Below are 144,179 nucleotides of genomic sequence, written 5' to 3' on the forward strand. Positions count from 1 at the left end.
TGCTACCCCCCTTATATGGGGTATTATGCTGCCCCCCTCATACGGGGTACCTTACTGCCGCCCATCAGACAGGGTATATCATGCTGCCCCCTCCTCATGTGGGGTATATCATGCTGCCCCCTCATACAGGTATCATGCTGCTGCCCCCCCATCCAGGGTATCATGATCATGCAACCAGGACTCACTATGTAAATAATAAAAAAAACTATACTCACCTCTCCTCCTCGCTCCCACGCTGATTTCGGTGACAGCTCTGCTCTGATGTCAGGAGCTGCGCTGCAGTCAGACCTGCACACAGCGGGGACGTGATGAAGTGACGTCATCGTGCACACGCTGTGTGTCAGATGAAGAGGGTAATGATGGGAGAGGGAGCGTCATGTGACGCTCTCTCTTCCATTATTGCGGCGCGCACTGGGGGGCCGTGCTGATGCTGCGTCCCCCTGTCTTTCGGCCCGATGGGCTGAGGACCCCTGGTCTGCGGGCCCTTATAGTGGGCAGTGTAAGCCACAGCCTGCAGCAAACACTGCCCGCTTAATATTCACTCCTCTCCACGCCCATGGGAGCGTGGGGAAGCGTGAACATTCATTTCTCTTTAGCAACGGGAACAGGCTGTCATGCTCGCGCCTTGGCTGAATGGCGCGAGCCAGGGGATTGTGGCCCCACTGTGCCACAAACCAGACTACCCTGGAAGGGGCGTGACTATGACAGCTACCTCGGTCTTCGCTGGAGCCTCTGATGGTGAGGTCAGGCTTGTGTGGCAGATAGCTGTCGGGTGCCACTCCAGGGGGGTGTCTGGCTGTGGCTGCTGATCCCACTCGGGGACAAGTCACTTGGACAGGTGTGGCAAGCAGGCACGGCTTGGAAACACAGGGCAAGCAGGCACTGCTTGGAGACACAGGGCAAGCAGGCACGGCTTGGAGACACAGGGCAAGCAGGCACGGTATATGAGGGAACAGGTAGGGACCTGTTCACACAGCGGGTACCAGTACTGATACAGGCAGGAAGGAGTGGAATAGGCGGAGCCACAGGAGTGCTGAGTAAGCTGAACCACAAGGTCTGCGGAGAGAAGCTGCAGCAGAGCAAAGCTGAACCACAAGGTCTGTGGAGAGAAGCTGCAGCAAGAGGTTCTGCATCGGCAGCAGGAGTGGAGCAAAGCTGAACCACAAGGTCTGTGGAGAGAAGCTGCAGCGGCAGCAGGAGTGGAGCAAAGCTGAACCACAAGGTCTGCGGAGAGAAGCTGCTGCAAGAGGTTCTGCAGCAGCAGAGTAAAGCTGAACCACAAGGTCTGTGGAGAGAAGCTGCAGCAAGAGGTTCAGCAGCAGGAGAGGAGCAGGCAGAGCTGCAAGGGTGCGGCAGCACAGACAGAGCTGCAAGGGTGCAGAGGCTCAGACTCAGACATGGAGGACACAAGGAAAGACACAGCAGGGAAGGAAGCCAAAGACAAGGAGGCAGGGGTAGGACAGAGTTCAGACAAAGTACAGGGACAAAGACTCAAGGACCAGGTTATTCTATCTCCTGGCAGGCGGAAGGACAAGTAAACACAAAGCTAGGACCAAGACACAGAGACCAGTATATGCAGCCTCCTGGAGGACAGACAAAGAACACAAAGCAAGGCTAAGAGTATTCCTACAGAGAAGGAGATACACAGAACAGGGCCTGGTTTCCTCAGCAGCAAGATACTAACTGAGTACAGACATTGCACAGGCCATGTTCAGTGGGTGTGGTGGATCTAAATAGTCGAGGGCTCTAGGTAATTGGTCAGGGACAGATTGAACAGGTGCACCCTGACTGCATAAGAACCAGAGAGTTCTGGCACCGCCCCCCTATACACACATAGCCAGAAAGCATACAGGAGAACAGAGACACAGAGCACAGAGCATAGGATTGGCAGCAAACAGAATTCACAGCATGACCCGGAGCAGTGAGTAAGTTGGTGTGCGGGGGAAGGGAGGCCATGCAGTGATGCCAGCAGAGTTGTTACACAGGCTTTGGTTTCCTGTCACCCGCTGCTGCTCTGCTGGCACGGGGGGCCCCATAGCAGCTGCTGGTATCAGCGACACACCACTGGCTGGGAGCCCCTGGAGCAGCAGGGACCCTAGGCAGCTGGCCCTATATGCCAGCAGGTGTCAGTGTGGCGCCCCTGAGGCTCAGTCGCCACAGAGGTACTGCACCTTCTCCTAAGGTGTAGTGCCCCACCATCCAGGTAAGGTGAGAACTCCTTTCCACGCTCCAACACTCGCACCCCACACAACAGGGTAGTTCTGCACAACCACATTGCGGCTCAGTGCTTAGAGAGTAGCAGAGCACCTCTGGTGGTTCCCTGCATGGAACACTGGATGTGCTGGGAGGTGGGTGGAGTTGAGCTATATAAAAGAGTGGGAAGGTTTACAATTACAGGACAGTCGGGGTTCAGTCTGACAGAAGGTCAGTGAGGAAGGAAGCCACTCGGGAGGAGTGGGGATCCCTGGAAGAAGGAATGGAGGAAGGAGTGCTGCAGCTGCCTCAGGGATCTGAGCCACCTGGCACGGGAAAGGAACAGAAGGAGAAAGACGTAGAACTGCAACCTAAGCTTCCATAAGAGAGAGAAGGATCAGTACGGAACGAAGGAGTAGGAGAACAGAGAGGAGACGTGGGTTGGAAGAGGAACCCTGCCTATAGGTTCTCAGCGCAAGGCTGGGGCCCGGTCCCTGAGGTTGTATGGACACTTATGGTTCTGCAGCAGACACCGGTGGAGTAGTTGGCTGTAAATGCACTACTCCCAACTAAGACTTGGGGCACAACAGCAATTTAATAGAGAGCCAGGACTCCGCAGAAGGGAGTCCCAGAGAGAGGCTACAGCTGTCTGCCATACGAGTAGAATTGTTAGGAACATCTGACAGGAGGAACTCCAGAGTACCACGGTACTGGAACTCTTCACACCTTAAGACACAATAGAGGAGTCGTTCAGGAAAGGTACATGTTGGCGGAGTGTTGGAGAGGAGCTTTCCATCTGGCCTGGAGGTTGGCTGAGTCTCTGACCCGGAGGACACGGCCCGGAGGCAGGCAGCCTTGTGTACCGCAGACTGTGAGTAAAGCTTTGGAACTGTAAGCCTCGGTGTCCTCCATTCATTCTCGCGCCAACCCATTCAGCACCACTACATCTGGGTACCATCCTTTACACTTTCCGCGCCTTTCCACAACCATTACAACTACACTGCCCTGGGACATCAGCCCTGCTTGTGGAGGGCTATACCATCACTGCTGCATCCTGCCATCTGTCCCAGAGGATCTGCAGCGTCGGCTTAACACCTCCATTGCCGAACACCACAGGTGGCGTCACGAACTATTCCATTCCACTTAAACTACATATACATTCCACCACTGACTTGGGCGCCCAGGGCCACGGACCGGGTCACCGCTGCTGTGACACATTCCCCTGACACCGGCCCGGTACCGAGTACCCCTCAGCCCTGGAAGCGTGACCCATCAGTGCCTGGGCCCACCGGAGAATCATCCGGTGGCCCAGTCCGACCCTGAATGTGGGCACTTGCACAAGGCATTACTATATTATAGAGAGTTGCTTTAGAATTTGTAGGTCACACAGTGCCACACAATAGGTGCAGTAATAGGGACGCATACGGCAGCAGCGACTCAGTATTGGAGTATCAGGTGCAATAAGAGGGCACATACGGCAGCAGTGGCTCAGTATTGGGGTATCAGGTGCAGTAATAGGGACCCATACGGCAGCAGCAGCTCAGCATTGGGGTATCAGGTGCAGTAATAGGGACACATACGGCAGCAGAGGCTCAGCATTGGGGTATCAGGTGCAGTATTAGGGACACATACAGCAGCAGCGGCTCAGCATTGGTGTATCAGGTGCAGTAATAGGGACACATATGGAAGCAGCGGCTCAGCATTGGGGTATCAGGTGCAGTAATAGGGACCCATACGGCAGCAGCGGCTCAGCATTGGGGTATCAGGTGGAGTAATAGGGACACATACGGCAGCAGAGGCTCAGCATTGGGGTATCAGGTGCAGTAATAGGGACACATATGGCAGCAGCGGCTCAGCATTGGGGTATCAGGTGCAGTAATAGGGACACATACGGCAGCAGAGGCTCAACATTAGGGTATCAGGTGCAGTAATAGGGACACATACGGCAGCAGAGGCTCAGTATTGGGGTATCAAGTGCAGTAATAGGGAAACATATGGCAGCAGCGGCTCAGTATTGGGGTGTCAGGTGCAGTAATAGGGACACATACGGCAGCAGAGGCTCAACATTAGGGTATCAGGTGCAGTAATAGGGACACATACGGCAGCAGAGGCTCAGTTTTGGGGTATCAGGTGCAGTAATAGGGACACATACGGCAGCAGAGGCTCAGTATTGGGGTATCAGGTGCAGTAATAGGGACACATACGGTAGCAGCGGCTCAGTATTGAGGTATCAGCAGGATGAGCAGTTTGTGCAGGTTGAGAATAGTCCAATTGGTGACGGTGCTGAAAATATGAGAAGTGAAACGTGTCTTTGTTGTATGCTCTGTAGCTGAGTCCTGGCTGGAGGAGTCATCATGTTGGTCTGGGCCAGATGGAAAATACGTGAAAAGTGAACGATTCCATCAGAAAGAACGTCAGCGGTAAGTCATTATCTGTAACTCTGCTGTAATCTATTATATGTTCTGTAGGACTAGTATTATTTACCACTGACCATATGACGGTAATATCAATAGTGGTCTTTTTATATATAGATTTTTTTTGGCAACAGCGCGGTCATCTGCTGAGGTTCTCTGGTTAGGGGCCCACTCAGAAGTTTCGCCCCCCGAACCAAAACCCTAGCTACGCCTCTGGTGAGATGCGTAGTGTACTTCAGGTTGTCATACGTAAGTTGTGTAGTGTACGTCAGGTTGCAATACGCGAGTTGTGTAGTGTTCGTCAGGTAGGCATATGTGAGTTGCGAAGTTTACTTCAGTTTGTCATGTGCGAGTTGTGTATGTCAGAAATGAATTTACTAGTCCATAGATGTGTGGTACAGTTTGAAGTTCTGGTGCTCATTCTGGAAGTACTGGTGCTCGCTCCTTCCTGACTGCCAAATATCAGGGCCTTAATCACTACCTCCTGGATCTGAAGGAGCGTCCCGGTCTGGCTTGCACATCGTGATAGCACACAAGCATTGTACATTGCCATTTGTACGATGTGCACGGCCAGCTTCTTGTACCACACCTTGGCCTTTCTCATGGCACTGTATGGCTGGAGGACTTGCTCAGAAATGAACTCCCCCCCATGTTCTTGTACCCCAGTACAGTCTGGTTTAATGACCAGTGTAGAGTTACCTCATACAGCGGTGAGGTTGCTGCCATCACCATGTGTGGTGGTCAACAAAATGACATCCCACATGTCCTTACACTTGACCACCAGCATATTGTTGCTACATTGGGCTCTGCTCTCTCCCTTCCTGAACAGCTGAATTAGCATCTTATCGAGGCCTTCTAATTTTTACAGTACCTCGCACAGAGAGGCACTTGACCAGAGGGACGTTGGTATAAAAGGTATCTACGTAGAGGTGATAACCTTGATCCAGCAGTGGGTGCACCAAATTCCACACAATTTTCCCACTCACTCCAAGGACATGGGGTCTTTCAGGGGTTGAATCTGGGTGTCTTTCCTTTCATAGACTCTAAACCTCTTGGTGTACCCTGAGATACTCTTGCACATCTTGTAAAGTTTAATTCGATACCTGGACCTCTTACTGGGCAGGTACTGTCGGAATTTGAGCCTCCCGTTGAAATAGATTAGGTACTCAGCCACGCCAATGTCACTTTCAGGCACGTACACCTTAGCAAACTTGTTGCTGAATTGATCAATGACCAGACGAACTTTGAGAAGTCAGTCAAAGTTGGGATCATCTCAGGGAGGACACTGTGCATTATCATTGTAATGCAAAAGTTTGTTGATGGACTCAAAACGTTTACGGGTCATAGCCATGTGGAACAGTGGAGTGTTATACAAAACGTCCAACATTGCCAAAGTTCTGGCTTCTTCACTAACGCCATGTGAAGAACCAGTCCCCAAAATGTCATAATTTCTACTGCGTGTACAGGGTTCCAGTTAAAAAATTATTACGTGCGGTTTTGTGACAGAAATTGCTGGGTGTACAAATTTGTCCCAACCACCATGTGGTTTACAAAATCATCAGAGAAAAAGACTTTGAAAAAGTCTATTTCTGTGAGGCCGGTGGTGTTAAAATGGTTTCCTGATTGCGCCACAAAATCAGGAATCTGTGGCTCATAGTCTTTGAGGAGTGAGGTCCATACAGGGGTCAGTAACAGTGGGTGATGGTTCATTTTCTGTTCTGGGGCGTCTACGTGGAGGTTCGATATTGCTTGAGGAAAAGAATGAAAAATAAAGGAATGTGGGACCCTCTCCCTCACGGTCATTGTCAGAGGCAAGGAAAGCGTATGCCTCCTCCACTAAATACCAGGTTTGGGACGAGTAGGACGTCATTTTTTTCAAGTATGTGGTGTTTGCATGTGTACCAAATTTTGTGTGTGTGTGTTTGTGTGCTTGGTATAAACTTTCTAATTGTAGAAAAAAATTAATCCTATCAACTAAACAAAAATATATTTTTTTACTCTTTTCACCCAAAACCAAAAAAAATCAGGAGGTCAATCAGTGATGTGTTGATGATCAGCGCTCGACGCCTGTTAGACGGACACACGAATGTGATTCTTTTTCCGTGCTGACACTATCTCTAACTCAGTTCAGTAAAAAATACTGTTGTAGTTGATGATTACTATGGTATACCTTTACTGTCTAATCTAAATAATAAAAATAACAACATTGTCATAGAAAAACCTCGGCACACAGTATTGTATGAATCCAATGTTTATTCATCCGGAAGGACATATATTATATTGTAGCACCAAAAATATGTGGTACAGATAAATAATCATCAACGTTTCGGCTATTCAGCCTTTCTCAAGATTTTATCTGAAGCAGAAAATCCAAATAACAACAAATAAGAAAGAGTAATTTCCAAAATCACAAAAACACGTTACATACAAGTCTCAAATACATTACGATATGTAGCCTTCCAAAAAATGCATATACTCAAAATTAGTAGCATTTTTTAATAATATCAATTTTGATACGTATTCACATATGAGAAAAATTATTATTCATTAAGTCCCACCATTAGAAAAAATAAAAAATAAAGTAAATATATATATCCATCAGAACAAAAGTATATCGCCATCTAGTGGAAAAGGTTCCAATACCTGTGTAAATAGAGGTCCACACATGTCACAACATGTATTCCTCATATATTCATCTACTATATAATTGTCTAATTCTGTCTGTCAGTCTGTCTGTCTGTCTGTCTGTAATGGAAATCCTGCCTTGCTGATTGGTCGCGGCAGTTAGGCCGCGACCAATCAGCGACAGTTGCTTAGTCGTCGTGGCAACATGGCTGCATTGCTTATTGTACAGGCACATTACAGCCATTAAAGGCATCACTGCTGCGTTGCTCATTACACAGACACAGTCCTTTACATATTCTGGAGTACAATACATTAGGTAATTAGGTAACAGTAGAACAGTGACTGCAGCTCTGGGTGTCACTTGCGTACAATACATTAGGTAACAGCAGGACAGTGACTGCAGCTCTGGGTGTAACTGGAGTACAATACATTAGGTAAGATCTGAACAGTGACTGCAGCTCTGGCTGTAACAGGAGTATAATACATTAGGTAAGAGCAGAACGGTGACTGTAGCTCTGGGTGTAACTGGACTACAATACATTAGGTAAAAGCAGAACAGTGACTGCAGCTCTGGGAGTAACTGGAGTACAATACATTAGGTAACAGCAGAACAGTGACTGCAGCTCTGGGTGTAACTGGAGTACAATACATTAGGTAACAGCAGAACAGTGACTGAAGATCTGGGTGTAACTGGAGTACACTACATTAGGTAACAGCAGAACAGTGACTACAGCTCTGGGTGTAACAGGAGTACAATAGGTAACAGCAGAACAGTGACTGCAGCTCTGGGTGTAACTTGCATACAATAAATTAGGTGAGCAGAACAGTGACTGCAGCTCTGGGTGTAACTTGAGTATAATACATTTGGTAAGATCTGAACAGTGACTGTAACTCTGGCTGTAACAGGAGTATAATACATTAGGTAAGAGCAGAACAGTGACTGCAGCTCTGGGTGTAACTGGACTACAATACATTAGGTAAAAGCAGAACAGTAACTGCAGCTCTGGGAGCAACTGGAGTACAATACATTAGATAACAGAAGAACAGTGACAGCAGCTCTGGATGTAATTGGAGTACAATACATTAGGTAACAGCAGAACAGTGACTGCAGCTCTGGCCGTAACTGGAGTGCAATACATTAGGTAACAGCAGAACAGTGACAGCAGCTCTGGGTGTAACAGCAGTATAATACACTAGATGGTGGCCCGATTCTATCGCATCAGGTATTCTAGAGTCTCTGTTAAAATAAAAAATAGTTATATACTCACCTTCCGACGGCCCCCGGACTCTGTCCCGCCTTTCACCACGCTCCCGGCATCTTCCGGTCCCAGTAATGCTTACCGAGAAGGGTCGGAGATGACGTCACGCACGTGAGCGCGACGTCATCAGCGGTGTTTCGCGCAAAGCATTACTGGGACCGGAAGATGCCGGGAGCATGGAGAGGAGAGAAAGAGTCCGGGGGCCTTCAGAAGGTGAGTATATAACTATTTTTTATTTTAACAGAGACTCTAGAATACCCAATGCGATAGAATCGGGCCACCATCTAGTTTCGTATAAGTGGTCTGTGGATTACCTTATATTAGAAAGAAACACAGATGAATATCCCAAAGAAGGTGCAAATATGTCATGTGAAACAAAGGGTTAAAAACCCGCTCTAACCACCAAAGTGACCGTCCAAGAGGCGTATCGGCAAGCGCCGGTGAGTGTTGCGGTGTGTTCTGTGAACGTCATACAGGGAGGCGCACCTTAAATATCATGGTGGATAATCATTTCCAGGGTAGATGTCAGTGTCCAGAATGGCAAACTGCACATGTGTCGCCGAAGTCTGACGAAAAAGACCGAAGTTCTCCCAGAGCGCTGGGAGAACTCTAAGAGCGCTGTGCACACGAAGATCACCGGAAAGTCCCGAAACTCAATAGGGACGCTGCCAACATCCAGAGAAATAAAGTGCGCAGACGTGAACGTCAATGTGACAATCAAGTGACTGGTTTATCGCGGGTACTATCACTTTGTGACATGACATATTTGCACCTTCTTTGGGATATTCATCTGTGTTTCTTTCTAATATAAGGTAATCCACAGACCACTTATATGAAATGAATATATGAAGAATCCATGTTATGACATGTGTGGACCTCTATTTATACAGGTATTGGAACTATCATGATCTCAGTGCGGGTTTGACTCGCACACGTGGGTTTAATGTCTGGAACCAGTGCTGATGACTGGCATTTCTGGGATTAAAGGTTGTGATCACAGTGCAGGCTTACCTGCACACCTGGGGCTATGATTGTGGCCTCTCCCTGGTTCTGAGAGAGGCTTCTTATAGCCTCAGGACGCTCCCATCCCCGTCAGTTATACTTTCGCCCTTGGCATTGTGTGGTGACCCCTGGGTGTGTTTGTGCTGTGTTCTGGTTGCTTGATTCTCTGTGTACGACTCGGTCTGTTCTCTGGATATTGCTTTGGATTCTGCTTGGTACCTTCTATGTCTGTTTGGTTTTGACTTCTGCTTGGCCCTGACTATCCGTTCTGTCTCATCCCTGGTACTTTACTGATATCTCTGTGTATGACCTCCGTTTTGCCTGACTCTGAGTATTTCTGTATAGTGTCCTGCCATCTCTGAAAGCAGGACGCTAAGCCCTACCCCCTTGCAGTCACATGACCGTAGGTCCTGTGACTGCTTGCTAAACTTCAGCGTCCACAGGTCCTGTGTATCTGTACTTTCCGGCTGTACCTGAGCCTGGGCCCCCCTACAGTGCGGGTGAGTCCCTGCTCAGCGGAGGCTGCATGCCGGCGCTGACAGGATCCTGACATTATAACTGACTGTTAAGTTTTTTGGGTTTTTTTTTTTTCTTTCTCTGCTGAGAAATATGGATCCCATACAATCTCTTGCTGAGCAAATGAAAAATCTGAGTCAGATGTTTCAGGGTTTATCTTTGGAGCAGCAAGCTCTGGCTCGTTCTCAGCAGCAGGTCTCTGAGACAGTGCGGGGGGCTTTAGCCGCTGGGTCTCTGGGGGCTGGGGCGAGTGATGTTGTTTTGGTGTCCCCAGAACCACCTGTTAAACTGCCTGATTTCTTTTCTGGGTACAAAAAGGAGTTCAGGGTCTTCATGGAGTGGTGCAAACTCTTCTTTAGTTTGAGGCCACGTTCCTCTGGGGACGAAAGTCAGAAGGTTGGGGTCATTATGTCTCTGTTAAGAGAGTCCCCACAAGCTTGGGCTTTCTTCCTTCCTCCCTCTGCCCCTGAGAGAGTGTCTGTGAATGTGTTTTTTGAGGCCCTCGGGCACATATATGATGAGCCGGACCGAGTGCGATTGGCAGAGGACATGGTGATGAGTGTCTGTCAGGGGAAACACTCGGCTGAGTGGTTTTGTAGAGAATTCCGCCGCTGGGCCGCAGAGGTCTCTTGGGACGACGGCGCACTCCGAGGACTCTTTCGCAGAGGCTTGTCCGAGCGGTTACAGGATGCCTTGGCATTACATCCCCCACCTAAGTCACTCGGGGACGCCATGACCCAGGCCGTCCGGATGGACCGCAGGCTGCGGGCCAGGGGGGTGATGCAGGCGGAGACTCCATTGTTCCCTAGTGGAAAAAAAAAGACGGTTTCTGTGCCCATGGACGTAGGGGCTCTCTCCCTGAAGGAAAAGAAGAGACAACGCCGGAGAGAAAAGCAGTTATGCTTCTACTGTGGTAAAATGGGACATTGGAAAAGGGAGTGTCCTGATTGTCCATCCTCAACACGGTCGACGGGAAACGACTAGGTCTGGGTAGTCAGCGGCTACTCAGACCCTCAGGTACCCTTTTCCTCGTTTTCTAAGGTGTTGCTTCATGTGGAACTGTTAGTGAACGATTGTTGTCTTCCCTCTACAGCTTTCGTGGACTGCAGTTCATCCATCAATCTCATTGACTCCCAATTGGTCACACGCTGTAAGATAGGGACAGTTACACTTAAGGTTCCGATCAAAGTGGTGGCCATTGACTCCTCCCCCTCACTAAAGAGGGAATTCTCTTTATGTCTGACTTGTTTTCCCTCAAAGTGGGCGCTACCCATGTGGAAAAATTAAGTTGTTTGGTTCTGGACAATCTACCAGCAGGATTGGTGTTGGGCATGCCCTGGTTACAACGCCATAACCCAGTCATTAACTGGAAAACGGGGGAGAATGTTCAGTGGGGGTTTAATGATTTGATGTTATGTGATAAGTCTGCACTATTGGTTGAACCTGTTATATCTGTATCTGTGTCATCTGTCGAGCTGGAAGGTATTCCGGAGTACCTGAAAGAATTCAAAGATGTGTTCTCTGAAAGCGAGGCCGAAACGTTACCGCCACATAGACCCTTTGACTGCGCTATTGAGTTAGTCCTGGGGGCTAAATTGCCTAAAGCCCGTCTGTTTAATTTATCTGGCCCTGAGAGCTTGGCCATGAAAGATTACATTGCTGAGAGTCTTCACAAAGGACACATACGTCCCTCAGTCTCACCTGTGGTGGCAGGGTTTTTTTTTTGTAAAGAAAAAAGATGGTGGATTACGTCCCTGCCTGATTTTCGTGAGCTCAACAAGATTACTGTACGAAATACGTACCCCCTTCCGTTGATTCCCGATTTGTGTAACCAACTTTCAGGGGCAAAATAGTTCTCCAAACTGGATCTTCGGGGGGCATATAATTTGATAAGGGTCCGGGAGGGGGATGAATGGAAAACTGCGCTCCTCACAACCGAGGGACTGTTTGAAAATTTAGTCATGCCGTTTGGTCTTACCAATGCCCCAGCCATATTTCAGAATTTCATCAACGTGGTATTCTCGGATCTCATTGGTCGTTTTGTTGTCATTTACTTAGACGATATTCTGATATACTCTCCCAACAGTCAATCTCATCTGAATCATGTACGAACCGTTCTCCAAAGACTGAGGGAAAATCATCTGTATGCCAAATTGGAGAAATGTGTGTTTTTTGTTCAAGAATTGTCTTTTTTGGGATTAATTGTGTCCTGTGAGGGTTTTCGCATGGACCCCAAGAAGGTGCAGGCCATTGCGGATTGGGTGCAACCCCGAGACCTTAGGGGTCTTCAGCGCTTCTTGGGGTTCGCCAATTATTACCGCAAATTTATTCGGGGGCTTTCACAGGTGGTCAATTCACTCACAGATCTTACTTGTAAAGGTGCGGATGTGAGAAACTGGTCCTCGCTCGCAAAAGAGGCCTTTGCGACCCTGAAAAGAAGCTTTATGTCTGCTCCCGTGTTAGTACAGCCAGATCCGTCCAAACCATTCGTCGTGGAAGTGGACGCCTCTGAGGTGGGGGTGGGGGCGGTGTTGTCCCAAGGGCCTGCCACTCTAACCAACCTCAGGCCATGTGCTTTCTTTTCCAAGAAGTTCTCTGCTGCGGAAAGAAATTACGACGTAGGCAATAGACAGCTTCTTGCGGTCAAATTGGCGTTTGAAGAATGGAGGCACTTTTTGGAGGGGGCCAGTCACCCGGTTACGATGATCACGGATCACAAAAATTTGTCATACATTGAGTCTGCTAAAAGACTAATGCCCAGACAGGCCCGTTGGTCACTTTTTTTTCCCGTTTTCAGTTTACGATTACATTTCGTCCAGGGTCTAAGAATGTCAAGGCTGACGCCTTATCGCGCAGTTTTCAGCCGGTGTCGCCCCTTGAGCCACCGTCCTCCATTCTTCACCCTGGGGTTGTGATAGCAGAGGTCTTCTCTGAATTGGAAAGGGAGATTCAGGGGGCCCAGTCGCGGGCTCTGGGGGCCAAGCCGGAGGGGAAGTTGTTTGTCCCAGAGTAACTTCGCCTGAAACTCTTGCAGGAGTTCCATGAATCCAAGCTGAGTGCTCCCCCTGGTATTTCAGCCACGCGTCTGGCGGTGGCTAGGATCTTTTGGTGGCCTACCCTTGGTTCGGACATAAAAAATTCATTGCTGGTTGTGGGGTCTGCGCTCGTTCTAAAAGCTCTCATAGCCGGCCGGCAGGGGAGCTGATGCCCTTGGCAGTGTCCGAAAGACCATGGACTCACTGATCCATGGATTTTTTTACCAATCTCCCTCCATCTGAGGGTAATACAGTGGTATGGGTAGTGGTGGACAGGTTTTCTAAGCAGGCTCATTTTGTACCCCTGTCCGCACTACTGTCAGCTGAGACGTTGTCCAGGTTGTTTGTGCAGCATGTGATCCGGTTGCATGGGGTACCCCTGAATGTGGTGTCTGATCATGGTGTGCAGTTTGTGGCTAAGTTTTGGCGTGCTTTCTGCAAAAATTAGGGCTATCTCTGTCCTTTTCATCTGCATACCATCCTGAGAGCAATGGTCAGACGGAGCGCACTAACCAGTCCCTGGAACAGATCTTCAGGTGTCTAACCTCTGCTAGACAGAATGACTGGTGCGATGCACTGCCATTGGCTGAATTTGCCTTCAATAGTCGGGTGAGTCATTCCACGGGTATGACTCCTTTTTGATCAATTATGGGTTCAGTCCTCATTTTCATGAGTTTTCTCGTCTGGACTCGGGGTTTCCCCGGGCTGAGGGCTCTGTTCAGCGATTACAGAATACGTGGGCAGAAGTTCAGTGGAGTATATCTAAGTCTCACGGCAGGTATAAGTTTTTCGCGGACAGGAAACTAACACCAGGGCCCACGTTTCAGGTTTGAGACAAGGTTTGGCTTTCCACACGAACCATAAGTTGAAGGTTCCTTCAGCCAAGTTGGGGCCCAAATTCATTGGCCCATACAAGATTGTGGAAAAAATGAATCCAGTAGTGTATAGGCTGTGCCTTCCACCCTCTTTCAAGATCCCTAACGTCTTCCACAAATCTCTACTGAAACCTTTTGAAGCAGTCCGGAGAGACTCCGAGTCCGCTGGTTCTCCTGTTTTGTTCGAGGGGCAGGTGGAGTACGAGGTTGGTCATATCGTAGATTCCAGGTTGGTGCGGCGGTCGGTACAGTACCTGGTTCAATGGAAGGGGTATGGACCGGAAGACAGGTCCTGGGTACCGGCCCGGTTGATGCATGCTGATCGCCTGGTGCGGCTTTCCATGCTAAGTACCCAGGCAAGCCTGGGGGTCCAGGGGACCCCGTTGAGAGGGGGATACTGTCATGATCTCAGTGCGGGTTTGACTTGCACACGTGGGGTTAATGTCTGGAACCAGTGCTGATTACTGGCATTTCTGGGGAATAGGTTGTGATTGTGGCCTCTCCCTGGTTCTGGGAGAGGCTTCTTATAGCCTCAGGACGCTCCCATCCCCGTCAGTTATACTTTCGCCCTTGGCATTGTGTGGTGACCCCTGAGTGTGTTTGTGCTGTGTTCTGGTTGCTTGATTCTCTGTGTACGACTCGGTCTGTTCTCAGGATATTGCTTTGGATTCTGCTTGGTACCTTCTATGTCTGTTTGGTTTTGACTTCTGCTTGGCCCTGACTATCCATTCTGTCTCATCCCTGGTACTTTACTGATATCTCTGTGTATGACCTCCGTTTTGCCTGACTCTGAGTATTTCTGTATAGTGTCCTGCCATCTCTGAAAGCAGGACGCTAAGCCCTGCCCCCTTGCAGTCACATGACCGTAGGTCCTGTGACTGCTTGCTAAACTTCAGCATCCACAGGTCCTGTGTATCTGTACTTTCCGGCTGTACCTGAGCCTGGGCCCCCCTACAGTGCGGGTGAGTCCCTGCTCAGCGGAGGCTGACAGGATCCTGACAGGAACCTTTTCCACTAGATGGCGATATACTTTTGTTCTGATGGATATATATATATATATGATATATAAAGCTCAAGTGTGTGTATGTGTGTATGTCCGGGATAGGCATCCGCACCGTCGCAGCTACAGCCACAAAATTTGGCACAGTCACATGTCTGGACCCCGAGAGTGTCCTAAGCTATGTTGTGAGGCGAAATTTTAAGCGCGTTCCAATTCACCAAACAATTTTGCCCCTATCTACATAATGGGGAAACAGTGTGTGTGTATCAAGCCCCGCCCCTCAGTATGATGTCATAATGGTTGCCATGGCGACGCTGATGTCATCATAGGTTGCAAGCCCCGCCACTCATTATGATATCATAATGGTTGACTATGGGATGGAGGATGTGTGATGGGTATATGGGCACTGGACTATGGGATGGAGGATATGTATGATGGGTATATGGGCATGGGACTATGGGATGGAGGATGTGTGATGGGTATATGTGCACTGGACTATGGGATGGAGGATATGTATGATGGGTATATGGGCACGGGACTATGGAATGGAGAATATGTATGATGGGTATATGGGCACGGGACTATGGGATGGCGAATATGTATGATGGGTGTATGGGCATGGGACTATGGGATGGAGGATATGTATGATGGGTATATGGGCAAGGGACTATGGGATGGTGGATATGTATGATGGGTATATGGGCACGGGACTATGGGATGGAGGATAATTATAATTTGCTATAACTAACCACAGTTAGTTACTATGCCTGGGCAGCGCCGGTCTCTTCAGCTAGTTTACTATATATTTACTTTATTTTTTATTTTTTCTAATGGTGGGACTTGATGAATAATAATTTTTCTCATATGTGAATATGTATCAAAATTGATATTATTAAAAAATGTTGCTAATTTTGAGTATATGCATTTTTGGAAGGCTACATATCATATTGTATTTGAGACTTGTATGTAACGTCTTTTTGCGATTTTGGAAATTACTTTTTCTTATTTGTTGTTATTTGGATTTTCTGCTTCAGATAAAATCTTGAGAAAGGCTGAATAGCCGAAATGTTGATGATTATTTATCTGTACCACATATTTTTGGTCCTACAATATAATATATGTCCTTCCGGATGAATAAACTTTGGATTCATACAATACTGTGTGCCGAGGTTTTTCTATGATATATTGTATTTTTTTCCTCTGAGCATCGGGTTAAAAGCAGTGAGCACCCTGTTATCAATTATTATATAATAAAAAAACAACAACAACCGGAGGTTGATCGCTGATGTGGATCAGTGATCAGCATTCAACGGCTGTAGGACAGACGCACAGATAATGACACCAATTCAATTCAGTAACAAATACTGTCGAAGACGATTACTACGGTATATTTTTACTGTCTCTAATCTAAATTATTTTTTTTATTTGTTTTTTAACAAAAAAAACAAAACCCAATATCCGGAGGTTGACCACTGATGTGCACATGTGCATCAGTGATCAGCTCTCAACGGCTGTAAGACACACAAATGATTCTTTTTTCCTGCTCGGACACTGTAGTATGAATATAAAAATGGCTATTTTGAGTCCATATTGAAATATATAGAATGAATTCTATATATTACATAGCTGCATTTCTGATCAAACATTAACAGTTACAGACAGATAATGACTTAATCTCTGTCTGTGGTGGGTTTATCAGACCATTAGATAGCTGCATTTCTGATGTGACAGACAATACCCGCAGTGACACAATGTTGAACTGTTGTTTCACAAATATTTCTAAAGGGCCTGTTACACTAAGCGATATCGCTAGCAATATCGCTATAACGTCACTAGTTTTGTGACACAGCAGCGATATTGCTAGCGATATCGCTATGTGTGATACTTACCTCTGACCGGCTCCCCCGCTGGTTATCGCTGATCGCGCGAGAACGTCCTGGGCCGTTTCTCGTCGGCCACTTCCTGCTGTGGCGACGAGCGACGCATGGACGCGGGCAGGAGGACGTCAGGATCGCCTCGTCTGACAGGTAGCGACCCCCGACCGCTGCTATGTCGCTGGTGACATCTGCCTGTTTGGCAGCTCACTAGCGACCACTTAGCGATGCACCAGTGATCCTGACCGCATCATATCATTTGTCGGGATCGCTGGTGCATCGCTAAGTGTAACGGTACCCTAAGTTTCTATGTTTTGTCATTGTAAAACATTAAGGTTATGTGCCCACGTAGCGATTTTGAAGCAACTTTTTTCTTGAGCAGAAACGCATGCCCTTGCCAGGGAAATTGCATGCGCTTTTTGACACGCGTTTTTGACACGATTGTCAAGCGTTTGACATGCGTTTTCGCTCATATAATTGATGGTATACGGAATTCCGGGCGATTCCGCAAAATTAATGAACATGCTGTGTTTTTTACCGCTAAGCGATTCCACAGCGGTAAAAAACGCACCATTGGCACAACATGTGCGTTTTCTATTACAAATGCATGGAACGCTTATTTTAAGCGTTTCCGCAGCAGAATCGCACGTTAAAAAACACCGCGGAAACACTTAAAAATCGCTACGTGGGCACACAGCCTTAGGTTTTTTTTAACCTCTGTCTGTGTTGGTTTTATCTAAATCCATGTGGCTTTTATATTGTAAGGGTTTATGACCCGTTGCCTGATAATGCCATGTTGTCTGTTTCATCCACTCTTGAAGGCCGGCCACTGGAAGGGTTGGGTGAAGCTAGTTACACATTAGTGTAATTTATTATATAAGGCCAGAGAAACATGACTTAGGGTACCGTTACACTTAGCGATGCACCAGCGATCCCGACAACGATATGGATCGCTGGTGCATCACTAAGTGGTCGCTAGTGAGCTGCCACACAGGCAGATCTCACCAGCGACATAGCAGGGGTTGGGGTCGCTACTTACCTTTGAGACGCGGCGATCCTGACGTCCTCCCGCCCGCGTCCACACGCCGCTCGTCGCTGCCACAGGAAGCGCCCGACGAGAAAGGGTCCAGGACGTTCTTGCGCGACCAGCGATGAGCAGCGGGGGAGCCGGTCGGAGGTAAGTATCAGACATAGCGATATCGCTAGCAATATCGCTGCTACATCACAAAATCTGTGACGCTACAACGATATTGTTGCTATATCGCTATGTGTAACGGGGGCTTTAGCCAGAAGCAAAAACTGGATACCTGTATGTGTACAGTGTTGATACCTGCATAAGTGGGAATTCCCGTGCAGTGTTGTGAATCTTCCAGGGGTCTCTGTCTTGGTGTTTTGCTTCTCTGATATTCCAGACGGATGATGTTTAAAAGCCTCTTGGTGATTGATGATGTGAGTATACTGTATATAGTTAATCATTATATGTATTCAATCTTTATCTGTACTTAACCTTTGTATCTTAAAATATACAAAAGTGTACACAATCATACTATCTAATCATACCATTCCTTTAATTTTGTACCGTGAAATAAAATTGCGTTATATCGCAAGCAGTAGCCTTCTTTAAAGCCGTATCCGAGCCTTAGTGTTAAAAACTTGACAATACAGACACGAATACTAACTCAATTCAGTAAAAAATGCTGTAGTAGACAATAATTACTGCAGTATATTTTTCCTGTCCCTAAGGCCAGGTTCACATAGCGTTAATGCAGTCTGTTCAACGCATTGACGGACTGCATTAACGCTACTCACATATCGCAATCGCATTATGTGAGCTCACTAGCGCAGATCCTCCATCTGCGCTAGCAGTGACGGACCCCGGATGCTGCAGCCCACGTCTGAGGGTCCATCATAGAATGACGGCACATCGCTTACGCATGCCGATTATGACATGCGTTAGCGATGCGCTCATCTATAGCAGTGTATGGGTGCGTTAATGCCGCCATGTAAAGGATGCGTTAAACGCACACCATTACCGCTATGTGATCCCAGCCTAATCGAATCCTATCAGCTAATCTAAATTATTTTTTTACTCTATTTTTTTCCACCAAAAAAAAAAAGTAAAACAACCGGAGGCCTGTCAGTGATGTTCGTCACTGACCAGTGCTCGACGGCTGTGGGACGCACTCACGGATGTGGTGTATAAAGTGGATAAAACAAAATAGACAGGAAAATAAAAGCCTTTACCAAAAACGAGCACGGGTGCTAATCAGTGTTGTACGTCTGATCAGTGGCTCGGTGGCTGCAGGACACACACACACACACACACACACACACACAGAGTGGCGCAAAAGGAGGGGGGGATAGTTATTGGAAAAAAAAAGTTGTGGAAAACAGCGAGCACGAGTGTAGATCAGTGATCACTGATCAACTCTTGGCGGCTGCAGGACGCACACACGGAGGTGGTGCAAACGGGGGAGAATAATGGACAGCTAAAAAGAAAAGTCCCTGGACAACAGCAAGCATGAGTTTGGATCAGAGATTTGCGTCACTGATCAACGCTCGGTGGCTGTAGGACTCACAAAAAAGAAAAAAACTGCCAAAAATTGAGCAATCAAGTACTGATCAATGCTCGGTGGCAGATTGGAGGGTGGACAGGGGGGAAAATGGGGGTTAAGTCTGGGAGAGGTGGATTGCAATGGATTAGGAAAGATTAGGGAGCGATCATAAGCTTTTCTTCCCTCAGAAGCAGTAGAAGCACGAACAGCAGTGATGGACAGGCTTCAAAAAGTCTGTGGCACCAAGAGGCTCAGCAAGCGCGAAAGAGCAGCACAATGACTCAATGACTGCTCTGTAACTTCTCCAAGCTGGAATGAGGAATTTCAGAGTGGTGACTGTGGGGTAGATTTAAGGGGGTTTTACACATAGCGATATCGCTATAACGTCACCGATTTTGTGACGTTATAGCGATATCGCTATGTGTGATACTTACCTCCAACCGGCTCCCCCGCTGTCCATAGCTGATCACACGAGAATGTCCGGCTCCATTTCTCGTTGAGCGCTTCCTGCTGTGACGATGAGCAACGCATGGAGGCAGGCGGGAGGACGTCAGGATCGCTGTGTGTGAAAGGCGAGTATTGTGCGCTGCATCGCTGCTGCATCGCTGTGAGATCTGCCTGTGTGACAACTCACTAGCGATCATTTAGCGATGTACCAGCGATCCTGACCGGGACGGATCGCTGGTGCATCGCTAAATGTAAAGGGGCCAGTAGTCTGCGCACTCCGATTAGTGCGATCGACATTATCGTTAATTACACTAATCAGAGCTGACCCTGGTGACTCTGTGATTGGTAGGCTGCAGCCCATGATCGGTGCTCTTACAGCACCGATCCTAGGCTGGACTTCAGTGTTTCAGGCACTCTGCCTAAACCTCTTAGTGAGAGAGTCAATTTGGTACTTAATGACCAAGCCAATTTTTACAATTCTGACCAGTGTCAATTTATGAGGTTATAGCTCTGGAGCGCTTCAACGTATCCCATTGATTCTGAGAATATTTTTTTGCAACACATTCTACTTCATGTTAGTGGTAACATTTCTTCGATATAATGTGTGTTTATTTATGAAAAAAATGAAAATTCAGCAGAAATTTTGAAAATTTTGCAATTTTCAACTTTTAATTTTTGTACACTTAAATCAGAGTGGTGTCACACAAAATTTCTCAGATGTCTACTTTACATCAGCACAATTTTGGAAACATTATATTTTTTGCTAGGACATTATAAGGGCTAAAAGTTAACCAGCGATTTCCCATTTTTCCCAAAAAATTTACAAAACCAGAAGGTTTACTTTAACCTCAGCTGTGAGGATGCTCTGTACTGTGGGAAACTCAAAAACTAAGGTCCTTGCCCATCTGGGGGTTAATACATATGTATGGGAACAAGGAGTGTACCAGTACACTTTTGTGGAGGCTCGACCCACTAGGTCACAGGCATTTGACTTGTTACATCTAGTAAAAAAATGGTTCCAGCCAGAGACTTTGAAAAACACTGGCGCGGCGGTCCTGATCGGCGGTATCGCTGTCAGATGTCTTGTAGAAAACTTGGCACTCAGGTAAATGTTATAAGAAAATTTTTTTGTGTGCAGGCAATCCAAAAATAAAGAACTTTTCGGTCACACAATGACCCATATCAGTCAAACAGATTGCAGTATGCACAGGGTTACAGGCAATAAAGAACGCTTAGAATAAGCAGCACATGCTGCAATAGTGCGTAGCGCTGTCAGATGTCAGCGTGACACCACAGATGTGACTGTGACCCACAATAAAAAGCTTACCGCAGGTCACAGGCATAGGCTGATGAAAGACTACTACCATAAGGCTACGTCTGTTGTCACTGATAAGCCGGCGCATGTGCTCAAACTTAAAAAAAATGTAAAAACACACTATACTCACCTAACACCAAGTCCCCAATGACCTTAACGCCTAACCCCTATGCCCATGTCCCCTGCAAGCAATCAAAAATAAATAAACAACCATATACTCTCCTGTCTGCCGTAGTCCATGTAATCCAGAGTGTCCTACGGCAATCTCACTTGTAGAGATGTGACTAGTCTAACCGTCCGCTGACTAAAGAGTGACAAGAGCATCATCATAATTAATAAATAACATTTCTCACATATCTACTTTACATCTGCATCATATTAGAAATGTATTTTTTGTTCCATAAAAGTCTGCGTTCGAAAATGTCACTCCAAGCCTAGTCAAACAGTGCTCCTTCTATTCTGAGACCTACCGTGCGCCCAAATAGTATTCCCCATTTCCTCCCTTCACAGTCATCGCTAGGAACCATGTGTACAGAGCGATGACTAAGCGGGGAGGAAGTGGGGAGAGCACCTTATCGGCACTCACATCGGAGGTCACTAGAGCGGAAGTCGCCGGCGCCTGCACAGAAGACCCCTGAGTGAAGTGCCCACATAAGGGAGGATGAGGCATGTATGTCTGAGGGACTGCAGGGGGCAGGTGCAGAATTCCGGGGCCGTAACTGATGCGGATGGGAGGAGGTATTACAATGACCAGAGGAGGCAGGGATTTCTTTCAGGCAACGCATGTCCCAGAGCCTGGAAGAAATTATTAACATAAAGAAAGAATATAATATTTCTCAGCATCAAGACCATTAATATGAGTCATACAGGTAGGAATAGTGTTACATTTCTATTACCTGTATGCCCAAAATAATAGGTCATATACGTCCCCAGGTCCCTTTAATGTCAACACGTTTCAGAATCACTCCCGACTCCTTCTTCAACGTCTTGAATTGTGGTAGCCCTGAAGAAGGAATCGGAGTGACACTGAAAAGCATTGACATTAAACCAGTATCTCATATTCCATTGTGTCTGATTATTAATCCAGCAGCGCGGTTTACTTTCCTCACCCGTGGCAAATTTCATTAGTAGTGTTTTTCAATCATTCAAAGGAATAGGAAAAAAACTAATGCAAAAAACACGCAAAAATATGTTTTAATAAAAGAGCGTATTTTATGCAGTGTTTTTTCTTGCAAAAAGATGCATTTTGGTGCAGAAATTTATGCTGCAAATACTTACCGTGTGCAGACACACTATATGTAGGGTCCCTGTAATCATCCAAACAATTCCTGAATTGCTTTTTTGTTTGTTTTGCCTCCAAAAAATTGTAATAGTAAGCGACAAAAACACAAGCCCTCATTTGACAGAAAAATTAAAACTCCCAAAATATTGTGATGCTAAGGCTTATTTTTTGTTAAAATGCGTGTTTTGTGTGTGATTGTGGAAAAAAAATAAAAAAAAACCTGATAAATCTTATAAATCTGCTATTGCAGTAATCATACTTACCTGAGGAACAAAGCAGTCTTATCACTTATACTGCACAAGGAATGGCATAAAAAAATAAAAGCAATTCTTGAACTGCTATTGATATTTTCATTCTGCCTCTCAAAGTTTGGCTCACATTTAGGCCACATTCACACATTAAGTATTTGGTCAGTATTTTATATCAGTATTTCTAAGCCAAGTGGCCTTACCCTGCGCTCTACGCTTGAGCACTTACATCTGGGTTTACATGTAAATCTTTGACATACAGCAAAAACTAACCCCTTAACGACCGCCAATATGCCTTTTAACGGCAGCTGTGGAAAAAGTGTATAGCGACCCCAGAGTCGGATTTTCTACGGGGTCTCGCCTGCCGCAATTTTGTTTTCACTTTCTCTCTCCTCTGATGTAACTACACATCAGAGGAGAGAGAAATAGGGTCCCCGATCCCCTCCGATATCTCCAAGGGGTCCTCGGGCCCCTCTGCCTCCTCCGGTGGGCGCCGCCATCTTGGTTCGGGAAGAAAATGGCGGGCGCATGCGCAGTGCGCCAGCCGGCAGATTCCATTCATTCATTCATTCAATGTACATTTTGATAAACCCTATCACAGTGATCAAAATAAAAAATAGTAAATAACCCCCCCTTTATCACCCCCTTAGTTAGGGAAATATAATGAAATAAAGAAAATATATTTATTTTCACTTTTCTGTTAGGGTTAGAATTAGGGTTGGAATTAGGGTTGGGGTTGAAATTAGGGCTAGGATTAAGGTTAGGGTGGGGATTAGGATTGGGGTTACGGGTGTGTTGGCGTTAGGGTTGGAGCTAGAATTGAGGGGTTTCCACTATGTAGGCACATCAGGGGGTCTCCAAATGCATCATGGCACCACCATTGATTCCAGCCAATTTTGCGTTCAAAAAGTCAAATGGTGCTCCCTCCCTTCCGAGCCCAGACGTGTGCCCGAACAGTGGTTTACCCCAACATATGGGGCATCAGCGTACTCAGGACAAATTGCACACCAACTTTGGGGTCTAATTTCTCCTGTTACCCTGGGGAAAATAAAAAAATTGGTGGCTAAAAAAATCACTTGTGGAAAAAAAAATTTGTTATTTTCACGGCTCTGCGTTTATAAACTTCTGTGAAACACTTGAGGGTTCAAAATGCTCACCACACGTTTAGATAAGCTCCTTGGGGGGGTCTAGTTTCCACATTGCTTCAGTTTCTGTGAAGCACGAAAATGGTTAATAAACTTCTTGAATGTGGTTTTGAGCACCTTGAGGGGTCCAGTTTTTAGAATGGTGTCACTTTTGGGTATTTTCTGTCATGTAGGCACCCCAAAGTCACTTCAAATGTGAGGTGGTCCCAAAAAAAATGGTTTTGTAAATTTTGTTGTAAATAGTCAATGGCTATTAGAACAATTCAATCATCAACACTATAATACTATTAGGCACTGCATGACCTAACAGCAGAAAAAAAGTGTGCTCACCATCAAGTGACTGGAGGGAATAGAAGGGTGATATCACGCATTCTGAAAAATCCCATTACCGTATCTTTCTCCACAGAGAGAATTACAGAGAATAAGTATTCAGGGAAAGACCACAGCCTGCAGTGTCTATAGAAAGTTGAACGAGAAGACCATATTGCTGCCTTAACCCCTTTCTGCCATTAGACGTACTATCCCGTCCATGTGCCCTGGGACTTAATTCCCAAGGACGGGATAGTACGTCTAATGCGATCAGCGGCGCCCACGTGGTGAGCGCCGCTGATCGCGGCCGGGTGTCAGCTGATTATCACAGCTGACACCCGGCACAATGTGTCAGGGGCGGTCACGGACCGCCCCCGACACGTTAACCCCTTGTACACCGCGATCAAACACGATCGCGGTGTACCGGGAGTTAAAAGGAAGCATCGGCAGGGAGGGGGCTCCCTCCGTGCTTCCCTGAGCCCCCCACGGCAGCGCAATGTGCAGCGCTGATGCCGGGGGCTCTTTCCCTACAGGCCCCCGGATCCAAGATGGCGACGGGGGCCTGTAGGGAGCTGACTTCCTCACTGCCTGCAAAGCGCAGGCATGAGGAAGTCCTCAGAACTGCCTGTGACAGATTGCTGATCTGTCACAGTGATCTGTGATGTGACAGATCAGCGATCTGTCACAGGACAGTGATGTCCCACCTGGGACTATGTAATAAAGTAAAAAAAAAAAAAAAGTGTAAAAATAATTTTAAAAAAAATTGCTAAATTAGTAAAAAAAAAAAAAAATATTCCCCAATAAATTCATTTTTTGAAAATAAAAAAAAAAAAAGCAATAAAAGTACACATATTTGGTATCGCCGCGTCCGTAGCGACCCGCCCTATAAAACTGTCCCATTAGTTAACCCCTTTAGCGAACCCCTTAAAAAATAAAAATAAAAAACGAAGCAAAAAATAATGATTTATTATCATACCACCGAACAAATAGTGCAATAACACGCGATCAAAAAGACGCATATAAATATCCATGGTACCGCTGAAATCGTCATCATGTCCCGCAAAAAATGAGCTGCCATACAGCATCATCCGCAAAAAATAAAAAAGTTATAGCTCGCAGAATAAAGCGATGCAAAAATAATTATTTTTTATATAAAATTGTTTTCATTGCAAAAAACCGACAAAACATAAAAAAACGACCTAAATGAGGTATCGCTGTAACCATACCGACGCGAAGAATAAAACCGCTTTATCAATTTTACCGCACGTGTAACGGTGTAAACGCACCCCCCCAAAAGAAATTCATGAAACGCTGGTTTTTGTTCATTCTGCGTCCCAAAAATCGGAATAAAAAGCAATCAAAAAATGTCACGTGCCCAAGAATGGTACCAATGAAAACGTCAACTCGTCCCGCAAAAAATAAGACCTCACAAGACTCGGTGGGTCAAAATACGGAAAAATTATAGCTCTCAATATGTGGTGATGCAAAAACTATTTTTACAATAAAAAGCGTCTTTTAGCGTGCGACAGCCGCCAGACATAAAAACCGCCATAAATAGTAAATCAAACACCCCGTTATCACCCCCTTAGTTAGGGAAAAATAATAAAATTTAAAAAAAGTATTTATTTCCATTTTCCCATTAGGGTTAGGGCTAGGGTTAGGGCTCAGATTAGGGTTAGGGGTGTGTTGGGGTTAGGGTTGGAGTTATAATTGGTGGGTTTCCACTGTTTGGGCACATCAGGTGCTCTCCAAATGCAACATGGTGTCTGATCTCAATTCTAGCCAATTCTGCGTTGAAAATGTCAAATGGTGCTCCTTCCCTTCCAAGCTCTGCCATGCGCCCAATCAGTGTTTTACCCCCACATATAGGGTATCAGCATACTCAGGACAAATTGCAAAACAACTTTTGTGGTCCAATTTCTCCTGTTACCCTTAGGAAAATAAAAAATTGGGGGCAAAAATATCATTTTTGTGGAAAAAAATGATTTTTTTATTTTCACACCCAGGCGTTATAAACTTCTATGAAGCACTTGGGGGTTCAAAGTGCTCACCACACATCTAGATAAGTTCCTTAGGGGGTCTAGTTTCCAAAATGGGGTCACTTGTGGGGGGTTTCCACTGTTTAAGTACATCAGGGGCTCTCCAAAAGCAACATGACACCCGCAGACCATTCCATCAAAGTCTGCATTCCAAAACGTCACTACTTCCCTTCCGAGTCCTGACGTGTCCCCATACAGTAGTTTTCTCCCACATATGAGGTATCAGCGTACTCAGGACAAATTGGACAACAACTTTTGGGGTCCAATTTCTCCTTGTACCCTTGGGAAAATGAAAAAATTGGTGACTAAAAGATCATGTTTGTGGAAAAAATACGATTTTTGTATTTTCACGCACGGGCGTTATAAACTTCTGTGAAGCACTGGGGGGTTCAAAGTGCTCACCACACATCTAGATAAGTTCCTTGGGGGGGTCTAGTTTCCAAAGTGGTGTCATGTATGGGGGGTTTCTACTGTTTTGGTACATCAGGGGCTTTCCAAACGCGACATGGTGTCCGATCTCAATTCCAGCCAAAAACGTCAAATGGCGCTGCTTCCCTTCGGAGCTCTGCCATGCGCCCAGATAGTGGCTTACCCCCACATGTGGGGTATCAGCGCATTCAGGACAAATTGCACAATATCTTTTAGGGTCCTGTTACCCTTGGAAAAATAAAAATTGGGGGTGAAAAGATCATTTTTGTGGAAAAAATATGATTTTTTAATTGTACCGCTGTACGTTATAAACTTCTGTGAAGCCTTTGTGGGTTCAAAGTTCTCACCACATATCTAGATAAGTTCCTTGGGGGGTCTAGTTTCCAAAATGGGGTCACTTGGGGGGGTTTCCACTGTTTAGGTACATCAGGGGCTCACCAAACACGACATGGCGTCCGATCTGAATTCCAGCCAATTTTGCATTGAAAAAGTCAAATGGCGCTCTTTCCCTGCTGAGGTCTGCCATGCGCCGAAACAGTGGTTCCCCCCCACATATCAGGTATCGGCGTACTCAGGACAAATTGCACAATAACTTTTGCAGTCCAATTTCTCCTGTTACCCTTGGTAAATTAAAAAAAATTGAACCTGAAGTATTTTTTTAGTGAAAAAAAGTTAAATGTTCATTTTTTTTTAAATATTCAAAAAATTCCTGTGACGCACCTAAAGGGTTAATAAACTTCTTGAATGTGGTTTTGAGCACCTTAAGGGGTGCAGTTTTTAGAATGGTGTCACTTTTGGGTATTTTCTATCATATAGACCCCTCAAAGTGGCTTCAAATGAGATGTGGTCCGTAAAAATAAAATGGTGTTGCAAAAATGAGAAATCGCTGGTCAACTTTTAACCCTTATAACTTCCTAACAAAAAAAAATTTTGGTTTCAAAATTGTGCTGATGTAAAGTAAACATGTGGGAAATGTTACTTATTCAGTTTTTTGTGTTCTATATTTCTGTGATTTAAGGGCATAAAAATTCAAAGTTGGAAAATTGCGAAATTTTCAAAATTTTCGCCAAATTTCCGTTTTTTTCACAAATAAACGCAAGTTATTTGAATGAAATTTTACCACTAACATGAAGTACAATATGTCATGAGAAAACAAAGTCAGAATCACCGGGCTCCATGGAAGCGTTTCAGAGTTATTACCTCATAAAGGGACAGTGGTCAGAATTGTAAAAATTGTCCTGGTCATTAACGTGCAAACCACCCTTGGGGCTTAAGGGGTTAAAAATGTGTTTGATGAATACATCTTACCTTTCCACCCAGGAGGTTGCCACAACTCTTGTGGAGTGAGCCTTTAACCCCTCTGGAACAGCATTACCACTTGCAGAGTAGGCTAAACTGATGGCCTCCCTAATCCATCTAGCTAAAGTACATTTTGAAGCCTTAAGCCCCCTCCTAGGTTCCTGAAAGGAAACAATGACCTATCAGTTTTCCAGGCCTGTGTGACTGACATGTACTTAAACATCTCCTCATGTACAGCGTATGAAGTTTTTCCACTTTAAGATTTTTTGGGCTGGTACAAAAAGATGGAAGGACTGCATCCTTAGACCTATGGAAACAGGAAGCTACTTTGGGTGATGGAAATATTCGCCACTACACAAATATTTTTACAAAACCCCAAAACTGGAATTCACCCCTGCTTGCACTGCCACCAATGTAGCAATGTACTAAAAGGCGAATATTTCCATCACCCCTACTCTGGGAAACGATATAGGTTCAAGGATTATTCTACCTGTGATAACTCGTCTGTAGTATATCTAATATAATGCCTGTGTGGCCTCCTTTACATTCGAGAAATGACCCAACCCATCAAGGATCGAATCAGTAAACCTAAGTCCACCATTAGATGCAAAAACATGCTGTTACCACTACCACATCACTTCATCACCCTGGGTCATGAGGTATCACAGCTTAAATGCCAGATAATTGAGCATATCCCTACACCTAGACGGGGAGGTGATCAGATCCGTATCCTTAAGAGATGAGAGGCCTTTAAGATACATAAACTTAACACTGTCTCCAAAAGGCCTTAATAGGGATTTATCATTTCTGTAATGTGGTTGTACATTGACTTTATATGGTCACCCTTATTCTGACCATGTCACAAGTTTATTTTATGTCATGGCTCATCATTGTTATTACTCATTTACATTATTTGCATGCATAATCATTTCTTTAATGTGGTTGTATATTGACTACATATGGTCATCCTTTATATGACCAAGTTACAACAATTTATTTTATGTCATGGATTATCATTGCTATTATTCATTTGCATAATTTAATATTTATCTTTCATATATTCCCTTTTAAGTGGATTAGATACTGTTCCTTTTTAACGCATTCGTAGGTTTGTTATTGTCGCATGTTTAACACCTTAGTGACAGAGCCAGTTTGCAGCTTAATGACCAGGCCAATTTTTACAATTCTGACCACTGTCACTTTATGAGGTTATAACTCTGGAACGCTTTAAAGGATACCGCTGATTCTGAGACAGGTTTTTTATGACATATGTTATGTCATGTTAGTGGTAAAATTTCTTCGATATGTCTTCTGTTTATTTGTGAAAAAAAATGGAAATATGGCGAAAATTTTGCAATTTTAAAACTTAAAATTTTTATGCCCTTAAATTAGAGAGATGTATCACACAAATTTCTTAATAAATAACATTTCCCACATGTCTATTTTACATCAGCACAGTTTTGAAAACAAAATTTTTTTTGTTAGGAAGTTATAAGGGTTAAAAGTTGACTAGTGATTTCTCATTTTCACAACAAAATTTACAAAACCATTTTTTTTTAGGGACCACATCATATTTAAAGTCATTTTGAGGGGTATACATGACAGAAAATACCCAAAAGTGACACCATTCTAAAAACTAGACCCTTCAAGGTGCTCAAAACCACATTCAAGAAGTGTATTAACCCTTTACATGCTTAACAGGAACTAAAGCAATGTGGAAGGAAAAAATTAACATTTTAACTTTTTTTTGCAAAAAATTTACTTCAGAACCAATTTTTTTTTTATTTTCACAAGTGTTAAAAGAGAAAATGAACCACAAAATTTGTTGTGCAATTTCTCCTGAATACGCTGATACCCAAAATGTGGGGGTAAACCACTTTTTCAGTGCATGGTAGAGCTCGCAAAGGAGGGAGCGCCGTTTGACTTTTTCAACACAGAATTGGCTGGAATTGAGATCGAATGCCATATTGCGTTCGGAGAGCACCTGATGTTCCTAAACAGTGGAAACCCCCAACAAGTGACCCCATTTTGGAAACTAGACCCATTAAGGAACTTTTCTAGATGTGTGGTGAGCACTTTGAACCTTCAAGTGCTTCACAGAAGTTTATAACGTAGAGCCGTGAAAATAAAAAATAATTTTTTTCCCCAAAAATGATCTTTTCGCCCCCAAATTTTTATTTTTACAAGGGTAACAGGAGAAATCATACCCCCACAGTTGTTGTGCGATTTGTCCTGAGTACGCTGATACCCCATATGTGGGGGTAAACCACTGTTTGGGCGCACGGCAGAGCTCAGAAGGGAAGGAGTACCGTTTGACTTTTTCAATGCAGAATTGGCTGGAATTGAGATTGGACGCCATGTCGCTTTTGGAGAGCCCCTGGTGTGCCTAAACAGTGAAAAAACCCCACAAGTTACACTATTTTGGAAACTAGACCCCTTAAGGAACTTATCTAGATGTATGGTGAGCACTTTGAACCCCCAAATGCTTCACAGAAGTTTATAACGCAGAGCAGTGAAAATTAAGTAATCACTTTTTTTCCTCAAAAATGATAATTTAGCCTGCTATGTTTTATTTTCTCAAGGGTAACAAGAGAAATTGGACCACAAAAGTTGTTGTGCAAGTTGTCCTGAGTACGATGATACCCCATATGTGGGGGGGAACCACTGTTTGTGCGCCTGGGAGAGCTCGGAAGGGAAGGAGCGCCATTTTGCAATGCAGACTTTGATGGAATGGTCTGCGGGCGTCATGTTGCGTTTGCAGAGCCACTGATGTGCCTAAACAGTATAAACCCCCCACAAGTTACCCCATTTTGGAAACTAGACCCCTGAAGGAGCTTATTTAGATATGTTGTGAGCACTTTGAACCCCCAAGTGCTTCACAGAAGTTTATAGACGCAGAGCCGTGAAAATTAAAAATAATTTTTTTTTCCTCAAAAATGATTTTTAGCCATTTGCATTTGCAGAACCCCTGATGTGCCTAAACAGTATAAATCCCCCACAAGTGACCCCATTTTGGAAACTAGACCCCCCCAAGGAGCTTATCTAGATGGGTGGTGAGCACTTTGAACCCCCAAGTGCTTCACAGAAGTTTATAATGCAGAGCCGTGAAAATAAAAAAGTCTTTGTTTTCCACAAAAGTGATTTTTTTAGCCCCCAATTTTTTTTATTTTCCCAAGGGTAACAGGAGAAATTAGACCCCCAAAGTTGGTAAATAGTGGAAACCCCTCAATTCTTGCTCCAACTCTAATCCCAACACACCCCTAACCCTAATCCCAACCCTAATCCTAATTCTAACCCTAACCCTAATTCTAACCCTAACTCCAACCCTAGCCCTAGCCCTAATCCTAACCCTAATGGAAAAATGAAAAAATATATTTTTTTTTATTTCATTATGTTTGCCTAACTAAGGGGGTGATAAACGGGGGGGGTTATTTATTATTTTTTTTTATTTTGATCACTATAATAGTTTATCATAGTGATCTGCCAGCCGGCAGATTCGCGGCGGGCGCACTGCGCATGCGCCCGCCATTTTCTTCCTGATCCAAGATGGCGGCGCCCACTGGAGGACGCTGGCGGGACAGAGGACCACCGGGAGGGAATCTAGGACCACCGGAAGGTACAGGGGGGGTAACGGGGACCCTTTTTCTCTGACCTTTGATGTGCGATCACATCAGAAGAAAGAGAAATTAAATGCAAAATTGCGGCTTTTTTTGCGATCGCTGTTATAGGGTTAATAACGGCGATCGCAAAAGCGGGGTGGGTAAAAACCGACCCGATTCATGTACTCTGGGATCTCGGCTACCCCCGGCAGCCAAGACCCCGGAAAAAATCTAACACTGGGGGGCGCTATTTACTTTCTCCACAGCGCCGTGAATTAACGGCGCTGTCGTTTAAGTGGCCTTAATTACCGCCGTTAAAAGGCGTATCGGCGGTTGTTAAGGGGCTAAATACATATCATTAACATACTCATCTCTTTTTACAGAGCCGTCTCTATTGATTGACTACTTGCAATTCACTTCCTGGCCTACCTCCCCCTTGGTTTTTCCCTTCTCCCTCTTCCTCCTTCCCCGCTTCGCTGCCATTTGTCCACACTAAAAACCCTTCATAATCCCGCCTCTTTGCGTCCACAACAAAGTGATAGACATGACACATAGGTTTCCCGGTGGAACGCATACGGGCATCACATCTGGGCGTCAGTGGAACGCAAATGCAAGCAATTGCACGTAGTACAATGTCACTTTCGGTCTCGGCGGGAATGCTAATCCCGCCTCTGGATTTTAAAAGCCGGCTTTTTCTGCCCATATATTGCCCGATCCAGCGGTGGACACCTCGTTAAACTGCGGTACACTACGCCACCACCCTCCACCGGTAAGATTAATACATTTGTGGCTGTACCATGTGGTCCTCAATGTCTTATTTCAGTCATCCGGCATCAATACTTACAATCTTTATATACAAGAGATATATGAGAAACAACAGCGAAAAAAGGGTCCAATACAAAAATTGCTAATTTATAACAATTTTATTCAATTGTATCAGGATTGTAAAAAAAAGGTGAAATATGAGTCAATGATGACCATAGAAAGTACATGGGCATAAAAGATAGGGCATACCAAAGGTACATGGACAGGGAAATGTGCATAATTTTATAAATATATAATACAAAGTTTAAATATTCCACATAGTCCCATATTATTATAAAACAACCAGTCACTGTGTCCTAAATAGAGGCCTGGATGGCGCTACCTCAGGTGGTGGAACCTGCCACCACTCATCAACCCCTTGATGAAGGCCATCTTGCCGAAATGTGCGTCGGCGAGGGTACACCTGGGTGGACTTATACTACAGACCAGTCTCAAGGTAATACTATGTTGTGAACTTATTTGGCGTTATCTTTAGATTTAGTACATACTATGAGTGGTGGCAGGTTCCACCACCTGAGGTAGCTCCATCCAGGCAATTTTTGTATTGGACCCTTTTTTTTGCTGTTGTTTCTCATATATCTCATACATGATTTGCTATTGTCCTGTTATGTCCATCTATATACCCATTTTGGTAATGTTATACATCTGTGTACTTGTCTTACTAACATAAAGGGGGTGTTTTTTCATGAAACTATTATAATCTTTATATACAGTAGGTCCCTGTCTGTTGCCACTATTAGGCACCTCTACCTTGATCTCAATGCACAGGCTCACAGTACCATATTGGTAAGAATAATTTTACCATAAGTATACACTCGACTTCACTGGTGCATATTATAATCCACTCTATTGCATCATTATCACAGGCTTATTCAGGATCCAGTTCATGGATTATAAACCTATCCATTACATATAGGTTAGTCACCTCTTTATACTCATAATTTCTTCCAGCATATTTGGTGGCTTACAGTTCTATTCTCTCTTGTTTTCCCATTTTTTAGTTTTCATTTTTTATTTTTTTAGTTTACGGTTTGCCCTATATATTCACTACGACAGCTATTGAACAGCCTGTCTCGGGACAACACACTAGTCCCTTAAGACATTGGTCATTATTATAAGCAATTTACAAATTCAGTGATTCAACACCCCAGAGCGCTAATAAACGCTTTTCCATGTATAGGATTTTTCCTCTATACGATACCTACTGGGACCCATGATTTATTGAAAGCTACCCTACTCCTGTAAGTGGCTTTTCACTACACATACCATATTGATTTTCAGCAATATGAACCAGGTCCCCTATACTATCTTATCATCTCTATAGGTGTCACTTATCTCAATATGGACTTATGAGCAGCCGGGTATATACCCTCCCTCCTTCTCTTTGCCTTCCTACTCCTGCCACAATGCACTGGAATTTGATTTTCTTTATTCCACTGTGCATAAATGTGATTTTTTTTTCTTCAATTTTTTGATTTGTCTAATATGTTATATATTCTTTGCAGCGTATTGAAAAAGGTCTAGTGGTGACTGAAACTTTTATTTTGACTGCAATAAATTCTAATCTCATCATACTTCAAGTTGAGTGCCAAATTTTATTCATTAATAATGGGTTTAGATCCTGAGGAGGCCCTAATGAACTGGAAAATCCAACAATTACTTGCTAGGTCACAATTATATAGAGCTCCAAGTCCCTATACCTGAACCGTAAGGCTATGTGCACACGCTGCGGTTTTTGCTGCGGTTCCGCTGTGGTTTTGGCCCTGCGGAACCGCAGCAGTTCTGCAGACATGGTACAGTACCATGTAACCCTATGGGTTTTCAAAACCGCAGTGCTCATGCTGCGTTTTTTTCCGCGCGGTTTTGCTGCGTTTTTTTTTCCGCAGCATGTCTATTGTTTCTGCGGATTCCGCTGCGGTTTCACACCTTTAACATAGTAGAGGTGTGAAACCGCAGGCCAACAGGCCAAACCGCAGGTCACTTTACCTGTGGTTTTACCTGCGGTTCCGTGGGAAAAAAAACGCAGGTGAATCTGCAGTGTGCACATAGTAAGGGTTCTGGAAGAAAGGCTCCGTTCTATACCTTTCTGCAGAAATTCTAAGATGGCACTAACTGGTACCCCCTCTCCCACTTTTGGAAGTGGTTAGAAATTTCCTCCAGATCTTACCATAAATCTTAGTTGTGGCCGCCTTCCTGCTCTGAAGCAGGGTGGAAATTAAGTTAGGAGAAAGTGCTTTGTCTATTAAGAGTGCCCTCTTAAATTCAATGCTGTAAAATGCAGGCTGGCTACTTGAGGATGGTATACCGACTCCTCGGAGAGAAGATCCAGATCTTCCGGAAGCACCCAAGAATCGGTGACCGACATTACCCTTAGCCAGGAAAGCAACAGCCTTCTAGGCCAGAAGGCAGCACCCTGTCTTCCCTGATCTTCCTCAGGACTGCTGGGATTAGAATTACCAGTGGAAATGCATAGGCCAGATTGAATTCCCAAGGAATCAAGAAGGAATCCACAACCTGAGGACTCCCCCTGGGATCTAGGGAACAACATTTTTTCACCCTCTTGTTCTGTTTGTTCGTAAACAGGTCTATGTCCGAGAGGCCCCACATGCTCACAATGTGGTTGAAAACAGACTGATTCAACACCCATTCTCCTTGTTTTAGCCGATTCCATCTCAGAATATCTGCTTTGCAATTTTCTTTGCCCTTTATGTGGAGAGCTGTTAGTGAAAGGAGATGGTACTCTGCTCTTTTGAAAAATGTGTCATTTTGTTCACCCAAGGCATTCCCCTAGCTAGATTTTCTATCCTTAAGGGGGTTTTACACTAAGCAATATCGCTAGCAATATCGCTAAAACGTCACTGGTTTTGTGACGTTATAGCGATATTGCTAGCGATATCGCTATGTGTGATACTTACCAGCGACCGGCTCCCCTGCTGTCCATCGCTGATCGCGCGAGAATGTCCGGCTCCATTTCTCGTTGTCTGCTTCCTGCTGAGACTTCCTGCTGTGACGTCCAGCGACGCGTGGAGGCGGGCGGGAGGACGTCAGGATCGCTGTGTGAATGGTAAGTATCGTGCGCTGCGTCGCTGCTGCATCGCTGTGAGATCTTTCTGTATGAAAGCTCACTAGCGATCATTTAGCGATGCACCAGCGATCCTGACCGGGTCGGATCGCTGGTTGGATCGCTGGTGCATCGCTAAATGTAAAAGGGCCTTTAGGCACCAACTGAGAAGAATGTACAGTCATTGGAGATAGTGTTATCTTTCTTTCTAGGTTCTTTTTCATGGCGATCTTGTTTCTCAGGATGTCTTATTGCGATTCCCTGGTTTAAAACTGGGCCGGGTGCATGTGGTCAAGGAACCTAGGAGGGACATGACTTTCCAGAGGGACGAGGTGGGAGTCCTTAATGCTTGTCATATCTGACAGCCAACTTTTTCAAACTTGTTTTCTGGAAGAGGACATTTCTGTTTTTCTGAGTGTAATATGAGCCATAAATACTTCTGTACTTTCCTTGCTTCTAGTCTTCATTTCTTTAGACTTAATTGCCAACTTAAGTCTTTTAAGGAAGCCATAATTCCTTTTAACTGAACCCAGCAATGGCTGACTGAATTGCCTACAACTAAGAAGTCATCCAGATAAGGGATAAGCAGTATGTCTTTTTCCTGCAGGTGAGCCATTACCTCTCCGATCAGTTTTGTAAACACCCGAGGGGCCACTGCTAGACCAAACGGAAGGACTCTGTATTGGACGTGCCTGACTAACCCTTTTATGGAAACAGCTACCCTGAGGAACTTCTGATGATCCTTGTGTATGGGCACATTATAATAGGCATCTTTCAGGTCCAAGACTGCCATAAAACAATCTGGAAAGAATATTTTTTTATAGTTAACTTTATTGATTCCATCTTGACAGACTGAACCTTTAGAAATCTGTTTAAAGCTTTCAAATTGATTTTAGTCCTGAAAGTTACATCTCTCTTTCTTACAAAAAAGGAGGAAAATATCCTTAACCTCTTTCTCGTATGGTGACTTCTAGGAGGACCAATTTTTTCACTAAATCCAGAACTTCGGATTCTAAGGCCAGCTGCTCTTCTGGGGAGCACCATGAAATAAACCTTGTTTGTGGAACTTATTGTTCCAAGAGTGAGAATCCAGTTGCTTATGGATATTTTTTCCCAGGAAGGTAAACAGGGGGAGAGCCTTCCCCCCCACCTGGGCAAACGAGTCACTGGGAAGATTTTTTTACATCATAGGAGGGATCTCCAAATGTATAGCCTTTACCCTTTCTTATTCAATCTTCTAATCTATCCAAATCTTTGGGCGTGGGTGGGGGAGTCTTCTCAAGTAAAACTCCTCTGAAAAGACTTTTTATAGGACGGAATAGACAGGTTGGGAAAACATTTTTTGCTGTCACCTGCCTTCTCCAGAATATCGTCCAGGGCAGGACCAAACAAATATTCACCCTCACATGAAATTGAGCATAGTTTGATTTTGTCCCCGGCCAGCACTTCAACCAGAGAGCATTGGAAAGTACATTAATGTAGTTGTGCCTAAAACATTGTCCCAAGTCACCTTATTTTTAAGTTGACCTTGAAAAAGATCCTACCAAACCTTCAAAGACTGTACATGTCGTAGCAACAACTGGTTTCAAGGCCCTTTCTAAATAAAGCTGACCAGGTACCCTTGAGAAAACTATGTGCCTTCCAGTTCATAGGATCTCTCAGCATTCCCATGTCTTCAAAGGGCAGGGCAAACTTTTTAGATGCTTTTGCTACCACTACTTCTACATCTAGCCTAGGGGCTTTATCCCAGGAAGATGATGAGGCTTTATCAAAATTATATTTTCTTTTTGACAAGTGAATAAATCCTTTTGTTCTCTGCTCTATACCACCAAACATATTATCCTGTACAGATTTTGTCGGTTTTGAATCAACCATACCCATAGTGGATCTTGCCACTTTAACTTCTGTTTCCTCTAAAAGAAAACAGTGATGTCCTCCCATATCCTCATCTGATGATAAATTTGAAGAGGAAGATTCTAAAACTCCATCTTCATCTTTCGATTTGTCAGAGATATCTGACTCAAGAGACAACCTTCAAGATTTCCTGCCTCTCCTATCCTTGCCTTGTTCTCCTTGCCACAGATCTTATAACAGCTAAATTGAAAGGTCATTGCTCCCTGCTGATTCTCCTGGATCTCTCTGCCGCATTTGACACTGTGGATCACCAGCTCCTCCTCACTATGCTCCGCTCTATAGGCCTCAAGGACACAGCCCTCTCCTGGTTCTCCTCCTACCTCTCTGACCGCTCCTTCACTGTATTTTTGCCGGCTCCTCTTCTCGTCCCCTTACTATCGGGGTCCCGCAGGGCTCAGTCCTAGGCCTACTCCTCTTCTCTCTATACCCTGTCCCTATTGGACAAACAATCAGCAGATTTGGGTTCCAGTATCATCTCTATGCTGAGGACACCCAATTATACACTTCTTCCCCTGACATCACCCCTACCCTAATTCAAAATACCAAGGATTGTCTGTCTGCTGTCTCTAACATCATGTCCTCCTTCCATCTGAAACTAATTCTCTCCGAAATTACCCTGGAGGGTTCAACCATAACTCCCAAGCAGCATGCCCGCTGTCTTGGGGTCATATTCAACACCGACCTTTCTTTTACTCCCTATATCCGATGACTCACTCGCTCTTGTCACCTGCATCTTAAAAACATCTCCAGAATCCGACCTTTTCTCACCTTTGAAACTGCTAAGACTCTTACTGTCACTCTTATTCATTCTCATCTGGACTACTGCAACTCTCTTCTGATCTGTCTCCCTCTTACCAAACTTTCTCCTCTCCAATCCATCTTGTATGCGGAAGCCAGGGTCATATTTCTGTCCAGCTGCTTCACCGATGCCTCCATCTTGTGCCAGTCATTACACTGGCTACCTATTCGCTACAGGGTCCAGTATATACTCATGTCTCTCACCCACAAAGCTCTCCACAGTTCTGCACCGCCTTATATCTCCTCTCTCATCTGTCTATCGCCCTACACATGCCCTCCGTTCTACAAATGACCTAAGACTAACATCCCCCATAATACGAACCTCGCACCTCCATCTCCAAGACTTCTCTCATGCTGCACCAGCTCTCTGGAATGCACTTCCCCAGACGATCAGACTGATACCTAGCCCCGACCTACTCAAGCGCTCTTTGAAAACTCATCTCTTCAAACAAGCCTACCACATCAACTGCTCAGTAAACTAACTTTGCCCTGTTCCCTCTTTCCAAATATTATTCTGAATCTGCACCCTACTATTCATCTGTCTCCACACCCTCCATGCACGATAACTGCACTTGATACTTGACTATTGCACTTAAACATAAGGGCTGATGACCGGATCATGCAGCTTTATATGAAAATCCCTATTTAATATAATTGCCAGACCTGAAATAACAAGCACTTTTCACCCACTGTGTCACCCCCATTTCCTTGTAGATTGTAAGCTTACGAGCAGGGACCTCACTCCTAATGTCACTGTTTAAATTGTCTTCACTTGTATTAAATTTATTGTCTGTACATGTCCCCGCTTAATTGTAAAGTGCTGCAGAATATGTTGGCGCTATATAAATAAAAAATTATAAAAATTATTATTTTAAGGAATTTTTAACCTCCACCCTTAATGATAGATCTCAACTCAGCGGTGAAGTTAGGAGAGTCTTCAAATAAGATCTGTGTTCAATACAAAACTGATAAAGCCTGTCCTCCCAGGAATTTGGCAACCCTTCTTTACAGAGTGCACAATCCCTGTACTTTGCTATGAATTTCCTTCCCTAACAAGGAACTCAATTACAAAGTGAACTTTCATGAAAATCACTTACCACTCGGAGGTAATCAAGGCTACCAGATTTGGAGGGGGGACCATATCAGCTGATAGATCCCATCTGAAGGCTGAGTATTGATCCACCTCGCTGGATTTCTGGCTCTGCTGTGTGGTTCTGCTGCTATTTCCTTCCGAGCAACCACTGCCACAGCGTCGCTGAGTTGCTTGGGGACTCCCCTGCTGCTCTTCTGGCTTCATACTGATTGGAGAGACTGCTGAATCAAAGGGAATCGTTCTATTGGCAGTTGAACTGCATATTAAAGCAGGACTAGACTGGGCGTTCCTCGAGGCGCCTCTTCTGGTCCCATCGGCACGTGCGTCGAGCCACCCCGCGAATGCGCTGCTCGAGACACACAGAAGTCAGCAATCCACATAGCTTGGTGACACTGCTTGCACTAACACCAGTGAAGACTCCTCTGGACCCACTATGGCGCTTCCAGGACCCCTGCACCGGCAGAGGCAGGAAAGGGATTGATGCCTGAGCCAAGCGGTCAGGCCTGGGAACTGCTTACGCCACGTCTTCCATCTTCAGGGATGCCTGAAAGGTTCCCTCGTCATGAACAGGAAACCAACTGATGCAAGGCAGGGGTACCGCCTTTTCATCCTGTAGGTTTCCTGTCCTTGAAGGACATTCTATCTCTCTGTGGTGCAGTCATGGGTGAGAGTAAAAGAGGGATGGGGAACAGTTATGTGCACCTCTGAACAGAGGCCACAGAGTCCAGAGTACCTCCGCCTGCCTTATTATAGTGAATGGATCCATTGAGGGTTTCATCTGAATCATATATTTCAGAGACTTAGATGGAAACACCAATGTAAGTGCTAGGTGTAGAGCATAGGATAAATGTGAAACAAGCTTTAGGAGTGATCCAAAACGTTATGTACCCCAAAATACCACAATTCATACTGCAAAAAAACAAGCCACACTCAGGTAATCTGTTAAAGGAAATATAGGAAGCTGACACATAGCGCATAAATCACAGCATCCACATAAATTGCATTACTGTAGAGAGGTGAGCCCACTTTATTTAAAGCTGCGAGCAGGGCCATCATCATGGCATTACTATGTTTACTGATGTATGGGACCCAGTGAGCAGAAGGAAAGAGGTAGGGCCCATGTCTTTTGCTTCTGCTCAACTGGTCTCCAGTGGCAGGGTTGGGTTGGACTGGTTCAGTATTCAACGGGCCTCTGGCCCGGCAATAGTTAACAGCCACCAGCCAGAGGCCGGCAGCTGACATCGGTGGGCACGTCACTGCCATGTGCGGGCGTGTCCATACCACATATCAAGAAGGAAGAGGACGCCGCTGGACCACGGCAAGGTAAAAAGATACTTTTATTTACTTGCACTGAAAAGCCGCAATATGGAGAACAGATATGAGGGCCAGTAATGAGAAACCTGGGGCCCAGGAATGAGACACACGAGGAGTAGAATATGAGATATTATTACCAGAAGGGGCCAGTATGTGGCACAATACTACAGGAAGCAGCCAGAATGGGGGACATTACTGTAGAGGCTAATTAAGGGATATTATTATTGCTTTGATGCATTTTATTTTCGAGGATGTTTTCAATAGGAGGTGGGTAGTTGTTACTGTGCAAGGTGGTATTATGTCACTTTCTTCTTCATCTGGCATAGTGTAGAAGGGGAAAAAGTGAGGAATGTGCTCTAGAAGTGGTGCTCTAGGCAACTGTGTACTGTTTTCTGCAGAGAAGAGTACTGGCAGCAAGAAGTGTTGGTGGTCTGTGTGGATCAAGAAAAGTAAAGATAAAGGACTTCAAATAGAGATGTCAGTATGTTACCTGCACACTATGTACAGAGGTCCTGTGTATAATGGCACTTATTGTAAGATTACTATTGTAGTTTTTTATTAATGATCAGCATTGTAGTCTTCGGTCACTATGTGGCTGTAATATGTGATCTGGTCATGGTGTGGCAATATTTGTTCCTTGTCTGGGGTATTAGTCAGTCACTATATGATCTGGTCATGGTTGTATGTAGTATTGTTGGTCATTTAAAAAAAAAAATTTATCTAGCATTCTCTGAACCCTTCATCCTGAAGTCTGTTATTTTCACCTTCCTGACCAGGCCAATTTTTTCAATTCTGACAAGTGTCACTTTATGAGGTAATCACTCTGGAGTGCTTTAACAGATCCTAGTGATTCTGAGATTGTTTTCTTGTGACATATTGTACATTATGATAGTGGTAAAATTTGTTCTTTGCGGCTTGCTTTTATTTGTGAAAATATCGGAAATTTTGCGATTGTTAACCTACAGGTGATTCCAAAAACTTTATAATATTTAGATTTGAAAACAAAAAAGGTTTTTTTTTCTACTAAAATACTGATTTAGAATCAAATTTATAATTTCTACCAGAATAGGAGAAAATTGACCCTATAATTTGTTATGCAACTTTGCCCCCGAATGCAGTTGTCACGCCACCGCCGCATGTTCCTGTCACCCCACCGCCCCCCAAGCCCCAGCATACTTACCGGTCCTCGGAATCCCGGTGCGCTCCTATCTCCCGTCGGGTGCGTGCGCACACTAGGTTCGTCGGCGCACGCGCACACCTCTCCCTGTAATGTATGCCGCTCCTTCCAGTCTGCTCTATGGTCTGGAGAACCCTGACCCGGAAGTCCCACTGCGCACTCTGCTTATCAGGCCGCCTCTTCCTCCTGGCTGTGCCTGTCATTTGTGCCCCACAAGTGATTCTGGCCCCACATCTCCCTGTGCTCTCTGCCTTCCCTGCCGCAAGCCCTTGCCGCCTAGCCTCTGACCTTACATTTTGATCTCTCCTAGTGCTTGCCCACCTGTGTCTCCAACCTGCCCGTGTTCCCGTGTCTTCCAGCCAGTGTCTCCAACCTGCCCGTGTTCCCGTGTCTATGCCGTGTCTTCCAGCCAGTGTCTCCAACCTGCCCGTGTTCCCGTGTCTCTGCCGTGCTTGTCTGCCAGTGTCTCCATTCCGTCTATGTTCCCGTGTCACAGCCGTGCCAGCCTGCATCTCAGTTCTGCCCGTGTTCCCGTGTCTCAGCCGTGTCAGTCCTCCCGCCAGTCTGCCTTGTCTCCCGTTGTTCACCCCTGGGTACCAGCTGCCGTGGTGATAGTCTCCCTCGGGCCTGCCTCTAACGCTCCCTGCATAGGGGGTGGTCCACCTGGTCAGCTTGTCCGAGGGAGGTTCATTGCTGCGGTCCTGCGGGTCCACCGTTGGAGTTCCACTAGTTCTCACAGCAGTGATAACCCATATGTTGTAAAAAACGAATGTTTAGGTACATGACAAAACTCGGAATACAAAGAGCGCTATTTAAGTTTTGAAAAGCAAATTTGGACACCATGTCGCATCTACAGTGCCCCTGAGGTGCTAAAAAAAAAAAGAAAACACCCACACGTGATCCCATTTGGAAAACTAAACCACATAATTTTACATGTAAAATTTGTAATGCAACCAGATCTATATCCAGCCCATAGATCGTAACGGCTCATTTACATGTTAAGAAAAACATGGATTTCTCTACAATAGGATATTGGATTGCAGATATCAAGGTGTCATTTTATTCAGCTTCCTATGACCTACATGCCCATACAGACGGCTTAGGAAGGTTGATTCTACTAGCACATTCTCTTCAAGAGAATTGAGAAGAATAGGAGCCTTCAGTTTCTGGTGTAAAAAGTAAAACCTGGAAGTAAATTTACAGTTTGCATCAACCACTGTAAATTTTTTTTAACCATACTGACCAAAACAATACCTCGACCAAAATGAAAAATGAAAACCGCAGCAGCAGAACTTGAAACAGGTTTTGCATGCAATAAACACCTGCTGGAGAAGGCAATGCCGAGTATTACAACCAAGGGTTCTGTTCCACGTAATTCTGTTATGTAACATTATTGCAAAGCCAATTATTGTGTAATTAGGTCACCTTCATACTGTTCAAATACTGATATGTTCAGACAGAGAAAAAAAATTTTAAGAAATTTCCATCCTTTTTTTCACATGGCTGTATCTTTCTCTACAATCAGAACAAATATGCAGAATTTTTAAGAATGTCATTTCTCATGTGATTTTTCCGATGTTTCAACAGTTCTGAGCTACTGATAAAGGATTTCAAGCATTCAGAACAAGAATACGGCCTTTCGCCGGTGTGGATTCTCTGATGGACCACAAGATAAGAATTACTAAAAAAACATTTTCCACACTCCAAGCAAGGATATGGTTTCTCCCCTGTATGGACCCTTTGATGAACAACAAGATTTGAGTTTCTAGCAAAACTTTTCCCACATTCGGAACAAGAAAATGGCTTTTCGCCTGTGTGAACCTTCTTATGGTTTGCAAGATTCGACATTCTGCTAAAACATTTACCACATTCAAGGCACGAGTATGGTTTCTCTCCTGTGTGCCACCTCTGGTGTGCAATGAGGTACGACTTCAGCTTAAAACATTTTCCACACTCTAAACAGGAATATGGCTTTTCAGCTGTATTACATTGCTGCTCATCTTTGAAGTCTGTGGATGGAGAAGGCACATACTCCATAGGACTGGTGGTTAGAACAGCATCATTACTCAAGAAGGGCTTTTCTTCATAGGAGACAAATAGTTTTATATGAGCTGACGAATATTGTTGTAGATGATTTGTGGGTGTATATAGGTCAGCACAATCCCCCCCATCCCATGGTTCCTCCTTAATAAACCTACATGGATCTTGAGTATAATCTCTTGAGTCCGTTGAATTCTCTTCATTTAATAAGATTGGTTCTTCCTTAATAAGTGCAGATGGGAAGTGTGGAATGTCATCTGTGTGTAAATGGATGGTGGTATTGGTGAGATTGTCAGGTCCACATAACGAGGGTCTCTCAGTAACCTTCTCCAGGCTGTTATTTTTCTTTGGTTTCTCAGATAACGTGTGTTTTTCTGCCTGTACATATTTATTATGGTCATTAGTGATAAAGTCTTTTGAAAAAACGGGAATGCAATTTGCTTCAGATAATTTTGTAGACTTCATGGGATCTGTGGAGAAAAAAAAAAACGACACTTGGTTAGAAGATGCATAAAAACTGATTGCAGACTGGCCAAGTATAATACTTTCTAACACATAAGACAAGACAATTCCATAAAAGGAATCCATTACTAGTTTTTGCTACCTCATCTGCGAGAAGCATGATGTATGTTTTAGGGACCCCGATTCCAGTGATTATTGTTATTATTACCGTATATACTTGTGTATAAGCCGAGATTTTCAACCCTTTTTTTGGGCTGAAAGTCCCCCTCTCGGCTTATACGCAAGTCATATACCGGGGGGGGGGGGTCGCCGATCATACTCACCCCCTCCTGGCGCGGTCTCTGCAGCCCCCCTGCTTCTCCCGGTCTCAGGCTCCTTCCTGTAGTGGTCACATGGTACCGCTCACTAAAGTCATGAATATGCACATATTTATTACTTTAATGAGCGATACCACGTGATCGCTGAAGGAAGGAGCCTGAGACCGTGGGAGAACGGAGCTGCAGAGACTGCGCCAGGAGGGGGTAAGTATATGCTATATTCACTTGTCCTCGCTCCATTGCTGCGTGCTGCTCTGCTGTCTTCTGTTTCTGATGTTCAAGCAGAGGGCGCGATGACTTAGTCAATGCGCTCCCTCTGCCTGAACGTCACTGACAGAAGGACCCGGCAGACACAGGGGCGCACAGCAATGGACGGAGGATCGGTAAGTATCGCCAGTGCCGGGGTCCTGAGCCAGCGGTGACCCCGGCACCTGGCCCCCAGCGACGAAAAGGTGAGCGTTTCATTTTTTAATTTGCGGCGGCGGCAGCAGCAGCATATGGGAGGGTATTCTATGGAACATCTTATGGGGCAGCATATGGGGGGGTATTCTATGGAGCATATTATGAAGCAGCATAAGGGGGGTATTCTATGGTGCATCTTACGGGGCAGCATATGGGGGGGTATTCTATGGTGCATCTTACAGGGCAGCATATTGGGGACATTCTATGGAGCACCTTATGGGGCAGCATATGGGGGGTATTCTATGGAGCACCTAATGGAGCAGCACATGGGGGGGATATTCTATGGAGCACCTTATGGGGCAGCATATGGGGGGGATATTCTATGGAGCATATTATGGGGCAGCATATGGGGGAGTAGTCTATGGAGCATCTTATGGGGCAGCATATGAGGCCATAAACTATGGAGCAGCAAATGGGGGCATAAACTAGGGGGCATCTTACGAGGTAACAGATGGGGGCATCTTACGAGGTAACAGATGGGGGCATAATCTATGGAGCAGCATATGGGGGCATAATCTATGGAGCATTTTATGGGGCAGCATATGGGGGGGCATAATCTATGGAGCAGCATATGGGGGCATAATCTATGGAGCATTTTATGGGGCAGCAAATGGGGGCATAATCTATGGAGCATCTTATGGGGCAGCATATGGCGGCATAATCTATAGAGCATCTTATGGGGTCATAAAGTTTATGGAGCAACATATGGGGCATATTATTCTATGGAGCATCTTATGGGGCCATTATTAAGCTTTGTGCAGCATTATATGGGGCGTATTTTGTATGGAGCATCTTATGGGGCCATCATTAACAGTATGAAGTATTATATGGGGCTACTGATTCATATGGATATTCAAAAACATTTAACCTACTGATGTCTCAATTAATTTTACTTTTATTGGTATCTTTTTTTATTTTTGAAATTTACCAGTAGCTGCTGCATTTTCCACCCTAGGCTTACACGCAAGTCAATAAGTTTTCCCAGTTTTTTGTGGCAAAATTAGGGGGGGTCGGCTTATACACGGGTCGGCTTATACACAAGTACAGTGGGGAAAAAAAGTATTTAGTCAGTCAGCAATAGTGCAAGTTCCACCACTAAAAAAGATGAGAGGCGTCTGTAATTTACATCATAGGTAGACCTCAACTATGGGAGACAAACTGAGAAAAAAAAAATCCAGAAAATCACATTGTCTGTTTTTTTTTCATTTTATTTGCATATTATGGTGGAAAATAAGTATTTGGTCAGAAACAAAATTTCATCTCAATACTTTGTGATATATCCTTTGTTGGCAATGACAGAGGTCAAACGTTTTCTGTAAGTCTTCACAAGGTTGCCACACACTGTTGTTGGTATGTTGGCCCATTCCTCCATGCAGATCTCCTCTAGAGCAGTGATGTTTTTGGCTTTTCGCTTGGCAACACGGACTTTCAACTCCCTCCAAAGGTTTTCTATAGGGTTGAGATCTGGAGACTGGCTAGGCCACTCCAGGACCTTGAAATGCTTCTTACGAAGCCACTCCTTCGTTGCCCTGGCGGTGTGCTTTGGATCATTGTCATGTTGAAAGACCCAGCCACGTTTCATCTTCAATGCCCTTGCTGATGGAAGGAGGTTTGCACTCAAAATCTCACGATACATGGCCCCATTCATTCTTTCATGTACCCGGATTAGTCGTCCTGGCCCCTTTGCAGAGAAACAGCCCCAAAGCATGATGTTTCCACCACCATGCTTTACAGTAGGTATGGTGTTTGATGGATGCAACTCAGTATTCTTTTTCCTCCAAACACGACAAGTTGTGTTTCTACCAAACAGTTCCAGTTTGGTTTCATCAGACCATAGGACATTCTCCCAAAACTCCTCTGGATCATCCAAATGCTCTCTAGCAAACTTCAGACGGGCCCGGACATGTACAGGCTTAAGCAGTGGGACACGTCTGGCACTGCAGGATCTGAGTCCATGGTGGCGTAGTGTGTTACTTATGGTAGGCCTTGTTACATTGGTCCCAGCTCTCTGCAGTTCATTCACTAGGTCCCCCCGCGTGGTTCTGGGATTTTTGCTCACCGTTCTTGTGATCATTCTGACCCCACGGGGTGGGATTTTGCGTGGAGCACCAGATCGAGGGAGATTATCAGTGGTCTTGTATGTCTTCCATTTTCTAATTATTGCTCCCACAGTTGATTTCTTCACTCCAAGCTGGTTGGCTATTGCAGATTCAGTCTTCCCAGCCTGGTGCAGGGCTACAATTTTGTTTCTGGTGTCCTTTGACAGCTCTTTGGTCTTCACCATAGTGGAGTTTGGAGTCAGACTGTTTGAGGGTGTGCACAGGTGTCTTTTTATACTGATAAGTTTAAACAGGTGCCATTACTACAGGTAATGAGTGGAGGAAAGAGGAGACTCTTAAAGAAGAAGTTACAGGTCTGTGAGAGCCAGAAATCTTGATTGCTTGTTTCTGACCAAATACTTATTTTCCACCATAATATGCAAATAACATGAAAAAAAAACAGACAATGTGACTTTCTGGATTTTTTTTGTCTCAGTTTGTCTCCCATAGTTGAGGTCTACCTATGATGTAAATTACAGACGCCTCTCATCTTTTTAAGTGGTGGAACTTGCACTATTGCTGACTGACTAAATACTTTTTTTCCCCACTGTATATACGGTTTTATTTATATAGCACCATTAATTCCATGGTGCTGTACATGAGAAGGGGGTTACATACAAGGTTATAGATATCATTAACAGTAAACAAATTTACAATGACAGACTGGTGCAGAGGAGAAAGGACCCTGTCCTTGCGGACTTACATTCTATAGTGGGGAAGAGACAGAAGGTCGGGGGTGCAGCAACTCTGGTGGTGATGAGATGGCAGCTTGGGCGGTGGTGAGGCGGCAGAATGGTTATTGCAGGCTGTAGGCTTTCCTGAAAAGATGGGTTTTCAGGTTCCGTTTGAAGGATCCGAGGGGAGTAAATAACCGGACGTGTTGAGGCATGGAGTTCCAGAGGATGGGGGACATTCGGGAGAAATCTTGGAGGCGGTTGTGTGAGGAGGAGAGTAGAAGCTCTCGGGAGGATCGAAGATTACGTGAGGGAAGATATTGGGAGATTAGTTCAGAGATATAGGGAGGGGACAGGTTGTGGATGGCTTTGTAGGTCAGTGTTAGTAGTTTGTACTGGATTCGTTGGGGAGTTGGGAGCCAGTGGAGGGATTTGCAGAGTGGAGAGACAGGGGAGTAGCGAGTAGAGAGGTGGATTAGTCGGGCAGCAGAGTTGAGGACAGACTGGAGTGGTGCAAGAGAGTTAGCAGGGAGGCCACAGAGGAGAGTGTTGCAGTAGTCAAGGCGGGAGATGATGATGAGGGCATGTACAAGAGTTTTAGTAGATTGAGGGCTGAGGAAGGGACAGATTCTGGAAATATTTTTGAGTTGGAGACGACAGGAGGTGGCAAGAGTGTATCACTTACTGCACTGCTTGCTGCGGTTTTGATAAAATTAATATTTTATCTGCTGCAGGTCTTCCAGATCTCTGAATGCTAAGCTCTATATAATCCTGCATGCCCCACTGATTGGCAGCTTTCTGTGTACAATGTGATTTTATCACAAGTATTGAAATCTGCTGCCATTTACTCCTCAATATTTACGAGCTCTGTATTACTTCGGTCCCACCACTGATTGTAAGCTTTCTGTTACAATCAGTGGTGGGACCGAAGTAATACAGAGCTCGTAAATATTGAGGAGTAAATGGCAGCAGATTTCAATACTTGTGATAAAATCACTGTTTTATCAGCAGTAGATTATCACAACTACAGCAAGGTGCCCAGTAAGTGACACATCGCTGGAATCAGGGTCTCTACATTAGGCTGAGCTCCGATTAAGTGGCAAAAACAAACATATATCACACATTCCACATAGCCATCAAAACTGAAGAAACGCAACATCCCAATGAACACTAACCCCCTTCATGACACGTACTTATATATATATATATATATATACACACATATATTACACACACATACATGGAGTATATACAGTATATACACACAATAATAATAATAAATTTTATTTCTATAGCACCGACATATTCCGCAGCACTTTACATTTCAGAGGGGACTTGTACAGACAATAGACCTTACAGCATAACAATAATCACATAGATCATAACATATACCAAGAGGAATGAGGGCCCTGCTCACAAGCTTACAATCTATGAGGAAAAAAGGGGAGACACGAAAGGTGGGTGGTAACAGTTGCCCTGATTGTATGGACCAGCCATAATGTTAAGTGTGTACAGTACAGATGCAGAGGGCTAATCGATGCATAAAGCATGTGGGAACATGATACGGGGAACATGGGTATGGTAAAAAACTTTTGGCTGTGCCACATAGGGATAGATTAGGTTAATGTGTTGAGGCGGTAGGCCAGTCTGAATAAATGAGTTTTCAGGGCACGCTTAAAATTGTGGGGACGTGTATAGTCTTGAAGACGGGAGTGGGAGGTTCTGATTATTGAGGATGCTAACCTCAGGTCATCAGCAGAACGGAGGGCGCGGGTAGGATGGTATACTGAAACAAGGGAGGAGATGTAGGGTGGTGCTGAGCCATGAAGAGCTTTGTGGGTGAGGGTAATAAGTTTGTACTGGATTCTGGAGTGGATGGGTAGCCAATGTAATGACTGGCACAAGGTAGAAGCATCGGTGTAACGATTGGCGAGGAATATGATCCTGGCAGCAGCATTCAAGACAGATTGGAGGGGGGAGAGTTTGGTAAGAGGGAGACCGATTAGAAGAGAGTTACAATAGTCGAGATGAGAATGAATAAGAGAAACAGTCAGAGTTTTTGCAGAGTCAAAAGTAAGAAAAGGCCGAATTCTAGAAATGTTTTTGAGGTGCAGATAACAAGAGCGAGCCAGTGATCGGATGTGGGGGCCAAAGGAAAGCTCGGAGTCAAGCATGACCCCAAGACAGCGGGCATGTTGCTGGGGAGTAATAGTAGAACCACACACGGAAATGGCAATGTCGGGTATAGGTACATTAGTAGCGGGAGGAAACACAAGGAGTTCAGCCTTTGACAGGTTCAGTTTCAGATATAGTGAGGACATGATGTTAGACACAGCGTTTAGACAATTGCTGGTGTTTTCTAGAAAGGCTGGCGTGATGTGAGGAGAAGAAGCGTATAATTGGGTGTCATCAGCATAGAAATGGTACTGGAAACCAAATATACTGATTATTTGTCCAATAGGGGCAGTATACAAAGAGAAGAGGAGGGGGCCTAGGACTGATCCTTGAGGAACCCCAACAGTAAGGGGAAGATGAAAGGAGGAGGAGCCAGCAAAAGATACAGTAAAGGAGCGGTCAGAGAGGTAGGAGGAGAACCAGGAGAGAACGGTGTCCTTGAGGCCAATGGAACGGAGCATAGTGAGGAGGAGCTGGTGATCCACAGTGTCGAATGCTGCAGAGAGATTCAAGAGAATTAGCATGGAGTAATGACCATTTGATTTAGCTGTTAGTAGATCATTAGAGACTTTAGTGAGGGTAGTTTCAGTAGAGTGTAAAGAGCGGAAACCGGATTGGAGAGGGTCGAGAAGAGAGTTTTCTGAGAGACAGCGGATAAGACGGGAGTGGACCAGGCGTTCCAGGAGTTTAGAGATGAAGGGAAGATTAGAAACAGGTCTATAGTTAGCGGCACAGTTTTGGTCGAGGGATGGTTTTTTAAGTAGTGGATGTATGATGGCATGCTTAAATGAGGGAAAGATACCAGAAGAGAGAGGTTAAATATTTTAGTTAGGTGAGGGGTGACAGCAGGGGAAAGGGGCTGGAGTAGATGTGACGGAAATGGGTCACTGGTGCAAGTGGTTGGGCGAGAAGATGCAAGGAGCCTGCTTACTTCTTCTTCTGTGACTGGTTCAAAATCAGAGCGTGAGCTAGATGCAGTGGGGGAGGGAGGACAGTGCATGGTATGAGGTGATTGGGAGATAATTTCTTGTCGGATCTGGTCAATTTTTTCTTTGAAGTAATTGGCCAGATTGTCAGCTCGAAGCTCCGTGGTTGGGGCGTGTTCTCTTGGGTTGAGTAGAGAATGAAAAGTGTCAAAGAGACGTTTAGGGTTATTGGACAGTGAAGTGATGAGGGTGTTGAAATAGGTTTGTTTTGAGAGGTGATGGGCAGTGTTGTATGTTCGAAGCATAAACTTATAATGGAAGAAATCTTCGGGTAGGTTGGATTTTCTCCACAGACGTTCGGCGCACCTGGAGCACCGCTGCAGGAAACGTGTTTGCAGGATGTGCCAGGGTTGTCGCCGTCTGTGTTGTGGTGTTCTATGTATAGGAGGAGCAAATTCATCCAGGGCACTTTGAAGTGTTTCATTGTAATGCTTCAATGCAGAATCAGGACATGAAAGGGAGGCGATAGGGGCCAATGAAGACTGCAAGTTCTTCATAAGTTTTTGGGTGTTAATGGCCTGTTTGTTTCTATAAATATGGACAGTGGGGGTGACCTGAGCAGCCTGGCAGTTCTTGATAGAGAATGAAAGAAGGTTGTGGTCAGAGAGCGGGAGAGGGGAGTTTGCAAAATCATCCACTGCACAAAGCCGAGAGAAGACCAAGTCGAGGGAGTTTCCGTCTTCATGCGTTGGAGAATTAGTAAGCTGCAAAAGGCCAAATGAGGAGGTTAGAGATAAAAAGTGGGTAGCAGATGGGGAGAAGCGAAGAGCAATGGGGATGTTGGACACATGCAGGATTCAGTGAAGTTGCTGGAAATAGTTAAATACCTGTATGAAGAGAATAGAGATGCGTGTTAGGTTCAGCCATGTTATAACTGCCAGCGTACTTTGATACATGTACTTAGATTACATGTACATAAATGCCACCCCTGCAGTTAAGCTGGAGTTCTGATGCTGAACAGACCTACCCCATGTCTTGGGAAGTTTGGCTGCTGCCCATCCCCCAAGCCGCATGGTCCGCCTGATACCGACTGAACACATGTGAGTGTTACTTTCTGTTCTTTCATCCACTTTGTTTTATATTTGCATTTGTACATATTTAATGTCTCAACTTTATAGCAACTTTTATCTGTATAATCACTGCCCGTTTGGGAATAAATGATAAAATTATTGAGTCTGTCTTCATGCTCTAGGAAACGAACTATGCACCTCTTTTAGATAATCGCTACTGATTTCAGGGGTTTGCCACGGACCCTCTTAATTTAACTCTGTGAATTAAGAAAAGAGTGGATGGTGGCAGTGTGGTGTATGCGATTGATTAGGCTAGTTGGCAGGACAGAAGGGTCTTATATTGCTAAAGGGGGGCTGCGGCCACAACATTGATAATTCCCTTACTGCGGTAGCCTAATTGTCCGTGAACAACAAGCAGCCCGTCCGGCGACTAATTATGCTAGGTGCAGTTCCCTGACTGACCTGAGTGTAAGGGGGGTACCAGAGAGCTGCGAGTTCCAAAGTGGAACTGAGAAAGTGGGATATACATAAATCCCCGCAGTTCTTGGAAGGTTGTTAGCAGTGGTGGGGCATCCAAAATACCCCCCTGCGGTAAATTGTTAGAGCAAGGTTAGCTTGCTGCATTTTTGTCACATGATGCCAGTGGTGGGATAACCAAGATAAGCCCACACTGTGCCTGTGATAGCCGTGTGCCGGCAGTGTGTCGCGTCCCTCCGTCCGCTGATACACCAGTGTCAGTGGTGGGATTGTGACATATTGGTGAAACAGGGTCCGCTGTCCGTCGCGTTTTGGTGGCAGCGGGACCCCAGTTCGTCACACTTCCTTCTCACCCCCATCGGGGGTGTTTTTTTTTTGGTCCTTTTCATTCTCGGGTCCTGTACCAGAGGCCTGGGAGTTTGAGGGTTCTGCGCAGGATCTTAGTTGTTCCCAGCATTGCGTTTTTCTGGACAGAGAGTTCAGATGTTGTAGCCATTTTCCCAACTTAGGGGTTATATGTACATACATACATTATATATACATTCATACACACACACACACACACAGTATGATGTTCGCACGGTCTCACACTTAGTGCCACTGTGATCAAATACGGGTGTAAGCTCTATATGAGAGCTGACACCATGCAGCAATGCCCATGATCAGTGCTAACACCGATTGCATAAGTTTAACTCCTCTGATTGTGCGGTCAGTAGTGACACTGATATTGATGGGCATAGCTCCCATCAGCACAATAAGGTTGCAAACGCGTTGTGCCGATAGCCTCCATGGTGACCCCGGGCTGAAAGATGGCCGCAGGGTCACCCAGGGATGGTGGCTTGTGAGCTCCTGTTCAGAGCAGGAGCTGACACGCCTGCTCCCTGTGTAAGGGAAGCTGATCTAATGCCCTGCATTGCAAAAGCATTGCAGATTCTTAGATCAGCAATCAGTAAGAGTAAAGTTGATGTCCCATCCCGGGACAATGTTAAAAAAAATAAAATTATCAAAACTTGTACAAATACAGTTGTGGCCAAAAGTATTGACACCCCTGCAATTCTGTCAGATAATACTCAGTTTCTTCCTGAAAATGATTGCAAACACAAATTCTTTGGTATTATTATCTTCATTTAATTTGTCTTAAATGAAAAAACACAAAAAGAATTGTCCTAAAGCCAAATTGGATATAATTCCACACCAAACATAAAAAAAAGACGGTGGACAAAAGTATTGGCACTGTTAGGCGCCACATGTAAGTTACAGGTGCTGTTAATTACTCAAATTAGAGAAGCATCACACCGTGCCAATACTTTTGTCCACCCTCTTTTTTAAGTTTGGTGTGGAATTATATCCAATTTGGCTTTAGGACAATTCTTTTTGTGTTTTTTCATTTAAGACAAATTAAATGAAGATAATAATACCAAAGAATTTGTGTTTGCAATCATTTTCAGGAAGAAACTGAGTATTATCTGACAGAATTGCAGGGGTGTCAATACTTTTGGCCACAAGTGTATGAAAAAAGAAATAAAAAAAACAAAAACAAAATAAAGAATGAAAAAAAATTAATATATTATTCCAATAAATACATTTATGTGAAAACAAAAATATAATAAAGTACACTTATTTGGTATCGCCGCGTTCGTAACGACCCAATCTATAAAACTGTCGCACTAGTTAACCCCTTTAGTGAACACCGTTAAAAAAATGAATAAAAAAACTAGTCAAAAGGTCCCGAGTTTAGAGTTGGGCATATATACTGAATGTCTAATGGGTAAAAACCATACCTTATTCTGTTATGCTTCCCCCTTCCTCATTTCCCTACCCCTGGTTTTGTGATTGTCTTGTCTGATTGTCTTGCATACCAATACAACCTCCAATATAGAGGTCTTGATATATAAACATTAAACAATGCCTGCTTTGCTGCATGTATGCAAGACAAAGTTTCAAGTTTAATAAAAACAAAGTTTAAAAAAAATAAATAAATAATGCTTTGCCATCATACCTCTGAACAAAAAGTGGAATAAAACGCGATCAAAAAGACTGTGTAAATAAAAATGGTATCTCTGAAAATGTCATCTTGCGTTGTATTGTGTAAAGTTGCCAAAACATTATAAAAACATAAATGTGGTATCGCTGTAATCTTACTAATCCAAAGAATAAAGCTGCCTTATCAATTTTACCACTTTGCAGAACAGCATTGAAAAAAAAAAAAAAAAGCAATTCCTGAATTGCTGGATTTTGTTCATTCTGCTTCATAAAAATGGAATAGAAAGCGACCAAACAATGTCATGTTACAGAAATTGGTTCCACTACAAACGTCAACTGGTCCCACTAAAACGAGAGTCCGTCAACCGATATATGGAACAATTATAGCTAAATCTAAATATGGGGATGCAAAAACTTGCTTTAGCATTAAAAAGAGCCTGTTAGTGCGTCGCCGTCACGTCACCCAAACATAAAATCCCGATATACATCTGGTATCACTGTAATTGCACCGACCCAAAGAATAAAGTCGCCTAATCACTTATACCGCATGGGGAGCGGTGTAAAAAATTAATAAAATCAATTCTCCACCTGCTATTGCACCAATTCTTCAACTGCTGTTGCACAGATGTAAGTGCTCACTGCAAAGCGCAGGATAAATGTAAATGTAAGATGTTATGTAAAATGTTCCCAACAAAAGTTTCAACTTGATCCACAAAAAAAGCCCCCACTCAGGTCCGCCATCTGTTAACGGAAATATAGGGGTCCTTCGCGTTGCTCCCCCACCCCCAAAAAAAAGGAATTATGAAAATTCTGCGCTCCAAAATCCAAATTCCCCCTCCCTTCTGAGCCTCACAGTGTGCCTAAACCACATTTAGTGTGAATCATGCTTGGCATTCCTATAGCGATGACAGCCTGCCTAATTTATGGATGCGTGCCTCCAGAAGCATAAGCTGGGAACCACACCATATTGGTAACTACAACTTACTGGGCACTACAATAGCAGTGTCAATTTTCACTCAGCAACATCCACTCCTGCTTGTTTCTGGGAAACAAACATGGAGTCAAAATCGTCACTTCACCTGTAGGTAAATTCCCAAAAGTTGTATAATTTCCAAAAAGAGGTCACTTGAGGTGGGATTCTGCTCTTCTAGCACTTAGGAGCTCTGTATATGGAGTCTGCAAACTATTCTATGAAAATATGTGCTTCAGGAGGCAAATAGCGCTCTGTCCCTTCCGAGTCTCAGTGGCTAAGCAGTACTGTACAGCCACATGAGGTATTTCTACATTCAGGAGAAATTGCGAGACAAAGTTTGGTGACATTTTTTATCCATCTCACAGTGTGAAAATATAAAATCTAGGGCTAAAACAAGATTTTGGTGGTCAAAATGTAATTATTTTGTTCTTCACTGCCCAATTGTATAAAATTCTGTGAAACTGTTGTGGTGTCAATAGGATCACTGCACACCTAGATGAATGCATTGAGAAGTGTAGTTTGTAAAATGGGGGTTTTGCTGTTCTGGCACATAAGGGGCTCTACCAATGTGACATGGCACCCTCAAACCAGTCCAACAAAATCTGAACCCCATTATGGCACTTCTTTCCTTCTGAACTTTGACCTGTGCCTCAAAGGTATTTTCCAACCACATATGGGGTATTGGTGTACTCAGGAGAAATTGCATAAAAAACTGGGGTCCATTTTCTCCTATCCTTTTGAAAATTAATAAATTGGGGCTAAAACAACATTTTTGTGGGAAAAATATATTTATATATTTTTAATTGTCACAGATCAACGTTGTAAAATTCTGTGAAGCACTTGTGGGTTCAAGATGCTCACCATACATCTAGATAAATTCCTTGAGGGGTTTAGCTTCCAAAATGGGGTCATTTGTGGGGGGGGGTTCCTCTCTTTAAGCACATCAGGGGCTCTCCTAACGTGACATGGCGTCTGCTATTAATTCCAGAAAATTTTGCATACAAAAAGTCAAATGGCACTTCTTCCCTTCTGAGCCCTGCCGTGCGCCCAAACAGTAGTTTTCCTCAACATTTGGGGTATTGGCGCGCACAGAAGAAATTGAACAACAAATTTTGGGGTCCATTTTCTCCTGTTACCTTTGTGAAAATAAAAAAAAATTGGATATAAAAGTAACTTTTTAGTTTTTTTTTTCCTTCCACATTCCATTAATTCCTGTGGAGCACCTGAAGGGTTGATAAACTTCCTGAATGTGGTTTTGAGCACTTTGAGGGGTGCAGTTTTTAGAATGGTGTAAATTTTACGTATTGACATGAAAAAAGAGGGGTTATCTCATCCAGCATTAGAGTGTGTTCACACTACCTGTGTCCTCAATTAGTCTCGCAGGAAATCTTCTGGGTGGTGACTTTGGTCTTGATAAAGCACAGTGGATCTACACCAGAAGATGACATGGCTCCCGAAATCATCATTTATTGTGGATACTTCACACTAGACCTTGGAAATCAAGGAGGAAGAGTGGAGAGACACACAATCCAAGCTGCTTGAGGTCCAGTGTGACGTCTCCACAATCAGTGATGGTCTGGGGAGCCATGTCATCTGCTGGTGTAGGTTCACTGAGTTTTATCAAGCCCAAAGTCAGCACAGCCATCTACCAGGAAATTTTAGCGCACTTCATGCTTCCCTCTGCCGACAGACTTATTGGAGATGGAAATTTCATTCTCCAGCAGGACTTGGCACCTGTCCACACTGCCAAAAGTACCAATACCTGGTTTAAAAACAACAGTATCACTGTGCTTGATTGGCCAGCAAACTCATCAGACCTTAATTCCATAGAGAATCTATGGGGTATTGTCAAGAGAAAGATGAGAGACACCAGACCCCACAATGCAGATGAGCTGAAGGGTGCTATCAAAGCAACCTGGGCTTTTATAACACCTCAGCAGTGTCACAGGCTGATCGCCTCCATGCGACGTCACATTGATGCAGTAATTAATGCCAAAGGAGCCCCAACCAAGTATTGAGTGAATTTACAGGATATACATTTCAGTAGACCAACATTTTGGATTTTAAAATCATTTTTTCAAGCTGGTGTTATAAAGTATTCTAATTTACTGATATAATGACTTTTGGGTTTTCACTGGTTGTAAGCCATAATCATCAACATTAACAAAAATAAACACTTGAAATAGATCACTCTGTTTGTAATGACTTTATATGATTTTTACTTTTTGTATTGAACTGAAATAAATTAACTTTTTGATGATATTCTAATTTTGTGAGATGCACCTGCACATACTTGCAACTAAGAGTTTCTCTCCTTTTCCCATTATTTTTTAAATTATTATTACACCCAGTGAAAAAGAGGGAAAAATAATCCACAACCAGAAGCATAAAGGTGGGAATAAGTATGGTGCTGTCATGGTTTAGGAAAAACAAAATACCGGTAAGCAACTGACATTTTTCCCTACACCATGACACAGAAATTAAAACAGAAGAAATCCCTAGGGAATGACCATCAATGAAAAGAACCTTTCTTCCAAAGGAGAGTTGAGTGTCCCAGATCCAACCTGTAGTGCTTAAAGATGGTAGAGAAGGATGACCAGACTTCAGCTCTGCAGATTTGATCAATAGAAGCATTAGTTTTTACTGTCCAGAAGGTAGCCATGGTTCTTGTAGAATGAGCTTTAAAACTCTGTGGAGAATCCTGAACCAAGACATGAGTAAACCAAGGTTATGGCCATTCTAACCCACCTAGCTATGGTGGACTTAGGAGCCACCTTACCCTTATTGGGACCCTGATACAAAACAAACTTGGAAGACTCCTTCCGCCAGGGCCCTGTGACTAAAAGGTATCTAAAGAGGCACCTTTTGATATCTAAGGAATTAAAGACTAGCTTTCCCTGAGACTATGGTTTCACATAAAATGAAGGGAGAACTGCCTCCTGACGTCAATTAAATCTGGAGACTACTTTCGAGAGAAAAGCTGGGTCAGGTTTTAATATCACCCTATCCTCCAGGATAGTTGTGAAGGGTGGGTCAACTAAGATGGCCTGTAATTCACCCACCCCTATAGCCGAGGTTAGGGCCATTAAGAGAACTTTTTTCAGAGTGAGAACCCTTATAGTGTTAAACAAAATAGGCTCAAAGGTGTCTCGAGTAAGGGGATTCAGGACTATATTTAGATCCCAGGAAGCTATCCTAGGACCACCTACCAGCCAAGAAGCATAGGAAACTTTGATGAACCTATGCACCCAAGAGTGGTCAGTGATCTTTTAAGCAAACAGAGCCACCTGGTTAGAGACCTGAACTTTTACAGTAGTGTTCTAGTGGGGGTGTCAGGTCATACTTACCCGTCCTGTCAAGTATAGCGTGGCACTACCACAGGGTGCACAAGTAGGTTGCCCAGACCAAAGTGAAATAATAAAGTAACTTGGCACTCAACTGAATGATCCTTTAGAAATAATTTTTTTTTTTGGAGACTGCATAAAAAAATAAACTTCCTCTTCATTCCTCATCTCCCTTCCTTCCTTCAGCGGTCACATGGTACCGCTCATTAAACTCATTAATATGCGCATATTCATAAGTTTTAATGAGCGGTACCACGTGACCGCTGAAGGCAGGACGGGAGATCGCAGAGAAGCTGGGGCTCAAGAGACAGCGCCAGGATGGGTAAGTATAGCAATACTCACCTGTCCTGCGTCCATAGCTGCTTGCTGCTGTCTGGCACGTCATCTGTCAGTGATGTTCAGACAGCAGGGGGTGCGGTGACTGACAGATGACGTTCCAGACAGCAGCAAGCAGCAATGGACCCCCGACAGGTGAATATCTCAGGTGCCAGCAGTGACACCGGCACCTGGCCCCCAGCGACGGAGAGGTGAGTATGTCATTTTTTTAAATTTTTAAATGCAGCAGCATATGGGGCCATAATCTATGGAGCATCTTATGGGGGCAGCATATAGGCGCATAATCTATGGAGCATCTTATGGGGGCAGCATATGGGGGCATAATCTATGGAGCAGCATATAGGGGCATAATCTATGGAGCATCTTATGGGGGCAGCATATGGGGGCATAATCTATGGAGCATCTTATGGGGCCATAACCTTTATGGAGCAGCATATGGGGCATATTCTATGGAGCATCTTATGGGGCCATTATTAACCTTTGTGCAGCATTATATGGGGTGTATTTTGTATGGAGCATCTTATGGGGCTATCATGAACTGTATGGAACATTATGTGGGGCTCCTGATTCAATATGGATATTCAAAAACATTTAACCCACTGATGTCTCAATTAACTTTACTTTTATTGGTATCTTTTTTATTTTTTAAATTCACCAGTAGCTGCTGCATTTTCCACCCTAGGCTTATACTCGAGTCAATAAGCTTTCCCAGTTTTTTGTGGCAAAATTAGGGAGGGGGTCGGCTTATACTCGGGTCGGCTTATACTCGAGTATATACGGTAACTTGTATGGCCTTCCTTATTGCTGTCAGTTCTTTCAAATTTGATGAACTGTACCCCTTAGTCTCAGAAAAAGTGATCATGCAGATGGACTCCCCCAACCTTTTCGACTTGCATTTTTGGTAACTACCATCGGTTCTTGAGCTGTCCATTTGACTGCTTTCAAGAGGTTCTTTCTGTCCATCCACCAGATGGTGTCCAGAATCTCTGCTGACAACTAGAATTATTTCAGGTCTAGATGACCCATCCCACTGGTCTGTACTGCAAGGATCTCCCATTAAAGACATCTTTTATTAAACTAGACCCCCTGGACAGCCGGAATCGTGGCTGTCAAAGAGCTTAATAGAGACATCGTCTCCCTTGTTGAAATCTCCTGAAACCTTTGGAGTTTCAAGATATTTTGCCTGATTCTCACAATTTTTTCTTGTGGGAGGAAGCAACGTTCACAGGATGAATCCAAATAGATGCCAAGAAAAATCTGAACCTGTAGAGGTTATATTCTGATTTGGTCTTGTTCACTATCCAACCCAGACCTGACAAGACAGTTAGGACCTGTTCGACTGCCACCGTATAGTCTTTCTTTGATTTTCCTATTAGGAAATAGTCTAGATTGGGTACTACTAAAATGTCCCTTTTTCTTATGGAAGATTCCATTTCTGCCAGTGTTTTTGGTGAAAATGCTGGTTGCTGTAGAAACCCCAAAGGGAGGCATTAGTATTCTAGATGAAGTAGGTCTCCTCTAATTTTTACCGCTACTCATATTTCTGAAGACCTGGGTGGATCAGAATATGCGTTAGTTCAAAAGCTTCAATTCTAATGTCCACTGGTTCATTGCCCCGACTAGTATTTCCCCTACTCTTCTCGGAGGGTGGGGTAAATCTAGCCTGTGACTCTGTCATCATGGTTAATTGGTCTTCCTTTGTTTTGGATCGGTTTATTCAATAAGAATCCCCTGTTTTGGCCTTTATCTCTTCCCCAGGTACGTCCGCAACAACACCCCCCCCCACACTGTCCTCTCTCTACTCTTAGAACTCCTAAAAGATCTTTTGCATCTGGTAAAAAAGGGAAATTATTTTTCTTATCCACCACTTTCTCTAAATAAATCTCATCTAAGACAGAGCCGAGCAAACAACCTCCTTGACAGAGAATAGCACATAGCTTAATTTTGGACAGAAATCTGCTGACTAGTTTTATTTTTTTAGACAAGAGTGCTGTGAGGATGGAGTTTGAAATGGCACAGGAAAGGGGCAGCTTATCCAATGCTGTCCACAGACGCATCTGCCAAAAAAAATCAGCCATCTTCTGAATAGTGGGTAAGACCTCAAATAGTTGATCTCTTGAACACCTACTTCTTATCTGGGAATCCAATTCCTGTAGCCATTTAATTAGGGACCTAGTTGTACAAGTGGACGATAAACTGGGCTTGAGTAACAGGCTGCTGCTTCACATGCTGCCTTAAGAAAATTGACAGCTTTTTTACCTAAAAGGGTCCCTAAGAGATTCCACATAATCAAAGGGAATAGCCACATTCCCAGATATTTTAACAACAGCGACATCAATTTTACTGGATTTTTTCCAAAATTCAAACAGATCTTTTTCAAATGGGTTTTTCCTTTAAAGGATGTTGGGTCTGAGATCATACCTGTTTTTTCCATTCTTTTCTAATGAGCAAAAAGTTAACTCTTTTATGGACTGGAAACACACAATGTGTATGCTCTTCTGACCCACTAATCAAAATCCTGAACAGATATAGGTTCTCAGTGAGATTCTACTCCCATGGTAAATCTAAAGACTTTAAGCAATGTCCCCATATCTTCTACTGGAAAGCACAGTTGTCTATATTCACCATCAGAAAAGGATGATTCCAAACAATAACTACCAATTATTTTCCCAGGTTCATCTACTTTTTCCTCAGAACTATAATCAGAAGTAACATAATGCCGATTTGAGAAGGAGGAAGGGGCATGGGTGTTACATATTTTCCTTCTGACATTACTCTAAACTTCATCTCAGCTCCCGAGATCTTAATTGTGCACGTGCCGCTTCTGGCGGCCATTTTTGCGGAGACCACCTCATTGTAATGCAAGGAAAGTGTGGGGGCTTCGGGCTTTCGTAAAATGTCGGCAGAGCCCACTCACCGCCAAACACCACCTCCTACCAGCCTAAGGTTTGCAGCATCGCCCCACTCCTACCTCGGCCGAAAAAATTTGGGGTGTGTCTTATAATCTGCAAATTACGGTACATTACTGATTGCTAACAAATAGTGAAAAAAAATCTCAAAATGCTGAAATGGGATTTTACGACAACGCAAACAGATGTTTTGTGTAACTAGTTGGAAAACGCTCATACTGGAAATCAGGTACTCCCTAGGATAAAGAGAATGTTTGAATGTGTGGAAGCAGTGCGTGGTGTGACCAAGGTGCCTGATTAGACACCGGCTTAAACACTTGACTCCACCATCAAGATGTGCCCCAAAATCAGAGAGAAAATATTAATTTTAATTAGTAAAAAGTGATATAATGAACATAAGTTAATTTCTCAAATCCCCAGTAGCTACTGGAAGGATGAATAGGTTGAGAATTACAGTGTGTTGTTTTCCTTTATGGTGTCTAAACATACATCCTTTTCAAGCACACTGAAAGGAACTAGGAAGTTAAAATTTTATCCAACATCTCCATAGCCAAATGCGCTTTAAACCTGGTGTCATTCTAGAGCTATTGTAGTTGTGGTGTATTACATACATCCTTGGCATTAACCTGTTAAAGCAATGAACAGGCGTGAAATTGTCAGTCAGAGTTAGAGTATGTGCACACGGTGTCGCACACTAAAAAAACACTTTTCTTGTAAAGAAAAAAGTTTTGGCATCACCCTATTTTCAGAGCTATAATTTTTCTACCGACAGCATCATGTGAAGCCTTGTTTTAGCGGGATGCGATTAAGTTTTTATTGGTATTATTTTTGGGCTCCTAACTTATTTTTTACTTTCTACTCGGATTATTGGGAGGCAGAGTGAACAAAAAACAACAATTTAGGATTTTTTTTCGGGGGGTATAATTTTTGCCGTTCAACATGCGGTAGAAATGACAAGACATCTTCATTCTTTGGGTCAGTACAATTACAGCGATAATGCATTTATATATTTTTTATATCAAATAATAAAGAAAAGCATATTTGCTATTACTGTATCCATAAAATTACGATCTGTAAAAGTCTAAAATTATTTAATCCACAAAGATATACACTCACTGGCCACTTTATTAGGTACACCATGCTAGTAACGGGTTGGACCCCCTTTTGCCTTCAGAACTGCCTCAATTCTTCGTGGCAGAGATTCAACAAGGTGCTGGAAGCATGCCTCAGAGATTTTGGACCATATTGACATGATGGCATCACACAGTTGGCGCAGATTTGTCGGCTGCACATCCCTGATGCGAATCTCCCGTTCCACCACATCCCAAAGATGCTCTATTGGATTGAGATCTGGTGACTGAGGAGGCCATTTGAGTACAGTGAACTCATTGTCATGTTCAAGAAACCAATCTGAGATGATTCGAGCTTTATGACATGGCGCATTATCCTGCTGAAAGTAGCCATCAGATGTTGGGTACATTGTGGTCATAAAGGGATGGACATGGTCAGCAACAATACTCAGGTAGGCTGTGGCGTTGCAACGATGCTCAATTGGTACCAAGGGGCCCAAAGAGTGCCAAGAAAAAATTCCCCACACCATGACACCACCACCACCAGCCTGAACCGTTGATACAAGGCAGGATGGATCCATGCTTTCATGTTGTTTACGCCAAATTCTGACCCTACCATCCGAATGTCGCAGCAGAAATCGAGACTCATCAGACCAGGCAACGTTTTTCCAATCTTCTACTGTCCAATTTCGATGAGCTTGTGCAAATTGTAGCCTCAGTTTCCTGTTCTTAGCTGAGAGGAGTGGTACCCAGTGTGGTCTTCTGCTGCTGTAGCCCATCTGCCTCAAAGTTCGACGCACTGTGCGTTCAGAGATGCTCTTCTGCCTACCTTGGTTGTAACGGGTGGCAATTTGAGTCAATGTTGCCTTTCTATCAGCTCGAACCAGTATGCCCATTCTCCTCTGACCTCTGGCATCAACAAGGCATTTCCGGCCACAGAACTGCCGCTCACTGGATTTTTTTTCTTTTTCGGACCATTCTCTGTAAACCCTAGAGATGGTTGTGCGTGAAAATCCCAGTAGATCAGCAGTTTCTGAAATACTCAGACCAGCCCTTCTGGCACCAACAATCATTCCACGTTCAAAGGCACTCAAATCACCTTTCTTCCCCATACTGATGCTCGGTTTGAACTGCAGGAGATTGTCTTGACCATGTCTACATGCCTAAATGCACTGAGTTGCCGCCATGTGATTGGCTGATTAGAAATTAAGTCTTAACACACAGTTGGACAGGTGTACCTAATAAAGTGGCCAGTGAGTGTATATTGTGGTACAGTAAAGGGTGTTTTACTGGATAGGAGATATGTTTCTCCCAGCAGATTAATGTTTGGCCGGGTTTATCCCTAAAGACGGGACCTGCGATGATGTCAGGGTCACGTGATCAGCCCATGTGGTGTCTACCTCACTGGTGGGAGGGGTTAGGCCCTATGTAATGGAGGTTGGTAATTACCACAGTGTGAGTGTGTTTCTGGAAGCTACAGGAACTTGTGTGGACTCAGCCTGAAACTTGTATACAGGATTCTCGTGCTGCAGGACTATAGCAGCAAAACTCGGAAGAATCCCGGGAATGGCACCTGGCGGATGCCGCAGGACCTGGCAGCCGCTTAGTTACGCCCGTCCTGTGCAAGGGGTGAGTCTGGGACCAGTGATTCTCCAAGCTGGGAGTATGTGTTTGGTTTTCCTTATGTTTTGTTAAGCTGCTGGTTACTGAGTGACATTAAAACCACTGGAATTGGACTTTATGCCTGTGTGTTGCCTCGTTACTGCCGCCCGGCTATTGCCTACCAGAGCGAATCCCTACAATTGGTGGACAATGTGGGCAGAAGCAGTGAGGCCAGGCTGTTTTTCTTATTTTTTGAGTTATACCCCAGCTTATGTCCTGGGTGAAACGAGTGGCAGAGACCCAGGCAGGGAACTTTCCAGAAATGGAGGCCACAGTAAAAATGCTCATAAAGGCCATGCGACAGCAGCAGCAGGCTATGCAGCAGCAGGCTGCACAATAGCAGCAGGCTATGCAGCAGCAACAGGAGGCCATGCAGCAGCAGCAACGGGAGGCCATGTGACAGCAGGCTATGCAGCAGCAGCAGGAAACCAATCAGCTGTTGATACAGCATGTCACGGCAGCGCAAACAAAAGGAGCTGACCCGGGAATCCATGAGGTCTGGAAAGCGGTTCGTATAGCGATTCCCAAGATGGAGAAATCGGAGGATGTGGAGGCATACCTGGAGATGTTCAAAGGAGTAGCTGAGAGAGAGAAGCTACCCCGGGACCATTGGGCGGATGTCCTCGCTCCGTTTCTGACCCCGGGACCTTTGAAGGCATATCAGGACCTACCCCCAGAGCAAAGGGCGGACTACACGGTCGTCAAGGGTGAGATACTGGCTCATCTTGGGGTAAATGTGTTAGTGCGGGCCCAGCGGGTACACCAGTGGGAGTTTACCCCCTCCAAGCCGGCCCGGTCCCAGTATTACGACCTGTTGCACCTGTTACAAAAGTGGATGCAGCCTGAGTTATTGTCCCCCAAGGCCATGCTGGACCGCACAGTGACTGATAAATTTTGGAGGGCTTTGCCCCACTCCCTCCAGGCATGGGTCGGACAGGCATCCCCTACTAATGCCATGCAGATGATAGACCTCATAGAAAGGTATGGGGCTACCAAAGAGCTACAGGGAGGGACCCCCCCGGAAGGTAACAGGAAGGTTCCCTAAGTCCCCACCCATGGTTCGGCGAGCGGAGCCCAGGAAGGCCGCTCAGGACTTATCTGGGGAAGTAAGGAGCCCCATAATCTGCTGGCAGTGCCAGGAACCAGGTCATAGGAGAGCTGACTGCCCCCACCTGACTGAACCCATGGACACAAATTTTGGGTACCGTCAGTCCCACTATGCCGAAACGATGTGTGCAATGGGTACCCCGAAAGGTCCCAATATGGAACATTTGTGTCAGGTGGAAGTGGAGGGCACCCCGGCTGTGGCCCTATTGGATTCAGGGAGTCTTGTAACCCTGGTACAAGCCAGCTGGATACACATCAGCGAGTAAACGGGTTGGAAAATTGGGGTGTTGTGTATACATGGAGACTTAAAAGACTATCCCACCGCACTAGTGGTAATCAGCACGCCAGCGGGGAGGCGGTGCCACGAGGTGGGGTTGGTGACTTATTTACATTATGAAGTGATAATTGGAAGAGACTTTCCGTTGTTTTCTGTGCTGTGGCCGTCTGTTGTCCCACCCACTGAGCAGCTGCCGGCACCAGAGGCAACCAGGTTACATTCTCCAGAAGTGGGGCATGAACCTGGTGGCCCGGAGGAAGTGCTGGCTGTAGGAATAACCTTCCCTTCAGTGGAGGAGGGGGAGAATTCTCCCAGGGAAGTGTTGGCTGGAGAGGTGGAAGACTTGCCGCCGGGACCTGAGTTGTCAGACTTGAATGCATCAGGTGACAATTTTGGTACAGCGCAACTCCGAGACCTTACTTTAGCCAGGGCCAGAGAAAATATACTGTTTGTCAATGGGGAACCCCAACAACCTGGGGCAGATACGGTGTTGCCACGCATTGAGCTGAACCAGGATTTGTTGTACCGAGTGGAGAAAATACGGGAGGAAATGGTAGAACAATTACTGGTACCGCAGACGTATCGGAGGCTGGTAATGGATTTAGCGCATGCGCATGTACTCGGGGGGCATTTGGGCCAAAAGAAAACCCTCGACCGAATTCTGCAGCGACTTTACTGGCCAGGGGTCCATGAAGAAGTTAAGATACTGTAGCGCCTGTCCAATGTGCCAGGTAACCAGTCCCCAGCCTCACTTTCGGAGCCCTTTGGTGCCCTTGCCAATTATAGGGGTTGCCCTTCGAGAGAGTGGCCATGTACCTGGTGGGGCCTCTCAATAAGTCGGCAAGGGGACACCAACACATTCTTGTAGTTCTAGGTTATGCTACCCGATATCCTGAGGCCATTCCGCTGCGCCACACATCAGCTAAGCTTATAGCAAAGGAACTCATGGGTATGTTTTCACGGGTGGGAATTCCGCAAGAGATTTTAACAGACCAGGGAACCCCCTTTATATCAAAAATTATGCAGGAACTCTGCCGGTTGCTAAATGTTAAACAGTTGCGCACATCAGTCTATCATCCCCAAACAGATGGTCTGGTAGAAAGGTTCAATAAGACGCTGAAGAGCATGTTAAAAAAGACAGTTTCCAAAGATGGGAAGGACTGGGATCTCTTATTGCCATATTTGTTGTTTACAGTACGGGAGGTGCCTCAGGCATCTAAGGGGTTCTCGCCCTTTGAACTATTGTACGGCAGACATCCACAGGGCTTACTCGATATAGCCAAAGAGGCTTGGGAGAACCAACCTACCCCCCCACAAAAGTGTGATAGAACATGTTGCAAAAATGCAAGAGAGAATGGAGACAGTCATACCCCTGGTCTGGGAACATATGGAGGCAGCACAACGGTCACAGAGTCGGGTCTATAACCGGGAGGCTCGGGTAAGAACCTTTAGCCCTGGGGATCGGGTGTTGGTGCTTGTGCCTACCGTAGATAGCAAATTTCTCGCAAGGTGGCAGGGACCCTACGAGATCATGGAGAAGGTGGGGCCAGTAGACTACAAGGTACACCAGCCAGGACGAAGAAAGCCAGAACAGGTTTACCATATTAATTTGCTTAAACACTGGAAAGATAGAGAGCACCTTGGTGGGGATAGTCCGCTGCCAGCATTTCAGCTGGAAAAGGCTCCGTTACCTTGGGGCGAGGCAGGAGAAGCCCAACCCGCGGTCAAAATTGCAGTTACTTTGTCTCCTAGACAAGTTCAGGAGGTCCGGGAGTTAATTAGCCGAAATACAGATGTTTTTTCGGAGCTCCCTGGGCGCACCTCCCTAATCCAACATTACATTGTCACAGAGCCACAGGCCAGGGACCGACTAAAGCCTTATCGGGTGCCTGAGGCCCGGCGACAAGCCATCTCGGATGAGGTGAAAGCTATGCAACAGTTAGGGGTCATAGAAGAGTCTCAAAGTGAGTGGGCCAGCCCAATAGTCCTAATACCCAAGCCTGATGGGTCTCTAAGATTCTGTAAATGATTTTAGAAAACTCAATGACATTTCAAAATTTGACGCCTACCCCATACCCGGGGTTGACGAGTTGATAGAGCGCTTTGGGCAAGCATGGTATTTTACAACTCTAGACCTCACAAAAGGTTATTGGCAGGTACCCCTAAGGGCTGTTTCACACTTCCGTTTTTGACCATCAGTCAAAATCCGGCATTTTTGCAAAAAAACGGATCCGCCATTTTTTTGGGCGGATCCGTTTTTTTCCCCATTGATTTGCATTACCGGTGGATCTTGACGGATGGCCATCCGTTGGATCCGTTTTTTTGCAGATCCGTCAATTTTTTTGCGTCCGCCGAGATGCCTGGACGGACCATGCAACGTTTTTTTTGCTGCAGGATCTGCATTTTTATAGTGCGCATGCCTGGAGGAATGAAGTCAGCCGGAAATTTAACCCTGAAATCATTTCTGGCAGACAAAAAAAATTCATTCTCTCTCTCGGGCAGCGGTTCCTTTAAAATTCTTCATTCATCGGATCCGTCAAAAAAACAGTCCGGTGGCATCCGTTCACATCAGTTAGCAACAGATCCGCTTTCCGCCATTTTGGCGGATTTTAACTGACACAAAAAAACTGAAGTGTGAAACAGGCCTAACAGAGGCGGCGAAGGAAAAAACGGCTTTTGTAACACCTTAGGGGCTGTTCCAGTATAAGGTATTACCCTTTGGGTTGCATGACGCACCAGCAACGTTCCAGCGGATAATGGATATTGTGCTCCGTCCCCATCGCCACTATGCCTCAGCCTATCTAGACGATATAATTGTGTACAGCACCGACTGGGAAAGCCACTTAGCCAAAGTACAGGCAGTGATAGGCTCTCTGCGACAAGCAGGGCTAACTGCCAACCCAAAGAAGTGTTCCATAGGGTTGGAAGAAGCCCGGTACTTGGGGTATGTCATTGGGAGAGGAGTTCTCAAGCCCTAAGTAAACAAAGTAGAGGCAAATCAGAACTGGCCCCACCCCCTCACAACAAAACAGGTAAAAGCCTTTTTGGATTTAGTGGGATATTACAGGCGGTTCATTCCCAACTTTGCAACCCTGTCCGCGCCTTTAACAGATTGTTTAAATTAAAAGGAAAAAAAATCTGTGATGGTCCACTGGAATGATCAGTTAGAGGAGGCCTTTACAAAATTAAAAGGGGTACTGTGTGGTTCACCAGTCCTGATCACTCCAAATTTCAAAAAAGAGTTCGTGGTGCAGACTGATGACTCAGAGATAGGCCTCGGTGCCGTGGTGTCTCAGGAAGTTAATGGGGAAGAGCATCCCGTTAGCTTCCTAAGCCGGAAGCTTACCCCAGCTGAAACCCGATACAGTATTGTGGAGAGAGAGTGCCTGGCCATCAAGTGGGCACTGGAATCGTTGCGCTACTATTTGCTGGGGAGAACATTTCGGTTGGTGACAGATCATTCCCCTCTTATGTGGATGAGTCAAGCTAAGGAGAGGAATGCCCGAGTCACCAGGTGGTTCCTGTCCCTGCAAAATTTAAATTTTCAGTGGAACATCGTGCAGGCAGACTACAGGGGAATGCAGGTGCCCTGTCCAGAGTTCACTGTTTGTCATGTGTCCACCCCTCTAGGGTTGAACATAGGGGGGAGGTATGTGGTACAGTAAAGGGTGTTTTACTGGATGGAAGATATGTTTCTCCCAGCAGATTAATGTTTGGCCGGGTTATTCCCTAAGGCCGGGGTCACACTAACCAACGCAAAATACGGTCAGTATTTTACATGCGTAATACGGATGAATGGCCCCTAAACAGTGCTCCGTATGTCATCCGTAATCAAGGTGTGGTCGCGTATTTTGCGCATGTAAGCATCCGTATGTAATCCGTATGGCATCCGTATGGCGAGATTTTCTCGCAGGCTTGCAAAATGGACATATAATGGAGCCCTATGACAGGTTTTATAACACAAACGAAAGAACAGATATAGACACATATATATAATATGCATTCTATGTGTCTATATCTATTCTTTCGTTTCTTTATTAAAACTGTCAGTGTGAGTTTACTGTATAGCGCACTGAATTGCCGGCTTTTCTAAAGGACACCTGGGTGCGTATTTCTCGCAAGTCACATGTGTAATCCGTATTTTTTGCGCACCCATAGACTTGCATTGGCGTACTACGGCCGTAGTACGCTGACAATCGCAGCATGCTGCGATTGGCACGGAGCGTAGGATACGGATGAGAAATATATGGCTGGTGCGAGGGACCCCATAGCGAATCATTTGTCCGTGTCTAATGCGTGCTTTTAGCGCCTCTCACTCGGCCGTATTCCTCGCCAGTGTGACCCCGGCCTTAAGACGGGACCTGCGATGATGTCAGGGTCAAGTGATCAGCCCATGTGGTGTCTGCCTCACTGGTGGGAGGGGTTAGGCCCTATGTAATGGAGGTTGGTAATTACCACAGTGTGAGTGTGTTTCTGGAAGCTACAGGAACTTGTGTGGACTCAGCCTGAAACTTGTATACAGGATTCCCGTGCTGCAGGACTATAGCAGCAACACTCGGAAGAATCCCGGGAATGGCACCTGGCGGATGCCGCAGGACCTGGCAGCCGCTTAGTTATGCCCGTCCCGTGCAAGGGGTGAGTCTGGGACCAGTGGTTCTCCAAGCTGGAGTATGTGTTTGGTTTTCCTTATGTTTTGTTAAGCTGCTGGTTACTGAGTGACACTAAAACCACTGGAATTGGACTTTATGCCTATGTGTTGCCTCGTTACTGCCTACCAGAGCGAATCCCTACAAGATATATATATATATATATATATATATATATATATATCTCAGAAAGAAAAATAACTTGAAACGCCAAAATTGCCATCTTTAGTTTACTTATCCATCATGATTATCTTTCAGAAATCCTGAAAGTGATGATATGACTTCCACAAAGCTCTCACCTCAACATCATGTCTGTCTGGGATTATATTAACCCCCGGAGCTTTTTTTGGTTTTGCATTTTGTTTTTTTGCTCCCCTTCTTCCCAGAGCTATAACTTTTTTATTTTTCCGTCAATATGGCCCTGTGAGGGGTTATTTTTTGCGGGACGAGTTGTACTTTTGAACAGAGTAAAACTAGGAAGGAAAAAAAGCGCAATAGGGTCTTATCTGGGTTGAAGATGGAATAAATTCGGTTAGAATCTACTCACCTTTTCCAGGTCGGATAAAAGCATTTGAATCAATGTCAGCCTGCTGCACGCCCGAGGTTCACAATTGTGACCGCCAATATAGCTCCTTTTGGATAAGAAATTTAAACCAGGCTTACTGTGCGCTGCTGAAACCAGGATAAAGTCACCACTTGAAAGGTTTAAACATTTATTCCCAACGCGTTTCAAAGTGAAAAAACACTTCTTCTTCAGGGGATGACATAGTGAATAGATACAGCCTTCTCTGGTTAAATACATGCAATATTTGAATTTGGGCGCCAAGAGATCACATGTGATGACAGGACAGATGTCAAAGTTCAAGGGTTAATAGAAAAAGGAAAAAAGTTTTATTTCATTTTATATGCTGAGAAAAAAAATATTGGGAGATGGAGCGAACCCATAGAAAAGATAGAACCCATTTTATATGTATCTTTTCTATGGGTTCGCTCCATCTCCCAATATTTTTTTCTCAGCATATAAAATGAAATAAAACTTTTTTCCTTTTTCCAATACATTCTTTTTCATACTTTTTTTATATATTACCTGCAACAGAAATCAAGAAGGTTCAATTATTAAACTATAAGAACAATTGTAAATGTATTTTATTTTCTATTAAACCTTGAACTTTGACATCTGTCCTGTCATCACATGTGATCTCTTGGCGCCCAAATTCAAATATTGCATGTATTTAACCAGAGAAGGCTGTATCTATTCACTATATGTCATCCCCTGAAGAAGAAGTGTTTTTTCACTTTGAAACGCGTTGGGAATAAATGTTTAAACCTTTCAAGTGGTGACTTTATCCTGGTTTCAGCAGCGCACAGTAAGCCTGGTTTAAATTTCTTATCCAAAAGGAGCTTGTACTTTTGAACGACATTATTGGTTTTAGCATGCTGTGTACTCGAAAACGGGAAAAAAATTCCAAGTGCGGTGAAATTGCAAAAAAAAGTGCAATCCCACACTTGTTTTTTTGCCTTTTTTGCTAGGTTCACTAAATGTTAAAACTGACTTGCCATTATCTTTCTCCAGGTCATTGCGAGTTCATAATAAATAACTAGATTAGTGTGCACACTGTGTGAATTTCTGAGGTGCTGGTGTAACGGACCCAAGGCCCCAAATCAATAGAATTAATGTTCACCGCACACAAGTGGAATGACTTGCATAAAGAGTAAATTTTATTGTGATACAAATATTAAGCCAGGGAGCAGATTTACAAATGCGATTATAGGTGACGTTTCAACCTGAATATTAGGGACAAATTGATACGAGCTGACATGGGTAGCACAAGCCCTATCATTTTACAGGGATTACTTGGCACAAGGCGCCATGGCACTTTTCCTTGCCTCAACTGTGCGGCATGTTCCAATGTAATTCGACCGGATAATGTCACCCACCCTAGGACAGGGAAAAGTTACCCTGTCCGGGGATACTTTACCTGCGATTCTAATTTCGTTGTTTATCTAATCAAGTGCCTGTGTGGCCTCCTTTATGTAGGGGAGACCACACAACATGTGAAGGATAGAATAGCGAGACACAAATCCACTATCAGGTGTGGCAAGACTTGGCTTCCTCTACCGTACCACTTTTCTAAACAGCGTCATTCCGTGGCACAATTGAAATTCCAGATAATAGAGCAGGTTCCCTATCCCAGGATAGGTGGCAATCGCATAAAATTACTAAAACAAAGAGAATCATTCTGGATTTATACCCTAGATACATTGGAACCTAGGGGCAGAAATAGAGAAATAGATTGGCATGTTTAATGATGTTTCAAAATTTTTTAATCTTGTTTTCTTATTTTACAAACACGCTAATTTTTCCAACACATAGGTGAGTGTCACTCTACTTTATTTTATTTTTTATTTTTATTTTATTTATTTTTCTTCATTTTATATCTTTCTTTTATCTTATTTTTTCCTTATTTTCCATACTTCTTATTTTTCCTTATTTTTTCATTATTATTATTTATTTATATAGCACCATTGATTCCATGGTGCTGTACATAAGGGGTTACATACAAATTACAGATATCACTTACAGTAAACAAACTTACAATGACAGACTGATACAGAGGAGAGAGGACCCTGCCCTTTCGGGCTTACATGCTACAGGATGGTTGGGAAGGAGACTGTAGGTTGGGGGGTTGCAGCAGTTCCGGTGTTGGTTGAGGCGATATCTCCAGTAGTGGTGAGAAGGTAGTGGGTTCATTGCAGGCTGTAGGCTTTCTTGAAGAGGTGGGTTTTCAGGTTCCGTCTGTAGGATTGATAGTCGGACATGATGGGGCAAAGAATTCCAGAGGATGGGGGCTATTCGGGAGAAGTCTTGGAGGCGGTTGGGTGAGGAGCGAATAAGTGTGAAGGAGAGAAGGTGGTCTTGGGAAGATCTCAGATTACGTGAGGGAAGGTATAGGGAGATTAGTTCAGAGACATATGGGGGAGACAGGTTATAAATGGCCTTGTATTTTTTCCTTATTTTTCGCCCTATTATTCTTCTTTATTTTTTATTTCTTTATTTTTTCTTTACCATTCAGTTTGTCCTCCCTATATATGATTATATGCGAATTACAACTATATTGATATTCTGCCTATTGTACAACAATTTACCTAATTACAACCTCTTTTTCAATATTACTAGCGTCATTCTATATTGTTTCCTACGTTTGGTAACATTTATATATAGCCTGCCTTAATAAAGACGCCCCAACGTGTTCTATTTCTTTTTTTCCTTCTAATGGACTCCCTGGTGCCCAGCGCGCAAGCGCTGACAATTGTTAGATAGCTTCCATAACAACGGCTTTCCTCAGACGTCATGGACATGTGCAGTTGCCCCACAGTCACCAGAACATAATACTTAGAATCATAGAATCGTAGAGTTGGAAGGGACCTCCTGGGCCATCTGGTCCAACCCCCTGCTCAAAGCAGGATTCGCTAAATCATCCCAGTTAGATGTCTGTCCAGCCTCTGTTTGAAGACTTCCATTGAAGGAGAACTCACCACTTCTCGTGGCAGCCTGTTCCACTCATTGATCACTCTGTCAAAAAGTTTTTTCTAATATCTAATCTGTGTCTCCTCCCATTCAGCTTCATCCCATTGCTTCTAGTCTTTCCTTGTGCAAATGAGAATAAAGTTGATCCTTCTACAATGTGACAGCCCTTTAGATATTTGTAGACAGCTATTAAGTCTCCTCTCAGTCTTCTCTTTTGCAAACTAAACATTCCCAAATCCTGCAACCTTTCCTCATAAGACAGGGTTTGCAGACCGGTCACCATTCTGGTCGCTCTTTTCTGAACTTGCTCCAGTTTGTTGATGTCTTTTTTAAAATGTGGTGCCCAAAATTGGACACAATATTCCAGATGAGGTCTGACCAAAGAGGAGTAGAGGGAAATAATTACTTCACGTGATCTAGACTGTATGCTTCTGTTAATACATCCTAGAATTGCATTTGCCTTTTTTGCTGCTGCATCACACTGTTGACTCATATTCAGTCTGTGATCTATTAGTATACCCAAGTCTTTTTCACATGTGCTGTCACTTAGCCCTATTCCTCCCATTCTATATATGCTTTTTTCATTTTTATTGCCCAGATGTAGTACTTTGCATTTCTCCCTGTTAAAAACCATTCTGTTAGTTGCTGCCCACTTCTCCAGTTTATTTAAATCTTTTTGAATCCTCTCTCTCTCTTCTCTAGTATTAGCTATCCCTCCTAGCTTTGTGTCATCAGCAAATTTAATCAGTTTACCCTCAATTCCTTCATCTAAATCGTTGATAAAGATGTTGAACAATACAGGGCCCAGGACAGAGCCCTGTGGTACCCCACTTGAGACATTCTTCCAACTGGATGTGCAGCCATTTACGACCACTCTTTGGGTCCGATCACTAAGCCAGTTATGAATCCACCTAACAGTTGCCTTGTCCATTCCATACTTAGTCATTTTTTCAATAAGGATTGTATGAGAGACTTTGTCAAATGCTTTGCTGAAGTCAAGATATACTATATCTACAGCATTTCCTTGATCCACCCAATCAGTAATACCGTCATAGAAGGAAATTAAATTAGTCTGACATGACTTATTAGTTACAAACCCATGCTGACTCTGTTTAATCACTTCATTGTTATCCAAGTATTGACATACATGTTGTTTAATAATTTGTTCAAAGATCTTTCCTGGTATAGAAGTCAGACTCACCGGCCTATAGTTGCCTGGGTCCACCTTCTTCCCCTTTTTGAAGATAGGAACAACATATGCTCTTCTCCAGTCTTCTGGCACTTCTCCTGTTCTCCAAGAATTTTCAAAGATTATGGAGAGGGGTTCAAAAATTTCTTCTGCTATCTCCTTCAGTACTCTGGGGTGTAATTCATCTGGACCTGGAGACTTGAATTCATTTAGGTTAGCTAAGTGTTTCCTCACTATCTTTCTGTTTATAGATATCCTGGATTCTTCTATTCCCTTAATAGGACAGTGAATAACAGTTGATGTTACATTTCCTTTCTGAGAGAAAACAGATGCAAAATAGGAATTTAAAAGTTCAGCCTTCTCAACATCCTGTCTTACCATTTCATCATTTTCATCCTGTAAAAATCCTATAGCATCTTTGACTTTTCTTTTACTTTTGACATATCCCCAAAATCCTTTATTATTGCTTTTGACATCTCTTGCAAGTCTCAATTCATTTTCAGCTTTAGATAATCTGATTTGTGCCCTGCAGGTTCTGCAGACAGCATTATATTCTTCTTTAGATATGCCTCCCTCTTTCCATTTTATAAACATTTTTTTCTTCCTTTTTAGCATGTGCTTAAGTTCTGTGTTCATCCATCCTGGTTTCCTTAAATGCTTCCTATTCTTCCCTCTTTTCGGAATTGTTAACAACTGTGCTTTGAGAATTTCATTTTTCAAGATTTCCCATCCTTCCTGGACATTTTTGTCTTTAAGGATATCCAGCCATTGGATCCCTCCAATTCTCTTTCTGAATCCCTTAAAATCTGCCTTTCTGAAATCTAACCTTGACGTCTGAGTCTTCACAGGTCTTCCGCCTCTAGTTATCCAAAATTCTAAAATAGCATGGTCGCTACCTCCTAGGGTCCCAGCCACTTTTACCTCCTCAACCATTTCCTCCCTGTTTATAAGGATTAGATCCAAGGTAGCAGTTCCCCTTGTTTTCTCCTTTACCTTTTGGAAGATAAAGTTGTCAGCAAGAGAGGATAAGAATTTCCTTGACCTGTTAGTTTTGCCTGAGAGAGATTCCCAACAAATGTCTGGATAGTTGAAATCTCCCATGACAACTATGTCATATTTTTTGGAGAACTTGGCCATTTGATGCATAAAGAGTTCATCCATATCTACAGCTTGCACAGGCGGCCTGTAGTAAATGCCTACAATGGTGTCCTTTCCATTGTTCTGTCCTTGTATTCTTACCCAAACAGTTTCCACAGAACTCCCAGTCTCTGAAGTTTCAATCTCTGTGCAGATATACGCATTTCTAACATACAATGCGACACCCCCTCCTCGTTTATCAAGTCTGCTTCTTGCAAATAAGTTGTATCCTTCTAGTCTTGTATTCCAGTCATGTGTATTGTCCCACCAAGTTTCAGTGATTCCAATGACATCATATTTCTTTTCCTGTGTTAGTAGTTCCAATTCTCCTTGTTTGTTGCCCATGCTTTGTGCATTAGTATAGAAACATTTTAGTTTGTGATTGGTTTCTCTTTCTCCAATATTTTTATTAATTAGATTCTTTCGTCTTTGTTCTTCCTTTCCACTTCTAATAGCAGAGTTCTCAATAGCATTTGTCAGGTGTATGGCTTTTTCTGGTCTTTTGCTTCCCTTCCCATGTTGTTCTAGTTTAAAGCTCTCCTTACAAGTGTAGCAAGGCGACTTCCAAATACCTGCTTTCCAGTCTTCGTAAGGTGCACCCCATCTCTAGCAAGTAGTCCATCGTATAAGTAGTTCACTCCGTGATCCAGAAATCCAAATCGTTGCTGACGGCACCATCGAGGCCAGTTGTTCACCTGCAGAATCTTATTCCACCTCCTTGTTCCATGGCCATCCACTGGGAGGATGGAAGAGAAGACCACCTGCGCTCCCAGTTCTTTCACTTTCTTGCCTAAGTCTTCAAAGTCTCTGCAGATGGTTTCCAGGTCGTTTCTTGCGGTGTCATTTGTCCCCACATGTAGTAGCAGGAATGGGTAGTCATCTGTAGGTCTGAAGAGTCCTGATATCCTGTCAGACACATCTTTAATTTTTGCACCTGGAAGACAGCACATTTCTCTTGAAGTTATATCCGGTCTGCAGATAGCGGCCTCTGTTCCTCTCAACAGGGAATCCCCCATGACCACCACTCTCCGTTTCTTCTTCACAACATTTTTCTTTCTCCATCCAGGAGGACTCTGAAGGCGTACAAGGTTGCTGTTTGTTGGCAAAGTCTTATCCTGATGTATTTCTTCATCGTTTTCCTGCGTGAGAGCCTGGTACTGGTTTCTGAGCAGTATGGGTGCTGACTGCCTCCTGATCCTCCTGCTTCTCTGGGTCACTTGTCTCCATTCCTCTGTTTCTTCAGGTGCACTTCGAATTTCTTCTCTTTCTGTAACATGAAGAGATAATTCTGCTCTGTCCAAGAACTCTTCACCTTCCTTAATGATCTTCAACGTAGCTAACCTCTCTTCGAGATTTTGCAACTTTTCCTCCAACAGGGTCACAAGCTTGCATTTGTGGCATGTGAAGTTTGGCTTTTCCACTGGTAAATCTGTGAACATGTAGCAAGAAATGCAGCTCACCAAATGGCTCCTGGCCTCTTCCATCTTGAGATTTCTTAAAAACGATGAAAGATGAGCCAAATATCCTCTTTTCAGCTGCAACGGCCAAAACCCAGTGATCGTTGAGCTCGCGGAGACTCTTCACTTATCCCAGAAGGCACTGTGAATATGCAAATGATCTCCTCAAGACTCTTCCCCTGGTTTTCCGATTTCCTCTTTTCAGCTGCAACGGCCAAAACCCAAAACTTCCGGGATTAGCACTACACTTCCGGTCCTGGGCGCTCACATGACTTAAAGAGTGGGACTTTCCCCACAGACACACACTGCCACAGCTAGGCGTGGGAGTGCTGCTCTGCCACACAGTGGGACAAGGTAATACCTCTGCTGCACACTCGATGCCCTATTATGGCCTGCTACTTAGATAATACCACTGATTATATCCATGACTCTACAGGTCCTGCACTACATAAAGCGTCCAATAATCAACATTGCGCTGTAACAGCGCTTTTTTGGCACCTTCCTAATTACATTAGGTACCCACTCTTTACATTTTCTAAATTTTTTATTATCTCATTGCAATTCATATTCTTATTATGTTATAATTCATCGCAGCCTGTGGGACCGCTCTATACCCCTATTGCACCATTGTGCTTTATTTCGTGTATGCACTGAAATTTAAGGTAACAAATACCTCTCTTTTCATGTCTCTGACCTGCGCTTTGCATAAGACCCTATGCTACACTATGTAGTGTATAATTTTATCTATTTGGAGCGGTGCTCATTGTATATACTGTACATATTTTTCTGTACGCTTTATTTGTAATTTTCCCATTTTGCTTTATTATTTATTTGGGGTGATCCGATATCTTTGTATTTAATCATTTATGGTGTATTGTGTTTATATTTATGCATGTTTTTTATTTTCTTGCAGCGATATATGACTAAGACCCCGGCGGGGTCAAAACGTCACCTATAATCGCATTTGTAAACCTGCTCCCTGGATTAATATTTGTATCACAATAAAATATACTCTTTATGCAGGTCATTCCACTTGAGTGTGCGGTGAACATTAATACGAGTTCATAGACACCAAACATGTCTAGGTTCTTTTTTTTTTTTTTTATAAGTGGTGAAAAAAAAATTCCAAAAGTTTGCTAAAAAAAAAAAAAAAAAAAAAAAAAGTTTTGCGCCATTTTCCGATACCCATAGCGTCTCCATTTTTCGTGATCTCAGGGTGGGTGAGGGCTTATTTTTTGTGTGCTGAACTGTTTTTAAGGATGCCATGTATGTGCAGATACGATCTTTTGATCGCTCGTTATTGCATTTTAATGCAATGTCACTGCGACCAAAAAAACGTAATTCTGACGTTTTGATTTTTTTCTCACGACGACGGTTTGCGATCAAGTTAATCCATTTTTTTTTTAATGATAGATCAGGGGATTCTGAACACAGTGATACCTAATATGTGTATGTGTGGGTTTTTTTTTTTTAGTTTCAATAAATTTATTTAGAAACTTATCAAACCAAGTCCAAGTTATGAACTCCCATGTGTGGGTTATTTTTTTATTGTTTTAACCCCTTTACCCCCAAGGGTGGTTTGCACGTTCATGATCGGGCCAATTTTTACAATTCTGACGACTGTCCCTTTATGAGGTAATAACTCTGAAACGCTTCCATGGATCCCGGTGATTCTGACACTGTTTTCTCGTGACATATTGTACTTAATGTTAGTGGTAAAATTTCATTTATATAACTTGCGTTTGTGAAAAAAACGGAAATTTGGCGAAAATTTTGAAAATTTTGCAATTTTCCAACTTTGAATTTTTATGCGCTTAAATCACAGAGATATGGCACCCAAAAAACTTAATAAATAACATTTCCCACATGTTTACTTTACATCAGCACAATTTTGGAACCAAAATTTTTTTTGTTAGGAAGTTATAAGGGTTAAAAGTTGACCACATTTGAAGCCACTTTGAGGGGTCTATATGATAGAAAATACCCAAAAGTGACACCATTCTAAAAACTGCACCCCTCAAGGTACTCAAAACCACATTCAAGAAGTTTATTAACCCTTCAGGTGCTTCACAGGAATTTTTTGAATATTTAGAAAAAAAAAAAAAAATGAACATTTAACTTTTTTTCACAAAAAAAATATTTTTCAGGTTCAATTTTTTTTTATTTTACCAAGGGTAAAAGGAGAAATTGGACTGGAAAAGTTATTGTGCAATTTGTTCTGAGTACGCTGATACCTGATATGTGGGGGGGAACCACTGTTTCGGCGCATGGCAGAGCTCAGAAGGGAAGGAGCGCCGTTTGACTTTTTCAATGCAAAATTGGCTGGAATTCTGATCGGACGCCATGTCACGTTTGGAGAGCCCCTGATGTACCTAAACAGTGGAAACCCCCCACAAGTGACCCCATTTTGGAAACTAGACCCCCCAAGGAACTTATCTAGATATGTGGTGAGAACTTTGAACCCACAAGGGCTTCACAGAAGTTTATAACGTACAGCGGTACAATTAAAAAACCACCATGGTTACTTACCGGTAGCCGGTTTTTCCGGAACCCATGACAGCACCACATGAGAGAGGGATCCGCCCCGCCAGGACAGGAACCTACTGAAACATAGGGGGCGGCACCTCTCCCCCGCTTCAGTTGGATTACAGAGCATTTGAGAGGACTTCCCGGTTAGTTACATTTTTATCCAACACCACATCACACAAATACACCCGACTATTGTGCACACCCAAACGGTGAAAAGGGGGGGAATGTACGGGTGCTGTCATGGGTTCCGGAAAAACCGGCTACCGGTAAGTAACCATGGTGGTTTTCCCTTCACCCATGACAGCACCACATGAGAGATTCTGGAGACTTCGAACACCTTAGGGAGGGACCACCGCTTGCAGCACCCTTCTACCAAAGGTCAAGTCAGCAGGGGAGGACAGATTTAGTCTATAGTGTCTAAAGAAAGTTGAGGGTGAGGCCCAGGTAGCGGCCTTACAAATTTGCTCTATTGATACCTCTGCTTTCTCAGCCCAGGAGGTCGCCACGGCTCTGGTGGAATGAGCCTTGATGCCGTCAGGAACCGGGACGCCACTAGCTGAATAGGCTACACTAATTGGCCTCCCTAATCCATCGGGCAATAGTCCCCTTTGACACTCCATAACCTTTCCTAGCACCCTGGAAGGCTACAAATAGGGACTGGGACCTCCTCCACTGGCTGGTTATAGACATATACTCTACTAGGGTTCTTTTAACATCTAGGCTATGAAACTTTTCCTCCCCTGGGTTTTTCGGATTCTCGCAAAAGGAAGGGAGGACAATCTCTTGGTTTCGGTGAAAGTTAGTTACTACTTTCGGCAAGTAAGCCGGGTCTGTTCTCATAACCACCCTATCCTGGTATATCTGGGTATATGGTGGGTTGACTGAAAGGGCCTGTAAGTCACTAACTCTACGTGCCGACGTTAGAGCTACCAAAATGATGTTTTTTAGAGTGAGATTTTTAGTTGAAATCTGCCGTATAGGTTCAAACGGCTCTTTCGTGAGGGCTTCCAGCACCAGATTTAGATCCCATGGAGCTATTTTTGGTAAGGAAACTGGCCTAGATCTGTGGCAAGATTTTATAAACCTGGCTACCCATCTGTTTGCCGCTATATTGCAATTGTATAATGCACCCAGCGCTGAAACCTGCACTTTGAGGGTATTAACCGCCAGGCCTAGCTGTAGGCCTGCCTGCAAGAACTCCAAGATGGACTCGATTGGGGGTTCTTGACCTAACGGTTTTCCCAGGAATTGTAGGAATTTTTTCCATGTTCTGCCATATATGTTGGTTGTTATTGGTTTTCTACTTTTCTACTTTTCATTAGAGTAGTCACCAACCCCGGGGAAAACCCTTTATCTCTCAAAAGTGACCTCTCAAATTCCACGCCGTCAGATGGAGCCCCTTGATTTGTTTGTGGAATATCGGCCCCTGAGCTAACAAATCTGGAATCTCTGGCAGTACCCACGGGTCCGAGAGAGACATCATTTGTAGTAGAGAAAACCACGGTCTTTTTGGCCAGAACGGGGCTATGAGGATTACTCTGGCTTGCTCGTCTCTTATCTTTTTTACTACTGCCGGGATTAACGCTACTGGGGGAAAGGCATAGCTCAGCTTGAACAGCCACGGGATTTGTAGAGCGTCCACTGCCCACGGGTTTTCCCTTGGGTTTAATGAGCAGAACCTTCTCACTTGCCGGTTGCTTTTGGTGGCAAAGAGGTCGATTACTGGCTGTCCCCATAACTGTACTATCTTCTGGAATATTACACGATTCAAGGCCCACTCTCCCTGTTTTAACTTGTTGCGGCTTAAAAAGTCGGCTTGAACATTTTCTGTCCCTTTGATATGCAGGGCTGTTAGGGAGGCTAGGTGTTGCTCTGCTTTGAGGAAGATTCTTTTGGCTTCGTCCATTAGGGAGTTTGACCTTGTCCCTCCCTGGTGGTTGACATACGCCACTGCCACCCTGTTGTCTGACATAATTCGGACGTTTTGACCCTGTAACCTGGGAATGAATGCCTCTAGGGCCCTGTTTATCGCTCTCAACTCTCTTAAGTTGGAGGAAGCTTTCTGCTCTGTGTGACCCCAGGACCCTTGGGCCATATGTTCTCTCAGGTGTGCCCCCCATCCCGAGGAGCTTGCGTCCGTCAATATTACATCGGACACGGGCCTGTGCCACAAAATTCCCCCTGTTAAATTTGTGTCGTCTAGCCACCAAGTGAGAGAGTCTTTCACCCTTTCGGAAAGTTCCAGCTTCCCTTCTAAACGCCCTTTCAATCGTCTCTGGGCTGACAAGATTTCCGCCTGCAGTTGTCGGGTATGATACTGTGCCCAGTTGACCGCTGGGATACAGGCTGTTAGCGTGCCCAACAGGGACATTGCCCTTCTTAGGGTCATGTGAGGATGCTGTATTGCCGTAAGGGTCATTTCTCTCACCTTCTCTAGTTTTTTCTCTGGCAAGAGACAAACTTGACGGTCGGAGTCCAAGACGAAACCTAGAAACGTTTGTTTCCTTAGGGGTTGAAGTTTTGATTTTTTTAAGTTTACCATCCAACCCAGTCTTTGCAGGGTCTCTGTTATCTTCTCTACCTGATGTGCGCAGTGATGTTCTGAATTGCCAATGACCAGAAAATCGTCCAAGTAAGGCACCATAATCACATTGTGGATTCGAAGGAAAGCTGTCATTTCCGCTATTACTTTTGTAAAAATCCTTGGCGCTATGGAGATGCCAATTGGAAGAGCTGTGAATTGAAAATGCCTGAGGTCGCCCTGGATGTATAGGGCTACCCTCAGGTATTTTTGGTACTCTTGGTGCATCGGGATATGGTAATAGGCATCCTTCAAATCGATTACGGCCATGAAGCAGTTGTGGTGTAACAGCTTTATGGCCGAAGTCACTGATTCCATTTTGAATGTTTGGTTCTTGATCCATTGATTGAGGCGCCTGAGATTTATTATCGTTCTGAAGGAAAGGTCGGGTTTTTTTATTAGGAAGAGGGGAGAATAGAACCCCCTTCTTTCTTGATCTTCCGGGACCTCTACCAGAACTTGTTTCTCCAATAGCCCTAAGATTTCTGTTTCTAAGGCTGATTGCTCTCCTGGTTCCTTCCTGACGGGGGTCACCACAAATGAAGCTCTTGGATACTGGAAGAAGGGGATTTTTAGGCCATTCTTTATAATTTTTAGGATCCAATTGTTGGCCGATATTTTCTCCCATTCTTGGGAAAAGAGCCTCAATCTTCCCCCCACAGGAGGGCTGGTGTCATTGCGGGGATTTTTTGGCGGTTGAGGTATTTCCCCCAAACATAAACCCTGGTTCTTTCTTCCTCTTGTCGTCCCACCTTTTCCGTTCTCCCGGGGGACGGCCTCGATTGAACCTTCCCCTCCGAAAGGGCGGTCTCCTTTGATCACCCATGAACCTGGGGAAGCCCTTCTTTTTATCACCGGCTTTTTCCAGGATGTCATCCAGGTCTTTCCCAAACAACAACTGCCCATCACATGGTAACGAGCATAATTTTGCCTTAGATTGAATGTCCCCAGGGCAGCCTTTGAGCCATAACGCCCGTCTTGCGGCGTTCGACAGCCCCGCTGCTCTTGCTGTTAACCTCATCGAGTCGGCGGAGGTGTCCGCCAAGAAGGCGGCAGCTCCGTGTAGTAGGTACATTTCACCTAAAATTTTCTCCCTTGGCATTTTGGAGACCAATTTTTCTTCCAGTTGTTGCAACCAGACCATTAATGACCGGGCTGTGCAGGTGCCGGCTATTGCTGGTTTCAGACCCCCTGCCGCTGCCTCCCAAGTGTGCCTTAGGTAGGAGTCCGCTTTTTTATCCAAGGGATCTCTCAAAACCCCTGAATCCTCCAGGGGCAGGGCCGACTTCTTGGAAGACCTAGACACTGCGGCGTCAATCTTTGGGACTTTGTCCCAGATGTCCGTGTCCTTAGCCTCAAAGGGGTATCTTCGCTTTGAAGAGGAGGGAAGGCTACCTGACTTCTCCGGTTTCTTCCACTCTCTCTCGATTAGGGCCTGAATTTTGTCATTGACCGGGAAGGTATGCTTTTTCCTTTCTTGTAGGCCGCAAAACATCACATCCTCCAGTGATCTCTCTACTTTCTCCTCCTGTAGGCCCATAGTGGACCTGATGGCTTTAAGGAGGGCGTCCGTATCTTCCACGGGAAAGCAAGGTCTGCCCCCCGTGTCACTGTCTGAGGATGAAGATGACCCGCGCTCAACTTGGTACTCCGAAGAGGAGGAGCCTGACGAGGAACTCGGGGAGGCTTTCCTACTCTTACTTTTCTTTTTTAATAATTTTTTAAGTGAGCCCTGTACCTCCGACTTAATTATTGATCTGAGGTTTGTTGCCAGGCTCGGTGCCTCTTCAGCCATAGTCCGCTGGATACAGCTGACACATAAGTCCTTTTGGTAGTCCTTTGCTAAAGGGCTGTGGCATATGGCACATACTTTATTTTTCTTTTTGCATGTAGCTTTTTTGCCTCCCTAAAAAAGGAAAAGACATAGGAAGCCCTATTACAAAATTGTCTACTTTCAAGGAGATCACTCACCACCCAGGAAAGACCGATACCAGGCTCTGGGGCTGTGAAGGAGCGTGCGTTCTGCCATCTTTTGACCTCGAGGAATCCCTCGATCAGTGACTTGGACGGCTGCTGCTTTTGCCGCTCGAGCGGCTCTTGCGACCCGAAGCTTGTGATGGGGGCAGAGACAATGGGGACGGTGAGCGATCCTCCTGAGACGCCATTGTCACCCCTGCAGCCGCTTCTGCTCCTTCTTTAAAGTGAGTGCCCCTCATTACCCCTCCCCCCGCGACCGCCAGCCGCTTCTCCTGGCCGGCGTCGCGCCCGGCGCCATGATCGTCGCGTCCCGATGACGTCAGCGGTCGCGCTCCCAGAATCCTCTGCGCCGCTGACGTCGGACGCCGATCTCCGCCCCCGGCTTCCCCTGCAAGCAGACGAAGGACGGGCGCGCGCGCAAGGGGAGGGCAGCACGTGGAGGAACCTCCGAAGGGAGGACATCAGGACGTGCCCGCACGAACCCGGGGCCCGGATCAGGCAACACCCCGGGGACTGCGCTACCAGCTGCCGACGGCCGGCGTCGCAGGTAAGTAAGCCCTGCAATTTAAACGCCGGGACGGCCCTGGGTCTTTCATCCTGACAGGCGCCGCCGCTGTCAGGCTGTGTGCACACGCTGCGGATTAGGTGCGGATTCATCCGCGCGGATTTTGTAAAATCCGCAGGTGAAACCACAGGTCAAAATACCTGCGGTTTTACCTGCGGATTGCTCTGCGGTTTTGCCCTGCGGTTTTTCATCTCAATGGAGGAGATGGCAAACCGCAGGAGAATCCGCAGAAAGAATTGACATGTCAATTCTTTCTGCGGATTGAAAACCGCAGATAATCCGCGCGGAAAATTCCGCACCGTCTGCACTGCGTTTTTTGATTCCCATAGGGAATCATGGTACTGTACAACGCAGCAGAAACTGCTGCGGGTCCGCAGCGGCCAAAACCGCTGCGGAACCGCAGCAAAATCCGCAGCGTGTGCACACAGCCTCAGAGGGATTCCTTTCCAGGACAGGAACCCAACTGAAGCGGGGGAGAGGTGCCGCCCCTTATGTTTCAGTAGGTTCCTGTCCTGGCGGGGCGGATCCCTCTCTCATGTGGTGCTGTCATGGGTGAAGGGTAAATCATATTTTTTCCACAAAAATGATCTTTTCACCCCCAATTTTTATTTTCTCAAGGGTAACAGGACCCTAAAAGTTATTGTGCAATTTGTCCTGAGTACGCTGATACCCCATATGTGGGTGTAAACGACTATTTGGGAAGCTCGGAAGGGAAGCCGCGCCATTTGACTTTTTTTGGCTAGAATGGAGATCGGACACCATGTCGCATTTGGAAAGCCCCTGATGTACCAAAAGAGTGGAAACCCCCCACAAATGACACCATTTTGGAAACGAGCCCCCTAAGGAACTTATCTAGATGTGTGGTGAGCACTTTGAACCCCCAAGGGCTTCACAGAAGTTTACAATGCCCGGGCATGAAAATAAAAAAATCGTATTTTTTCCACAAACATGATCAATTAGTCCCCAATTTTTTCATTTTCCCAAGGGTAACAGGAGAAATTGGACCCCAAAAGTTGTTGTCCAATTTGTCATGAGTACGCTGATACCCCATATGTGGGAGAAAACTACTGTATGGGCCCACGTCGGGGCTCGGAAGGGAAGTAGTGACATTTTGGAATGCAGACTTTGATGGAATGGTCTGCGGGTGTCATGTTGCCTTTGGAGAGCCCCTAATGTACCTAAACAGTGGAAACCCCCCACAAATGACACCATTTTGGAAACTAGACCCCCTAAGGAACTTATCTAGTGTGTGTGTGGTGAGCACTTTGAACTCCCCCTGTGTTTCACAGAAGTTTATAACGCCCTGGTGTGAAAATAAAAAAAAATCATTTTTTTCCCCCAAAAAAGATATTTTTTCTCCCAATTTTTTATTTTCCTAAGGGCAACAGGAGAAATAGGACCCCAAAAGTTGTTTTGCAATTTGTCCTGAGTAGGCTGATACCCCATATGTGGGGGTAAAACACTGTTTGGGCGCATGGCAGAGCTTGGAAGGGAAGGAGCACCATTTGACTTTTTCAACGCAGAATTGGCTGGAATTGAGATCAGATGCCAGGTTGCGTTTGGAGAGCACCTGATGTGCCCAAACAGTGGAAACCCCCCAATTCTAACTCCAACCCTAATCCCAACACACCCCTAACCCTAGCTCAGCCCTAACCCTAATGGGAAAATGGAAATAAATACATTTTTTTAATTTTATTATTTTTCCCTAACTAAGGGGGTGATAACGGGGGGGTTTGATTTACTATTTATGGCGGTTTTTATTTTTGGCAGCTGTCACACGCTAAAAGACGCTTTTTATTGTAAAAATAGTTTTTGCATCACCACATATTGAGAGCTATAATTTTTCCATATTTTGACACACTGAGTCATGTGAGGTCTTATTTTTTGCGGGACGAGTTGACGCTTTTATTGGTATCATTTTTGGGCATGTGACATTTTTTGATCGCTTTTTATTCCGATTTTTGGAACGCAGAATGAACAAAAACCAGAGTTTCATGAATTTCTTTTGGGGGGTGCGTTTACACCGTTCTGCGTGCGGTAAAATTGATAAAGCGGTTTTATTCTTCGGGTCAGTACGGTTACAGCGATACCTCATTTATATCTTTTTTATGTTTTGGCGCTTTTATGCAATAAAAACGGTAGTTAGACCTACCGGTAATTTTGTTTCCAGGAATCCATCCTGACAGCACGATGGAGGACGTCCTTCTTATCCACAGTGGGACAGGAAACCACGAGAGCTCAAAAGGACCCTCCCCTCGCCATCCTTCAGTGATTTCTCAAAGTAACACATCTGGATGGATGCAAGAAGGTTTTTATTCAACAAATTTCCACATACACATGTTACATCACAATAGTATAGATGAATACCTTAGGGAGGGAACTAACAGTGCTGTCAGGATGGATTCCTGGAAACACAATTACCGGTAGGTCTAATTACCGTTTTCCAGGTCACCACCTGACAGCACGATGGAGTAGTACCAAAGGAGACTGATCCTAGGGTGGGACTACTGCGTGGAGTACCTTTCTGCCAAATGCCAATTGTGCGGATACCACATCTAATTTATAGTGTCTAGAGAAGGTACTCAGACTGGACCAGGATGCGGCCCTACAGATTTGTTCCGCTGAGGCTCCCCCCCTCTCTGCCCATGACGTGGCCATGGCCCTGGTTGAGTGGGCTTTAAGGTTCCCTGGGGGATTCTGCCCCTGTGTGCTATAGGCTAGACTAATTGTGGACTTAATCCATCTTGCGATTGTGGATTTAGCTGCTTTTCTCCCTTTATTCGGACCACTGTACTGAATGAAGAGATTATTATCCTTTCTCCAAGGCCTGGTTGCGTCTAGGTACCTGAGAACCGACTCCCTGACATCTAGGTTATGGTAGGCGCTCTCTTTTTTATTCTTACGGAACTGACAGAATGAAGGGAGTACTACCTCTTGATTCATGTTTGAATCTGAGACCACCTTTGGAAGGAAAGCCGGGTCAAGTCTTAAGATTAATCTATCGTCAAACACCTGAAGATACGGGTCCTGGATAGACAGGGCCTGAAGTTCTCCTAGCCTCTTTGCTGACGTGATCGCTACCAGAAATGCCGTTCTGATCGAGAGATTACCAATCCCTATGTCTGTCACTAGCTGGAATGGGTGCTTACATAGCGCATTGAGGACTAGGTTAAGGTCCCAGGGGGGAACCGACTTCCTTATTAAGGGCTTCAGCCTCTGAACCGCCCTGGAGAAACGGGCTACCCAGGGGTGTGCTGATAGGGCGCAGTCATAGAACACGCTAAGGGCCGCGATCGGTACTCTTAGCGTACTGGGTCTAAGACCCTTTTTGAACCCTGCCTGCAAGAAGTCCAGAATCTTTGGGATATTGGGGCGGTCAGTCTCAACTGTCGTCTCTCCACAGAAGCTGCAGAATCTTTTCCAGATCTTGTTGTATATTGCGGCAGTTACCGGTTTCCTAATTGCCTGCAGGGTAGAGATGATGTCGTCTGATAGGCCTCTTGATCTTAAGACCTGCCGCTCAGGATCCAGGCCGACAATTGAAGTGCCTCTGGCTTCTGGTGCCAAACCGGACCCTGGCGGAGGAGGTCCCTTCTTTCTGGAAGAAGAATGGGTTCTTCCTCTGCCATCTTCCTGAGCAAGGGGAACCAACTCCTCTTTGGCCAGAATGGCACTATTAGTATGACTCTGGCTTTGTCTTCGTTGATCTTCCTGAGAGTCCGCGGTATGAGAGCGAGAGGCGGGAAGGCATATAACAGGCCCCTGCTCCATGATTGGGACAGAGCGTCGATTCCTGCCTTGTTCCCTAGAGGGTTTAGAGAGTAGAAGGTGCTGAGCTTTGTGTTCTGCTTGACTGCGAACAGGTCTATCTCCGGCGTTCCCCATCGGCTGCATAGGTTGACGAATACCTCGCTGTTCAGCTCCCATTCCGTTGCGACTACTCTTCTCCTGCTGAGAAAGTCTGCCACCTGGTTTTTGTCGCCCTCTAGGTGCACTGCTGAGATCAAGAGGGTGTTCTTTTCTGCCCATCTGAAGATCTGTTGGGCTAGGCGCTGCAGTCCTGGGTGTCTTGGACCGCCCTGGTGACGGAGGAAAGCTACTGTCGTGGTATTGTCCGATAGTACTTTGACATGCCTGTTCCTCACCAGTGACTGGGCCGACGATAATACTTTCCATACCGCATGAAGCTCCCTGAAGTTGGAGGACTCCTTGCTGTCTTCTCGACCCCATCGTCCCTGGTAGAGTTGAGGTAGAGTAGAGTTTCACGAAACCCGATCCGACCAGTGTCGCTCAACTCTAGTCCCTGGTAGTATCTTCCTTGGACATGTCCGCCCCAACCCTGCTGGCTTGCGTCTGTGGTAACTATGACCTCCGGGAATTGGATCCATGAGACACCGGTGCGTAGATTCTTCGGAACAGTTCACCATTAAAGGGAATTTCTGACCCGGTGAGACAATCGGATCTTTTTGTCCAACGAGCTTTGTCTTCTGTCCCAGGAAGATAGAACTGCCCGTTGTAGATCTCGAGAGTGGAACTGGCTCCACCTGACGCAGGGAATACAGGATGTCATCAGGCCTAGAATTTTCATGGCCTCCCTGATAGAGACCCGCTGTCTTGCGAATCCTTTCCTTCGTGCTGGTCTGTTTTCCTTCTGGAAGGTAAGATATTCTTTCTTCTGAGTCTAATATTACTCCCAGGAATTTTATTCTTGGCTTGGGCATTAGATCTGATTTTTGCCAGTTTATAATCCAGCCCAAGCTCTGCAGCGCGGAAATCAAAGACTGACAGTCGAGCCTGAGCCGGGCCACTGAATCTGCTATGATGAGGAAATCGTCTAGGTAAGGGACCACCGTGATATTTCTGATTCTTAGGTAGGCCACTACCTCTAACATCAGCTTCGTAAAGACCCTTGGGGCTGATGCTAGACCAAAGGGGAGGCAGCGGAACTGATAGGCTGGAGTCACACTAACCTGCGCAAAATGCGGTCAGTATTTTACATGCGTAATACGGATGACAGACCCCTAAACAGTGCTCCGTATGTCATCCGTAATCAAGGTGTGGTCGCGTATTTTGCGCATGTCAGCATCCGTATGTAATCCGTATGGTGAGATTTTCTCGCAGGCTTGCAAAATGGACATATAATGGAGCCCTATGACAGTTTTAATAAAGAAATGAAAGAATAGATATACACACATAGAATGCATATATATATATATACAGTGGGGAAAAAAAGTATTTAGTCAGTCAGCAATAGTGCAAGTTCCACCACTTAAAAAGATGAGAGGCGTCTGTAATTTACATCATAGGTAGACCTCAACTATGGGAGACAAACTGAGAAAAAAAAATCCAGAAAATCACATTGTCTGTTTTTGTTTCATTTTATTTGCATATTATGGTGGAAAATAAGTATTTGGTCAGAAACAAGCAATCAAGATTTCTGGCTCTCACAGACCTGTAACTTCTTCTTTAAGAGTCTCCTCTTTCCTCCACTCATTACCTGTAGTAATGGCACTTGTTTAAACTTGTTATCAGTATAAAAAGACACCTGTGCACACCCTCAAACAGTCTGACTCCAAACTCCACTATGGTGAAGACCAAAGAGCTGTCAAAGGACACCAGAAACAAAATTGTAGCCCTGCACCAGGCTGGGAAGACTGAATCTGCAATAGCCAACCAGCTTGGAGTGAAGAAATCAACTGTGGGAGCAATAATTAGAAAATGGAAGACATACAAGACCACTGATAATCTCCCTCGATCTGGTACTCCACGCAAAATCCCACCCCGTGGGGTCAGAATGATCACAAGAACGGTGAGCAAAAATCCCAGAACCACGCGGGGGGACCTAGTGAATGAACTGCAGAGAGCTGGGACCAATGTAACAAGGCCTACCATAAGTAACACACTACGCCACCATGGACTCAGATCCTGCAGTGCCAGACGTGTCCCACTGCTTAAGCCTGTACATGTCCGGGCCCGTCTGAAGTTTGCTAGAGAGCATTTGGATGATCCAGAGGAGTTTTGGGAGAATGTCCTATGGTCTGATGAAACCAAACTGGAACTGTTTGGTAGAAACACAACTTGTCGTGTTTGGAGGAAAAAGAATACTGAGTTGCATCCATCAAACACCATACCTACTGTAAAGCATGGTGGTGGAAACATCATGCTTTGGGGCTGTTTCTCTGCAAAGGGGCCAGGACGACTGATCCGGGTACATGAAAGAATGAATGGGGCCATGTATCGTGAGATTTTGAGTGCAAACCTCCTTCCATCAGCAAGGGCATTGAAGATGAAACGTGGCTGGGTCTTTCAACATGACAATGATCCAAAGCACACCGCCAGGGCAACGAAGGAGTGGCTTCGTAAGAAGCATTTCAAGGTCCTGGAGTGGCCTAGCCAGTCTCCAGATCTCAACCCTATAGAAAACCTTTGGAGGGAGTTGAAAGTCCGTGTTGCCAAGCAAAAAGCCAAAAACATCACTGCTCTAGAGATCTGCATGGAGGAATGGGCCAACATACCAACAACAGTGTGTGGCAACCTTGTGAATACTTACAGAAAACGTTTGACCTCTGTCATTGCCAACAAAGGATATATCACAAAGTATTGAGATGAAATTTTGTTTCTGACCAAATACTTATTTTCCACCATAATATGCAAATAAAATGAAAAAAAAAACAGACAATGTGATTTTCTGGATTTTTTTTTTCCTCAGTTTGTCTCCCATAGTTGAGGTCTACTTATGATGTAAATTACAGACGCCTCTCATCTTTTTAAGTGCTGGAACTTGCACTATTGCTGACTGACTAAATACTTTTTTTCCCCACTGTATATATATATATATATATATATATATATATATATATATTTTCTATGTGTATATCTCTATTCTTTCATTTCTTTATTAAAACTGTCAGTGTGAGTTTACTGTATAGCGCACTGAATTGCCGGCTTTGCTAAAAGACACCTGGTGCGTATTTCTCGCAAGTCACACGTGTGGTCCGTGTGTAATCCGTATTTTTTGCGCACCCATAGACTTGCATTGGCGTATTACGGGCGTAGTACGCTGACAATCGCAGCATGCTGCGAGTGGCACGGAGCGTAGGATACGGATGAGAAATATACGGCTGGTGCGAGGGACCCCATAGAGAATCATTTGTCCGTGTCTAATGCGGGCTTTTTGCGCCTCTCACTCTCCCGTATTCCTCGCCAGTGTGACCCCGGCCATAATGGTAGATCCTGCCCCCTTTCCTCACTGCAAACCTGAGATACTTTTGATGGTCCGGATGGATGGGGACATGGTAATATGCACTCTTTAAATCTAAAGTACACATTACCACCCCCTTCCCTAGGAGGGGAATTGTAGATTTTATTGATTCCATCTTGAATCTTTTGTATCTTAGCCACCTGTTTAGGGGTTTGAGATTTATTATAGTTCTGGACTCTCCTGACGGCTTCTATATTGAGAAAAGGCTCGAGTAGTGCCCTCTGCCTTCCTCTCACGAGGGTACTGGGATGACTGCAGCCGTTGTCAGGAGGTCCTGAATGTCCCGCCACATGGGGGAGGCAGAATGGAGGTGGGAGCTGGTTATCAGAAATCGGCCTGGAGGGAGGGAGTCGAACTCTATCCTGTACCCCTGCGAGATCACCTGTAGCACCCAGGGGCTGCTGGAAATTTGCTGCCACTCTCCTAGGAACCCGAGCAATCGCCCGCCTACTCTGGTGGCGTCATTTCCTTCGGGAGTTTGACCCGGAGAAGATGGAGTCCCTATTTCTACCCCTGCTCTCTCCCTCTTTGGGGTAGCTCCATATTCCAGTTTTCCCCTTCCCTCTGTAGTCCGTTCTTTGGTTAAAACGGGGCCTACGAAAGGGCTGATATTTTTTACGTTTCTCTTCCGGGAAACCTTTTTTCTCGTCAGAGGCTTTCTCTAAAATATCATCGAGCACAGGCCCAAACACCTTGCCTCTCGAAAAAGGGATTGAGCAGAGCTTATTTTTGGATTGTATATCCCCCGACCAGCTTTTTAGCCAGATGGCTCTCCTGGCCGCGTTGGTCAGGGACTGATTCCTGGCCGTAAATCTGACGGTCTCCTCTGAGGCATCAGCTAGAAACCCGGTGGCTAATTTTAACAGGGGAAGGGATTTTAGAATAGCCTCCCTTGGGGTTCTATCTGTAAGGTGCTCCTCTAAGTCATCTATCCACAGGTGCATTGAACGCGCTACAGACGTTGCTGCTATATTAGCCCGTATGACCGCGGCCGAACTTTCCCAGGCTCTCTTTAAGAGGCCGTCTGCCTTCCGGTCCATGGGCTCCTTCAGATTGGAAGAGTCCTCAAAGGGAATGACTGTCTTTTTAGACACCTTCGCAACTGGGATATCTATTTTTGGGATTTCCTCCCAGACCTTGACCTCCTCTGGGTCAAATGGTAGGCGCAGTTTAAAGTCTCTAGGGACAGCGAGTCTCTTCTCCGCCTCTTCCCATTCCTCCCAGATCATCGCTCGTATATGCGTATTTACTGGGAATACCATCGAGGTTTGCGATCGCAGCCCCCCAAACATCTCGTCCTGTACCGATAGAGTCTCTGGGGGTTCCTCAATCTGCATAGTGTGTCTTACTGCACCCAGTAGTTCGTCCGTATCCCTGGACGAAAAGAGATATCTCTTCCCCTTCTCTGTGGGTTCTCTCATCTCCTCCTCTTCTAGCCCTGATTCGGACGGGTCCTCCTCCGACGAGGAGTTCGACTCCCTTGGCCTTTTACCGGATACCTGGGGGATCGGCTGCGGAGTCTGGGGGCATCTCAGGCCTGATACTGAAGCCTGTACCTCTTCCCTTATAATGGATCTCATGTTAGCCATGATATTGGCTTGCTCATCCCCCACTATGCGTCTGGTGCATGCATCACATAAGGGCTTATGCCATGTGTCCTTTAGTTTTTTTGCAAATAAACTAGAGGAACAAAAAGCGCAATAGGGTCTTATCCGGGTTATTGTTAAAAGAATAAATTAGAATTCACTCACCCTTTTCAGGAGAGGTTCAGGCACATAAGATCCGTAGTCAGCTTACTGCACGTCCAAAGGTCAGCTATGTGACCGCTAAAACTTCAGATTTTTATGGAATAAATTCATGGACTTCAGTGCGCTGCTTGACAAATTCACGAATCCAGGTTATGAGAAAGATTAACTGTTATGAGGGAAATAAACAGTTAATCTTTCCGGAAGTGGCGCCAGGGCCTGTGACGCCGTTGCCCGGAGCGGCGCGGTCCCCCCAAGCCGGCCCCTTCACCTGTGGATCCAATGCCTCGGTGGTCTGCAAAGATGCCCTGCGGCGGTGATATGGTGTCGGGACCGCTTACTAGATGCCTCTCTGTAGAGGCGGCCCGGCAGAGGGACATCAGAGGCGACGCCTGGAATCGAGAGCCCCCTCAGGGGAAGCGACTCCGGCTCCCAGGAGCAGCGCTACACTGGGTCTGCTGAGGGACCCTCAGGTGGGTGTCAGCCTGCAGAATTCTTGAGGCGGGAAGGGAAAGGCTGGGCCCCCCGATCCTCACCATCTGCTCGGAACGATCGGATTTCTCCCGTCGTTCCTATCCGCAGTGGGACAGGAAAAACACTGAAGGATGGCGAGGGGGGGGTCCTTTTGAGCTCTCGTGGTTTCCGGTCCCACTGTGGATAAGAAGGACGTCCTCCGACGTGCTGTCAGGTGGTGACCTGGAAAACAATTTTATATAAAAAATAATTATTTTTGCATCGCTTTATTCTGCGAGCTATAACTTTTTTATTTTTTCTCTGATGATGCTGTGTGGCAGCTCGTTTTTTGCGGGACAAGATGACATTTTCAGCGGTACCATGGATATTTATATGCGTCTTTTTGATCACGCGTTATTGCACTTTTTGTTCGGTGGTATGATAATAAATCATTATTTTTTGCTTCGTTTTTTATTTATATTTTTTAAGGGGTTCGCAAAAGGGGTTAATTAATGGGACAGTTTTATAGGGCAGGTCGGTACGGACGCGGCGATACCAAATATGTGTACTTTTATTGTTTTGTTTTTTTTTTATTATTTCCAAAAAATGAATTTATTAGGGAATTTTTTTTTTTTTTTTTTTTTTTAATTTTTACACCTTTTTTTTTTTTTTTTTTTTTAACTTTATTAGGTTGTCCCAGGGGGGACATCACTGTCCTGTGACAGATCGCTGATCTGTCACATCACAGATCGCTGTGACAGATCAGCAATCTGTCACAGGCACTACACAGGCTTCCTCCTTGCCTGCGCTTTGCAGGCACTGAGGAAGCTAGCTCCCTGCAGGCCCCCGAAGGTCCCCGTCGCCATCTTGGATCCGGGGACCTGCAAGGAAAGAGCCCCCCGCAGCAGCGCTGCACATTGTGCTGCTGTGGGGGGCTCAGGGAAGCACGGAGGGAGCCCCCTCCCTGCCGATGCTTCCCTTTAACCCCCGGTACACCGTGATCGTGTTTGATCGCGGTGTGCAAGGGGTTAACGTGTCGGGGCGGTCCGTGACCACCCCTGACACATAGTGGCGGGTGTCAGCTGTGATAATCAGCTGACACCCGGCCACGATCAGCGGTGCTCATCACGTGGGCGCCGCTGATCGGGCTAGACGTACTATCCCGTCCATGGGCATTGAAAACAGCTGACATGTCCTGGCTTTGATGTGGGCTCACCGCCGGAGCCCTCATCAAAGCGGGGTACTGCCATTGGACGTACTATTCCATCCAATGGCAGTAAGGGGTTAAACCTAATAATGCTTCAGCCACAAAAGCATAATATTATTGCTTTTATGAAAACCACCTCCGCAGCAGCATCGCAACAAAAACTAGCTGTTAACACACTGGTGAGTCTAGGCTTAAAGGGGGTTTTCTCACGAACAAAGGTAATTTCGTACAAAGTTAATTTTCAAATTTATTTTAATTACTACATCTTGGGTAATTTCCACAATCGGATGTGTGTAAATAAAATGTTCCTGTGCTGAGATAATCTTATAAATGTGCCCCTGCTGTGTACTGGGTAATGGCTGTGTCTCACTGTACATGGATATGGTCTGATCATACCACAGCACAAAGTATAGGAGACGCTTTGTCATTTATTTCTTTATCCATTCATCCGCTCATCCATGAAAAACACTGGCGACCACACTAATGGTAAAAACAAACACACTGATGATACAATGATGGTAAAAAACACTGGTGACCACACTAATGGTAAAAACAAACACACTGATGGTACAATGATGGTAAAAACACTGGTGACCACACTAATGGTAAAAACAAACACACTGATGATACAATGATGGTAAAAACACTGACGACCACACTAATGGTAAAAACAAACACACTGATGGTACAATGATGGTAAAAACACTGGTGACCACACTGATGGTAACACTGGCGACCACACTAATGGTAAAAACAAACACACTGATGGTACAATGATGGTAAAAACACTGGTGACCACACTGATGGTAAAAACAAACACACTGATGGTAAAAACACTGACGACCACACTAATGGTAAAAACAAACACACTGATGGTACAATGATGGTAAAAACACTGACGACCACACTAATGGTAACACTGGCGACCACACTAATGGTAAAAACACTGGTGACCACACTGATGGTAAAAACAAACACACTGATGGTAAAAACACTGACGACCACACTAATGGTAAAAACAAACACACTGATGGTACAATGATGGTAAAAACACTGACGACCACACTAATGGTAAAAACACTGGTGACCACACTGATGGTAAAAACAAACACACTGATGGTAAAAACACTGACGACCACACTAATGGTAAAAACAAACACACTGATAAGAACTGAATGAGTTAAATTCATTTATGCTGAACTTTATCTTTTCTCTTTCAGAGATGTCTCAGACATCTCCCTTGTTAACCAAGGTTAAATATTTCCTGCTTATGTGATTTGTGTGGTGGGAGGACAAGTTGTTTAACTATTTTTCTTTTCTTTATTGCGCATGTCTGTAGATATCTAAATTCTTTTACTATAAAAGAAGGGAAAAGCCTGGCTGGGAGAGAGGTGCGCAGCAGGCATCCCGAGTTGTATTATACAGCTTGTGTCTGTGTTATTCTTCTTGACGGAGCAATCAATTAGAGACATATGGTGCCTTACACCCAAGAACATCGGTCCTTCAGATGAAAGAGGTATCTGAGGGATCCCGACAGTTTCCTGGCGCCCGAAACAGGGACCTGATATAGGCACCTCTCCAAGGCTACCCGATCTACAGACCACTCCAGTTACTGATGAAATTGTGAACAGCAGACCTAAACACCTGGCCAGGTAAGAGATCAATTTTTCTCTTCTCTTCATAATGTATCATTATAACTAAGGTCCGTATAAAGGGGAATCTAGTAGAGGAGGGGGCCGTAAGATCAGGTCCATATAAGAACTCTGAGGAAATCGGGTGTGACACGCCTATGTAATTTCTGCTCGAATGAGAGGTTACTGTAGGTTCTGTCTGTGCACAGCTATTTTTAGAAAAAGAGCTGATGCAAATCGAAATGGGAGATGTCTGACATTACGGAATATAAGGCTGGGTGAACAGTTCATGCTGCAAAGCCCCGACGGACAAGTTCTCCACAATAGAAGATTCCGTGTTAGGAATCAGGGAGGTTGTTGAATGGCTACTTTGATTTGAAAGGTTGTGGAAAGTAGAAAAATAAGCTGCACAGTAGGTATTCGTTCAAAGAGTGGTGATATTGCCTAACTGGGTTATGTGACAGCGTCCTTTCGGGGAGGTCACCGCCTAAGCTTAAATCAACACCCTTTACGAATAAACCTTGTGACAGATAAGAGTGTGATCGAATGAGCACAGGACCGTGAAATGAGCCTGTGACAAGATATGACTGAAGAACCCCGATAGATGGATACTTTGTTTACAATCCTGTGTGTTGTGGGAGTGCTTCTGTTCAGATGTTACATAGCATATAAGTACACGAAACACGTAGTACAACGAGGAACAGACACCCCATTTAGCCTGTTAGCACCTTAGGAAGAAGGTAACGAGGTATAGTAGAGCCTAGTCTTGAGCTTACCCAATACACCACCTAAGGAAGGGAGGATTAACAGGAAGGAACAAGAGAAACAGGATAAAGAAATGGGGAACAGTCAGGGAAAGACACCTGAGGAGGGAAATTGGTTATGTGATATAATTGAGGATAGATATGAAAAAGTGCAGCAAGAGACCTAGAAAAGGTATTAAAAAAAATTCAAGGTAGAAGGGAAAGAGGCTTTGAATGAGGATAAATGGAAAGAAATAAAAGACACGAAGCCAGGAAAAATTGCAGATGCGGGATGGGGAGAACAGGTTGAAGCATGTTTAAAATGTTCACAAGTTGCTCAGAGGGAAAAGTGGGCATATAACGAGAAGACAGGGAAATGGATACGTCCAAAGAAGGTCAGAATGACAGATGACCCAGTGGAGAAAATGCATGAGCCTCCACCCTATCCAACCCCTTTGTAAGTGCCACCACCAGTACCTATGGCTCCTGCCACAACTCCCAGTTCACCTCCACCACCGGCTAAGCTGTACCCAGAGACGCAAATAGCTGTTAAGCCACCTAGTGGCAGTGATGAACCTGGATGGGTCTGCAGTAATTGTGGTCAACAAAACCCCAATTGGAGGGAGAATTGTCTTGCCTGTGGTGCACCCCGATACCATGCGCCCAACCTATTAGCCCCTGTCAGATCACAAAGCAGACCCTTCAGGGAGATTACAGCACAGGGGGATTACGTCACTAGACATATAATTACTAATCATTACCAGCCTTGGACTGCAACTGAATGTATGGCTTTGTTGTCTAACGCCCCTGACCCGATTATCAATCCAGCCCGATTTGCTGCTTACTTAAGACAGGTGTTGATGGTACACAGAGGTACCTGGAATGACGGGGAAGATATGCTCAGATTAAAACTACCTCTGCCACTCCAACACGAGCTCTGGCAGGCTTTGACAATTAGAAAGCCAGCGGAGGATGCAGCAGACAACCCTCACACACAGGCATCAGCAGGAGTATTCCTAGAAGTCCTTGACACGTTCATGGGAGACAAACAGAGACAGCGAGGTTCACAGACAGCTGTTTCACAACAACCTGGACAAACAGTAGCTGATTTTTACCAGACATTAGAGATGGGATTTAGCGATGAGGGACTAGACCTTACCAACCCGGGGGTACAGAGACTGCTTGCTAAGTCCTTCATAGATGGGTTAACGCCAGAAATGAAATTGAAGTTGAAAAATTGTACTCCCGATTGGAGGTCAGCAGACAATGCCCATGGTCTAAAGCAGAGAGCCATGGGAATTGAGATGGACTTAAGGGAAAACAAAAGAGAAAAAGGGAAAGTGTTTCTTACACTAGATTTGGAAGACCCGGTAGGGAGACCAAGGAGAAAGACTTTTACTTGCCATTACTGTAAGAAACCTGGTCACTTTCAAAGAGATTGCCGAAAGAGAAAAGCAGATAGGGAACATCAATCTAGAAAGGAGGACACAACCGACTGACTAAATGCCACTAGAATGACACTCGATTCTAGGGAGCCAGTAATTAAAATTCAGGTGAACGGTAAAAAGGTACCCTACTTCCGGTTCCGGCGCTGTGATGTGAGGACGCAGGAGACAGAGCTCCGCGCTCCCCTCAGCTACAAAGACCGACAAAGATCACCCCAAGGCTGCGGGAAGTGAGGGATAAGAAGTAGGAGACGCCGGTATATGGAGCGGTACCTTCTCCGGAGCGGCGGCAAGCATTTAAAGCCAGGAGCTGCTGGGGAAGACCACGCAGCACGAGATCTCAAAATAGCGGCGGGCGCGGCAGACGCGGGATACAGCGGTCTGCAGGGAGGTGAGCAGAGCCTGATGGAGGAGGAGGGGAGAAGGCAGCATGAGCAGCCGGCAGCCCAGCAGAGCAGTCAGTTAACGGACGTGCTCATAGACTATGATCGCCTGGCAGGAGCAGTGGCAGCACACCTGGCGGACAAGATAAAGGAGTCCCTGGAGGCCATGGTGGGGGTGGCGCTATCCCCCATTAAAGAACAGATCACACAGCAGGGAGCCAGAGTGGCAGAGCTGGAACAAAGATTATCTAATACAGAGGATGAGGTGACAACGTTAAAGGGGAAAATGAAGGAGATGGAGGAGGGTTCCCAGGCTATGAAAGACAAACTGGAAGATCTAGAAAACCGGTCCAGGAGAAGCAACTTAAGACTGGTGGGGTTACCGGAATCAATAACCATGCGGCAGCTGGATAACATTTGTGAAGCAGAGCTTCCCAAGGCGCTGGGCCTGACACACAGATGCAGAGTGGAAAGAGCGCACAGAGTGGGCCCTGTAAGAGAAAACACGGGCGCATGGGGAGCGGACGGGAAGGAGGGTAATGCAGGGGTGACTGGATCAGCCAGACCGCGCCAAGTCATAATAAAATATTTGGAATACAAGGACAAAGAAGAGTTGTTGCGAGCATTTAGAGGACGAAGGACCCCACTGTCTCTTCAAGGACATAAAATATTGATCTTTGGGGATTATTCGGCAGAGGTCACCCGGAAAAGGAAGTCCTTCAGCAAGATATGCACCACACTGTACCGCAAGGGTATAAAGTTTCAACTACTCTACCCTGCTCTTCTGAGAGTGACAAAACGAAATGGATCTTTTTTTGTGACAAAGGACTTGAGAGAGGCGGAGAGATGGATGGAGGAGATGGAGGACAGAAACCTGACAAGTGAATCTCCGGAGAGGAGGGGTGGAACGAATGGACTGAAAGGAGAGAGGAAGGGAAGGAGCCTCACATGGAGAACCCTAAGGCACGAAGATCGCCGACACACAAGTCGGGAAACCAGGGCAGGGGAGTGCCTTGAGAGAGACTCTGGGGAGTGTGTTTGAAGACTGAACTGAGGGATTTATAAGAGGAGAGATTGACGGATAGTGGGGGTTGAAGTGGCCTCTTCTTACTGGTTCCTCTCGTCTCTCCAGATGTTATTGATATTGGGGTTTTGCTTACTCTGAGGGGTAGGGGGAGGGGAGTACTAATATCTGGGGGGGGGATCGGGCTTCTTTCGCATTTATATTTTTATTTGATAAACTCCTCTGTTGGATGTTGAGGTATCCACAAAGCTGGGAAGAAGAAAGATTCTGGGTTCAGTAATGACAAATATTATGCATGGGAAATGAGGGAGGGGGTGCTATATGTTGGCTAGACTACTGACCAAGAAGGCCTTGTTTGGGTTAGTTGGGTAACAAATTAACGAGGGATAGACTACGTATAATTCTTAATTAAATGGCTGAGGGAGAATAGCGGAGCCAGGAGCATCACAGAAAAAATGGGAGTGCAGAGACATTTGATTGTACAGGGGGGGATAGTTGAGGGGTTGTTAATTGTTAATGGATACAGGAAGGTTGGATGGGTACAGGGAATGCAACAGCATAAGCGCACTGAACGCTTGAAGGAAGCACAACACCACATATATGAAAGACCACATGGCGACTTGACATATTTTAGGAATTGGGATAATGGTTAAAATAGTGACATGGAATGTAAAAGGATTGAAGTCACCACATAAACGTATGATGATATTGAGGCACCTCAAAAGATTGAAAGTGGATATAGCATTATTACAGGAGACTCATCTACCCCAGGGAGATTTCTTTCGTATGCAAAAACTATGGGTGGGAAAAGTAGTTGGGTCAGGCTCCATGGGACGCAAGGCAGGGGTGATGATTTTGATCAACAAAAATTTTAACCACACGATAGTGTCTCAGACCAATGACGAGGAAGGGAGGTATATCTACATCAAGCTTTCCAGTCCACAGGGAGAATTTGGTATGCATAACATATATGCCCCCAATAATGAACAAACTTCTTTTTTTAACTTCATCACTCAGGAATTGGAAAAGGATACAGAACTCAAAAGGGTGGTTGGAGGGGACTTTAATGCGGTGGTTTCAAGGGGGGAAGACAAGAGATATAGTAGGGATGATGGTAGGCCGATTAGAGAGGTTAAAGGTTTAATGGCCAAGCTTTTGGAGGACACAAATTTGAAAGATAGCTGGAGATTGCATCATCCAAATGACCGGGAGTACACTCACTATTCACATCCTCATGAAGCGTGGTCCAGGATTGACTACATTTTGGTTGACCAACTTTTGATGCATAGGGTTAGAGATGTGGTTATTGAGGATATGGTGATATCGGATCATAGCCCAGTGCTTTTAGACATCAATGATACAATACAGAGGGGGACAGATTATCTGTGGAGGTTTCCGTCGTTTTTGCTTAGAGACAAGGAATTTGCCAAAACTCTGATCGAATGGTGGGATGATTATAGCAGTACTAATAGTGAACATGCGGCGGATGTAATGTTGTTCTGGGAAACTGCAAAAACAGTACTGAGAGGTAGATTGATGGGACATGTAGCTAAACTTAGAAAGCATACTCATAAACAATACCAAAACGCAAGCGAGGCCCTCAGAGAGAAATACGCGGGGTACTTAGCAAACAAGACACAAAGTGCGAAAGAGGAGTGGAAGGCAGCGAGACAGGAATTTCACTCTTGGGTGGGGAAAAGAGAGGACCTGATACGATCACAACAGGAAGTTGATCTACACAAATTTGGCAATAAAGCGGGGAAATTATTGGCCAATCTGGCGAAAGGACGACGACCAATGACCTTGATAACTAATATGACTAGACCGGACGGGAGCAAATCCTCACACCCAAAGGAGATTACAGAGATTTTGGGGAAGTACTATGAGAATTTATATAGCAGGGGGGAAGAGACCGGAGACAGGGGAAGTGACCTGTTGGGAAAAATAAAACTTTCGCAAATAAATTCGGAAGAGCTGTCTAGATTGAACGCGGAAATAACAATAGAGGAAGTACAGTCGGTAATAAGGGATTTGAATATACACAAGGCACCGGGACCTGACGGGTTCAATGGAGAATTTTATAAAGAAATGGGAGAGCAGATAGCGCCGGTTTTGCCTAGAATGTACAATAAAATACTGGGAGGATGTGGAATTTCGGGACATCTCAACACTGCGTACATAAAATTGATACCCAAGGGCGATAAGAATCTAGACAATCCAGCAAACTATAGGCCAATTTCACTAATAAATCAGGATCTTAAAATCTTGGCCAAATTGATGGCCAATAGGTTGGCGGAGATAATACCAAATTTAATTTCACCGGCACAGTCGGGGTTTGTTAAAGGGAGGGCAGCGGTGACAAATGTGCGGAGGGTCATGTTGGTAATGGATGCTATTAGACACAGGGATCTTCGAAAGGAGGAATGTCCAGCCATGGTCACGCTTGATGCTGAAAAAGCGTTCGACAGCGTGGGGTGGACATGGTTGGAGACGGTACTCGACAATATGGGGATAGAGGGAGCCTTTCGTACGTTTATAGGAGTATTATACGCGAATCCTCAGGCGAGGGTGGCAACGCCCGGGTTCCTGTCGCAGTCTTTCCCTTTAACAAAGGGACTAGACAGGGATGTCCATTGTCACCCCTCCTGTTTAACCTTGCCATTGAGCCATTGTCTCGACTGTTAAATGAAGGAGATTGTTTCGAAGGCATTAGTGTTGGGAAGGAACGACTGCACTCAGCGCTATTTGCGGATGATATTATATTATTCATGAACAATCCTCAGAGGGACCTACCGAAAGTGATAAAACAGATAGAGGAGTTTGGGAGCTTGTCAGGTTTTAAATTGAACAGAACAAAGTGTGAAATACTATTTCTCTGTGGGCAAAGGATGCCACTAATGGTAGCAGATGGAACAAGGGGGGAAATCTGTGGGATACCAATAGCAAAGTCACATCTTAAATATCTAGGAATACAGATGGGATGTACGTCAGCATCGATATATGACTTAAACTACAAACCTTTGATACAGAAAATAGAACGGGAATTGAAGTTGTGGGAAGGGCTACCGTTATCTCTGCTAGGTAGAAATCATCTCTTGAAAATGATGTGCTTTCCAAAGTTACTCTACCCAATGCAGACCATCCCCATGTTGTTGAAACACACAGACATAAATAGATTGAATAAAGCATTTTCGACATTCCTATGGAGGGGGAAAAGACCGAGAATTAAAACTGAAAAATTGATGCAATCTTTGGAACAAGGAGGCATTAAACCGCCAAATATTAGAGGGTATAATTTGGCATGCCTGATGAGACATGCCATAGACTGGTTGAGGAAGACAAATGGGCATTCTGACATACGTTTGGAGAGTGAGTTTTGTAAACCCTGGGATTTAGGGGCACTATTACACACGTCATTGGCCAACATACCAAGGAACATTAAACACTCACTGGTATGTAGAGATATGGTGATGGCCTGGAAAGCAGTGAGGAAAAAATTCAAGTTGTCTTGGAGAATATCCAAGCATCTTGATATATGGAGGTTCCCAGATTTCCCAGCGGGAAGAGACAACAAATTATTTTCAGAATGGAAGAACAAGGGGATAAAAAGGGTGACAGATCTAATACATGAGGTGGAGAATAGATGGCTGACTTACCAGGAAATCGTGACAAAATATGGGCTATCCACATTCCAAATCCTCCAATACAAACAGATAGAAAAGGGGCTAATGTCACAACTGAGGGATGTTAGAATGGAACAGGTGACGAATGACATGGACAGAATTATTATGAAAGACCGACATGAGAATTCTATCTCCGCATTATATAAAGCTTTGAGGGAGGTTTTGATTCCAATCTGCCCAGAACAAGTCTGGAGAGCATGGGCAAGACAACTGGGTGACTCTGAAGCAGGGGATAAGATATTACAGGGGTGGATGAAGATGAGGAAGGAGGTGATTAATGAAGGTTGGAGGGACACTCAATACAGACTGATGCATAGAGCAATTTATGGTTTTAACATCCCAAATACACAACAGATAAACAGAGTGACTCAGTGCCCCAAATGTAAATTGCCAAAAACAGACCTGTTCCATGGGATCTGGCAATGCCCAGAGAGCCAGAAATTCTGGAAAGGATTGCAATCATTTATGCAAAAAGTGGGGAGTGTGGAAATTGAAATGGATCCATTGCTGTGGATCTTTCATTATAGGAACAAGGGACAGGTAGTAAGAGGAGGAGAGGAACAGAGGCCCAAATTACCAAAATTGTTTCATGGGGTGGCTATGATAGGTAAGAGGGCTCTACTGTCCAAATGGCTTGAGGGAAGTGTGCCGTCGATGGAAGAGGTGATGGGACAGATTAAATCTTTACTCAGAATCGAACAGCTGGAGGCGGAAAGGAACAAGGAGGGTCTGACGGGTAAATTCTTTAAAAAATGGAGGCTTTTCATAGTAAGACAATGTGATGAAGAGGAAATAAGGAGAATAGTAAGGCCCTTTAAATATACTGAATGGTACCTACTGGAAGACATCCAAAACAATTTGGGGAATCTGAAGTTGGCTAATGAAGGCGAGGTGTAAGGTCCTGGTAGGGACAGGAGTTAAAAAGGATAAATGTGTGGTGATATTTTACAGAGGCGATGCTTGCAATCTGTGTTTTACAAGTGGTCTAGACATAACATGTGTGCGAAGTTGCTAGGGGAGACCATTGAAAATGTAAGAGGAAGAGGGTTTGTTTAAGGGAGGGTAGGAAGGGAGGATGATAGGCTGAGTTATTGTCTGTTTATTGGAAAAATGACTTGTCATGTGAAATGAAGCAATGTCTATGAAAATTTGAAATAAAATTTGTATTTAAAAAAAAAAAAAAAAAAAAGGTACCCTTTCTATTAGATACCGGAGCAACCTCTTCGGTGGTCAATGACAAAGTAATAACTCCAGACCTCCTTTCAGAGTATTCGACTTTTGTCTCAGGATTCAGTGGACAATCTAGCCTAATTCCTTTTAGCAAACCTTTACCAGTTAAGATAGGACCTAAAATGTTCCTGAATAAATTTTTGTTTGTCAAAAGAGCACCAATTTGCCTATTGGGAGTGGATGTACTAAAGAAATTACAGGCAGATATCAAATTTGCTGAAGATGGTATAGTACATCTTACTATCCCAGATGAGGATGAGGATGCTCTTGAGGCTTGCATGATAATTCAAGCTCTCGAGTCACAAAATCCTGATGACACCACATCACAACCATGGGACCCAGCCCTAGACAAATTACCTGATACCTTATGGGCAAAAGGGAATGCGGATATTGGCTTACTTCCCGTATCCCCAGTTGTGGTGGAGGTGCCCGCAGACACAAGGTTGCCACAGCTGCGGCAGTACCCTATCAGTGCCCAACAAGAGGCTGCTATTGAGGCACAAGTCACTGATCTTGTAAACAATGGAGCATTGGTGTCAATTAAATCACAAGCTAATACGCCATTGTTTCCTGTCAAAAAGAAAGGAGGACCAGGTGATGCCCCGAAATATCGCATGGTACATGATCTGAGAGAGATAAATAAGGTCCTTGTTCCTTTGACACCAGTAGTACCTAACCCACACACGCTATTGGCAAAAATCCCTAGTCAATCGAAATGTTTTTCAGTGATTGATTTGTCAAACGCATTTTTCTCAGTGCCCCTCCACAAAAGCTGTTGGCATCTGTTCGCTTTTACATTTAAGGGCAAACAATATGCCTGGACCAGACTGCCACAGGGCATGCAGCATTCACCCACATTGTACACGCAAGCATTGCAGTCTGTGTTGGCCGGCTGGCCACACCCACCTGATATTGTGCTCTTACAATATGTGGATGACCTGTTGCTTTGTGCACCTGATGAGGCTAACTGTAGAATCCATACACTTTCACTACTGATGTTTTTATCAGACAATGGATGTAAGGTCAACAGAGAAAAATTACAGTTTTGCCAACCAAAAGTCATATTTTTGGGACACTGTCTGTCTCATGGTACCCGACACTTAACCAATGACAGAATCACAATTGTACAACAAATGAAGGAACCGACAACCCATAAGCAGTTGAGAGCATTTTTGGGTTTAGTTTCGTCTTGCCGCCAATGGGTCATACATGCTAGTGAACACATGCAGCCACTGTATGATTGCATCAACACAATACCTTTCCAACTGACTGACATTGCACGAGACTCATTTCAGTATCTGAAGAAGGCCATAGTGTCAGCCCCAGCATTAGGTATACCTAACTATGATATACCCTTTCAACTGATGGCCGCTGAAATTAGAGGGCGTGCTACTGGCATTTTGACACAGAAACATGACAAAAAGAATAGACCCCTTGCATACTATTCTGCCAAATTAGACTCTGTAGCACAGGGAACACCATCCTGTGTTAGAGCAGTCTCTGCAATCGCATTGCTACTTGACAAAGTTTCTGATATTGTACTGGATAACCCACTAACTGTCTGTACCACACATGATATATACGGTATCCTGAATCAGGTTTCTTCTAAACATATTTCTATGGCAAGACAACTCAGATTGCAATGTGCTTTGCTTATGCTTCCTAATGTTACGTTTACCAAAACTCAGAATCTGAATCTGGCTACATTGTTGCCAATTGCAGATTCTGAAGGGGGGGATATAGATGAGAACACATTATCGCTTTCTTTTGAGTCCCCACACGAGGTTGAACATGATTGCATAGAACTGATGCAGCAAGAAGTTGTTGGCTTGCCCAATGTCACAGACACACCATTGTCAAATCCAGACTTTGTACTTTTTGTGGATGGCAGCAGATATGCCGATGAAAGTGGAAAATTCCACACAGGATATGCTGTGGTATCACCACATGAGACTATTGTGGCAAAGGCACTTCCACCCCACAAGTCCGCACAAGAGGCTGAGCTGACAGCTCTGAATGAGGCATTAAAACTTTCCAAAGGAAAAACAGCAAATATCTACACTGACTCGAGATATGCCTTTGGGATAGTACATGATTTTGGGGTCTTGTGGCGCACAAGGGGTTTCATGACAGCAGCAGGAACACCCATAAAACATGCCACACTGATCAGAGAAATCCTCGAGAATGTGGCCCAGACACAGGGGGTGGCCGTTATGAGGGTGCCAGCACACACCAGAAAAGACAACATGGAAGCAAAAGGCAACGAAAAAGCAGACCAGGCGGCGAAGCAAGCTGCCTTGGGGACTCCAGAAAAAGTAAACATAGTGCACAAGGATGCATCAGAATTGTTTACAGACTTACAAAAGTTCCAAGAAGACTCCGCTCAGACGGACAAGGAAACTTGGGAAAAGATGGGAGCTGAGAAGACGAACGGAATATGGAAGAAAGATCAGAAGTACTGCTTGCCTAGGGTTTTGTACCCAAGGATGGCAGAAGTAGTTCATCTTCCAACTCACATGTCCGCCAATGGAATGACACGCCTAGTCACGAAGGTTTGGATTGCTCCTGGGTTTGGGAAGGTGGCGCAGCTACACTGTACCTCCTGTCCCATATGCCTAGCACACAACCCCGGACAGGTAGTGAAAACTCCACGGAAACACAGTCCTAGGCCGTTATATCCCTTCCAGAGACTACAGATCGACTACATTCAACTCCCCAGAAGTGGACCATATGAATATGTTCTGGTGTGTGTTGACATGTTCTCTGGATGGCCAGAGGCCTACCCGGTGAAAACGGCTACAGCTCGAACCACTGCAAAGAAACTAGTGATGGAACTAGTACCACGATTCGGTGTACCTGAAACAATTGAATCAGACAGAGGCACACATTTTACTGCTGAGGTAATGCAAAATGTAATGCAAATGATAGGTGTAGAACAAGCATTTCATACACCCTACCACCCACAGAGTTCAGGGAAGGTAGAAAGAATGAACGGGACACTAAAATTAAAAATACAGAAAACCATGGAGCAGACCCATAGACCATGGCCAGAGTGTCTCCCATTAGCATTATTCTCAGTAAGGTACACACCCACGGGGAAAACTAAACTGTCACCCTTCGAGATATTGTTTGGAAGACCACCAAACACAGGGTTGTACTACCCACAGGTCTTAACACTTAATGTGGATAATTTGACAAGTTATGTAATCCAGTTGCAAAAGCATTTAACTCAAATGCATTCTCTAGTTTTCTCTTCCATTCCAGATCCAGACAGTGTGGAAGGAACCCACTGCCTACAACCTGGTGATTACGTATATGTCAAGAAACACTCCAGAAAGACCCTTGAACCCCGATATCAAGGACCTTACCAAGTACTCCTAACAACGCCTACTTCTGTTAAGTTGGAAGGACGACCAAACTGGATCCACGCATCGCATTGCAAACTAGCCACAGGAATTAACAAAGCATAAGAGTGCATAATGTTTTGGTTTGGTTTTGTTGCATTATCTGTAATAATGGTAGCTGCGTGGGACAGTCTAAATTCTCCAATGTCCTTGAATAATAAGTTTATACAACATCATGAAAAATTACTGAATGATTGGTCAAATGACACTCAGTCTCCAGCAGATTGCTGGATCTGCACACATTCACCAGTATCAGCCACTAGTATTCCGTTCCTTGTTATTCCTGTGCCACCCGAGGAATTATTTGCCTGGACCAGTTGTTCTGATACACTTGCTAATAATGCCACAAATAATGTGAAGTTATGGAACACAACTGTTGGAATACCTATTGTGGGATGGGTAGGATACCCTTGGTGGCAGGGTAACCTTTCAGGAAGTAATACACACCTTCAATATCTGGCATATAAAGGGGGGGCTTGGGTACCCAGGAAAAGGACTCGGTTAACCTACTTGGGGCAAGTTCCAACGTATGGTTTACAAGTTAGCTTTGATGTAACTTCTCATTCTACTGATGCCTTCAAACCAATGTTGCTAGAAAGAAAGTTACATAATATGTCATGGGAGTACTCCAATTTATTTCCCCAGGGCACTAACGAAACTTGTATTAATATTCCTGGTAATATGCCTTGTAACGAGTCCTCGGAATATAAGAAGGGAACCTCCCCTTGTGGAAACCCTGATGCAGGTTATTGTAGTCCTTTAGGACAATTTTCACCTTGGTGCATGCTCCAGAATGCATCTGCGTTCATAGATTTAGTTCATAGACTGGTACTACAACATTCAGCCCTATGGGACCTACCTAGTGACATGTACTGGGTATGTGGAGACAATGCATATAAATGGTTGCCAGTAGGGGTAAAAGGTGCTTGTACTCTGGGTCGTTTGACTCCAGCTACCTTTGTTATTCCGAATGACCAGTTGAATACTCAGGGTATACCTAAACACACTTTGTACAAAAGAGCTGCTGACAATACACCTCGCCTCTCTGGGAGACCACATATAGTGCAGATGAGTGTGGCTAATAAAATTGTCAGCTCTATTTTTATTTATCCTATGATTACTCAAATGTGGGATAAATTAGTCAGGGCTACAGATTACTTAGATGACCAAATATGGGATATATTGGATATATTGAACACCACTGTTGCTGTCCAAAATCAGCTTATCATAGTCACTAATCAGCATACCATAGTACTAGATTATTTAACTGCAGCGCAAGGAGGTATGTGTCAAGTCATCGGACCCGCTTGCTGTCATTATATAGATCCCAACAGTAGTTTAAAGTTAAGATCAAAAATAGAGGATGTTCAAAGACTTAGAGATCAGTACGATAAAGACAATAATCGTACTAAGGACAGTTGGTGGTCAGACACCTTCTCTTTTCTTAATACAGCTAATTGGTTTAAGGGTATTGGAGGCTGGATAGCTGGGATTATACTAAGTTTATTACGTATTGCCGTTTGTCTCCTTGTAATATATGTGCTACTGAAACTTGTTTTTTGGTGTATCTCTGTATGCAAGAAAAGATGTAGAAATAGATAAGAAAGTTTGACTGTAAACAACAAGAATTTAACTATTATTCCTTTGAGTCCTAGATTGACATCTCATTTCTGGCATGAAGGAGCGTACTCTTGCAATGATGGACGTGGCTTCAGTATCTGGGGGATGGAGAAGGTAGAAGACCTGTCTCCCTCGGGCAACCCGTCGGCCTGGGATAGTACCTGGTGAACGAGCCACTATCCGCTGTTGTTGCAGGATCCAGTGTTCCAGATTGTGGAAAATGAAGACGTCAAAGGGGGGAATGATAAGAACTGAATGAGTTAAATTAATTTATGCTGAACTTTATCTTTTCTCTTTCGGAGATGTCACAGACATCTCCCTTGTTAACCAAGGTTAAATATTTCCTGCTTATGTGATTTGTGTGGTGGGAGGACAAGTTGTTTAACTATTTTTCTTTTCTTTATTGCGCATGTCTGTAGATATCTAAATTCTTTTACTATAAAAGAAGGGAAAAGCCTGGCTGGGAGAGAGGCGCGCAGCAGGCATCCCGAGTTGTATTATACAGCTTGTGTCTGTGTTATTCTTCTCGACGGAGCAATCAATTAGAGACATATGGTGCCTTACACCCAAGAACATCGGTCCTTCAGATGAAAGAGGTATCTGAGGGATCCCGACAACACTGATGGTACAATGATGGTAAAAACACTGACGACCACACTAATGGTAAAAACTAACACACTGATGGTACAATGATGGTAAAAACACTGACGACCACACTAATGGTAAAAACAAACACACTGATGGTACAATGATGGTAAAAACACTGACGACCACACTAATGGTAACACTGGCGACCACACTAATGGTAAAAACAAACACACTGATGGTACAATGATGGTAAAAACTCTGACGACCACACTGATGGTAACACTGGCGACCACACTAATGGTAAAAACAAACACACTGATGGTACAATGATGGTAAAAACACTGGTGACCACACTGATGGTAAAAACAAACACACTGATGGTACAATGATGGTAAAAACACTGGTGACCACACTAATGGTAACACTGGCGACCACACTAATGGTAAAAACACTGGTGACCACACTAATGGTAAAAACAAACACACTGATGATACAATGATGGTAAAAACACTGGTGACCACACTAATGGTAACACTGGCGACCACACTAATGGTAAAAACAAACACACTGATGGTACAATGATGGTAAAAACACTGGTGACCACACTAATGGTAACACTGGCGACCACACTAATGGTAAAAACACTGGTGACCACACTAATGGTAAAAACAAACACACTGATGATACAATGATGGTAAAAACACTGATGACCACACTGATGGTAAAAACAAACACACTGATGGTACAATGATGGTAAAAACACTGACGACCACACTGATGGTAACACTGGCGACCACACTAATGGTAAAAACAAACACACTGATGATACAATGATGGTAAAAACACTGGTGACCACACTGATGGTAAAAACAAACACACTGATGATACAATGATGGTAAAAACACTGGTGACCACACTGATGGTAAAAACAAACACTGACGACCACACTAATGGTAACAACAAACACACTGATGATACAATCATGGTTAAAACACTGGTGATCACACTGATGGTAAAAACAAACACACTGATGATACAATGATGGTAAAAACACTGGTGACCACACTAATGGTAAAAACAAACACACTGATGATACAATGATGGTAAAAACAATGGCGACCACACTAATGGTAAAAACAAACACACTGATGATACAATGATGGTAAAAACACTGACGACCACACTAATGGTAAAAACAAACACACTGATGATACAATGATGGTAAAAACACTGACGACCACACTGATGGTAACACTGGCGACCACACTAATGGTAAAAACAAACACACTGATGATACAATGATGGTAAAAACACCGGTGACCACACAAATGGTAAAAACAAACACACTGATGATACAATGATGGTAAAAACACTGGTGACCACACTGATGGTAAAAACAAACACACTGATGGTACAATGATGGTAAAAACACTGGAGACCACACTACTGGTAAAAATGGACACACTGATGATACAATGATGGTAAAAACACTGACGACCACACTAATGGTAAAAACAAACACACTGATGGTACAATGATGGTAAAAACACTGACGACCACACTAATGGTAAAAACAAACACACTGATGATACGATGATGGTAAAAACACTGACGACCACACTAATGGTAAAAACAAACACACTGATGATACAATAATGGTAAAAACACTGACGACCACACTGATGGTAACACTGGCGACCACACTAATGGTAAAAACAAACATACTGGTGATACAATGATGGTAAAAACACCGGTGACCACACAAATGGTAAAAACAAACACACTGATGATACAATGATGGTAAAAACACTGGTGACCACACTGATGGTAAAAACAAACACACTGATGATACAATGATGGTAAAAACACTGACGACCACACTAATGGTAAAAACAAACACACTGATGATACAATGATGGTAAAAACACTGACGACCACACTGATGGTAACACTGGCGACCACACTAATGGTAAAAACAAACACACTGATGATGGTAAAAACACTGACGACCACACTAATGGTAAAAACAAACACACTGATGATACAATGATGGTAAAAACACCGGTGACCACACAAATGGTAAAAACAAACACACTGATGATACAATGATGGTAAAAACACTGGTGACCACACTGATGGTAAAAACAAACACACTGATGGTACAATGATGGTAAAAACACTGGAGACCACACTACTGGTAAAAATGGACACACTGATGATACAATGATGGTAAAAACACTGACGACCACACTAATGGTAAAAACAAACACACTGATGGTACAATGATGGTAAAAACACTGACGACCACACTAATGGTAAAAACAAACACACTGATGATACGATGATGGTAAAAACACTGACGACCACACTAATGGTAAAAACAAACACACTGATGATACAATGATGGTAAAAACACTGGTGACCACACTGATGGTAAAAACAAACACACTGATGATACAATGATGGTAAAAACACTGGTGACCACACTGATGGTAAAAACAAACACACTGATGGTACAATGATGGTAAAAACACTGGTGACCACACTGATGGTAAAAACAAACACACTGATGGTACAATGATGGTAAAAACACTGGCGACCACACTACTGGTAAAAATGGACACACTGATGATACAATGATGGTAAAAACACTGACGACCACACTGATGGTAAAAATGGACACACTGTTGGAAGACACTGATGACACCTGTACCGTTTTTTCATGTATGTGTTTTATACGGACGTGCGAAGGAGGCCCAAAAGGTTTTGATCTTATGATTATCCCCTGAACCCATGCACCATCATTGTTTTTTTTAGCCCTGAATTTAAACCCCATTTCCAACCGCTACATTATCACGCTCAAACTCAAGATTGACAAGTAAACTACAACTTATCGACCTACATACCTTTTACTTGTGATCTGTCAGATCGAGAAGCATCATACAGAGAGTCGGCAGTAACTGGAGGGACGCAGTAATCGTTCTCTGGACAATTTCGTGGACTTGGACATGTCTCCGGCAAATCATTTTTTCCAGATCCATCTGTGAAAAATCCACAAAGTGACTGATTACATTGTTTACAACTGATGCAGACAAGTTATATCTTGGCATCTAAGTTGCCTGTTTTCTCCTTTACCATTACTAAAAGTCTCCTCTTACCTGGTGATGTGATGAGCTGGGGTTTCTCCAACATGACGTCCTTGTACTGATCCTTGTGACCTTCTATGTACTCCCACTCCTCCATGGAGAAATAGACGGAGACATCCTGACACCTTATAGGGACCTGACACACAATGACATAACCATCAGCCAGATACCACCAGTGTTGTTACTGTATAATGTCCCAGTATTCCCAGTGGCGCTCACCTCTCCAGTCAGCAGCTCAATGATCTTGTTGGCAAAAGCCAGGATCTTCTGATCACTGTCTGTCTCACCTATTAACATCTGATTTGAAGGAGACATGATGCTGCTCTCTGTCCCACCGCATCCTCCTGACAAAAGGTGGTGGCTACCGGGTGTAACGCATTCACAAGAAGTCTTCTTTACTACAGTGCAATGCTGTGTATAGAAACTATAATAAATATCACATTATATATTCCTGGAATCCCATACTTCACCAGGAACGTCCCTGTGACATAATTCCTGGCATCCCTCACCTCTCCGGTCAGCATGTAAATGATCTCCAGAGTAAGGTTTAATATAATCTTAGTGATGTGACTCTTGTCCTTCTCCATCTTTAGCGAGTCAGCGATGTGACTCTGGGATTCATTCCCCCTCATGCTGTCAGGCAGGTGATTTATGCAGAAAATGCAGGGTCTTCATGGGACCTAAATGACATATAGAAAGGAAAATAGATATATTGGATAAATATTACATCTTTGGCCTCCTGCTCTCTAACGGTCCATGTCTCAGTCTGCTTGGAAAAATGGCGCAGAAGTTTTATGTAGGGCAGAGCAGAGTGCGCCTGCGCGGTTGTGTGAGCCTACTGCACAGGTGCGAGCTCTCGGTTCACTTTGTGGATGACACATCACATCAATCAAAGCAGGAGGACGCAATAAGGAGCAGAGAGGAGGGATAGATGCAACAACGAGGATGCCTACCGGAACGGACCACTTATTTACATACAGTGAGAACATATCAAAATGGTATTTTTGGGGGTATACAGGGGGAGTCAGGAGCTGTTAGACATGTTTTTGGAACGCAGCACAGGAGCAGTTAAAGGTGGTGGCGTTTGCTCATAGGCTCAAAAACTCATGACAGGTTCCCTTTAAGCCATGTTCATTCACATGTGTGGTTACATAGACAATGGGGGAAAGTCAAAGACATAGAATATTACAGCCATCATATTTCTCAGAGAGGTAGAGGATGAGGGAAATCTAGCAACCGCAAAAATCAGGTGAGTTAAAACTTCACATATATTGGAAAAAAAGTTTAAAAAGTTAAAACCAGGATGTGTATAAAATAGTTGTATGGAAAAGACACCAGGATTTTATACAGCCTACTCCTCATGTAAAAAAAAAAAACAACTAAAAATAAGAAGTCACCTACCCTTGTTGTATCTCTGATATGACAAAGCCCCCCTCCCCTTCTTTTTTAAAGTATCTAATTAAAAGTGTTGTATATAGTAGGAGGGTCTTTTCTAGATTGTTTTTCACGTGCTGGGACCTGTTATCAATTTGATTTATGACTACTCCTCCTGTAGTATACTAACCAGAACCAAACCGGACATCAGAGCCTACTCCTTCTATAGTATACTAACCAGAACCAAACCGGACATCAGAACTTACTCCTCCTGCCTCCTGTAGTATACTAACCAGAACCAAACCGTACATCAGAGCCTACTCCTTCTATAGTATACTAACCAGAACCAAACCGGACATCAGAGCCCACTCCTCCTATAGTATACTAACCAGAACCAAACCGGACATCAGAGCCTACTCCTCCTATAGTATACTAACCAGAACCAAACCGGACATCAGAGCCTACTCCTCCTATAGTATACTAACCAGAACCAAACCGGACATCAGAGCCTACTCCTCCTGTAGTATACTAACCAGAACCAAACCGAACATCAGAGCCTACTCCTCCTGTAGTATACTAACCAGAACCAAACCGGACATCAGAGCCTAATCCTTCTATAGTATACTAACCAGAACCAAACCGGACATCAGACCCCACTCCTCCTATAGTATACTAACCAGAACCAAACCGGACATCAGAGCCTACTCCTTCTATAGTATACTAACCAGAACCAAACCGGACATCAGAGCCTACTCCTCCTGTAGTATACTAACCAGAACCAAACCGGACATCAGAGCCTACTCCTCCTGTAGTATACTAACCAGAACCAAACCGGACATCAGAGCCTACTCCTCCTGTAGTATACTAACCAGAACCAAACCGGACATCAGAGCCTACTCCTCCTGTAGTATACTAACCAGAACCAAACCATACATCAGAGCCTACTCCTCCTATAGTATACTAACCAGAACCAAACAAGACATCAGAGCCCACTCCTCCTATAGTATACTAACCAGAACCAAACCGGACATCAGAGCCCATTCCTCCTGTAGTATACTAACCAGAACCAAATCGGACATCAGAGCCTACTCCTCCTATAGTATACTAACCAGAACCAAACTGTACATCAGAGCCTACTCCTCCTATAGTATACTAACCAGAACCAAACCGGACATCAGAGCCTACTCCTCCTATAGTATACTAACCAGAACAAACCGGACATCAGAGCCTACTCCTCCTATAGTATACTCAGGCTAGTTTCACACTAGCGCTTTTGAGAGCAGCGACGGCCTGCGCACGGCTGCCGCTAAGCCCCGCCCCTGCCGCGCCTCTGCCTGTAGCTCCGCCTACCGGCGCATGACGCTGCATACGTCCTGCGTCCCCAATCTTTATCACTGGGGCGCAGGCCGTGCGCAATATGCGTTTGACGGCGCATGTGTCCTTTTGACGGTGCGCCGACCTGCGCCAAACGCAACCTGCTGCAGTTTGGTTGCGCTCGGCGCACCGTCAAAAAGGCGCATGCGCCGCCAAACGCATATTGCGCACGGCCTGCGCCCCCAGTGATAAAGATAGGGGACGCAGGACGCATGCAGCGTCATGCGCAGGTAGGCGGAGCTACCGGCGGAGGCTCGGCAGGGGGCGGGGCTTAGCGGCGGCCGTGCGCAGGCCGTCGCTGCGCTCAAAAGCGCTAGTGTGAAACTAGCCTCACCAGAACAAACCGGACATCAGAGCCTACTCTTCCTGTAGTATAATAACCGCTACCAAACAGGACATTAGAGCCTACTCCTCCTGTAGTATAATAACCGCTACCTAACCGGACATTAGAGCCAATTCTTCCTGTAGTATAATAATCGAGACGTACAAGAACATCAGACCTAGTCCTCCTGTAGTATAATAACTAGAACAAACAGGACATCAGAGTCTATGGCCTCTTTCACACATCCGGATTTTGCTGTCAGGCGCAATCCGGCATGTGTGTAAAGAAACGGATCCGTTTTTTTTTCATTGAATAGCACATGCACCGGATCGCGCCGCATGTGCTTCCGTGTGTTCCGGTTTTTACCGGATCAGGCTGAAATCTGCTGTCCGGTGGCCGGACAGAACGCGTGCTGCAACGTTTTTTTGTCCGCCGAAAAAAGCCGGACATGCACGCATGCGGCACTTCCGGCTCTGTGGGCCAATGAAAGGCAAATGGTAACGTCCGGCAGCCGGATCAGGCTTTTACTTGATCCGGCCACCACTTGCAGATTTCCTCCTTTGCGCATGCCCGGATATCTCTCTCTCTATCGAAAAGTGGTCTTCCCCCGTACTGCGGTGACGACTGCCGAGTCCGCCGTAAGGTGTGCCGCAGCTACTTCCGCTGCCTCCGCTTCCGGCCTTTCGCCGCACACCGCCGGAATCTCCCCGACGGATGTGTGAAAGTAGCCTAAGCCTACTCCATCTGTAGTATAATAACCAGACCCAAACTGGACATCAGAACCTACTCCTCCTGTAGTATAATAATTGGAACAAAACCGGACATCAGAGCCTATGCCTCCTGTAGTACACTAACCGGAACCAACCTAAACACCAGAGTTTTCAGTTACAGTCAAGATACATTACAGTCAGCTGACAGGACACCAGTGTGCACACTCCCCCTGTATTACAGTCAGCAGACAGGACACCAGTGTGTACACTCCCCTCTGTATTACAGTCAGCAGACAGGACACCAGTGTGTACACTCCCCTCTGTATTACAGTCAGCAGACAGGACACCAGTGTGTACACTCCCCTCTGTATTACAGTCAGCAGACAGGACACCAGTGTGTACACTCCCCTCTGTATTACAGTCAGCAGACAGGACACCAGTGTGTACACTCCCCTCTGTATTACAGTCAGCAGACAGGACACCAGTGTGCACACTCCCCTCTGTATTACAGTCAGCAGACAGGACACCAGTGTGTACACTCCCCCTGTATTACAGTCAGCAGACAGGACACCAGTGTGTACACTCCCCTCTGTATTACAGTCAGCAGACAGGACACCAGTGTGCACACTCCCCCTGTATTACACTCAGCAGACAGGACACCAGTGTGCACACTCCCTCTGTATTACAGTCAGCAGACAGGACACCAGTGTGCACACTCCCTCTGTATTACAGTCAGCAGACAGGACACCAGTGTGCACACTCCCTCTGTATTACAGTCAGCAGACAGGACACCAGTGTGCACACTCCCTCTGTATTACAGTCAGCAGACAGGACACCAGTGTGCACACTCCCTCTGTATTACAGTCAGCAGACAGGACACCAGTGTGCACACTCCCTCTGTATTACAGTCAGCAGACAGGACACCAGTGTGCACACTCCCTCTGTATTACAGTCAGCAGACAGGACACCAGTGTGTACACTCTCCTCTGTATTACAGTCAGCAGACAGGACACCAGTGTGTACACTCCCTCTGTATTACAGTCAGCAGACAGGACACCAGTGTGTACACTCTCCTCTGTATTACAGTCAGCAGACAGGACACCAGTGTGCACACTCCCCCTGTATTACAGTCAGCAGACAGGACACCAGTGTGCACACTCCCCCTGTATTACAGTCAGCAGACAGGACACTAGTGTGTACACTCCCCTCTGTATTACAGTCAGCAGACAGGACACCAGTGTGCACACTCCCCCTGTATTACAGTCAGCAGACAGGACACCAGTGTGCACACTCCCCCTGTATTACAGTCAGCAGACAGGACACCAGTGTGCACACTCCCCCTGTATTACAGTCAGCAGACAGGACACCAGTGTGCACACTCCCCCTGTATTACAGTCAGCAGACAGGACACCAGTGTGCACACTCCCTCAGTATTACAGTCAGCAGACAGGACACCAGTGTGCACACTCCCCCTGTATTACAGTCAGCAGACAGGACACCAGTGTGCACACTGCCTCTGTATTACAGTCAGCAGACAGGACACCAGTGTGCACACTGCCTCTGTATTACAGTCAGCAGACAGGACACCAGTGGGCACACTGCCTCTGTATTACAGTCAGCAGACAGGACACCAGTGTGCACACTCCCCCTGTATTACAGTCAGCAGACAGGACACCAGTGTGCACACTCCCTCAGTATTACAGTCAGCAGACAGGACACCAGTGTGCACACTGCCTCTGTATTACAGTCAGCAGACAGGACACCAGTGGGCACACTGCCTCTGTATTACAGTCAGCAGACAGGACACCAGTGTGCACACTCCCTCAGTATTACACTCAGCAGACACACTAGACCAGTGTGCACACTCCCTCAGTATTACACTCAGCAGACACACTAGACCAGTGTGCACACTCCCTCAGTATTACACTCAGCAGACACACTAGACCAGTGTGCACACTCCCTCAGTATTACACTCAGCAGACACACTAGACCAGTCTGCTCTACCTGTATTATTAGAAGCAGCCGAGACACCAGAACTTGCTCTTCTTGCACTTGCCATGTAATTAGAAGAGGACACATTCCATCACCCACCTGTCTCATCAGTGTCTCCTCCCCTTTACTTGCAGGCACCTTGAACCCGGATGTTGTTATTTCCCTTCCTATCCGTGAAATCCTTTGACTTTCTGGTTGCTAAGAGACTGTAACGTTGTGTATTGATTCTTGCGCCCCCTGCTGGCTAACAAAACCGAGATCTCTAGGTGTGAGAGAACCTCTGCTGGACTAGAGGAGGCCACGTGACTCTGGAGGGGCGGTGCTTGCGTCCTAGAGCATTTCTGTGTGAGCTGCAGGTGGACGGAGTCTGCGCACTAGTGCTGGGCAGTCCGGAACTTGCAAATAGTAGTATACCGTGACCTCACACTATTTCTCATTCCTGTGCGTGACTGTAAAGCCAGTGCCTCGTTATACAGCTGTATAGGCCTGTAGTGACGCAGTGCAGCCTGCTTATAGCATTGCCATTTCCTCAGAGTGTCAGCTCCTGTGCTCAGGCTGCGCTCTCCTCATCTGTCGCTGACCTGTTGCTTTCTATTATCTGATATTGTTTGTCCTTTCCTTATTGTCAGTGATATGAGAGCTAGTGCTGTATAAGATTAGAATTCCTAAAATTAAATCCTTAGCGACATGTTCCAGGCATTGCTCTTACAGTCACAACAGGGCAGCACGGTGGCTCAGTGGTTAGCACGGCAGCGCTGGGGTCCTGGGTTCAAATGCCACCAAGTAGTGATGGGCAGTCCGGCTCTTTTTGGTGATCAAGCTGTCACGGCTCCGCTCACCAAAAAGAGCCGACTCTTTTTCCCGTCTCCCATGACGGCACACATGAGAGAGGGGATCCGCCCAGTCAGGACAGGAACCCTACTGAAGATAAAAGGGCGGTACCTCTCCCTCGCTTCAGTTGGGTTTCCTGTCCTGACAGGGACCCGTGTGCTGAAGACAGCGGTCACACGTACCTGCCCCTCTCTCGTGCCGGCGTGGAAGAACGGGCGGGGTCCTGGGCGCTGTGCGTCGGGAGGGTAAGCACCGTCCGCGGGTCCCCCGGGGGCTCAGCATCCGAGCGGGCGTAGGAGCAGCACGGCCCGGTGTCCTGGGGCTCTGCCGTGGCTGCCGTGCCACCCTCCCCCCTCTGCCATGAATACAGGAGCGGCCGCTCCCGGGTCGCGCCCCTCTGACGTGGCACGCTGGGAAGGGGCGTGCCCGCGTGACGTCGGGAGGCGGCGCCGAAATCCAAGATGGCGGCGCCCATCAGGAAAATGTCGGCCGGTAAAGGAAGATCCCGGCGGCATGGCGGGGGAGAGGGGCTGTGGGGTAACCGGAGGAGGCGGAGAGTGCAGTGGATCCCCCTTATAAGGGGGATGACGACAGAAGATGCACTCATGCCCAAAGCTTCACAATGGAAGTGGGGCAGGATGAGCAGCAGCGTCAGCAGCCGCAGCAGCAAGAGCTCTTGCAAGATGCCAGGCTGAGCCGCCAACATACCAGGAGCAGCCGCTCAAGTGGGAGCGGCAGTCGTAAACGCGACCGGCATGACTCTGAGACGTCCAAAAGAAACGTCACGAGCACATCTGAGGAGCCTGCGAGATCGGTACCCCTGAGTGTCAGCGGTGGTGAGTGATCTACGTGAATGTCACCCTTATGGTAACAGGGTTCCATTTTTTCTGTTTGATCACTAGGGGGTCGAGGAAGTCTAGCGGCAAAACAAAGAATAGAGAGTGCGCCCTATGCAAACACCCGCTGGCAGATCAGTGGCAGAAAGACCTCTGCGCTGACTGCATAAACAAAACCATACAGGATGAAACCGCTGATTTGGTGACTAGCCTTAAAGCGTTAATACAACAGGAGGTAAAAGGCTCCCTAAAGGCAGCCCTTAAAAAGAAGGATAAAAAAAGCCGTAGAAGGGATTCTGATTTGGAGGCCTCGCTAGTGCAGAAAGGTTGGGAAAGATCCCTGTCCCCCTCCACCTCCTCTTCCGCTTCTCAGTCCTCAGAATCTTCCTCGGACAGCGATATAGGGGGCCGGCCGTGTTTCCCAACAGAGGACGTGAAAAAGCTGGTCAAAGCTATCAGGGCTACTATGGGCCTTAAGGAGGAAAAAACTCCTAAATCATTGGAGGATGTGATGTTTGGAGGACTGGAGGAAAGGAAGAAATGCACCTTCCCTGTAAATGATAAGATAAAGGCCTTAATTGACAGGGAATGGAAAAAACCTGAGCGGTCAGGGGGCTTGCCTTCTACATCAAAAAGGAGGTACTCTTTTGAGCAAAAGGATTCAGAGACCTGGGAAAAAGTCCCAAAAATTGATGGTGCCGTAGCCAAATCCTCAAAAAAGGTATCTTTACCTTTAGAGGACTCTGGCGTGCTGAAAGACCCGCTTGATAAAAAAAGCAGACTGTTTCCTGAAGCATATCTGGGACGCTTCGGCACATGGATTAAAACCAGCGATAGCTGGTACTTGTACCGCTCGTGCCCTCATGGTCTGGCTACAACAAATAGAGGACCAGATCAAGGATAGAGTTCCTAGGGACGAAATACTGTCTAATCTGACACTGGTACATGGAGCAGCGGCTTTCCTAGCAGATACCTCTGCAGATTCCGCGAGATTGTCAGCCAGAGCAGCAAGCCTGTCAAATGCGACGAGACGAGCCCTGTGGCTTAAAGGGTGCCCGGGAGATTTGCCATCGAAACATAGATTATGTTCCATTCCGTGTGATGGCCAATTCCTCTTCGGAAAAAAACTAGAGGAAATTTTGGAACATGCAGGGGATAGGAAGAAAGGCTTTCCCCAATTTCCGGGAGAACCCAAAAAGCAGCCCTTTCGGAAGAGAAGATTTAACAGGGGGCGTCCCATGGGAGATAAGAAAAATTGGGACTGTAAAGAAAGGAGAGGTTCGGGCTATATGTTTAAAGGGCCCTCTACTTCCTCCAAAAAATCTCCCCAATGACACCAGGTCGGAGGTAGGGGGAAGACTTTCTCTCTTCCTTTCCGCCTGGGCAAATATCTCCCCCAGTACATGGGTCCTAAACATAATCAAGGACGGCTTAAAAATAAAATTCACCCGTCCGCCCAGGCATACCTTTATAATGACACCCCGAAGGAGAGCTCAAGAGCAGCATCTGGCTCTGGAGACGGAAGTCCTGGGACTAGTGCAAAAACAAGTCCTACAAGAAGTCCCAGTGCAAGAAAAGGGAAGGGGGTTTTACTCCCCCCTCTTTTTAATGCAAAAACCAGACGGCTCTTGGAGAACCATAGTCAACCTGAGGAGACTCAATCAGTGGGTAGACAATTGCTCCTTCAAAATGGAGTCAATCAATACGGCCACAAAGATCCTGTTCCAGCACTGCCTCATGGCAGTGATAGACTTAAAAGATGCCTACTATCACATCCCAATTCATCGGGAGTATCAAAAATAGTGTTGAGCGATACCATCTGATATTGAGAAATATCGGATCGGATTGGATCGGCCGATACCCAAAAAGTATCGGGTATCGCCGATTCCGATACCGGAAGTCCCATTCAAGTCAATGGGACAGAATATTGGAATAAAAAAAAACCCTTCTTTCCTTGTAGATGATGTACATGAAGAAAAACAATTAAGAATAACGTAGAATATATTGGGGGAGGTGGAGGAGACATTAAAGGCATAGAGGTTTAGCCCAATCAAATGGAATAGCAGGAATACATTTTTTTTTAAAGACGTTCGGAGTTACAAAGATATTGACAATGTTAACCTTTTTTATATTTTGTCAGATATGTATGTTTCACTACTTCCATGCTCTTCACCTTCTTTTTTACTTCTCCCACACTTTCTACTTCATCATCCTCAGCAGCAACATCTTTTTCATCAACTTCTTCTTCACCTTATTCATCTTCTTCTTCACCTTCTTCCTATTATTCTTTTTTTTTTACATTATTCATATTCTTCTTATTCAACTATTATTCTTCTTCATATTCTACTTCTTCATCTTCTTCTTATTCTTCTTCATCATATTCTTATTTGTGACAGGCATTCCTATAGTTGTTATCTATAAAAGTTTGAAGATTACACCTTCCGTTCTGCCTGTCACAAAAGATTTACAACAGGATTTGTCCGCGTTCAGTTTGGCCTGCAGCAGCAGGCATTTTCCAGGGGCACCACGAGGAGGAACGGACTCACCCCCATACACTGCTTAGTCTTCTTCTGCTTATACTTTAGATAATATCTTTTGCTCTGATTTTTAGTCTTATGCTTAATGTTCTGCTTTTTGTTCTGCAGCTTCTTGGTCTTCTGCTTCTTGGTCTTCTGCTTCTTGGTCTTCTGTCTCTTGTTGTTCTGTATCTTGGTGGTTGTCTTCATGTTCTTTGTCCTCTTGGTCATCTTCTTCAGGGTCATCTTTTTGGTCTTCGGGGTGGTGTTCCAGGTCGTCGTCTTCAGGGTCATCGTTTTCGTGGTCGTCGTCTTCTTCGGGGTGGTCTTCAGGGTTGTCGTCTTCAGGGTTGTTGTCAGGGAGATCCAGAGTGATAATAAACAAAAACCATTTCCAAAAGCTTGAACTTGGAAATGTAGCAGAAGGTACAAGAAGGCTGAGGAACTGCCGAGAACCAGCTGACGGTGCTGGAACCCGGATGGGTAGCCGAAGCTGCAAGAGCCAATGGAACTAGCAAGGACCAGCTGACAGTGCTGGAACCCGGTTACTAAGCAGGAGGTACCTGTGCTTCAAAGCACTACCAAGGACCAGCAGACGTTGCTGGAACTTGGATACCGAGAAGGAGGCACCTCACCCAAAGGCACTGCCGAGAACCAGCTGACGGTACTGGAACCCGGATGGGTAGCAGAAGGTACACATGAAAAACAAAGTTGCAAGGCCGCTAGACGGCCGCAGTTCCCGAAACCCACAGTCCTTACAGGGGGTGCTTGTCCTATTGGCACTATGGAACCAGCCTTTATTACCAGAACCCGCAGCCCACAAAGGAAGCACCTAAACTGCAGGCACCATAGACTCGGCTAACCTGACCGCAACACGACAGGACAATGTATTGGTGGCAAAGTGACGTTGACACTTTCCGGAAACAGCTGGCGTGCTGGAACCAGGCTGGGCAGGAGGGAGTACCCGTGCCAAAGACACTTCTGAGCAGCAACTGGCGATGTTGGAGCCCAGGGTCAATCTGGGTGTAGGCTGAGGCCTAATTTCATCAAGTTTTATATCTGTTGTAGACTACTACTGATTTTAACCGTGCTCCATTTAGGCCTCTGGCTCCACTGTCTCTAGTATTTACCCTGTCCTCCAACATCGGCAGTTGCTGCTCAGAAGTGCCGTCTGCACAATCAACACTTATTCCTGTTTTACTGGGGCTCAGTAACGTCAGTTGATCCCCTGATGTGTGTCCGGCAATGTCTCCTGCTCTGTCCACATTCCCACTACTAGTGTTGATTGTGCAGACGGCACTTCTGAGCAGCAACTGGCGGTGTTGGAGGACAGGGTAAATACTAGAGACAGTGGAGCCAGAGGCCTAATTGGAGCACAGTTAAAAATCAGTAGTAGTGTGAATGTGGAGGCAGCAGGAGACATAGTCGGACACACAGCAGGGGAGCAGCTGGCATTACTGAACCCCACTAACACTGGAGCATGTGTTTTTCTCTGTGCAGATGGCACTTCCGAGCAACAACTGGTGATGTTGGAGCCCAGGGTCAATCATGGAGCAGGCTGAGGCCTAATTGCAGCAAGTTTAATATGTGATGCAGTTTGAATGTGGAGGCAGCAGGAGACATTGCCGGACACACAGCAGGGGAGCAGCTGGCATTACTGAACCCCACTAACACTGGAGCATGTGTTTCTCTCTGTGCAGACGGCAGTTCCGAGCAACAACTGGCGATGTTGGAGCCCAGGGTCAATCATGGAGCAGGCTGAGGTCTAATTGCAGCAAGTTTAATATGTGATGTAGTTTGAATGTGGAGGCAGCAGGAGACATTGCCTGACACACAACAAGGGAGCAGCTAGCATTACTGAACCCCACTAACACTGGAGCATGTGTTTTTCTCTGTGCAGACGGCACTTCCGAGCAACAACTGGCGATGTTGGAGCCCAGGGTCAATCATGGAGCAGGCTGAGACCTACTTATAGCAAGTGTAAAATCGGATGTAGTTTGAATGTGGAGGCAGCAGGAGACTTTGCCGTACACACAGCAGCTGGCGTTACTGAACCCCACTAACACAGGAGCTAGTGTTTTTTTCTGTGCGGACGGCACTTCCGAGCAACAACTGGCTGTGTTGAAGCCCAGGATCAATCATGGAGTAGGCTGAGGCCTACTTGGAGCAAGTGTAAAATCGGAGGTAGTTTGAATGTGGAGGCAGCAGGAGACTTTGCCATACACACAGCAGGGGAGCAGCTGGCGTTACTGAACCCCACTAACACAGGAGCAAGTGTTTTTTTTCTGTGCAGATGGCACTTCCGAGCAACAACTGGCTGAGTTGAAGCCCAGGATCAATCATGGAGCAGGCTGAGGCCTACTTGGAGCAAGTGTAAAATTTGAGGTAGTTTGAATGTGGAGGCAGCAGTAGACATTGCTGGACACACAGCAGGGGAGCAGCTAGCGTTACTGAACCCCACTAACACTGGAGCATGTGTTTTTCTCTGTGCAGACAGCACTTCTGAGCAACAACTGGCAGTGTTGGAGCCCAGGGATTACAGCTCAGGTGGTTGAAACATGAACACAACAGGAGACCTGGTTACTATTGCCAACCAATTATTTATTCTGGAAGAGGACTGGCAAATTCTGGCGAGATCCAGGCCTTGTTCATTTTCAGAAAAGTAAGCTGGTCAACGTTATCGGAGGATAGTCGCGTGCGACGGTCTGTTTGTACACCACCTGCGGCACTAAAGACGCGTTCTGATAATGCACTAGCAGCAGGGCAAGCCAGCACCTCCAATGCATACTGGCTAAGCTCTGGCCATGTATCCAGTTTAGAGACCCAAAACTTGAAGGGGGAAGAGCCGTCTAGGAGTACACTAACAGGGCAAGATATGTAGTCTGTCACCATCTGACGGAAACGTTGCCTCCTGCTGACTGGAGCCGTCTGTGATGGTATAGACATTTGTCAACACTAGTCATGACGTTTTGTATAATACAAACATTTCTAGACCCGACAATGTGGTCCATTTTATTACGCAATTCAATGGACAACATGAATGGCTTAGACTCTATTTAAATAAATTTTGGCCTATTTTAAAATCTGATCCTATACTTTCCAAACACATTGGTGACCGCCCCAATATCACCTTTTAGGAGATCACCTAATTTAGGTGATAAATTAGTCAAAAGCCACTATGTTCAAGATATAATTAGTAGTAATTCTGTCTTAAAACAAACTTCTACTAGGGGATGTAGACCTTGTGGGTCTTGTGTGGCTTGCCCAAACATTATCAGAGCTGGTTCTTTTACCAGCTCTGATAAATTCCGCACCTTTAATATCATGAAAAACATCACTTGTTCTTCTACGGCGGTAGTTTATTATGCCACGTGCCCATGTTCCCTTATCTATGTTGGGCTCACCACCCAACAACTCAAGGTGAGGTTCCGTGAGCACGTATTAGGCAGCCAAGGACATAGAAGATATTTCATCCCTTAAGACATTGCCAAAACATTTTAAGCTGTACCACAACTGTGACTCTACTTTACTTAGAGTGGTTGGTATTGACATGGTACATGGTCGTATTAGAGGTGGCAATATAAGTAAAAAACTTGCCCACCTTGAGACCCAGTGGATTTGGACACTACGTACTGTGTCCCCACTGGGTCTCAATGAGAGTCTTTCTTTTATACCATTTTTATAGTTTCTTTTATACATTTTTAAAAATCTTTTTAACATAATTTTTTATTTTTTCTTAGCTTATGTGGTTTGTGGCAATAATTGTGGACCTTTATGAATATGTATGCCATCATATGAGCAGATTTAATTGAAGGAGCAAGAGAAGAAGATCTACTCCTTGACAACAGATGTGTCACGGTCACGTGTGTCTGGACGCAGCGAGTACCGCAAGGCGAACACATATGACACACGTGACCCTGGATACACTGCCTCCAGTGGGGTGAATCTAAATAACAAGACGTGCAGCTGGATACACTGCCTCCAACTGGCGAATTTAGGTATTACACGTATTTATATAATAGTCTGGAAACCCCCGCCTCCAGCAAGGCGAATCCAAATAACAAAGGGGAACCTGGGTAACATTAACAATGGTGGGCCCTGCGATAGGGAATAGGAACGTGGAGACCTCCTGCACTCCCCTGAGCAAGAGTCCCCGCACTCCTAACGTTCCCTATGCCGGTTCCGCACCGGGCGACGCACAGGAACCTTAAAACCCTGACTCGCCCTGACCCTAAACCCTCACTAGGGAATTGGTCGGTGCGGAAACTAATCCCACCACTGCACTAAACACACACAAGGGAAAATGACAATACAGGGGGAACACCACTTAGCTTTGCTCTGTTGCATACGCTCCTAGCAACAGAACCCACCATCTGCGTGCATCTTCTCCACCCGGATCCATCACCATAACCGGATCCATCACCATAGTGCAGCCTTGGAGCAGAGTCCACCACCAGTTGCAGCTGCCCAGTAAACAGAGTCCCAAAGATGAGTCCAGCTTCTGCCAAAAAGTCCAGCATGCTTGAGTCCAGTTTTCAGCAACCCAGTCCAGCATGCTGAGTGCAACTCTCACCATCATTGCCACTCCACCAAGCCATGCAAGCACCTCCTGCTGAAACCATAAACTGCGACTCCACCACACCATGCCAGCCCTCCATGCAGACTCCATAGCTGACTCAACCCCTCTGGCTGGGCAGCCCAGGACTCTCATTCAGCTCCTTCTTTCACCCAGGCTTCCTTGAGAATGACTAACTCACAATATCACCAACAGTGATTGAACACACCTGACTCTCTTTTATAGAGCCTCACACCTGATTTATAATTACGTGCACATTAAACCAAAGAAACTAAAGTGCACTACCGCTCACCACCACCGGGGCAACTTAGAATGAACGACACCACGTGTAATAATTCTAATGGCCACCGGGAGCAATCAACCCACTTTGGCACCAAGCCAAAGGAAAAAAAAGTTCACTTTGTCCATTTACTTGTCAGATCCACCTTGGATCATGACAAGATAGATGACTTGCTACTTGCTGAAATTATGTTCATCTTTTAGCGTGTAATACATACTATGCATTTATGTGTCTACTCTATTGTATTTCTGTTTTTTTTTCATATAATGTTTATTTGTCTTTATGCATACAAGCATTTTGTATATATATATTTTGAATATTATGCTGCGAGCGGTTTGTTATCTGCATACTGTACATTATATCCTGTTACATAGTTCTACGCTACTATTAGGTTTCCTATACATTTGAATATATTGCTGTGAGCGGTGTTTTTTTATGTGCCCGCATTACATTCTGTGACACAGTCTTATGCAGCTATCATGTCCTTCCACCATGTATGCAGCAGTGCGCATGAGCGGCCTGACGTTCTGGTAGGTTGCATGGCCATGGCGTCTCTGTGTTGTAACACGAGCCTTCTGGGCGGTGTTTGCTCACATGACGTCAATTGCCATGTCAATTCCGGTCAACGGCGACCGCGCATGCGCCGCATCGCTTCATACACCGGATTTACCGCACTATAAATAAACCCTCCAGCTGAGCCTGTACCATCTCCCTGACGAAGGAGCTTTCCAAAACGCGCGTTGGGCGCGTTCTATTGGCATACCGCTTCTCCCACCGCTTCTCCTACTCGGGTCTGACCTTCAGGTATTTAGCCCTATTTTACATCATGATTTTTTGGCCCATGTTTTCTTAGCAGTGCATATCATTGCGCTCTGTGGCTTCATTTCTTGACCCATGTTTTCTAGGCAGCGCATATTTCACCATTGTGATATTTTTTGGCACATTTCATGCATTTTTTATTTATTATTTTTTCTTTTTAAATAGTGCACACTTTTTCACTGTGGGATTTTTTTTTCACATTTTATTCTTGGTACACATTTTGTATCTTTGTAATTGATATATTTTATATATCCTTAATATCATCATTGGTCATTTGTGCATAATGTACACATTATTTATTTCTTATTATTTTTCTATATTGTTGTGGTTATTTTTTGCACTATTTTTTAGGACTATTTTTGCACTTTTGCTACTATTACATGGATCTTTAACATGGGCTTATTCTATCTGTCATGTCGGATGCTGTTCACACCACAGCGTCCGGCAGGCAGAGGTAGTTCCACCTCCATCCACTATAGCCTCAGTGGCGCCGGCTTGATCTTCAGGCTCTCGGGGGTTAATCTTGCTGGAGACCAGGTTGGATGGTTAGTCACGCCCACGGTCTTTAAATAGTCATGCTGGCCTATGGGTGTCGCCGATTATAGCTTGTGTTTCATACCAAGTGGTTCCGGTCTGGAGTGGAGGTGTTGAAGAAAGAGAGATTCGTATCTGGTGGCGTATGATCCGTTGTTATCCTTTCTCCTTCCCATATTTGTGTTTAGTTGTGCCCTGTTCACATTACTGTATATTCCTGTGTGTGTGCGGCACAGTGCAGTTTAAGTTCTCCCTGTCTGTCATAATTTGTGTGGGGGATTTGGTGGTGCGACTCCTCACTGGGTGGAGGGTGGAGGGTTAAGTGCAGTGCTGAGCAGGAGACAAGGAAAGGTTGGAGGCTCAGGCATTTGCACCATCAGCAAAAACCCTGGGATGAGGGTCAGACAGGGTTTCCCCTAGTTACAGGGACATCACAGGGGCCCCGGGTATTTCAGCCTTAGCTGAACTAAGCCCCGCTGACATTATAATCGGCCCACATTTTTCAGGAGTCCATGGATCCATTAGATTCCATAACCCGCCAGTTGGCGGCGCTGTCCTTACAGGTCTCCGAGTTGAAAGGGGCAGTTCAGCAGCAGGGCCTGGTAGTAGCGAAGGTGCAAACGGCATCTGCAGGTATCGGTGCAGAGCCGAAGTTTCCGCTGCCAGAACGATTTTCAGGGGATCGCAGCAAATTTGTCGTATTTCGGGAGGCCTGCAAGTTATACTTCCGCATGCGCCCTATCTCCTCAGGTAATGAGGCCCAGCGGGTAGGGCTGGTGTTGTCATTACTGAGTGGTGACCCCCAAGCATGGGCATTTTCCTTACCAGCTGACTCTGCTACATTTCATTCTGTCGATAATGTTTTTTCTGCCCTCGGGCTCATTTACGATGGTCCTGACCGACTGGCTCTAGCGGAATCTAAAATCCGCGCCCTCCGCCAGGGGGAGCGCTTGGCAGAGGACTATTGTTCGGAATTTCACCGCTGGGCCGTAGACAAACAGTGGAATGACCCAGCACTGCGGAGCCAGTTTATTCATGGGGTATCAGGGAAGGTTAAACAAGCCCTCCTGATGTATGAGACTCCGGCATCGTTGGAGTCTGCCATGAGTTTGGTGATACGTATTGATCGCCGTTTTCATCAGGGGGCACAGGAGACGCTACCTCTGGGGGAAAGCAGAGGTGCAATTGTGGTTGAAGTAGATGAGTCCCCTGAACCTATGCAGATTGCTGGCGTGGCACAGGTTAAGCGTCGCGTTCCGGGATTCCGGAAGCCCGGAGCATGTTTCTACTGTGGTAAAAGAGGTCATTATGTTAACGTTTGCCCGGTACTACCTAAGAGAGTCACATCGGCGGAAAACTGTTAAGCTCAGAGGGTATGGAGGAGACCCAACTGAGCGTATGCATATCCTCCATGATGGTATCTCAATGTATGCTCCCTGCCAAGGTTATTATCGCGGGCAGAGAGCTACCAATATCAGTGTTTGTGGATAGCGGTTCCGCCACCAATCTCATAGATGAGGAGTTTGCACACACCGCCGGGTTTAAGATCGAAAGACTTCCTCACCCCATACAGGTGGTTACCATTAATGCTGTTCCCCTCCCTCAAGGGGAGATTACGGAGTTTGTGGCAGAGATGAAACTCCACATTGGGGTCCTACATTCTGAGTCGGTTACATGTAGGGTCCTCCGTAATCTCCCAGCACAAATGGTCCTGGGTTTTCCATGGTTGTCCAGGCACAACCCGGTAATTGATTGGAAAACTCAGGATATAGTACAATGGAGTGGTTTCTGCCAAGACAATTGCTTGGCCACGTGTGTCCGCCATGACGCCCAGCTTGCCGGAGGCTTTGCAGGATTTCGCGGATGTTTTCTCTGAGAAGGGTTGCTCAGAACTGCCTCCACATAGAGCCTATGACTGTGCGATTAGGTTAAAACCCGGGGCCAAATTACCTAAGGCCAGGATGTTTAATATTTCTGGTCCTGAGGGACAAGCTCTGAAAGACTACATCGCGGAGAGTCTGAGCAAAGGACACATCCGGCCTTCGTCCTCGCCTGTAGCCGCGGGGTTTTTCTTCATTAAGAAGAAAGATGGGGGTTACGCCCGTGTCTGGATTTCCGAGAGTTAAACCAGATTACTATCCGTGATCCCTACCCAATGCCGTTGATCCCGGATTTGTTCAACCAGGTAGCGGGGGCGAAATGGTTTTCCAAGCTGGACCTCAGGGGGGCGTATAACCTCATAAGGGTCCGTCAGGGGGATGAGTGGAAGACGACGTTTAACACTCCTGAGGGTCATTTTGAGAGTCTGGTTATGCCGTTTGGGTTGACCACCGCGCCTGCCGTTTTCCAACATTTTATTGATGATGTATTTGCTCATGTCCTGGGGAGATTTGTGATTGTATACCTGGATGATATCCTCATTTATTCTAGCGATCGGGACACTCATTTGGAGCATGTCAGGCAGGTGTTACAGTTGCTCCAGGAGAACCAGCTCTATGCTAAGCTGGAAAAATGTTTATTTTTTGTCCAGGAGTTTTCCTTTTTGGGATATATTGTGTCCGCAGCCGGGTTTAAAATGGACACCGCTAAGGTGCAAGCGGTGCTGCAATGGGAGAGGCCGGAGAGTCTGAAAGCACTCCAGCGGTTCCTTGGGTTTGCGAATTATTATAGGAATTTTATAAAACACTTTTCGACTATCGCCAAACCGCTCACGGACATGACAAAAAAAGGTGCCGATCTGGCGAGCTGGCCTGAGGTGGCTATACGTGCATTTGAGCGTCTGAAGAATAGTTTTGCTTCAGCCCCCATTCTGGTGCAACCAGACGTGTCTAAACCTTTTGTGGTGGAGGTTGATGCGTTGGAGGTGGGAGTGGGGGCAGTACTGTCTCAAGGCTCGTCCTTGAGCGAGATGCATCCATGCGCCTACTTCTCCAAGAAGCTGTCGCCGGCCGAACGGAATTATGATATCGGCAACAGGGAGTTGTTGGCCATCAAATTGGCTTTTGAGGAATGGCGACACTTCTTGGAGGGGGAGGCTCACCAGGTCACAGTCATCACCGACCATAAGAATCTGCTCTATCTGGAGTCGGCCAAGCGTCTGTCTCCTAGGCAGGCCCGCTGGGCATTGTTTTTTACTCGTTTCAATTTTCTTGTGACTTACCGTTCCGGGGCTAAAAACACCAAGGCGGATGCTTTGTCTAGGTGTTTTCCGGGGGGAGAACCTCGGGAAGAGCCGGTACCCATCCTCCAGAAAGGGGTAGTGGTCTCGGCTCTCACGACGGAGGTAGAGGCGTAGATTGCCGAGGCCCAAGAGGAGGTACCACCAGGACTTCCCGCCAACAAATCATTTGTACCCCTGCATCTTCGGCTTAAGGTGTTGAAGGAACACCATGACTCGGTACTGGCTGGTCATCCAGGGGTGAAGGGCACCTTAGAGCTGGTATCGCGTCGTTTCTGGTGGCCCAAAATCCGGCAGGACGTGGTCTCATACGTGGCAGCTTGCATCACGTGCGCTAGGGCTAAGTCACCCCGAACCCGTCCTGCTGGCACGCTACAGCCTCTGGGGGTACCCAATAGGCCATGGACAGAAATCTCCATGGATTTCATCACTGACTTGCCAGCCTCGGCGGGGAACACGGTCAACCTGGTGGTGGTTGACCTTTTTTCAAAGATGGCGCATTTTGTGGCGTTGTCTTCATTGCCCAATGCAAAGACGTTGGCTCAGGTATTTGTGAAGGAGGTGGTCAGACTCCACGGAGTTCCGTCGGATATAGTATCTGATAGGGGTACGCAATTTGTGGCGAGGTTTTGGAAAGCTTTTTGCTCACGTTTGGGGATCAAGTTGTCACATTCATCGGCGTTTCATCCACAGTCAAATGGACAAACTGAGCGCATGAACCAAAATCTAGAACAGTATTTACGATGCTTTGTGTCCGACAACCAGGAGGAGTGGTCTACTTTCCTTCCTCTGGCCGAATTCGCGTTAAATAATCACCGCCAAGAGTCATCGGGAGAGTCTCCATTCTTTTGTGTGTACGGTCATCATCCTCAGATTTGTACCTTACGTCAGGGTGACTCGGGGGGTGTCCCGGAGGAGGATCAGCTAGGAGCCCAATTGTCATCGGTCTGGAGGAGGGTGAAACAGCGTTTGTTGAGCATGAGTGCCAGGTATAAACGGGTGGCTGACAGTAGACGCGTGCCAGGTCCGGACCTGTGTGTGGGTGAATGGGTGTGGTTAGCTACGAAGAACATAAAACTCAAAATTCCATCTTTAAAACTGGGTCCAAGGTTTATTGGGCCTTTTAGGATTTCTGCCATCATTAACCCAGTGGCTTATCTGTTATGAATGAGTCACCGTAGGAGGCAAAAGCAGAAATACAAGCTAAGTCCAGAAAACCAGTGAAGTTGGCAACTATCAGATTGCAGACCCCTTAACCTATCAACACAACTAGCAGTAGCCGTGGGGGGTTCCTACGATGCCCTAGACCCCTCGATCACAGCCGGAGAAATACATAGGCCTAAAGAAAGAAAGGGGAAATCTAAACTGCCCCAGAGCAGACCCCAAAGCAATAGGCAGCCCCCAACATATAATGACGGTGAAGCAAGATGAAAATACTAACACAGACAGAAAGATAGACTGAGCAAAGACGGGGCCCCAAAACTATCTAGATAGGAAAGGACAGGAAGGCTGCTGTCTGCAATCTGCCAAAACCCTATCAAAGACATAAGCCAACCAGCTGATATGAAAAAGGCCCTGAAGCAGCTAGGCTTCAAAAACTGAATCAGCACTCAGGTATTTTCAGAAGACCGAGCTAAATGAATTCAGCACACCACAGCAGGGAATGGCAGAAATCCAGAAAAACAAAGCAAAAACAAAGTCAAAGCACAAAAGCAAAAGGCCGAGCAGCAAACTTAGCTTTAGAGGAGCAGGAATTCAGACTGGTCTCCAAGGATCCCACAGAGAAATCACCCGCAGGGCAGAAGGGCGTCGGCAGCCTTATATCCAGTCCGTAACTCCACTCAGCCAGTCCTCATCATCAGCCTCAGGTGTTTGACAATCAGGCTCACTACCTTTCTTTACCAGAAGAGGGAGTTCCTCGGGCCTCAGTAATGAAGGGGAAAATGAACTCACAACACTTATCGGTTGGAACTTTCTGCGGTGTACAAGATACACAACGTGTTTCACAGGGCTTTATTGAAAAAGGTGGAAGGCTTGGTGGACACGACGCCGATGCCACCTCCAGTCATGGTGGATGGCGATTTAGAGTTTGAGGTCGCCAAGGTAGTGGACTCTCGAGTAGTATGCCATACTCTTCAGTATTTGGTGCACTGGCGGGGGTATGGTCCGGAGGAGAGGTCTTGGGTTCCAGCCTCAGACATACATGCGAATCGGCTGGTCAGTTCCTTTCACCATCGTCATCTGGACAAGCCGGGTCCTATGAGTCTTGAGGGTCCGGGGGTCCCTCGTAGAAGACGGGGTAATGTCATGTCGGACGCTGTTCACACCACAGCGTCCGGCAGGCAGAGGTAGTTCCACCTCCATCCACTATAGCCTCAGTGGCGCCGGCTTGATCTTCAGGCTCTCGGGGGTTAATCTTGCTGGAGACCAGGTTGGATGGTTAGTCACGCCCACGGTCTTTAAATAGTCATGCTGGCCTATGGGCGTCGCCGATTATAGCTTGTGTTTCATACCAAGTGGTTCCGGTCTGGAGTGGAGGTGTTGAAGAGAGAGAGATTCATATCTGGTGGCGTATGATCCGTTGTTATCCTTTCTCCTTCCCATATTTGTGTTTAGTTGTGCCCTGTTCACATTACTGTATATTCCTGTGTGTGTGCGGCGCAGTGCAGTTTAAGTTCTCCCTGTCTGTCATAATTTGTGTGGGGGCTTTGGTGGTGCGACTCCTCACTGGGTGGAGGGTTAAGTGCAGGGCTGAGCAGGAGACAAGGAAAGGTTGGAGGCTCAGGCATTTGCACCATCAGCAAAAACCCTGGGTTGAGGGTCAGACAGGGTTTCCCCTAGTTACAGGGACATCACAGGGGCCCCGGGTATTTCAGCCTTAGTTGAACTAAGCCCCGCGTGACACTATCTTTTGACCTGTTTTTGTGGTAGGGAGATGACTATTATCTGATTATAATTTGGATTGATTCCATATATTGTTATACTTATTAAATATATTACAGCGTTTTTTTTGCCTCTAGTACTAATTTTAATAATTTATTTATGTACGTTGTTGTTTGGCCAAATTTATTCCAATAATAAAGGCCTTTTTATTAAAGCAATTTATTGCCTTTTTACTTTTCTTGATTTATACACATTTCCACTACCAGGTATTTTTTCACCATCATCAGTTAGTTTTTTTTATCTTATACCGGATGGTCTGCCATCCATTTTTTTGAAAGGGGCACATTACCTTCTTAGGCATTTTATTATATTATTTTATTAAGTACATTGACATCTTTTAATGTGTTCCCCTTTCCTTTCCCTTCCTTCTTAAACTAATAATGTAGGTTCCTCATTTTGGCCCCCATACAGTAATTAAGACCTTCAACTTAGCCTCTTTAATTAATATGGTCCCCCATCTTGGGCCCCCATGTACCCAGCGCCTGGCCCCCATGTGCCTGGCACCCATGTCCCTGGTATCCAATTTCCCCAGTAACTGGCCCCCATGAATCTGGCCCACATGTCTCGTGTCTCAGGTGACTGGCCCCCATGTCCCCCTGCCCTCGGTCCGCGAACCCCATGTCTCCGATTCCCAGCCCCCATGTCCCTGGTCTCCATATTCCTTGTCCCTATTACCCTGACTTCCATGTCCCCAGCCCACATGTCCATGGCCCCCATGTCCCTGGCCTCCGGTTTCGATTCCATGTCAGTGGCCCCCATGACCCTGCCCCCCATGTTCCTGGCCCCCACGTTCCCGGCCCACATGTCCCATGTCTCGGGTGCCTGGTCCCTGTCCCTATCCCACATGTCCCCGGTTCCCATGCCCTTGTTCCCCGGACCCCAGCCCCTATATTCCTGGCCCCCATTTCCCTGACTTACATGTCCCCAGTCCGCATGTCCATGACCCTCATGTCCCTGGCCCCCGGTTTCCATTCCATGTCCCTGGCCCCCATGTCACTGGCTCCCATGACACTAGCCCCCATGTCACTTGTTTCCATGTCCCTGGCCACAGATTTCCATTCATTGTCCCTGGCCCCCAACCCAATGTCCCTAGCCCCAATGTCCCTGATTCCCATGTCCCTTGGCCCCCATGTCCCTGGTTCCTGACCCTTATGTCCCTGGCCCCATGTACCTGACCCCCATATCATATCCACAAAAGATGAAGAAAAGAAAAACAATAAATTCTACTTACCTCCCAGCATCTTCTCCCTTCACAACCGGAACAGTCTTGTTAAAAGATCTATCAGATGCTGGCGACTGACGTCAGCACACCCGATGAGATCACTCCTGTGCAGCCTGCGACAGGTGCACTGACATCGACCTCTGATAGGTTGGTGACAGTGATAACTATTGTGGTGCAGACTTGCCATCTTGGTACTACTGTAAGCTCAGCCATGGGTTGAGATTCTTAGAAGACCATCATTTTCACAATATGCAGCAATTGAAAGTTAAAGTTCCTTAGGCCTCATTTAGAAGTCAGTTTTTTTGATGCATGAGAAAAGCGGACTGAGTTTAAATAGAATTATTTCATCAGTTTTTCACCTTTGAGAAAAAAAGTTTCTCCACTTTCTCCTATACGTCAGTAAAAAACAGACAGCACACAGAGCAAGTGAATGCTGTCCAATTTTTTCATTGACCTATAGATTTGTATTGGTTAGTTGAATCCAACACTCGGAACAATATTGGACATGGTGCAATTTTGCACAGACCACTTAGTCCAAAGAAAAAATCTGACATGTAAGCATCCCCATAGACACTGATTGGTACGAGTACTTGAAAAACTGACCTGTGAATGTGCTTTATGCAAACTTAAAAAGAAAGTATTAAGTAAAAAAATGTTTTTAAAAGTATTAAACTATTCGAATCACCCCCATGTATTCTATTAGCACGTCCGCTAAACTTACTGGGTTTTGATTAAAAATTCCAGAGACCAGTCTATTTTAAAGGGAACCTGTCAGCAGATTATAAGATGCGGCCACTGCCTTTCAGGGCTTATCTACAGCATTCTATAATGCTGTAGATAAGCCCCTGATCCGACCTGCAAGATAAGAAAAATAAGTTTTATTATACTTGTAAGGGGTGTCAAAGAAGAAGTCCACCCATCCACTGCATCAGGCCATAACAGCATCAGGCCAGAACAGCAGTGGGCCACAGCAATCTGGGGACAGAAGCTTAAGACAGAAACAGTGGCAGGACGGGGACGCAGGTGGTTCTATAATGTGGCAACTTATCGCATGGGCTGATGCCCTCAGATCCGGGGTGAAACGGCTGAGGGAACTAGCAGATGCAGTGAGTTTGGATCAGGAGGACGCTGTGCCACCGCAAAAGATAGTACAGAATGGCAGGTTGCTCACCATGTGGCAGCTGACTTCGGAGGCTGATACTCTCATGTCTGGGGCAAGACAGACTAGGGAGTGTCTAAGCATGACAGAGCTGAACAGGGAGGACACTAAGGAACCGTATGCGATGGTCTGACCCGGGTACTTGCTGTGTGACAGAGAGAGAAGTGTAGGGAAAGAGGAAGAAATGTGCAATGTGGAACATGTTGTTAATGCTGTGAAGAATATGGATGTTGTTCTTTTGAAAGTTTAAATGGACTGTGTCGCTATTCTTATTGAACCATCTATAGGGAGCCTTCAAAAGGGAAAATTGAATTTAACAGTTCCTTTATTGTACAAAGCATCCAGTTCAAAACTTCTTGAACGTTTTCAATCGACCTTCATCAGAAAAGGAAATTCACAGTTGATTTAATGAAAATGCGAATCCTGAGATGCAGTTGAAAGTGAGTCCAGTGAAGATCCACAGAGTCCATGGGCAGTGGAAAAGGGTCCGTGTGAGAAATTCGTGGTCGGCTTGACTAAATGGTGCTTGTGCACCCTGAGTAGTAGGTGGTAGCTGGATGAAGTATGTGCCCAAACAGATACCTGAAAGGAGCTGTAATGGAAAATTCCATATATCATTAAAGAGATAGCTGGCCTGTGTGGCAATATTCAGTACTGAATGCCTTAGTCTACAAGAATGGAGTAACAGGCGTCTGATAAGCAGCGGATAATGAAGGTGAGAACCATATTTTAAGTAGAGGAACACTGGATTTTGGAATTAGGACCAACAAGAGATCCTGGTAGAATAATATGTGGGTCCACAAATGGAGCTGAGATTTATTTAGGAGATATGCCGCATGTTGTGCTTAGCAGGCGTGTGTCCCTAATAAGGGACTGTTATTTTGAGGGAGTATGACCTGCCCAGGTAAGTATGCCACAGGAGGAGAGGACGCGCTGATAAGAGAGGCACTAGAGTGCAGGTGAATAGCGCAGAATCTGTGTCCGGGCGTATGTACCACTGCTGAAGGAGATCTCCTAAATAAATCTCAGCTCCATTTGTGGACCCACATATTAATCTATAGTGGATTGGATACCGTACTTGTGCACCTCCCTCTCATTCATCGAGTGCTGTGTTTTTTTTCTAAATTATAGGGAGCCTTCAGCAGCACTGAGAGGACCCTGATGGCGCAGAATCTGAAGCCACAGGTATGCAGAGTAATGCACACTATTTTCATGTGATGGGAGGACAGGGCACAGATACACTGGTGTCCTTGGCCATGACTACGGCCCTGGCCCTCCCTCACATACTCACCCGGGGGGGGCGGTCCGGTGCAGTCTGGTCTGATGGGTGTCGCAGTTCCGGGTCCGGCGCCTCCCTTCTTCTTGCGATGCTGCCCTCCTGTTTGCTTCATCGCTCCCCGGCATTGCTTCTGCACAGGTGTACTTCTCTGCCCTTTTGAGGGCAGAGCAAAGTACTGCAGTGTGCAGGCGCTGGGCCTCTCTGATCTTTCCCGGCGCCTGCGCACTGCAGTACTTTGCTCTGCCCTCAACAGGGCAGAGAAGTACACCTGCACAGAAGTGCGATGCCAGTGAGCCATGAAGCAAGCAGGAGGGTGGCCTCGCAAGAAGATGGGAGGCGCCGGACCCGGACCTGCGACACTGTGACTAAGCAGAAAATCTCTATTGTGGTCAGCAAAAGGAGCTCATCTTGCACTGAGCTGCAGTTCTCTGATGTGGTCAGCAGGTAGAGCTCATTATATACTGAGGTGCTCTATCTGTTTTGATCAGAAGGGGGAGCTATCCTTATACTGAGTTGCATTACCTGTTTTGGTCAACAGGTGGAGTTCTCTATACTGAGCTGTATTATCTGCTTTGGTCAGCAGGGGGAGCTCTCTGTACTGAGCTGTATTTTCTGTTTTGGTCAGCAGGAGGAGCTCTCCTTATACTGAGTTGCAGTATTTGAAAGGGGACCTATACATGTACTGAGCTGCACTCTATATTTTGGTCAGCATGAGGAGCTCTCAAACAGAAACCACTGGAGCCATAGGCGGCGGAGGAGGACATGACTTGGGGATGGGTGGACCTTTACTCCTGCAGCTTTTTTGGTATAGTGGTGTTGATTTTTAAGCATGAGGGATGTTGCTATAAGAGTAAGAAGCACAGTATGTATGTGCCTGGTGGGTTACTGTCAGGAAGGTGGGGCTTATATAGAGCAGGAAATCTGTCTCTCTCCCTCTTTCTTGCACAGGATGAACAGGATGAAGCATTTCCCGCCCACCTGCCCAGTTTATAATCATTGTCCTAAAACGTTTTAATTATTGCTTGTATGATGAATGCTTTATTGTATTTTTGAAATTACCATTGTAAGTTTTGTTCCAGGTTCAAGTTTATCATGGCTATAAAGAGATAACAGCATTAACCTTCTAAGCCCAAGGGAAGGGCCATCCTTCAGCCATGGTTCCCTAGAGGTTTCCTCCACAGGGGTTTTTTCCTCTCCTGAGCGCTGTAGGATGACTCTTTGTGAGTCGGAGGATGACTCTTTGTGAGTTAGTCCCCTTAATGCTTTTGCAGGGACTTCTAGTTTATAAGTTTACTAAAGTGATTTAAAAAAAAAAGAAAAAAAAAGGTGTCAAATGTGAATTTATAAGGCCTGTTTCACACTTCAGTTTTTTGCAATCAGTCAAATCACGATCCGCTAAAAATGTGTAAAAACGGATGCCAGCTGATGGTACGGATCCGTTTTTTTACGGATCCGCTATACGGATTTTTGTACGGATCCGTCAAAATGCAGATCCGTCCCATCCGCTGGCATCCGTTTTTCCCATCCGTTGGATCTGTTTTCTTGCGGATCCGTTTTTCCACACCTCCAAAATGGGATGCTCCCAAATATGATTGGCTCTTGGAGAATGCTCCCAAATGTGATTGGATACTGGAAACTAGGGAGAAATATATCTAGGGTTTTGTAATACAATATCTTTGAAAGGTTTTAGAGCTAGTGGCAGCGATGGAAGGAGTTATTGCGAGTATTGACAGCTTCTGTGTGGAATTGGATCTTCACTTGAATCGGTTGACAACTATTGCTCTCCAGAGGGAGAAAAGAAGACTGCGAATCCTGCGTCTGAGGAGACAACGGCAGTGGATTCATCCGATTAATACGCAGAGGTTGACCGTGGCGTTTTTTCCACACTATACCTGGAACTGAAGGATAACCCTGAAAAGTTCTTCAACTATGTGCGCATGAGGCAGGACTTGTTTGAGCTATTGGTGGAGCGTGTTGGAGAACAAATCCGGAGAAGGGACACCTACATGCGTTTTCTATATCACCGGCGGAGCGTTTGATGGTGACCCTTCGGTAAGTTATCTACTTTTTAAAACGTTTCAGATTCTGCAGACTTTTATTGTTATGTTATGGCTTGTATTTTGCATTAATTTTAATTTTTCCCTTTTTTTACCAGATTCCTGGCAACTGGAGAATCCTTCACCTCCCTCCATTACCAGTTCTGCCTTGGGATTCCAACTATTTCTGGAATTGTACAACAGACCTGCCGGGCATTGTAGGATTGTCTACACGAGAAATACATCCCACAGCAAACACAGGAGAGGTGGCTGGAGATTGCGGAAAACTTTCAACAAATCTGCCAGTTTCCAAATTGCATTGGTGCCGTGGATGGCAAGCATATCAGGATTGTGAAACCCATCGGATCTGGATCACAGTTTTACAACTATAAGAAATACTTTTCTATTGTCCTTATGGCCATTGCAGATGCAAACTGCAAATTCATTGCCGTGGACATTGGTGCGTACGGTCGTTCAAATGACTCTCAGGTCTTCAAGATTTCCGCCATGGGCCGTCGTTTGTATGGAGACAATTTTGACTTCCCACCTCCAAGACCACTCCCTGGAACAACAGGCCCACCAATGCCATTTGTGTGCGTTGGTGACGATGCTTTTCAGCTTTCCAAACACCTACTCAAGCCATATGGTAGTCGTGGATTGACACACTGCAAAAAAATATATAACTATCGATTGACCAGAGCGCGAAGAGTGGTTGAGTGCGCTTTTGGCAGTTTAACTGCCAAATGGAGAGTCCTGTTAACGGCCATAAAAAGGAAAACTGAGACTGTGGATGAGGTGGTGAAGGCGTGTGTCATCCTGCACAACTTTGTACTTTCAAAGGAACCTGTTTCCATAGAAGAAAATCTGTCTGAAACCACCTTGTGGGATTATCAGCAGCCAACTTTTCGGAGTACTGGGTCAGTGGCAAGAATGAGGGACACCTTTGCAGATTATTTTCTGACACCAGAGGGACAACTTGACTGGCAAGATGACATGGTATAATTTTTTTTTTAATATACC

At 45.2% G+C, this 144,179-nt stretch overlaps 1 protein-coding gene across 2 annotated transcripts; it reads right to left on the reverse strand.

Moving 5' to 3' along the window:
* Nucleotides 1–42,674: 42,674 nt before the first annotated feature.
* On the reverse strand, nucleotides 42,675–121,264 carry LOC141073599 (uncharacterized). Of its 2 annotated transcripts, none has more exons than XM_073560890.1 (6): nucleotides 121,050–121,264; nucleotides 115,688–115,858; nucleotides 115,398–115,589; nucleotides 115,191–115,314; nucleotides 114,939–115,073; nucleotides 42,675–44,152 (listed from the first exon to the last, which is right to left on the reverse strand). In XM_073560890.1, exons 2-6 carry the CDS (start codon nucleotides 115,808–115,810, stop codon nucleotides 43,164–43,166), a joined length of 1,563 nt encoding a protein of 520 aa, XP_073416991.1. In that variant the 5' UTR covers nucleotides 115,811–115,858; nucleotides 121,050–121,264; the 3' UTR covers nucleotides 42,675–43,163. The 2 variants fall into 2 exon arrangements, with proteins under 2 accessions (XP_073416991.1, XP_073416990.1); XM_073560889.1 differs by having other exon boundaries at nucleotides 120,963–121,264.
* Between the last annotated feature and the right edge of the window lie 22,915 nt (nucleotides 121,265–144,179).

The sequence above is a fragment of the Dendrobates tinctorius genome, unplaced genomic scaffold (assembly GCF_039654945.1).
Source record: "Dendrobates tinctorius isolate UK_male_01 unplaced genomic scaffold, ASM3965494v1 ptg000308l, whole genome shotgun sequence".
Classification (NCBI taxonomy): domain Eukaryota; kingdom Metazoa; phylum Chordata; class Amphibia; order Anura; family Dendrobatidae; genus Dendrobates; species Dendrobates tinctorius.

Excerpts from the sequence above, each read along its gene's own strand:
- LOC141073599 (XM_073560890.1), bottom strand. The coding sequence starts at position 115,810 with ATGAGGGGGAATGAATCCCAGAGTCACATCGCTGACTCGCTAAAGATG. Across the intron at positions 115,074-115,190 it reads CCAGCTCATCACATCACCAG|ATGGATCTGGAAAAAATGAT; the intron begins GTAAGAGGAGAC and ends GATTTTTCACAG. Across the intron at positions 44,153-114,938 it reads TGACAGATCACAAGTAAAAG|ATCCCATGAAGTCTACAAAA; the intron begins GTATGTAGGTCG and ends TTTTCTCCACAG.